This window comes from Rana temporaria, chromosome 2, assembly GCF_905171775.1.
Source record: "Rana temporaria chromosome 2, aRanTem1.1, whole genome shotgun sequence".
Classification (NCBI taxonomy): Eukaryota; Metazoa; Chordata; class Amphibia; order Anura; family Ranidae; genus Rana; species Rana temporaria.
The window spans coordinates 269,594,552-269,716,736 of record NC_053490.1 but is presented as its reverse complement, the minus strand read 5'-3'; the positions used below and the strand labels follow the sequence as shown (position 1 = coordinate 269,716,736).

General features: G+C 43.5%; 2 protein-coding genes and 1 pseudogene across 3 annotated transcripts; 2 read left to right on the top strand and 1 right to left on the bottom strand.

Moving 5' to 3' along the window:
* Window positions 1-40,288: 40,288 nt before the first annotated feature.
* Window positions 40,289-74,205, bottom strand: TUBD1 (tubulin delta 1). 2 transcript variants are annotated; one of them, XM_040336937.1, is made up of 9 exons: window positions 73,978-74,198; window positions 59,590-59,771; window positions 59,361-59,508; window positions 58,270-58,486; window positions 53,693-53,921; window positions 48,135-48,299; window positions 46,757-46,891; window positions 43,343-43,526; window positions 40,289-40,529 (listed from the first exon to the last, which is right to left on the bottom strand). In XM_040336937.1, the coding sequence occupies exons 2-9, from the start codon at window positions 59,756-59,758 to the stop codon at window positions 40,427-40,429; spliced, it is 1,350 nt and encodes a 449-aa protein (XP_040192871.1). In that variant the 5' UTR covers window positions 59,759-59,771; window positions 73,978-74,198; the 3' UTR covers window positions 40,289-40,426. The 2 variants fall into 2 exon arrangements, with proteins under 2 accessions (XP_040192871.1, XP_040192872.1); XM_040336938.1 differs by lacking the exon at window positions 40,289-40,529 and having other exon boundaries at window positions 43,444-43,526; window positions 46,735-46,891; window positions 73,978-74,205.
* Window positions 43,852-44,057, top strand: LOC120930055 (annotated as a pseudogene).
* A 363-nt stretch (window positions 74,206-74,568) lies between the features above and the next one.
* On the top strand, window positions 74,569-117,267 carry RPS6KB1 (ribosomal protein S6 kinase B1). Its single transcript, XM_040336936.1, has 15 exons — window positions 74,569-74,795; window positions 87,031-87,077; window positions 91,931-92,051; window positions 95,353-95,421; window positions 97,354-97,501; window positions 97,654-97,711; window positions 101,796-101,896; window positions 102,858-102,948; window positions 103,770-103,860; window positions 104,043-104,150; window positions 106,869-106,931; window positions 109,489-109,566; window positions 110,345-110,452; window positions 111,861-111,973; window positions 114,489-117,267. The coding sequence occupies exons 1-15, from the start codon at window positions 74,664-74,666 to the stop codon at window positions 114,724-114,726; spliced, it is 1,566 nt and encodes a 521-aa protein (XP_040192870.1). The 5' UTR covers window positions 74,569-74,663; the 3' UTR covers window positions 114,727-117,267.
* Window positions 117,268-122,185: the final 4,918 nt, after the last annotated feature.

Here is a 122,185-nt window from a genome sequence, read left to right as displayed (position 1 = left end):
AACGTGGGCGTCACACTCTTCTGGAGTCTGAACATCCTTTTCAATCCTGCTCACTGTGGCAGGCCTGCCATGTGAGCTGCGTCTGCAGTAAATCTCGCCTTCATCTGCAATAAAGAAAGAGGAATTGGATTTAGCATCTTTACCTACATTTCATATATTTTTTTTATACAACATCAAATTATGAAGAAAAAAGTTCAAAGCTCCACTGCCAGGGACAAATAGTAAACCCGACATGACGGTGACACATGAAAAACTGTTGTTGGCCTTTGTAAAAAAAATGCTGGTTACCTGACTGTTATGCCGACCCACTAAAATTCCATGATTGGATGTTTGGACTGGTAAGTGTCTTTATATTAAAAGTTAGCTGCTATAGTATTTGTAGCTGCTGACTTTTTTGAATTTTTGGGGGGAGACTGGAGTGCCTCTTTTTGCACCTTGCAAAACCTTGGGATCAGTGGACATGCTTCCTACAAGTGTGTTTTTTGTTTTTCTTTAGCCATGACAACTTCAGCTCTCTTATACGGGTTTAATTAAAGTGCTTGTAAAGGCAGAAGCAGGGCCGGCCTTAGCGTTGTGCGAGTCGTGCGCCCGCACAAGGCGCCATGAGCAACAGGGCGCCGTGCCTGTTGAGTCCTGTGGCCAGTAGCAGCCGGATTTCTCCACTCGCTATCGCTGTCACGATATGCGATGTGCTTTGAGCCAGTGGGTGCTCTGTGATTGGCAGAACAGGCCATGTGCGATGGGCGGGGCATGCCAGGAAGCAGACATGGGGGTCTGTGAATGGCCATGCTGAGCTGGTGCTGGTCATGTGTGTAGGCGGGGGCGGAGCTGCACTGTGGATTCGATGATCGTGCCTGCTTGCTCCCTGATGTGTGTCTCCTGAGGACTCATCTGCCAGGTCAGTTTACCCCCCCTCCTCTGTGTCACCCCCCCGAGGGAGTAGGTATTGGTCTGGGGAGAGGGAGGGAGCAGCCAGAAAGTCAGTGTGTAACGTGTGATGCCTCCATAGTAAAATGCTGGGCCTTTTACTATAGGGGGCTCTGGTGGACTACAAGGCCCAGCATTTTACTATAGGAGGCATTGGTGGGACTAAAATGCTGGTCATTGTAGTCCACCAGAGCCCCCTATAGTAAAATGCTGGGCCTTGTAGTCCACCAGAGCCCCCTATAGTAAAATGCTGGGCCTTGTAGTCCACCAGTGCCTCTATAGTAAAATGCACCAATTACTATAGGGGTCATTGGTGGACTACAAGGCCCAGCATTTTACTATAGGGGGCTCTGGTGGACTACAAGGCCCAGCATTTTACTATAGGAGGCATTGGTGGGACTAAAATGATGGTCATTGTAGTCCACCAGAGCCCCCTATAGTAAAATGCTGGGCCTTGTAGTCCACCAATGCCTCTATAGTAAAATGCACCAATGCTGTAGTGTCTGTGTGTATTGTGTAGTGGTCTGTGGGTAGTTTATTGTGTAGCGGTCAGTGTGTATTGTGTAGCGGTCTGTGGGTTGTTTATTGTGTAATGGTCTGTGGGTAGTTTATTGTGTAGTGGTCTGTGTGTATTGTATAGCGGTCTGTGGGTTGTTTATTGTGTAATGGTCTGTGGGTAGTTTGTGTAGCGGTCAGTGTGTGTGTATTGTGTAGCGGTCAGTGTGTGTGTATTGTGTAGCGGTCAGTGTGTGTGTATTGTGTAGCGGTCAGTGTGTGTATTGTGTAGCGGTCAGTGTGTGTATTGTGCAGCGGTCTGTGGGTAGTTTATTGTGTAGCGGTCAGTGTGTGTATTGTGTAGCGGTCAGTGTGTGTATTGTGTAGCGGTCAGTGTGTGTATTGTGTAGCGGTCAGTGTGTGTATTGTGCAGCGGTCTGTGGGTAGTTTATTGTGTAGCGATCAGTGTGTGTATTGTGTAGCGGTCAGTGTGTGTATTGTGTAGCGGTCAGTGTGTGTATTGTGTAGCGGTCAGTGTGTGTATTGTGTAGCGATCAGTGTGTGTATTGTGTAGCGGTCAGTGTGTGTATTGTGTAGCGGTCAGTGTGTGTATTGTGTAGCGGTCAGTGTGTGTATTGTGCAGTGGTCTGTGGGTAGTTTATTGTGTAGCGGTCAGTGTGTGTATTGTGTAGCGGTCAGTGTGTGTATTGTGTAGCGGTCAGTGTGTGTATTGTGCAGCGGTCTGTGGGTAGTTTATTGTGTAGCGGTCTGGGGGGGGGGGGGGCGCCACAGGATTAGCTCGCACAGGGCGCCTGAACACCTAAGGCCGGCCCTGGGCAGAAGGATTTTATCTTGCTGCATTTCTAAAAAAAACTTCTGTATGCAGCTCTCCCCCAGGCGCCTGCAGAGGTGGGGGCGCCGAAGTGGCAGAGTTATCCCCTCCCTCCTTCTCTTCTTGTTTGTGTCTGTCCAGAACTAGTGTTCTGAGCCAAGGTATATGTCCGTCCTGAACTGATGTGTCTCTCACCATCCCCTGTACTATGTCTGTAGTCTCTGACCATCTCCTTTACTATGTCTGCAGTCTCTGATCATCTCCTGTACTGTGTCTGCAGTCTCTGATCATCTCCTGTACTGTCTGTCTGCAGTCTCTGATCATCTCCTGTACTGTGTCTGCAGTCTCTGACCATCTCCTGTATTATGTCTGCAGTCTCTGACCATCTCCTGTACTATGTCTGCAGTCTCTGACCATCTCCTGTACTATGTCTGCAGTCTCTGACCATCTCCTGTACTATGTCTGCAGTCTCTGATCATCTCCTGTACTGTTTCTTCAGTCTCTGACCATCTCCTGTACTATGTCTGCAGTCTCTGACCATCTCCTGTACTATGTCTGCAGTCTCTGATCATCTCCTGTACTGTTTCTTCAGTCTCTGACCATCTTCTGTACTATGTCTGCAGTCTCTGACCATCTCCTGTATCATATCTCTAGTATGTCTGGGGCTCTTTCTAACAGACTCTCTAAAAGAAGCCCTCTCTTATGTCCATCAATGCCGCAATAGATGCCAATCATCCATTAGTACAACACATACGATGGTGCCCATCTATGCCCATCTGTGCCACCTATCAGTGCCCATCCATTTCGCCTATCAGTGCCCATCCATGCCGCCTATCAGTGCCCATCCGTGCCGCCTATCCGTGCCCATCCGTGCCGCCTATCCGTGCCGCATATTCATGCCCATCCGTGCCGCCTATCCAAGCCCATCCATGCCGCCTATCAGTGCCCATCCGTGCCGCCCATCAATGCCACATCAGTGCCACCTCATCGGTGCCCATCAGTGCCACCTTATCAGTGCCCGTCAGTGCAGTACCATCAGTGAAGGAGAAAACGTACTTATTTACAATGTTTTATAACAGAAACAAAAAAAACTTATTTTTTTCAAAATTTTCGGTAATTTTTTTTTTTTTTTGCAGAAAATAAATATCCCAGAGGTGATCAAATACCACCAAAATAAAGGTCTATTTGTGGGTACAAAATTATAAAAATTTAGTTTGGGTACAGTGTTGTATGACCGCGCAATTGTCATTTAAAGTGCAACAGCGCTGAAAGCTAAAAATTGGTCTGGGCGGGAAGGTGTATAAGTGCCCTGTATGGGAGTGGTTAAATAGCAATTTGTGGGGCCTAAAAAAATCAGTAGCACTTTCTGTTTATTATTCGTTTTTTTTTTGCTTTCAGAAAATATATGGTTTAGGGGGATCTTTTACAAGAGTAAGTAAAAATAACTCTGGGACTCCACAAGAAACCGGACCCGGGATAAGGAGAGCTTTCCAAAAAGACAATTCACCAGGAAGTATCATTGACACCATGATATATTAAAGAGGACACTTAGCAGACAGAGCATTATACACTCCCTCCCATCTCCACACACCAGAATTAGAGTCTGCGTGCATCTCAGCCGTGGCAGTTGTAATATAAATAAATGTTCTTTATTTCCTGCCATTGTAGAAGAGAAGAGTACTATGCAAAACTGTGTTGTATTTTTGATACAATGACAATAAAGTGTCACAGTAGCTATGAAAGTTGTTCTGTATACAAGCACTGCAAACTGTGTACCGTGTGACTTCTTTTTTTTTTTAACCATGCTCCTATAGGCCATGAACAATGTTGAGCACAATTTAGCCATGTGCCGCATGTCTTCTTCATCACTAGGTGTCAATCCTTCCTAAGTTCCAAAATTGGGTAGTATGGTGCAGGAGACATGTTGGCGCACTAGAGACATGTTGGCGCGCTGGAGACCCAGACCGCTGTGCTCTGTGCTCCGTATGCTGCTAGCACAGGGTATTTAAACTCTGCCTGTAGCACAATAGTACATTAAAAATATAAAAAAACGTACACAACTATTTATACTTCACAGGGTTTATCATATGCCGAAAGACTTCACACAAGGGGTAGTTTTGAATAACTTAACTGTAGTAGATGTTCTAGAGACACAGGCACGCTAATCCATGTGCTGTAGGGGATGCCCAAAATCATTCTGATGTTGGTACTTTATATTTTGAGGGTTAAATGTCATGTATTCCCTGCAACTGCCTCTAGACCAAGGGTTTCAATCTGGCGGCCCTCCAGCTGTTGTGAAACTACAAGTCCCATAAGGCATTGCAAGGCTGACAGTTACAAGCCTGACTCCCACAGGCAGAGGCATGATGGGTCCTGTAGTTTCGCAACAGCTGGAGGGCCGCCAGTTCAGAGGCATTGCTAGGGGGGTGCGGTCCGCACTGGGTGACACCCGCTAGAGGGTTTTTTTTTGTTTGTTTTTTTGCTGACATGCCCAGCCTGCCCTGTGCAATCCCAGCCTGCCCTGTGCCACCCCAGCCTGCCCTGTATCACCCAGCCTGCCCTGTACCACCCCAGCCTGCCCTGTACCACCCAAACAGCCCTATACCACCCCAGCCTGCCCTGTACCCCACCAAACAGCCCTGTACCACCACAGCCTGCCCTGTACCACACCAGCCTGCCCTGTACCACCCAGCCTGCCCTGTGCCACCACAGCCTGCCCTGTACCACCCCAGCCTGCCCTGTACCACCCCAGCCTGCCCTGTACCACCCCAAACTTTCCCATGCCACCCCAACTTGCCCTGTGCCACCCTAACTTGCCCTGTACCACCCCAATCTGCCCTATGCCACCATAACTTGCCCTATACCACCCCAACCTGCCCAATGCCACCCTAACTTGCCCTGTACCACCCCAACCTTATCCATGCCATCCCAACTTGCCCTATACCACCCCAACCTGCCCTGTACCACCCTAACTTGCCCTATACCACCCCAACCTGCCCTATGCAACCCTAACTTGCCCTATACCACCCCAAACTACCCTATATCACCCCAACATGCCCTATACCACCTTAACCTGTCCTATACCACCCCACTACACCAACCTGCCACTATACCACTCTATACTACCCTAACCTGCCACTATACTGCCCTATACTATCATTTACAGGGGCTGGTTTGGGGTGCGCCCCGTGCCCGTGCGCTGCCTGCTTGGTGCTGGGCAGCCTAGACAGAGGGGGGGGTGACACCATGTTTTACCGCACCGGGTGACACCAACCCTAGTGACGCCACTGCGCCAGTTTGAGACCCCTAACCTACACCATAAAATAGCATCATCAGGGCATTATTCCCAAAGACTCAGTCCCCAAATACTTATAAGATTATTGTTTATTGTCCGGAAATTTACCGTACACTGTACTCTTTTACCATACTTTGTGATTGGAAATGACTGTACTCACTTTTACTTTTCTGTAACTCTCAATGTGGTTGTATAAAAGAAAAAAGGTATACAAATTGATTTGTTCTAAATATAAATTACTTGATTAAAAAAAAAAAAAAAAAGACACCCACATCCTTTAGCCCTCGTTCACATCATGTGCCAAGATGGGAGTTTGTCTGCATGCGTTCTGCAAGGGCACAATGAAAACAACTGTTCTCTATGTGCCCTGTTCACAACACAACACTGGTACAGTATCATGTACAGATTTTCTCTGCGCATGAATCTGCAACGTGTATGCGGTTTTCTGCGTGGAAAATAATTAACGTGGCATCAATATTGCTGTTTGAACAGGGCAGAAGAGAAAGTGATGACACAAGGTGTGATGTATATCTGTGCAAAAAAAAAAAACGCACATAAAAACTGATGTCAACGTGCATAAAAACTCACCAAAACACGCATGAAAACTGATGTAAACTTGTGTCTCTGCAAGTAAAAGCTGTGCTTTGTTTTCAGTAAATTTGCATGCACATATGGTGTAAATAAAGCCTGTTTATGAGACCTAATAGTAGTAAAAAACAAGGTTTCAAATGGGCTTTAATACATTGCATTACCTCTATATGCAAAGAGTGCAGACGATGGCATGACATGTTCTCTGACTGGAGACTGATATGAAGTAGATAGAGGTGGAGATAAGGGACTTTCTGAGGAAAATCAGAGGAAATGATTTGAGTAATTTCCTTTGTGTGAGAAAAGGGGGAATTCCTTGTAAGTGATCTCAGAATAGATTTACAGCCCACATCAGGCTCATTTACAATCACTGGCCCTCAGTCCTCCGCCCTGTACAGCGGACTACAGTATTTACCTCATGTTAAAGGAATGGTGCTCTGGTTGTACACCATGTGGAGATTTCTAGATCAATTATTTCGATGATTCTCTGCACAACTAATCACCTGTAGTGAACTCTCAAAAACATTTTTTTTAAGATAAAACAATAGAATGTTACAGTATCCTGTAGTTGCTGCTAAGACTGATATGTTTTTTTCCCCACATCTGACAAAATAAATATACCAAAAAAAAGCAGCACAACCACAATCTTACTATGTGAATCAACTAAACCTCATGCGCATGAATATGCCATCAAAAGATACCTCAACAACATACATGTTTACATGCATATACAGTTTATACTGAATGCGTATCCACACTGGTTCTCCTAATATAAGATCATAGCTGAGCAACATCTTAAAACATTCTTATACAAGAAAAAAAAAAATCCAATATAATTTTTTGTTTTGTTTTGTTATGTGTTTGGTATATTTATACTTTTTTTTTCTTGTTTAAGAATGATTTTAGATGTAATCTGGATAATTCGATTTATATAAGATTTATAACTCTATACTGACATTTAAAGTAGAGTCTCACAGAAAAGTGGAAGCTCCGCTTATCAGCTCCCCCCCCCCCATCCGGTGCCACGTTGGGCACCTTTTAGAGGGGAGGGGGACAGGTACCTGTTTTTGACAGGTACCCATCCCGACTTCAGAGAGATCTTGCCATGGCTACAAATGGTGGCAGCAGCACCTGAGAGCCAATGGAAACATCAGCTGGAGTGCCGATATCACCTGTCCATTTTTATCCGATCCGATGGATGGATGGCGAACGTATAGCCATCTGTCTCTTTTGAGTGGATCTTGTCGGATCGGATTGGATTGGCAGGTCGGTGTCAGCGGACACATCTCCCATGCCCATAGATGCTAATGGTTGGCCCGCTCGCATCCGCCTGAAAAACGGCGGATCCAAGCGGGCCAGTCATTTTGAAATACATCAGATGTATTCGTTTTTGTATTAAGTTAAAACAAACCATCGCATTTTGGGGCTGCTAAACTAGTGATTAGAAACAAACATTTAGACTTTGTAAAATTGCATTTTCCAAAATATTGTGCAGACCATAACCTTTCCTGCATTACTAATCCCTGGTGAAGGGAGGCTCTAGGATCTCCAAGGCACCAACTTTTTCTTTTTATACCCAATATAACAAATAACACTTATCTGGTTGAAAACTCTGAGGTCCCGTACACACGACCGAGTTTCTCGGCAGAATTCAGCCAGAAACTCGATCGGAGCTGGATTCTGCCGAGAAACTCGGTCGTGTGTACACTTTTCACCGAGGAAGCCGACGAGGAACTCGTCGGGCCGAATAGAGAACATGTTCTCTATTTCCTCGTTGTTCAATGAGGAAAGTTGGCCCGCCAAGATCCTCGGCGGCTTCAACACAGAACTCGACGAGGAACTCGATGTGTTTGGCACGTCGAGTTCCTTGGACGTGTGTACGGGGCCTGACACTCTTTTTCTTGTTTCTCTGCAATGACGGAAGGGGGTCTCTTTTAATGAGTTTAATTTCAACTTCAAAGCCGGCCATGGACTGTTTGACTTTTTGGCCGGTTCAGCAGGGACCAGCCGAGACTCAAACCATGTATGGGCAGACTGATTATACCCAAGTTGATCCATCGATCGACTTGGGTACAACCAGCATGTCGGATTTTTTGGTTGCAATTAGGGCTGCATCGATACTGGTATCGGTATTAATGCTGATACCGAACATTTTCACGAGTACTCGTACTCGTAAAAATGCTCCGATACCCGAAACTGATACTTTGCAGTGCAATTTGCATCCATGCAAAAAGAATAGGTGTAAATCGCACTGCAATGAATTGCATGCGATTTAAACAGGAATGCCCTGCGATTCCTGTCCGAATTGTATGTGGTTCCCAGTGACAACGCTATGGGTATGCGGACCTCATACGCGAGAGGGTGTTAGTTTCTAGTGTAAGGCTCCAGTAAGACAAAGTGCCCAAGCAGCCCAGGAGAGGCAGTAGCACAGGCAGCGACGTGTGGGGGGATAGGGGGCAGCTCAGGCGGCACAAAGGGCAGGCAGCAGCAAGCAAAAACACTGGAGGATGGTGTAATCGGCCCCCAGATCTGGGCAAAAGAAAAGTCGGGAGTGGTGGTCCAGTCTGGAGGAGGGGGAAGGAGAGGATCTCCCACCCCTGGCAGGCCTGGAGAGGTGGTGGTGGTAGGTTGTGATGAGCACAGTGCCCGCACTGACAATGTCTGTAGATTGGCTCAAGATGGCTGCCCCTGGGCTGCTTCTCCTCTGCTCCCCCCTCTACCCAACACTGGTCCGAGGCTTGCGGTCCTTGGACCACTGAGCAGCAGCTACCACGATTGTCACCTTACAATATAAGCACCCTTCAGGGCTGGGGGGGTGATCTGGTGGAGGGGAGTGTTGTCTGCTGTACATAAAAAAATAGGGGGGAGTGAGGGGGTGGGGTTGGAAAAGGGGGGGTAACACAAGTAGATGTGGGGGTGCTGACATTGGTGAGCAGGGAAGGGGGCACATGAGTGGAATGCCATCTTCTGGGCTGCCAAATTTGAGCCCTGGTTAACTCCCTTAGGCCCCATTCACACCTAGGCGTTTTTACGCCTGAAGCGCACTGCTCACAAACGCCAGAGGGGAGAATTAACATTATTCCCTATGGTGACTGTTCACACCTGAACGCCTGAACGCCCAAACGCCTGTCGCGCGAAGCTCAAACAAGTCCCGGACCTTTTTTTGTCGCGCGAATCGAGCGACAGAGGCGTTTGAGCGTTTTTTTTTTCCCCATAGAAAGTAATGGGAAACGCGCGTATTGAGCGTATCGCGCGACAACAGGCGTTTGCTATGGGCGTTTCGTCGCTTTAATCAATAGAACTTGTCGCCCATGCAGAAGATTAAAAAAAATCTACCAACATAGCAACAAGTGATGAAAAGATGATAATTTTTCCTATTGGCTAAAATAAGAAACGCCGAAGTACAAAAACGTCGCACGACGCTGTATGCAAACGCGCAAATAAGCATGAATACGCGCGAAAAAAAACGCCCGAAAAAACGACCGAACGCCCTACGCTCAGGTGTGAATGCAGCCTAACTGTGTATTCAAGACTCAACCTCTTCTGTTACATCTCAGCTTGCTCCCTTCCCCTTGCCCTGCTCGGTGCAAGACTTTTTACACCCCACTCTGCCAGCTGTAATCCCCAGTGCCCTAATAGCCCTAATCTAGCCTGGCATGGCAGGGAATGGGGCTGATGCTGCCAGCGTGGTCATAATGTGCCATTTGTCTAGATAAAGCCATGTAGCCCACACGTATAGGTCGGATTGCCACCTCCAGGGGCTTTTTTGCTGCTGTGTTGTCCATTTAGTGACAAAGCAACTCACATGTTTAAAGTACATATCTTGCATGTCAAATCCAAATCTGCATTGTCATAGTGTTTACATGCTGCGGGACCCACTGATGGTGGAAACCACGGCCACTTGCAGTGCTCACAGAACTGGAGTACCTGTAGGAGGTTTCGTGACCACTGTAAACCAGCTTGGAGAACACACGTTGGTTTAGGGCAGAAATTATGTCAGCTTGGGGGCTGACCGCCTATACATCTCCTCCAGCCCTGTGAGCACCACAAGCAAACTTAGTTTTCCAATATCGGGGGGTCCATGGGACAGGGACACTATGACCATGCAGATTTGGATTAGACATGTGAGATGCAGTGGCGGCTGGTGCTCAAAATTTTTGGGGGAGTGCAAACAAACGAAAAAAAAAAAAACAATTGCAGCCTCACTGTGCCCATCAAACGCAGCTACTGTGCCCATCATCAATTGCAACCATTGTGCCCATCAAATGCAGCCACTGTGCCCAAACGCAGCCACTGTGCCACCATTTATTGCCACTGTGCCCATCAATTGTCACCACTGTGCCATGCCATCAAACGCAGGCACTGTGCCATCAATTGTCGCCACTGTGCCCATTGTCGCCACTGTGTCATCAATTGTCACCACTGTGCCATCAATTGTCACCACTGTGCCATGCCATCAAACGTAGCCACTGTGCCATCAATCGTCACCACTGTGCCATCAATTGTCGCCACTGTGCCCATTGTCGCCACTGTGCCATCAATTGTCGCCACTGTGCCATCAATTGTCACCACTGTGCCATCAATTGTCACCACTGTGCCATCAAACGCAGCCACTGTACCATCAATTGTCACCACTGTGCCATCAATCGTCACCACTGTGCCATCAATTGTCGCCACTGTGCCATCAATTGTCACCACTGTGCCATGCCATCAAACGCAGCCACTGTGCCATCAATCGTCACCACTGTGCCATCAATCGTCACCACTGTGCCATCAATCGTCACCACTGTGCCCAGCAATTGTCTCCACTGTGCCCAGCAATTGTCACCACTATGCCATGCCATCAAACACAGCCACTGTGCCATCAATTGTCACCACTGTGCCATGCCAAACACAGCCACTGGGCCATCAATTGTTACCACTGTGCCCATCAATTGTTACCACTGTGCCATCAATTGTTACCACTGTGCCCAGCAATTGATACCACTGTGCCCAGCAATTGTTACCACTGTGCCCATCAATTGTTACCACTGTGCCATCAATTGTTACCACTGTGCCCAGCAATTGATACCACTGTGCCCAGCAATTGATACCACTGTGCCCAGCAATTGTTACCACTGTGCCCAGCAATTGTCACCACTGTGCCCAGCAATTACCACTGTGCCCAGCAATTGTCACCACTGTGCCCAGCAATTGTCACCACTGTGCCCAGCAATTGTCACTACTGTGCCCAGCAATTGTAGCCACTGTGCCCAGTAAAATGCTGGCTGCCACTGTGACCTGTAAAATGCCCCTCCCCTGGCACTTACCTTTCTGGGGTCAGCCGTGCTTCTACCGTCCCTCGATGTCTTCTCCCGCCCTCGGTGACGCTTCAGCCGATCAGGTTACCGGCAACCAGAACCGGTGAACCTGATTGGCTGAAATGCCTGTCACTCTTATCCAAGGAACGCACCCCCCGTGCGTCCCGAGGATAAGCATCTGGAAGCCGACTACAGCCTGTTTTGAGTTCAAAACACATGCGATTCTTTGCAGTGTGATTTGAGCCCATTCTTTTTGTATGGGCTCAAATCGCACTGCTAAGGTATCGGTACTTGGTCTCAGCGTGTACTTGACCGAAGTACTCGCCAGTAAAAAACTAGTTGCAATTACTTACAATGGCTACAGTATAGCAGCTAGCAATAATCACTGTGTTCTCCTGGCAGGAACAGCTTCCGGAATTCTATTTATATGGGAATTTTCATAACTTTAGTAACCTATTGGTTTTTAAAATGGGACTAGCACGCAGAAAAAAAAAACTAACGATTATGGCCCAGATTCTGAAAGGGCTTACGACGGCGCAAAGCCATGTGCGCCGTCGTAAGTCCTAATCTGGGCCGTCGTATCTATGCGACTGATTCTTAGAATCAGTTACGCATAGATAACCATTAGATCCGACAGGCGTAAGGCTCTTATGCTGTCGGATCTTAAATGCAATTTTCTTTTTCGCCGATAGGTGTCGCCTCCGTCGTTTTCCCGATCGAGTATGCAAATTAGCAAAATACGCGAATTCCCGAACGTACGCGCGGTCGACGCAGTGAAGATATGACGTTTACGTTAGATTTGCGACGCGTAAATTTGCCCCTGGGTATATGAGGTGCAGTCAATGTTAAGTATGGCCGTCCTTCCCGCGTCTAAATGTAAAAATTTACGTCGTTTGCGTAAGTCGTCCGTGAATAGGGCTGGACGCCATTTACGTTCACGTCGAAACCAATGACGTCCTTGTGACGTCATTTAGCGCAATGCACGTCGGGAAATTTTAGGAACGGCGCATGCACAGTACGTTCGGCGCGGGAACGCGCCCAATTTAAATGATCCACGCCCCCTACCCGGATCATTTGAATTAGGCGGGCTTGCGCCAGGGAATTTACTCTACGCTGCCGCAACTTTACAGGCAAGTGCTTTGTGAATCAAGCACTTGCCCGTAAAACTTGCGGCGGCGTAACGTAAATGAGATACGTTACGCCACCGCAGAGATGTGGCGATCTACGAGAATCTGCCCCTATGTGTCCAATATTCTTATTGCTTATTCTTAGAGTCCTTGTGTGGCTGATACCTTTACTCAACAACAGTTGTTGAGGGGAGACAAAATAATTACACTAGTAACAGACCTCCCTCTAGCGGACAATCTGGAAATCTTATAGAGAAGCACGCTTGTAAAAATGTGAAATTCATATTAAACTTTACTTTAAACCTATGCTTTCCCCATGTAGAGGAAAAAAAATCATTTTAATGCCCCCCCTCTGCAGAAGTACATACAGTACTTACCTTTGCTCTGCTATTACTCCGTTCAGCCACTGGGAGTGAATACCCAATTCTGCTGGGTATGGAGGAGAACGCGAAGTATTGCCCTTTATCTAATATGACTTTAGATAAAGGGTAGAACTTTACATTCTCATCACAGTGCTTGTGATTGATGAGTCTTCATCCATGTGTAGCTCCAGCTCTTGGCGGCTGAATGAAGAAGTAAATATGTGCCGTTTAGGAGGTGGCAATATTGTAAACCTGCTGCTTTGCTATAAGGTAAATAATGCAATAATAACTCAGAATACATACTCACTGAAAATACAATATGCTTTTCTTTTAACCTCTTCCCACCAGCATGATGCACATGTGCATCAGAGTTGCAGGTAGGCCTTAAATGCAGGCAGTATGCATTTATGGGTCAGCGGACTCCACACTGCGGAGAGCATGCTTTCAGCACAGCAACCAAGCTGATGGGTGGAGCGCCCAATCATGTCACCACTGCAACAGCCAATCACAGCGGTCATATGATCGAGAACTCCTCCTCCCATCTTTCAGAACCCATTAAAGCAGTGGTCCCCAACCTTTTTGGCATCGGGGACTGGCATTGTGGATGAAAATTGTGCCAAAGCCCGAGGGGGGGGGGGGGTATGGGGTCTGGGTGACAATGCAGTTTTTCGCAGCCAATTTGTCAGGAAATGGCTGGTGTTAGCACTTTAATCATCACAACGCCATGGTTAATATGGTGTCAGGATGATTGAAGCGCATTATTTGTATTATTATATTGTAATATAAAATTAAATATGTCATATGTGGGGTGGGGGTACACATGAGATAATTATTACTCCATGAAGGCACCGCCCCTGCAACGTATAAAAGTATAAAAGGTAGAGTATGGAATGGGGCTTTGAGTGTGCCAAGATGGAGTCAAACAAAATGAATACATTTCACAAGAATTTGTTTAAAAAATATAGAAAAAGTTTAATTCACCATCCTTAGATGGAGCTGTTTAAAACAATGAATAGAACACAATTATGGAAATGTATTCATTTTGTTTGACTTCATCTTGGCACACTCAAAGCCCCATTCCTTACTCTACCTTTTATATTTTTATAAAATTAAATAGTTCAACTCACCATAATGCTGAATCTGCCATCAGATGCAGCCTGCCACGGTGCCTTTCACCAGATTGCCACATCACCTCACACCAGATGCAGATTGTCACATGCCACCAGATGCAGATTGCCACAGTCACATGCCACCAGATGCAGATTTCCACATGCCACCAGATGCAGAATGCCACCAGATGCAGATTGCCACATGCCACCAGATGCAGATTGCCACCAGATGTAGATTGCCACATGCCACCAGATGCAGATTGCCACATGCCACCAGATGCAGATTGGCACAGTCAATTGCCACATGCCACCAGATGCAGATTGCCACATGCCACCAGATGCAGATTGCCACCAGATGCAGATTGGCACAGTCAATTGCCACATGCCACCAGATGCAGATTGCCACAGTCACTTGCCACATGCCACCAGATGCAGATTGTCACATGCAGATTGCCACAGCCACATGCCCCCAGATGCAGATTGCACATGCCACAGTGGACAGTGGTGATGCGGGGCAGGCGGTCATCTCTCTGGTCACCTGCTTCACCCCCAACAGTGTAGCAGCCGGGCTGTGTGGACGAAACAGCGGTGATGCGGGCGGGAGATGATGTAATCTTTCTGCTTCACATCCATCAGTATACCGGCCAGGCTGTGTGGGTGGTACAGCAGTGATGCAGGAGGGCGGTAATGCGGGCAGGTGGTGGGAGATGATGTCATCTCTCTGCTCGCCTGCTTCACCCCCAACAGTGTAGCAGCGGGGCTGTGTGGGCGGAAGTGCAGCGATCTCTCTGCTTGCCTGCCGCCGCAGCACCTCAGAGTGCAGACTTCGCGTCCCACCTGTAAAATGGCTGCGGATCGGTAGTGGGCCGCGGCCCAGGGGTTGGAGAACCCTGCTTTAAAGAGTTGATGGGAGCCAGTGCCAAGGTGTAAAGAGGTATTAAACCCAAAAACAAAAATGTAATATATTGCAGCTTAGCAATTCTTAAACGTGGTGACTACATTGGTTTTCTTTTTGTAGGCCAGTAAGTCTGCACTTTTTACGCTTCCATCAAGCTTTCCAGCAAATAGGCAGTTAGGGGGTTGAGACAAAACATTTAACACTGACAGGGGTGTTTACAGGTGTTGCAGCACTTAATTAGTGCATCTTGACAGTTTTCTCTTATGCCCTGTACCAGTGCCGGCCCAAGACATTGTGCTGCCTGGGACCAAGAATGAAATGCTGCCCCCCCCCCCCAGAAAAAAAATCACGCCAACCAAAAGGCCCCCATATTCATTATTTTATATCATGATAACTAAAGGTGACCCGTCATGGCTCTATACATGTATAAACGAGTGTAAAGAGGACCTGTCATTGCTCTATACATGTATAGGAATATAAAGAGGACCTGTCATGGCTCTATACATGTATATAGAGGACCTGTCATTACTCTTTACATGTAAAGGAATATCAAGAGGACCTGTCATGGCTCTATAAATGTATATAGGAGTATAAAGAGTACTTGACATGGCTCTATACATGTATAAAGGAGTATAACGAGGACCTGTCATGGCTCTATACATGTATATAGAGGACCTGTGGAGACTCTTTAAATGTCAAGGAATATAAAGAGGACCTGCCATGGCTCTATAAATGTATATAGGAGTATAAAGAGGACCTGTCGTGGCTTTATACATGTATAAAGGAGTATAACAAGGGCCTGTCATGACTCTATAGATGTATAAAGAGGGCCTGTCATGGCTCTATACATGCATATAGGCGTATAAAAGGACCTGCCATGGCTCTATACATGTATCCAGGAGTATAAAGGTACCTGTGAATTGCCGGCGGCCACAATGTCTTTTGCGCGAACTAATCAATGTACGCTAATTGTGGGGGGGTTTTTTGGTACCAAAAATATGTAGAATAATACATATTGGCCTTAACTGAAGAAAATAGTTTATTTTTCAAAATTTTGGGGATATTTATTATAGCAAAAAGTTAAAAAATATATATATTTATAGCACAAAAAATAAAAAACGCAGAGGTGATCAAATATCACCAAAAGAAAGCTCTATTTGTGGGAAAAAAAGGACATCAATTTTATTTGGGTAGCGGAGCTGGCGGAACGGGCTGGCGGGCATCAGTATTCTGCCCCCCTAAAAGTGCTGCCTGGTACCCATGGTACCACCCGGTCCCATCATAGGGCCGGCTCTGCCCTGTACACACGATCGGATATCTGATGGAATCTAATCCGATGGATTTTTTCATCAGATACCCAATGAAGCTGACTTTCATCAGTCTTGCCTACACACCATCAGTCAAAAATCCGACTGTGTCCAACGCGGTGATGTAAAACACTACGACGTGCTGAGAAAAAAGAAGTCCAATGCTTCCGAGCATGCGTCGACTTGATTCTGAGCATGCATGGATTTTTCTCCGATGGAGTTCCACACAGACGATCCTATGGATCAGTTTTTTATCCATAGGAAAATTTTAAAACATGTTCATTTTTTTTCACCGATGGAAAACAAACCGATGGGGCCCACACACGATCGGTTTGTCCGATGAAAACGGTCCATTTTCATCAGACAAACCGATCGTGTGTACAGGGCTTTAATCTCTTTGCAAAGTCCCACAATACCTGCTGAGCCTGCCGGTGAAGTCCACTGATGCAGCTTCATGTGAGGCTGTGTCAACAATGCAGCATTGCTCCTGATTTCAGAGCAGAGTTGCCACTCTCATGTAGGCTGTGCCCGCTTACACAGTGGGATGAAAAAAAAATGTTGCAGGTGATTGCATAGTAAAAATGGAGACATCCTATTAGACTTCTAATGTCACTTATGGACCCCAATAAAGCTGATCAAGCACAGATTGTGCTTGATCAGCTTCTTCCCTGGCCACAGGAATGACAGTTGTGAACCCAGAATTGGCAAAATGCTTGTTGCTTATTAGTCCATTCATAGGGAAAAATCAATGAATGGATGTTCACTGATCTCCCGGCCCAGGATCACAGGAGGGTCAGAAAAGCTAAAAAAAAACAGGGTGGGGAAAGTCAAGTGGGGGGTAGGGGTGCAACAGCCGCCTGTGTCCCAAACTTGGCTTAACAGAATAAAACACAGTCTCAGCTGCTGTATGTGTTTAAAAGTAAGCGCTACCAGATGCTATTTATAAATGGTACTGGTAGACAAGTGGTTAACCAAAGTTTGGAACAAGTTACAGACACAAAACAATATGCATATTTCCAAGAAAAATCCATACATAGCCACCACTCAATATCCCTGTAGTCTATTATTCATTCAATTATTGTTACTTTTTGTGTTTTTCTGTTTCCTTGTAACATCATCCGTGATCTCCAGAGCCTCTCCTGTTCCCTCTCATTATTGTTTGGAACGAGCAGTGCATATTAGTTGTGGTCATGTGCACTGCTCTATGCACACTACAAATCCTATAGTCTTTAGTCCTAGTAGGACAAGAGGTGGGCAGGAGGGGTGGCTGCCCTGGGCACTGTGGTTTCATGTGAGATGGGGGGGATCACAAGGAGATTGGGGGAGAGGGGATTTGTTTTGTAAGAGGATGGTGGCATTGGTAACTATTGATCTAGGAGTTGAAATTTTAGGGGTAGAGGATATGTGCTAGGAGAGGGTGTATTGTTTTTTTTTGGGGGGGGGGGGCAAAGATGTGTGTTGAGAGGGGGAATTTTAGCAGGGGGCGGATTTGTACTGGGAGGAGGGGGGATTTATGCTTAGGGGTAAGCATGCAGATGAGTGCTCAGTGTTTTTGTGGGGAGAATTTTGCTAACACATAATGCTTATACATCTTGGGGGGGGGGGGGATGCAGTTTGGCATGTTCGCCCTGGGCTCTAGATGACCTTGTCTTGGCACTGGTCCTTAGTCCATCTCTGGAGTGAGCAACAGAGTGTGGCTATGTTCCTACATACAGTTGGACCAGTGGCGGCTGGAGGGTTTTTAGTTTGGGGGGATGGCACCGCCAGCACCCTGCCACCCAGGGCAGCCGACGGCGTGGCAATGACAGCACCCCTCGGTGGCCCTGTCACTTACCCGATCGTGGCTGTGATCTCCTCACCTCCTTCTCCCGGAGGTGCGGTCCAGTGGTGAGAAGAGCGGTGGCCATAGGTGCGGGCAGCGGCCCGGAGGTGCGGGGAGTGGTGGCCATAGGTGCGGGCAGGGGCCCGGAGGTGTGGGATGCGGCAGGCATAGATGCGGGGAGCAACCTGGAGGTGCGGCGAGTTGCAGCCATAGGTGCGGGGAGCAGCGGCCATAAGTGTGGGCATTGGCGGCTTTGGTGTCTGCTCCGCCTAACAGCATACTGTAGGTCCGGCCTGTGATCTCCTTCTCCCAGAGGTGCGGGGAGTGGCAGCTCCGGTATTGGGAGGAACTTTAGTGTAAAAATAGCCTAAATTAATTTGTAAAACAACAGGGTGGGATCGGCACGCAGTGCTCTGTGCCCCGAGCCCACCCTTTTTTTGAAGCCTGTTAGAGCCTCTGGCTCTAATCATGTGCTTCAAAAATACACCCCCCCCCATTGGAATCCATGCACACAGTGCCCTTATATGTAGATAGGGGGCCAGATGCATGGATAGGGGGGCGGCACCCGTGCGCCCTCTATGGATGGGCCACCACTGAGTGGGACCATGGGGAAACGATGCAGTCACCCTCTAACTGGAAGTCAAATCACAGCAGCAAAAAAAGCAATTTGGAAGCTTGGAAAAGGCTGAGAGCACATCAATAAAGCATACAATGGAGGTTATGAGGAGCAACCAGTAAGCAAGCGACATGTTGCTAGATACTGAAATTACCTCCTATGTGAGCTAGTCTGTACTAATTATTTAGATATGTGGAAGGGTTCTTATCGGAAACTACAATTAACAAGTGTATAGCAAACACATTTATCTTGCAACGATGATAATTAGCATGTAACATTTCTACAGAATTCTCTTGTTCTGAACTTCTGCAGTAAACATATTGATTTCATTAAATCACCAAAGACTATTATTACCCCTGTGCACATTGCTAGATGACGCAGCAGTAGGGTGTGTTTTATACACACTCAGTTCTTAGGAAATAAGATATGGTTAGATATTTTGGCCCCTGGCAACAGTTGATAGGAGGTAGTCATTGAAAATCCAACAGTATTTACAGCTGAACTCTAGGCACATAAAAGGACATAAATCAGCGCAGCCCTGTAATTACTAATGTATTGCAAAATGTATTTTTTAGAATCAGTGTAAGTAGGTACCTGAATTTGATCCAATCAGCCTCTTGCGGTCCCTGTGCAACAGAGCTGGATCATGAGAGAAAGTAGCACAGCAAGGAGCCAATCCAGTCATGTTTTGACAGGAAGCATTCTGAGAGGAGGAGAGAGCATTGTGACAGAGAGAGGAGCCCATTACTGTGCTGCTCCTTCTTTCACTATTCATCCAGAGGCTGGGGTGGGCCCAGGATGAACTGGGCTCAGAGGAAGTGTGTTGAATGATTCTGACCATCAGACAGAAATAGTACTGCAGTGAAATCTCTGGATTAAAAATATTGTTTGCCTTAAAAGGGGTTGTAAAGGTAAAACATTTTTCCCTAAATAGCTTCCTTTACCTTAGTGCAGTCCTCCTTCACTTACCTCATCCTTCCATTGTGCTTTTAAATGTCCTTATTTCTTCTGAGAAATCCTCACTTCCTGTTCTTCTGTCTGTAACTCACCACCGTAATGTGAGGCTTTCTCCTTGGTGTGGCGAAAGCCTCTTGAGAGGGGAGGGGGCGAGCAGGAGTGTCAGGACACTCTCTACTTTGCAGATAGAGAAAGGAGCTATGTGTTAGTGGGCATCCTGCTCACCCCCTTTAAGAGGCTTTCTCCACACCAGGGAGAAAGCCTTGCATTACTGTGTGTAGTTACAGACAGAAAAAGATTTCTCAGAAGAAATAAGGACATTTAAAACAAAATTGAAGGATGAGGTAAGTGAAGGAGGACTGCACTAAGGTAAAGGAAGCTATTTAGGGAATTTTTTTTTTACCTTTACAACCCCTTTAAGAACTGCCTTAATTCTTCATGGCATAGATTCAACAAGGTGTTGGAAACATTCCTCAGACATATTTGTCCATATGGACATGATAGCATCACGCAGTTGCTGCAGATGTGTCGGCTGCACATCCATGATGCAAATCTCCTGTTCCACGACATCCCAAAGGTGCTCTACTGGATTGAGATCTGGTGACTGTGGAGGCCATTGGAGTACAGTGACCTCATTGTCATGTTCAAGAAACCAGTGGTGAGATGATCTGAGCTTTGTGCATTATCCTGCTGGATGTAGCCATCAGTAGATGGGTACACTGTAGTCATAAAGGGATAGACATGGTCAGCAACAATAATCAGGTAGGATGTGGTGTTTAAACCAGGGCTCGACACACCCCGGGCGCCAGGTCGCAACTGTGACTAGAATTAGCGACCTGGCGCCTGAGGCGGCACAGCTGGGATATCCTGCGTCTCTGTGCGCCCCCCCTGCCGCACGATCGCGTCGGGCCGGCCAGTAATTGAGGCCGCGGCTTTGAAGCCTTCTGCAGGCCTATGCTTCCTTCTGTGATCTGGCGCCATCTTGTGGTGGCCGATGGTATGACAAGAAGAAAACCAGCAATGATAATGCTAATGGGGTGGCTGGTTTAAATAGCTTCATTATAGCCTTTTTTTTTTTTGGAATAGCTTTTATTTTAATTTTTTTAAGTAATTTTTTTAATTAAGTAATAATTTTCTAGGAAAAAAAATTACTTAGAACCCTCAAACATTATATAGTTATTTTCTAACACCCTATAGTTATTCCATATAATGGCGGGTGTTGCAATACTTTCTGTCTTACAAGCGCACTTTGTTTGGAAAAAATACACTTTTTTTATAAAAAAATAAAACAATAACTTTAGCCCAATTTTGCTTTTATATTGTGAAAGAATGTTATGCCGAGTAAATTGATACCCAACATGTTACGCTTCTAAAAATTGCGTCCGCTCGTGGAATGGCGACAAACATTTACCCTTTAAAATCTCCATAGGCGACGTTTAAAAAATTCTACAGGTTGCATGTTTTGTGTTACAGAGGAGGTCTAGGGCTAGAATTATTGCTCTCGCTCTAACGATCGTGGCGATACCTCACGTGTGGTTTGAACACCGCTTTCATATGCAGGCGCTACTCACGTATGCGGGACGGGGGACAGGACACGTTCCTAGCGCCTAACTTTATTAGCTGGCTCCTAGATTCCAAGCAAATTTGTCAAGCCCTGGTTTAAACCATGCTGAATTGGTGCTAAGGTGTGCCAAGACAATATCCCCCACACCATTACACCACCAGCTTGAACTTTTGGTACAAGGCAGGATGGAGCCAGCAGCTGAAATTGAGACTCATCAGACAAAGCAATGTTTTTCCAATCTTCTATTTTCCAATTTTGTTGAGCCTGTATGAATTGTAGCCTCAGTTTTCCTGTTCTCAGCTGACAGGCGTGGCACCCTGTGTTGTTTTCTGCTGCTGTAGCTCATCGGCTTCAAGGTTCGATGCGTTGTGCATTCAGAGATGGTATTCTGCATACCTTGGTTGTAAAGAGTGGTTATTTGAGTTACTGTTGCCTTTCTAGCATCGCCAACCAGTCTGCCCATTCTCCTCTGAAATCAACAAGACATTTCGTCTACACAACTGCTGCTCACTGGATATTTTCTCTTTTTCGGACAAATCTCTGTAAACCCTAGAAATGGTTGTGCATGAAAGACCAACCCGTCTGGCACCAACAACTATGCCATCTTCAAAGTCACTTCTTCCCCATTCTGATGCTGTTTGAACTTCAGCAAATCATCTTCACCACATCTAGATGCCTAAATGCATTGAGTTGCTGCCATGTGATTGGCTGATTAGCATTTTGTGTTACCAAGCAATTGAACAGGTGTACCTAATAAAGTGGCCAGTGAGTGCATTTGTTACCATTGTCAGCACCCCTATCAGTGGTAAATGGTTTGTATCAACCCTCTTACTTGTCCCTTTTGCTGGTCAGCTTAGTCTTCAGAGTTCAGAAAGTTGAAAAATAACCGCTTTACTTGCTGGTTCACCAGATGAAAATAAAGGAAACAACCCTAAAAAAAGAAAACTAATGCAGCCACCACATCTAAGAATTTTTAAACTGCTAAATATACAGTAAACATTTGGTGCCAGATCCACTTGGGAACTACAGCTGTAACACACTGACATGTAAGTTTGAAAATCCATGGGTGGTACAAAAACAGAACAGGTGATTCCGCAAACCTTTCTCACAGGGATGAAAAAGCTCATCTCCTACCAGAGTGCCCCATTGGTTATCCCAATCTTCCTACATATTGACAACTCTTGGGAAATCCATTCACACAACACTGTGCTCACTCTGACTCTGGTGTTAAATAAAGGCTAAAATGCATTATTGTGTTGCAAAATACTGATTACAACAAAGTTATAGGTCTACAGGGCTTTCTTTGTGTTCTATGGAATCAGGGTCGTATCACTGTTCACTTTACATTTTTTGCCAGGTCAAGGCTCCATTGATTTAGTTGATTTGAAGCAATACGTAAGGCAACAAGAGCGCCATCTTGTGTAAGTAACACAGTAAAACCAAGCTGCTATGTTGGGGACGATTTGTTCACTAAAATATATCTATCTATCACATGTACAGTGTACAACCCTTTTATTATATATATATTCATGTGACAACACTGAAGAAATAACACTTTGTTACAATGTAAAGTAGTAAGTGTACAGCTTGTATAACAGTGTAAATTTGCTGTGCCCTCAAAATAACTCAACACACAGCCATTAATGTCTAAACTGCTGGCAACAAAAGTGAGTACACCCCCAAGTGAAAATGTCCAAATTGGGGCCAATTAGCAATTTTCCTCACTGGTGTCATGTGACTCGTTAGAGTTACAGGATCTCAGGTTTGAATGGGGAGCAGGTGTGTTCAATTTGGTGTTATCGCTCTCACTCTCAAAAAAAAAAGAAAAAAAAAAAAAAAGAATTGTTGCTCTACATCAGTGGTTCTCAACTCCTGTCCTCAGGACCCACTAACAGGCCAGGTTTGCAAGATAACTGAAATACATCCCATGTGATATCATCTGCGGCTTAGTGATTGCAGTATTTTAGTCTGCATCTCCCCAAGGTAATACTTAATAAAGTAAGTAAGGTAATACTAAATAAAGTCTGGCCTGTTACTCCTGAGTACAGGAGTCGAGAACCACTGCTCTACATAAAGATGGCCTAGGCTATAAGATTGCCAAGACCCTGAAACTGAGACTGAGCTGCAGCACGATTCCAAGACCATAACAGAGGTTTAACAGGACAGGTTCCACTCAGAACAGGCGTTCGCCATGGTCGACCAAAGAAGTTGAATGCACGTGATCAGAGGTTGTCTTTGAGAAATAGACATATGAGTGCTGCCAGCATTGCTGCAGAAGTTGAAGGGGTGGGGGGTCAGCCTGTCAGTGCTCAGACCATACGCCGCACATTGCATCAAATTGGTCTGCATGGCTGTACTCCCAGAAGGAAGCTTCTTCTAAAGATGATGCACAAGAAAGCCTGCAAAACTGTTTGCTTAAGACAAGCAGACCAAGTACATGGATTACCATGAGAACCATGTCCTGTGGTCTGATGAGACCAAGATAAACTTATTTGGTTCAGATGGTGTCAAGCGTGTGTGGTGGCAACCAGGTGAGGAGTACAAAGACAAGTGTGTCTTGCCTACAGTCAAGCATGGTGGTGGGAGTGCCATGGTCTGGGGTTGCATGAGTGCTGCCAGCACTGGGGAAGCTACAGTTCATTGAGGGAACCATGAATGCCAACATGTACTGTGACATACTGAAGTAGAGCATGATCCCCTCCTTTTGGAGACTGGGCCGCAGGGCAGTATTCCAACGTGATAACAACCCCAAGCACACCTCCAAGATGACCATCGCCTTGCTAAAGAAGCTGAGGGTAAAGGTGATGGACTGGTCAAGCATGTCTCCAGACCTAAACCCTATTGAGCAGGGGTAGCCCATCCATTAAGGGCGCACACGGCACCCCCCCCTATCCATGCATCTGGCCCCTTTCAAGACACTGGCGCATGGATTCCAATGCGGGTGGGCTGTTTAGTTGAAGCACCGATTAGATACAGAGGCTCTAATAGGCTTCAATATATGGTGGGCTCGGGTCTCAGAGAGTGCGCTCTGAACCCACCTAGGTGTGTTACAACAGCGAATGAGTATTCGCTGTTGTAACACTGATCCTCCTCCCAGGCCAATCAGGAAGCAGGTTTTTACACCGGCCACCTAATTGAATGAAACGACAGTCGATCCTATTGGACGCCTAGGAGGAGGAGCTGGAAGAGGCAATGTAGAAGAGGAAACGGAGCAGATGTCCACGCTGCCTGCTATCCGCCACAAGGGGGTAAGTGCCGGACCGACCGGCAAACATTGGGGGGTGGGTGCTGCTGGGGGGATTGGAGGTTGTTTGCCCCCCCCAAAAACACCAGCCGCCACTGCTGTTGAGCATCTGTGGGGCATCCTCAAACGGAAGGTGGAGCGCAAGGTCTCTAACATCCACCAGTGTGATGTTGTGGAGGAGTGGAAGAGGACGCCAGTGGCAACCTGTGAAGCTTTGGTGAACTCCATGCCCGACAGAATGTTGGCTCAAACTTGTGTTACATACACGCAGTCACACAAAATTCCGACCATCAAGAACGCGGTGACGTACAACACTAGGACAAGCCGAGAAAAATTAAGTTCAATGCTTCCAAGCATGCATCGATTCCGAGCACGTGTGTGTTTTTTTGCGCGTTGGAATTGCATACAGACGATCGGAATTTCCGACAAGAACTTTTCCCGTCGGAAAAATTTGAGAAAAAGTCGGATGGGGCCTACACACAGTCGGAATTTCCGACCAAAAGCTCACATCGAACGTTTCTTGTCGGAAATTCCGATCATGTGTACGTAGCATAAGGCTCTATGCCGACTCCTGGGAAAAGCGGTCGCCCTATCATACAAGGAAGGAATGAGATTCTGGAGCATTCAACGTAAATTGCAATCACTGCAAGGAACTGATTTTGGAATATGTTATTTTTAGAAAATCAACAGCTGCATATTTAAACTAATGTTTTTTTACTCTGTATTGAATAGACTCTGAAACCAGAACCAATACTGTAGTTCTACTCAGGAAAAAAAAAACACACTACAACACTTTCCAGATGTGTCGGATATATTGAGGCTGTGGTTGAGAGCCACAGTAAAAGAGCACTAGAGGGCAGCTGGAAAAAGAAAACTCCAACACATCCGGAAGCGGCAGTCTAATTTCCTGACGCATTCATGGCAGCACACACTGGGTTGTGACTCCGCCCCCACAACCTGACAGGATTGGTTAGCTATAAATTTGAAGGGGAGACACCCGGCATTATTCTCTTTTTTTATCCTCACCTGACAGGACGTGGACGTACAGCTTGTCTCCTACCGCTATCGCCCCAGCAGGTTCAGCCTCTCCTGTTTGGAAGTCCCCCTTGTACAGTCTCTAATAGAGCTTTATAGGGGGAACCCCGCTCTGGTGGTCTCAGGGGTTAATCCCGGCACAGATTCCTGGCATATGTACAAGCTTTAAATAAGCTTAAAGGGTCACTAAAGGAAAACATTTTTTTAGCTGAAATGACTGTTTACAGGACATAGAGACATAATAGTTAACCGATTCCTTTTAAAAATGATTAAAAATAGATAAAAAAAACAATCATATAATGTGCCTGCAGTGTAGTTTCGTTTTTGCTGTTGTTTGCTGGTTCTCTGATGTACAGAGAGCCACTAGAGGGCAGTCAGCCAATAGAGAGCAGTGATACTTTGTCTAAAACTCCTCAGCACCAATCCAGTTTCGTTTTACACACAGCTCCTTGATTAGTGACCACCGTGAGAAATCTCCCAGTACTGTGGTTATCAGGAAACAGGCAACCAGGAAGTGTCCAGAACAGAGAGAGATTTACAGCAACATGAAAGCAAAAACGAACAATGAGGACATGAAACCAGGACTGCAGTAAGGTAAAGGAAGCTATTTAGCAAAAAAAAAAAATTCCTTTAGTGACCCTTTAAATAGGCAAGTGTGGCTCCCTCTCTGCTTCCTGGGTGTTTCTTTCCCCGTTTTTATGCTTTCAAAATTACTCTTACTGTTCCGTTTTTATTTCCCTTTTTTTTTTCAGTACTGTAAGCAGTGTTGTATGCCCTTTACTATGTCATTATTTACATTTACTGTCTTGCTCATTGTACCTTGCCTGGGTCCTTTTTCCCCTCCAGGCAGCGGGCTCTCTGAGCCATGTAGTCCTCCATAGCCCCGCCGCGTCTCCCGGGCGTACGGCGCATGCGCGCAGCATGGTGATGACGCCGGCGGTCTCCTCGCCCTCATCCAAGATGGCGCCGGGACGCGCAGGACGCTACTGCGCATGCGTCATCAGCGCCGCGACGGCGGCGCCGAATTCAAAAAGGCTCAAAATTCCTTTTCCTCCCTGAGGCTGCTGCTTTGCCCAAAACACACGGGGTTTTTTGCCCAGGTACTTATTTGCCTCTCCCCTTCTAGGCTCTCCTTTCTTTTTTTCAATATTCTTTATTTTTAACCATCTTCTGCTCCCTTCCAGCTATCCACAATCTGCTGTTTTCCTGTACTTCCATGGAGCCCACTGCCCTCGCAGACCACTACCAGCAAACAAGGTATGGAGGCCATCATGTTTAGGTAAGGAAGGAAAGAGACAAAAAAGAGAGCCGGCCGCTAAACACTGCCTTTTTGTTGCAGTCCCATCAGGCCAAGAGACGCAAGCCCACGGCGCAGGGAGAGGTCCAGGCATGCATCAAGCAGGAGGTCCCGTAAAAGTCGGTCAAGATCTTCCTCCCGCTACCATCGATCCAGGCATAGCCGATCACGCCGCAGCCGCTCCCGTCATAGCCGGTCTCATCACAGACGGTCTCCCTCATTTCACCGCCAGCATTACCATACCCGTCCTGCAGCAAACGCTTGCTGGGTGTGCGGTGCTACTGCTTTGCCAGGAAAGCTAGCATGTCGTACTTGCTTCAATGAAGCAACCAGAGAAAAGGAGACGGACGCCAGGATGGCCACAAATCTCTCTTCCCAACACCACATAGAGGAGCCTGCACTGGAACCAATCTGGACCGCAGATCCTCTGGCCTGTGATGAGCCCACCCCAGGCACTTCATCCGCCTCTGGCCCATATGCCCAGTTAACGGAGGCCTTTTCCGATCATGAAGATCGAGAGCTCGTGTCTGGTTTTGACTTTGGCCTGGTCGAACCTTTTGCCCGCTCGGTTAAGGAGACGATTGGTTGGGAAGAACCCGTGACGGAGCCACTGAAGGTTGGGAAATACTTCCCTGAGTTAAGGAGGGATCCCGAACTGTTTCCCTTCATTGAGGAATTGGAAGACCTCATTAAGGAGGAGTGGGGAAAACCGGACAAGCGGCCCGGTCTGTCAAATAAACTGGCTAAATTGTACCCTCTGAAAGATTCTAAGATCGCTCCCCTCATTAATGCTCCCGTGGTGGACTCGTCTCTTATGCGGCTCGCGAGGCACGTCACTCTGCCAATTGAGGACGCAGTCTCGTTCCGGGACGTTCTCGACCGCAAGATCGACCTGGAGTTGAAGAAGGCATACTCCACGGCAGGGGGAGCATGTAGACCAGCTATTGCCACAGCAGCGGTCGCTAAGGCCATTTCCGTATGGGCAGCCAGCGCTGAGAAGGCTTTACTAGAAGGTACTGACCGGGGGGACGTAATTTCCTCCTTGCAGGAGATCAGGCTAGCCGGTGACTTCGTGGCAGGGGCCTCGGTGGACGTCATTCGTTCTTCGGCCAGGTCCATGTTAGCCTCAGTTATGGCCCGTAGAGCCTTATGGTTGAAGCCTTGGGTCGCTGACACGGCTTCGAAATCCAACTGGTGTAAGATTCCGTATGATGGCTCAAACCTGTTTGGCACGAAATTGGATTCGGCAATCTCCAAAGTCACTGGGGGGGAAGTCCGGGCTTATTCCCTCCGACAGGAGGCCCAAGCCGCAGAAAGGTCCTGCCTTCAGGCGTAATTTACCTGAGAGGTACAGGGAAGCCAGATCCTATCGCCCCGGGAAGGAGTTCAGAAGGGATTGGAGACCTACTCGCCCTCCCTTTTCGAGGGGCCAGAAGCCCAAGGCCATTTCTGCAGGGGACCAGCAAAAGTCCTTTTGAAGTATCGCCTGCCCACCCAGCTCAGGTGGGCGCCAGGCTCAGCAGTTTCGCACAAATATGGTCGGAACACATAAAAGACCCATGGACTCTTTCTACAATAAAACATGGTCACAAATGGAAATTTATGGGGGCATTGCCTCACGCTACCTTCCAACCCACCAAAATACCGTCTTCCCTAGACAAAAGGAAACTACTCATTCAATACATCCTAGAGCTACTTCAGAAGGGAGCTATCGTGGAGGTTCCTTCGCACCAAAGGGGCAGGGGGTTTTATTCCCCTCTCTTTTTGGTGCGGAAGAAATCAGGGGATCTACGGCCCGTACTGGACCTCAAGCGGCTCAACAAAAGGATTCAAATAGAGGCTTTCAAAATGGAGAGTCTCCAATCCATCCTCCTGGCAGTGAATCTCGGGGATTGGATGCTGTCGGTAGACCTGTCAGACGCCTACCTTCATGTGCCAATTCACCCCGCATTCCAGAAGTTTCTGCGCTTCTCCATCGGCCAACATCACTTCCAGTTCCGATGTCTGCCATTCGGGATCTCTTCAGCTCCCAGGACATTCACAAAGGTCCTTCTCCCCCTCATAGCGTTTCTCAGGGAGAAGGGGTTGCGGGTACATCATTACCTGGACGATATCCTGCTCTTAGCAGCAAATCGGGAGACTCTAATCCTCCAGCGGGAGATTCTAATCTCGACCCTCCAAAAGTTTGGCTGGTTAATCAACTGGCGGAAGAGCAGCCTGCAGCCATCACAGTCTATGGTATTCCTGGGGGCAGAATTGGACACAAAGCAGAACAGAGTACAACTGCCTTTAGAGAAAGTGGAACCCTTAATACGGAGAGTCCGGATTCTATTGTCCTCCAGTCTCACGTCTTCCAGATCCTGCCTCAGTATACTGGGCTCAATGTCATCAACCATACCCATGGTACAATGGTCCCAATGGCACATGAGAACCCTGCAGAACACCTTCCTCAGACAATGGGACGGAGCCTCAATGCACCAACCCATCAGCATCCCCAGCCATGTAAGGCACTCTCTGTTGTGGTGGACTTACCCTCCCAACCTCAGGAGATTCAGGCCCATAGCTCCTCCAAAGCCGGAGATAGTGACATCAGACGCCAGCGAGAGAGGTTGGGGGGCTCATTACCTGGATCAGACAGCCCAGGGTCACTGGCACTTCCCTGCTCGAGGGACAGTCTCGAATATACTGGAGCTCCGAGCGGCATTCCAGGCCCTCTTAGCCTTTACACCTCTGCTACAAGGGAAGAGCGTCCTAATTCGGATGGACAACAGGGTGGCGGTGGCCTACATCCAGAGACAGGGCGGTACCCGGAGCCACACTCTTCTAGAGGAAGTTCGTCCCATAATGGAATGGTCCCAGGTACATCTTCTAGACCTAAAAGCAGTCTATGTTCCAGCAGCACAGAACACGCTAGCCGACTTCCTGAGCAGGGAACTGCTATCCAACAACGAGTGGTCTCTGAATCTCCGGGAGTTCTCCGTTCTGACGGAGGCATGGGGGGTTCCGGAGATAGACCTGGCAGCAACACCAGCAAATGCCAAATGCTCAAGGTTCCTTTCCAGAGTACCCTTTCCGACAGCGGAGGGGACAGATTGCCTTCTTCACCCATGGGACTTCAATCTGGGATACATCTTTCCCCCGACTCCTCTAATAGCGAGGTTTCTATCCCGACTCCGAAGGTCATCGGCCACAGTAATCACGGTAGTACCATTCTGGCCAAGGAGGCCGTAGTTTACGACGCTCCTACAGCTCAATACCCGACCCCCAATCCACCTACCAGTGACAGCGGATCTCCTACACCAAGGTCGGTTTCTCCATCCAGCCCCAGACAGGCTCCACCTGACAGCCTGGAGGTTGAGAGGGCTAGACTAAGAGAACAGGGATGTTCCCAAGCGGTTATAACAACTTTAATGCAAGCCAGGATGTCCTCCACAAACACCATTTACACCAGGGTTTGGGAAAGATTCGCCCAGTTGGCGCAACTCAAAGCTTGGAATCCCATCTCGCCCGATCCTTACCAGATCCTGGAATTCCTGCAAACGGGAATTGACAAGGGCCTAAATTCAAGCACCCTAAAGGTACAGATCTCTGCTCTGTCTGCCAAAACTGGCATCAGGTGGGCCTTGCATCCCTTGATCATCCAGTTCATAAAAGCATGCATGAAGATCAGGCCGCCCAGAAAACCATCCTTCCCGGCCTGGGATCTTTCGGTGGTCCTCGAGGCGTTTTCCAAACCACCATTCTTCCCGCTTAATTCGATCTCTCTATGGGATCTGACCTTGAAGTTATCCTTCCTCATTGCCATTACCTCGGCAAGGAGAGTTTCGGAGCTGCAAGCTCTCATGTCTAAGGAGCCATACCTGTTTTTTCAACCCGACAGGGTGATACTGAGACCTTCAGATCGTTTCCTTCCCAAAGTTACTTCGGCCTTCCACTACAGCCAGGACATCGTCTTACCATGCCTTTCGGACGACAGTGGCGAACCTCATGCCTTGGACATTAAGTCTACAATTGCCAAATATCTGTCGGCTACTACCCATCTTCGGTCAACAGACGCCCTCTTGATTATACCTCATGGGGCCAGGCGAGGCCAGGCGGCCACTTCCCGCACCATCGCCTCTTGGTTAGTCAAGGCTATTGAAAAAGCATATTCCACTCAGCAACTGGAGATCCCGGAAGGCGTCAGGGCACACTCAACCAGGGCAGTGGCAACCTCTTGGGCAGCATATTGTGGTGTTTCTTCGGAAACTATATGCAGAGCAGCAACCTGGTCTTCCAGGCATACCTTTATCTCCCACTACAGGGTGGACGCCGCTCTCTTGGCTACAGCCGAATTTGACAGATCTGTCATCAGGGCTAATTCTTCTGCTCTCTAGGGAATAAAATACTTTTGCATGGAACCCTCCCGACTGGCGAGTTATTTCCCAGTGTGTGCTGCCATGAATGCGTCAGGAAAATGGAAAATTGTATACTTACCTTTCCGTAATTTTCCTTTCCTGACGCATCTTCATGGCAGCACACAGCTGCCCACCCTACTGTTCAATGATGATATTTACGGAGAATAATGCCGGGTGTCTCCCCTTCAAATTTATAGCTAACCAATCCTGTCAGGTTGTGGGGGCGGAGTCACAACCCAGTGTGTGCTGCCATGAAGATGCGTCAGGAAAGGAAAATTACGGAAAGGTAAGTATACAATTTTCCATTTTTTGCACCTCTAATGCCGCGTACAGACGGTCGTTTTTTGTGATGAAAAAAAATTCGAACATGCTTGAATTTTTTGTGTCGTTTTTCAAAACATCGTTTTTTGTGTCAATTAAAATGATAGTGTGTGGGCAAAACGACGTTTTTAAACCCACGCATGCTCAGAAGCAAGTTATGAAGCTAGTTTCAATGGAAAAGAGTGCTGAACGTAACCTGCTCTTTGCTAGAGCATTTTGAAAAAACGATGGTGTGTAGGCAACGTCGTTTTTGAAAATGAAGTTTCAAAAACGTCGTTTTATTTCATGATTTAAAACGTCGTCTTTTTTTCATCACAAAAAACGACCGTCTGTACGCGGCATTAGAAATAAATGCATTGCCTAGAAGAAGGCAATATATGCAAATTACTATCAATGTCAATTATTATTGCAATTATCAAAGCATTTTTTGCATTGATATAGAAAAGGATAGTAGCTGTTCTAATCGCAGGAATATATGCAAGGGTGCCAAGTAATTTTTTTGTTTTATTATAATTTTTCTTTACTACAGGCTGGGAGTGATAACAGGGAAAGCATATGCTTCAGTCTTCTTTACTAATAACCCAAACTGCAAGTAGAAATCTCCTGCATACGTTATTAGTGTATTCTAGAACAGAGGATGCCAACCAGTGGTCCGTGGACAATGATGGCCCACAAGAACATTTTAGTGGCCCCCAGGGGTTCTGCCGCAAATCAACATTGTGGCAGGTGTATACCGCCCAGTGTTGTACTTATAGCACACTGACAGTCAATATTGTCAGCGCGCATTGATACCCGTTTCCTTCTCTGTAGTTGCGGTTTCTGTGAACTCAGAGTGAGGCACCGGGAGTAATGCAGAGAGAGGGAGGTGAAGAAGGAGGGGACTTCCAATGGCAGCACTGATCACAGACTGTGGGAGGGAGCACAGAGTTCAAGCACATGGCTGGATAAGGAAGTGAGATCCAATGAGGAGTCTGTGTAAGGCAGCAGTGTGATGCAGAAGCTGGGGAGGCAGAGGGTTGGAGCATTGTGTGTAAAAAGCAGCAGTGTGATCCAGGGGGAGGAGGGCAGGGAGTCAGAGCATTGTGTGTATAAGGCATATAAACTTCTTGTTAGTGGTCCGCAAGATTCAAAATTGTGAGTTTAGTGGTCCATTAGGTCAAAAAGGTTGGCGACCACTGTTCTAGACAGACAACTGTGAAAAGTAGAATACTGTACAGGTTTTATGCCTGCAGCCCCCCTTGATTTCAGTGCCTAGAGACACATACTTTCTGACTATAGTTAAACCCATGAAGGGCCACCTGCTTTTATCACTTATTGTCCATTTCTCCAGCAATTACCTAAATGCAGCATAGAATATGTAAAATCGCTTTTAAATACTTACCATCATTTTCCTTTCCTGGCCTATCTTCATGCCACCATTTTACACTGCTCCTCCTCTGACCCCATAGGATTACCCACAACTAGTCTATAACTACTTGCCGACTAGCCGCCGCAGTTACACGGCGGCAGGTCGGCTCTGCTGCGCGAGATCACGTAGTTATACGTCATCTCGCTATGCAGCCAATAGGGGCGCGTGCGCGCCGCCGGAGGCGCCGTGTCCCTGGTCCCGACGCGCGTGTCCGGCGGTCGCGATCACCGCCAGGCACCCGCGATCGCTCGTTACAGAGCGAGAACCCGGAGCTGTGTGTGTAAACACACAGCTCACGGTCCTGTCAGGGGGAGAAATGACTGTTCGTTCTTCATACAATGTATAAACAGCGATCTGTCATTTCCCCAAGTCAGTCCCACCCCCCCCTTCAGTTAGAACACACCTAGGGAACATACTTAACCCCTTCCTCGCCCCCTAGTGTTCACCCCTTCCCTGCTAGTGGCATTTTTATAGTAATCAATGCATTTTGATAGCACTGATCGCTATATGGTCCCAAAAATGTGTCAAAAGTGTCCGCCATAAGGTCGCAGTACCGATAAACATCGCTGATCGCCGCCATTACTAGTAAAAAAAAAAAAAATATTAATAAAAATGCCATAAAACTATGCCCTATTTTGTAGACGCTATAACTTTTGCGCAAACCAATCAATAAACGCTCATTGCAATTTTTTTTACGAAAAATATGTAGGATAATACGTATCGGTCTAAACCGAGGAAAAAAAATTTTTTTTTTATATATTTTTGGGGGATATTTTTTACAGCAAAAAGTAAAAAATATTCATTTTTTTTCAAAATTGTCGCTCTATTTATGTTTATAGCGCAAAAAATAAAAACCGCAGAGGTGATCAAATACCACCAAAAGAAAGCTCTATTTGTGTTAAAAAAAGGACGCCAATTTTGTTTGGGAGCCACATCGAGGGACCACGCAATTGTCAGTTAAAGCGACGCAGTGCCGAATCACAAAAAGTGGCCCGGTCATTGACCAGCAATATGGTCTGGGGCCGAAGTGGTTAAAAAGACTCCACCTGTGTTTTATGAGAATCCTAGCAATAGAAAAAGGTGAAAATGTATGTTGAAAAAAAAAAAAACACAAAAAAAAGGTATAGGGCTCATCCACTATAGTCAAAAACAGACGGGAGCAAAAGCTGAATTAAGGCGTGAAGAAAAAAAAAAAGAGAAAAAAAATTACATTTCAAAATAAATTCTTCAAAAAGGAACAGCCGGGTGAGACTATATTAATTAAATATCCGGATTTAAAATCTCATTGAAAAATTACAAAGATTACCACCATCTTCACCACAAACAGATAAAAAGTTAGACACTAGTCTAAAATAGGACACAGGTGGACACCACAACAGCCATACACATCCAATATCCCTCCTGCTGGGTATTCTTCCTATTATTATCTCCGATTAAATAATTGATACAGATGGAACCTGTAACGGGAGGGCCCGTGGAACCCAGAAGCTCTTGAAAAAGTATGAGATACCCTTGTTTCAGCTTCCCCGGACCCTCTTATGTCTAAAATCATCCTATGTCCACTGGGGGCATAGGATGACTGAGAAATTATATCTTGGACTACCTGAGATGGGAAAGTAATGATTATTCACAATATCTGCCAGGATATATGCCATATTAGAATAGTGACTCATTCTAGTGTGGCTGCTCTGCATCTAATTGTGGCTTGTGCCAATTGACCCTGTAATTGTGTGAAGGTGTATTTATGATAATGTGTATTGTAAGTTATCAGACAGCCAGTCTGAGAAACGTAAAGGTCATGTGTACGAGTCATCAGCTGTAGTTAATTAGCTCACGTAAATTAGGTCAGGTCTCGGAGTCATTTTGTCTGCTAAGAGATGTATTGAGAATGACGTGTATTGGGGGCTCGTTAGGTAACCATTGTGTGATGTTGTGTGGTGGATCCCGGTCATTGTTCAGTATTCTCAAGTGTATAAAAAAAGGACCGTTTCCTTCCAATAAAGTAATTCCTGCTTGAACCTCAAACAGAGCTGTTTCTCGTGAGGAGCCCTTCCTCATTCAAAATTAGCGCGGTAGCGTCACTGAGCGCGCGTCCCAGGTTGACATTTTCATCCCCATTGAAAACGTCAACCTATGACGAAACGCGTCAGGAGGGCTCCTCGTTGCCGGCCGGCACCAATTTTAAATGCTTTTATGATTCTGCTTAATTGGGCAGCTGTTTTTTTCCTGTGGAGGATTGATTCCCCTGGCAGCTGGTTCTTTCCCGTTGAGGACTGGATCTGGATTCCCCTGGACCCGGTGCTATCACTGTGCAGTTAAATCTGCTTAAAGCTATTCCCTCTTATCGATCTGGTAAGAGGCCGTCTATGTGGTGGCGGTTTCACTGATGATTTTTTCCTGCACTGCGGTGTTGTCAGTTTCCAGCTGAATATCATTTATCGCTACATTTATTGCTTCATTATCACTGGGACATTTTTTTTAGGACTGTTTCACTCTGATCAATTTGTCTCTAATCTTAAAATTATGCTTGAAGGAACTGTGCCCATAAGGAATAGTACATATTGCCATATTTCTTAAACCTCGTACACACAATCAGATTTCCATCAGACCAATCCGTGGAATTTTGTGCGAAGGGCGTTGGCCGTGAACTTGTTCTGCATACAGACGCCAGAACTTTTTCAGCCAACATACACAAAACGATGTGTTTTTTATACTCTTTAGCGCCGCCCTTTGGGTAACTTCTGCTGATGTTGTCTAATGGTTAGCATTGGATCGGAACATGCCTGTTTGTACTTTGGATTTTAGTCCGACGAACTTGTGTACACACGATCGGATAATCTGATGGCACACATTTGTTGTCGAAAAATTTGAGAGCATACTATCCCACATTTGTTGACGGAAATTCCGACAACTATTGTCCGATGGAGTGTACAAAAACCCTGCCATCACACAATTGTCCGAAAATCCGATCGTGTATATGAGCCTTTACACTGGTAATTTGCCACAAGGAGTTCAATTAAGGGTATTGTCATAAATAACCCCTTTAAAGGGGAGTATAAGATTAATTAGGCATAGCCTATGAGGTACGCACTGAGGGTTGCATTTTCTTGGTTATCACTTTACATGCTTTAGTGTTTCTCTCAAGAAAAGTTTGGTGTAGTGTGGGTAGAGTTCAACTAGTATGCCTGGAATAAACACATCTTGGGTACACATTGGGCAGACAATAAATTAGTTATAAAGTTGGGTCACCTGCTTCAAGAAGATTAAAATTACTGGACAATGCCATAATACAAGCATGAAGTCTGCCTCTAGCTTATTGTACCTCAGAGACACCAATAGGATGAACAAAGGTCATCCCATCCTTCCAGAGAGATACTGTATTAGGCATAAGGTCAAGATTTAATAGATAATGGTGTTGTATTGTATGTACAGTACTTAGAAAATGTATTCATACCCCTTAAAATGTTTCATTTTGTCAAAATTTTAACTGTATTTCATTGGGATTTTATGTGATAGGCCAACACACAGTGGCACATAATTGTAAAGTAGAAAGAAAATGATAAATGGTTTTAATTTTTTTTTTACAAATAAATGTCTGAAAAGTATGATGTGCATTTATATTTAGCCCCTCTTACGCTGATACCCCTAACTAAAATCGAATGGGACCAATTGCCTTCAGAAGTCACCTAAATATTAAATAGAGTCCACCTGTGTGTAATTTAATCTTGCTATAAATACAACTGTTCTGTGAAGCCCTCAGAGAGGTTTGTTTGAGAACAAAACAGCATTATGAAGGCCAAGAAACACATCAGACAGGTCAGGGATAAAGTTGTGGAGACGTTCAAGGCAGGGTTAGGTTATAAAAAAAAAATTACAAGCTTTGAACATCTCACAGAACACTGTTCAATCAATCATCCGAAAATAGAGTATGGCACAGCTGAAAACCTACCAAAACCTGGCCGTCCACCTAAACTGACAGGCCTAACAAGGAGGAGAGCATTAATCAGAGATGCAGTCAAGAGGCCCAATGGTAATTCTGGAGGAGCTGCAGAGATCCACAGCTCAGGTGGGAGAATCTGTCCACATGACAACAATTAGTTGTGCACTCCATAAATCTGGCCTTTATGGAAGTGGGACAAGAAGAAAGCCATTGTTGGAAAAAAAAGCCATAAGAAGCCCTGTTGGCAGTTTGCAAGAAGCCTTGTGGGGGACACGGCAAACATGTGGAAGAAGATCGTCTGGTCAGATGAGATCAAAATGTAACTTTTTGGCCTAAAAGCAAAACGCTATGTGTGGAGGAAAACAAACACTGCACATCACCCTGAATGCACCATCCCCACAGTGAAACATGGTGGTGGCAGAATCATGCTGTGTGCATGTTTTTCTTCAGCAGGGACAGGAAAGCTGGTCAGAGTTAATAGGAAGATGGATGGAGACAAATACAGGGCAATCTTAGACAAAAATCTGTTAGGCCTCGTACACACGGGCAAAAAACTTGTCAGGAAAAAAAAAAAGTTTTTCCGGACGAGATTCTTGGCAAGAATCTCTTTCCGCCCGAGTGTACACACAGACTTTTCAAAAGAACCGCGGTTCTCTTGAAAGGCAAGAACGCGGCGACGTCATCGCGTACGACGAGCATGCGCTTGTCACATTCTATGCCGTCGCCGCCATCTTGCTTTACCCTACCTATCCCGTGGAAGCTACCGCGCATGCGTCAAAAGTAATTTCGAGCATGCGTGGGTTTCCACGGCGACAGGCAAGTATACACACACTCAGGTTTCTCGCCGGGAAACCAGCCGACAAGAATCTCGACAAAATAGAGATTTCAATTCATTAGAAAATACAAAACTGCCACCTCCTCCGGGTATTTGCAGTGCAGAAATGTTAAACTTTTGCCTGATATACGTTCATATGAAAGCAGCATTAAACCCAAAACCTTTGGAACTGCTGCAGCCATCTTGGAAATGCCCAGACATTCCAGGCTTCCAGATTTGCTGCCGGTGCCCCATTATGGGGGCTTTATTAGCATGTCTACTGGAGTTCCCTGGCTCTCAGCTACATTGGAGATGGTGCTGCTGCACATTGGATTAGAGTGTAATTAGAAGATATGTTTATATAGGCTTTGAACTTTGAGGCCTGTTTATGGCCCCTGGGTGGATAGTTTATATATTGTTTTTTTTTTCTATTGCAGGTTGTTGGAGGTGGTCTTAGGGAAGCACAGCAATGTCTTTCAATAGAATCTACTGGGCCTCTTCCTCTCTCTTCATGCCTACCTATACTGGAGGATATTGGCTTTTTCCACTGAACATCCAGTATACAGTTGTGCTCATAAGTTTATATACCCTGGCAGAATTTATGATTTCTTGGTCATTTTTCATGAATGAAGTCCATGCAAGCGAAACAGGCCATTATAAGGCTTCAAAAACAAACAAAAAAAAACCCATCAGAGAAATAGCAGAAACATTAGAAGTGGCCAAATCAAAAGATTGGTACAGTCCGAGGAAGGAAGGAAAGAAGAACACACTGGCGAGCTCAGCAAAATAAAAAAGGCCTGGACGCCCACGGAAGACAACAGTGGTCGATGATCGCATGATCCTCTCTATGGTAAAGAAAAACCCATTCATGACATCCAGACAAGTAAAAAGGACACTCTCCAAGAGGTGGACGTATCATTGTCAAAGTTTACAATCAAAAGAAGACTTATGCCCTGTACACACGACCGGTTTTCCCTTCGGAATAAACTCTGACGTTTTTTCTGACCGAATTCCGCTCAAGCTGTCTTGCATACACGCAGTCGCACACAATTCCAACCGTCAAGGACGTGGTGACGTACAACACTACGACGAGCTGAGAAAAATTAAGTTCAATGCTTCCAAGCATGCGTCGACTTGATTCCATCGGAATTGCATCCAGACGAATGGAAATTCCGATCGAAATTTTTTTCATCTAAAAAATTGAGAACATGTTCTCTATCTAATTCCGTCGGAATTTCCAACTGCAAAAGTCCGATGGAGCATACACACGGACGGAATATCTGATGAAAAGCTTCCGTCTGAATTTCCGCTCGTGTATACAAGGCATCACAAGAGCAAATACAGAGGGTTCACCACAAGGTGCAAACCATTCATAAACCTGAAGAAAAAACAAAGCCAGACTAGTTCTGAAAACGCATTCTTTGGATGGACAAAACTAGGATTAATCTGTACCAAAATGACATAAAAAAAAAAAAAAGAAGATGGTTTCATTTTAAAATGTTATTCTGGAGGCATACAGATCCAAAAAGTATGAAAATTGTGCCGTTGTCCAAATATATATATGGACCTAACAGTATACCGACAGCTGCTGAAGAAACAATGTCTGCCAAAAACAATCAGTAATTTTAAATTATGATGTATTGTCATGTATTAAATTTGTTGGAATAATTGTATAGTTAACACATTTTTTGATATGTTATAGAACAAAAGGGACATTTTTATATGTGAATAATAAAAAAAGAAATTGTGTTTTACGTAAAATGCTGTGCCTTTAAAGAACAATGAAAATAAAATGGGATTTTTTTGTTTGTCAAAAATGTAATCCTCAGGTGTGGTGGCTGCATCAGCTTTTTCATTGGTTGTCCCCCCTCTGTTTTCACCTGATGATCTGGCCAGTAAACTCCTCCTGTGTTATTGAGATGCAACACTGGAGGAATGAGCAGAGGCGTTTCATCAGACAGCATTCTGGGGGAGGGGGGCGATAAATGTATTTGGCTTTAATTTATTGGTTCTAAATCGGCAAATTCGAGGTCACACTTCATAAGCAGTTACAGCAAACTGCTTTTGGGATAAAAGTTTTTGTATGAATAAATAATATCTGAACGTTTTAATCACTTCTGCCAGTGTTGAGTGGTTTGTCTCATCTATGTAAAATGTATTCTGTTGGGGAGTTTTTGCTGTGAAAAACAGACTTGCTGGCTGGATCACCAGATGAAAACAGAAGAAAGAATAAAAAAGGAAATGACTACAGACATCACATCTACAAATTGGTAAGCTGCATCATAATAAACTATTGCTTTTTGGTATAATACCGCTTTAGGTACTTGGGGGGGAGAAAAATCGGAGGACCTCTCCCTAATACTTTATGGAAAATATATTTGGGGGGAAGAGAAGAGACCTTAACTTAGATATGCCATGTTCACCAGGGAAAAAAAACAAAGGGGTGTCACCCTAGCCAAATATGAATTACACTACAAAGTGACCTGTCTTACCATCAATTGGACTTGTTTGCAATATGCAACCTCAAACCTTGGGTCCTAATAGAAAAGAGAGAGCAATTTGGTTTCAGTAACCTTAGTGGAAAATATTAATTAAAATGTGCAAAAAAAAAAAAAAAAAGTAAAAGTCAACAATGAAAGTTAAAAAAATATATATATATTTTTAAACAATAAATAAGATATTTACATGTTCAAATATTTTGTGAAATGTGGCAAGAGATAGTTTTGGAATTTAGCAGGTTTTCTTTTAGAATACATTTTCATAAACAACATTTATAAATTAGAATAGCTGGAAATAACTTGTTCAAGCGTTGTAAAACACTGCAGGAAATCTTCTTCATCAATGCCATATTTTGTGTATTGATGAACATATGCTCTGTAAGTAAAAAAAAAAAAAAAAAAAAAAAAAAAAAGTTTTAAAAACATTTACCACAAATGGCTGTGTGATGCTGCTGAAAAAACAAATAAATAATTAAATAAATAAATAAATGTACTGCATATGCAATGCACTTCCCACCCAGGCTAGATCTGTAAAGCATTACAATTCTGCTATGACCTAGTCATCTGGCAATAACATTGTAAATACCAAGTACAGTGCCTTATTTTGCCATCATTGTCTTTCAAAGGTGTAATTTCTATGCAATTTACTAACATTCAAACATTCACTGCAGGTGGGTGGAGAGGGGGGGGGAATAGTAATAAACCAAATTACCCATAATAGCGTGTCAAATCCCACATCCTTTTAGAAATATTAGTATCAAATTTTAAATAATGAAATACAGCTCTTATGCACAGCAAAGAAAAGTGGTAATCCACTCTGGGGGGGATATGGGGCAACCGATCCTCTTTAATTTGTATTTCAAAAGGACTCCATGCTCCATCTATATTGTTGTGCAAGGTAGCTCACTACATTTGCGATCCAGAAGCGATTCAGTTCGCATGCGCCGCGCTTTATAAGTTTTTCATTCATTCATTCATTCATTTGTATTTTTGTGTTCTTATGTTGAGAGGCACGCTCTCACTCGATTGGACAACTATCTTGTAGGCTGGTAAGGAGATATCTCAGATTCATGGAGGAAGAATGGCTGGGGATAAAACAGACCCAACAATAGTTGTCATTACCTCATTCAACAGATGGGCCAGAATTGTAGTCAAGATTTTAAATATCTGAATTAATAAGGAAGATGGGTCAAAAAGAATCACAAAATATGAGGATTTTGTTAAAGATGGGGGTAAACAACCCCCCCCCCCCCTGAAAAGCATAGGTGTATAAAAAAAAAAAGTTGGAAAATCATTAACTTCTTACATTGAGTGAACCATTCAATAGGGAAACCATCTACAGTGCCTTGAACAGGTCAGGGATACATTTGTGAAGTTTAAAGCAGGGCTAGGTTCTATTAAAATATCCCAAGCTTTCAACGTCTCACAGAGCACTGTTCAATCCATCATCTGAAAATGGAAAGAGTATGGCACAACTGCAAACCTACCAAGACATGGCAAACCGAGAGGCCAGGCAAGGAGAGCATGAATCACAGAGGCAGCCAAGAAGCCCATGGTAACTCTGGAGGAGCTGCAAAGATCCACAGCTCAGGTGGGAGAATCTGTCCAGAGGACAACCATTAGTCGTGCAATCCACAAATCTGGCCTTTATCGAAGAGGGGCAAGAAGAAAGCCATTGTTGGGAATAAAAAAGCCATAAGAAGCCCTGTTGGCAGTTTGCGAGAAGCTATGTGGGGAACATGGCAAACATGTGGAAGAAGGTCCTCTGGTCAGATGAAACCAAAATTGAACTTTTTGGCCTAAGCGCAAAATGTTATGTGTGGCGGAAAACTAACATTGCACATCACCCTGAACACACCATCCTAATGGTGAAACATGGTGGTGGCAGCATCATGTTGTGGGGATTCTTTTCTTCAGCAGGGAAGCTGATCAGAGTTGATGGGAGGATGGATGGAGCCAAATACAGGGCAATCTTAGAAGAAAACCCGTTAGAGTTTGCTAAAGACTTGAGACTGGGGTGGAGGTTCACCTTCCAGCAGGACAACGATCCTAAACAAACAGCCAGAGCCTCAATGGAATGGTTTAGATCAAAGCATATTCATGCGTTAGAGTGACCCAGTCAAAGTCCAGACCTAAATCCAATTGAGAATCTGTGGCAAGAATTGAAAATTGCTGTTCAGACGCTCTCCAGCAAATCTGACAGAACTTGAGCTATTTTGCAAAGAAGAATGGGCAAAAATGTCACCATCTAGATGTGCAAAGCTGGTAGAGACATCCCCAAAGACTTGCAGCTGTAATTGCAGAAAAAAGGCGGTTCTACAAAGTATTGACTCAGGGGGGCTGAATACAAATGCACGTCACACTTTTCACATATTTATTTGTAAAAAAACAAACAAACAAAAAAAAAACATTTATCATTTTACTCCCGCTTCACAATTATGTGCCACTTTGTGTTGGTCTATAACATAAAATCCCCAAAAAAACACATTTACGTTTTTGGTTGCAACATGACAAAAATGTGGAAAATGTTAAGGGGTATGAATACTTTTTCAAGGCACTGTAATTCCTGTGTTTTATCACTGCGTCTCAAATACTTACCATGGAGAGCAAAAGATGGAAAGTCGCACTCTAAAGAAACAGCCCAAGTAAAAAAACAGGACACACCACTGATTTGTTTCACCCTGCCTCCAGTGCTTCATCATAGGGGCACCTGTATATAGAACCAGCACCGGCTCACTCAAAATCAGCGCCTGCATCCAATGTGAGTAACCAGAGCATTACGGGATGACTGCTTGGAATGGCACCTGAAGCTTGTATGGTTCTTGGTGAAATACCTACTAGTTTTAGGTATATACAGACTGGGTATTGTACAGTTAGATTTTCCCTTTTTACTATTTTTTTTTTTTTTGCTTTAGAAAGTAAAGTTGCCTAGGTGTTCCACAACCAAACCCAGGTAACTGCTTAAAGGTTATCATTCCGATATGCAAAAAATTGTGTCCCCCTCATAGAACAAATATGAATTTGACATCCATGAAAAATTCCTTAAAATCCAGCAACCAATGATACCATGTTCTCAACCCCCAACTACCAACTAGAATACTGCTCTTCTACCCAATTAAAATATACCCTTCCAGGATTCCGGTTACAACGCCGCACCCAAAAGAGCAAATAAAGTAAAGAAATGCTTACTTTGATGCAAACATATTCCAGGCCTTTTCTACAATAGTATCCAAAGGCTTTAGCAGGCACTGACTATTGCTCACTAGAGTAGCTGACTTCTCATATTTGTTGAAAGCTCTTGGCGATTTCCAAATTGTGAATGCATCGGCTGGTGATAACCAGGACGTATACAATGCTGAATCTTGAAAGCCATCTGCAATCAAAAAAAAAAAAAACACAGCAAAGAATTAAAATACTATTAAAAACATCTCTGTTCATCGCACCGCTAGTCTGGAGTGTATTGTACATTGTATTTAGGTCTAGCGAATAGATGCATTTTATTTTCAGCATGCAAGTATTTTTTTTATTTTGGACCATCAGTCTCCCGCAAACGCTTTCTCCAACAAATGGTTCTCCATGTGCCCTGTTCACACCACACAGTGCAGATTTTTTTCTGCGCAGGAATTTGCAACGTGTATGCAGTTTTCTGCACCGGAAAAAAAAAAAAACTGACATGACATCAACATTGATGTGAATAGAGGACTATACTTTCAGGGATCATTTCTGCAGGATTCAAAGGGAGAAATGGGCTCCAAACTCACCTTCCATGATGATGAATTTTAGGGTTCTTGTCTCGTTAGGACTCCTGCTGGCAGTGCTGCTCTGTGCAGGTGCTGCCACCATTTGATGACTTGGTCATCTTTCTAGGTGGGAAGATGGCAGGCGGGAGCTCATTCAGAAAGAAAAAAAAAAAAAAACATTGATGTGAATAGGTCACATAACTGACAAGCATGAAAACTGATGTCCACGTGCATGAAAACCGAGGTAAACGGATGTCTCTGCAAGTGAAATCTTTGCAATTTTCCCATCAGTTTTCATGCACGTATGTTGCGAACAGGCCCTTCGAGCACAGTGGTGATAATGATGCACTTATGGAGTGGAATAATAATTGAAGGCATGGTGAAGACTGTACTTTTGTGGGCACAAGATCACTTTGTGGACTCACCACATATATTCAAGGCCTCATTCACACCATGGTGCATACACATCAGTTTTTCTGCATGCGTTCTACAAGGGTACCAAAAAAAAAAAAAAAACACAACTGTTATCTATGTGCCCTTTTCACATGGTAACATGCAGGAATCTGCAAAGTGTATGCAGTTTTCTGCACATGGAGGTAAAAATATAAAATAAAAACACACGGATGACAATGGTGTGAATAGAGCACATAACTGATGTGTCTTCAAGTGAAATCTGCATGGTTTTACCTTCAGTTCCCATCAGTTTTCATGCATGTATGGTGTGAACGAGTCCGTAAAGGACATGGGCATTTTGATATTTGCAATATTTTTTTATATCATTTTGTGTTTTTGGAGATGTAATATATGCCAACATATGTGTTTTTTCTACAGGAGTTATGTGTTTCTTTATTATACCAAGTAGAGAGTGCTTAAATTTTTTTTATACATTTCCTCAGTAAATTGGCTCTGTTTATGGTCAGTTTAAAGCCCTACAGGACTATTTTGACTGTATTTATGACCTTGTTGCTGCTAAAATCAATACCCTGACATCTTAAATTATCTTTCAGGTGAACATTTAAGAAGCAAAATTAAACTTTTTTTTTAATAAGTTTATTTTTAGAAATTTATGAAATGCACAACAGAAAAATCTAAAATAAAAATCAATATTTGGTGCGACTACCCTTTGGCTTCAAACTAGCATTGATTCTTACACTTGTACAAAGTCAGGGATTTTGTAGGATTAGAGTCAGATGTAAGAATGACCAATAATACCAAGCAGGTGCCAATAATTCTTAATTTCATTGACACACAGTCATTAACTGAAACAGATGTGTAGGAGACTTAAAGGGGTTGTAAAGGCTCGTGTTTTTTCACCTTAATGCATTAAGCTAAAAAAAAAAAAAACTGGCAATCACCAGCCCCTGCAGCCCCCCAATTTACTTACCTGAGCCCCTTCATCTCCTTGGTGCGTCCCCTCTGTCCTTCTCTCCACGGAGTCCCGGTGTCCTGCCAAGAATTGTCCCCCGGCGGATTTTGCCAACTCTGTCCTGCGCAGGCGCAGCGAACCTTCTGCTCTGTCCTGCGCAGGCGCAGCGGTCCTCCGAAAATTGCCGAAGCTCAACACAGCTGTCAATCGCCTGTACATGACGCATGTGCAATGAGCACAATATTGTGCCACACGCTGACACAGGCTTATGATGCTCGCTCCACTCTGCAAGGGGAGTGTATATTACAATTATTGTAAGGGGCGGATGCCACAAACTCCCCCATCAACAGTGCAAGACTTGCCCTTCTTTTCATACACCCGCCCCCAATTGCAGATAATATAATAGTAAAACACACGCCACGCCCCCCCCGTGGCGTGTGTATTACTATTATATCGTCTGCAAGGGGGGCGGGTGTATGAAAAGAAGGGAGAGTTTTGCACTGTTGATGGGGGAGTTTGTGGCATCCGCCCCTTACACAATATAATTGTAATACACCCGCTCCCCTTGCAGAGTGGAGCGAGCATCGGGTGCGTGCGGCAATGATCGTCACTATGCCCTGTTCATTGCGCAGGCGCAGTCTACAGTTCATGCACAGCTCTTCATGTTCGGTAATTTTCGGAGCTAGAACGCTGCGCCTGCACAGTCCAGGGTGGGCATTATCCGCCAGGGGGACACATCTCGGCAGAACACCGGCTTTGATTAGATAGATTGATAGCAGCGCAGCCATTGGCTCCCGCTGCTGTCAATCAAATCCAATGACGTGGGTGTTGGGGGGCGGGGCCGAGTCATACATTCGACGTCTATGGACACCGAATGAATGACTCGGAAGCGCACCCGCAAGGTAACCCCCTCTGGAGTGCGCTTCTCTCAGGTTATCTAATGCGGGGAGGAGCCACCAAGGAACCCCAGAAGAGGATGTTTGGGTCCACTCTGTGCAAAATGAGCTGCGCAGTGGAGAGAAGTATATGTTATGTTATTTTTTTTTAAACAAAGCTTTAGTATCACTTTAAAACTGTGTGAGGAATAGAGTTGGGCCGAATACCCCCAGGTTTTATTCGCACCTGAACTCCGAACCCCAATGAAGTCTATGGGACCCGAACTTGAAAAATCAAAAGCTTACAGTATCTCACAAAAGTGGGTACCCCTCACGTTTTTGTAAATATTTGATATCTTTTCATGCGACAACACTGAAGAAATTACACTTTGCTACAAAGTAGTGATTGTATAGCTTGTATAACAGTGTAAATGTGCTGTCCCCTCAAAATAACTCACACAGTCAATGTTTAAACTGCTGGTAAGTGAAAATGTCCAAATTGGCCCAAATTGTCAATATTTTGAGTGGCCACCATTATTTTCCAGCACTAAAGAAAAGTGGTTATTTTAACGCATACACACAGAATACTGCATTACACACCAATTTACTGAATGCTGCTCACCAGGAGATGCAGACTCAATATCCTTCCCCCGAAATATAGCAAGGTTAGCCAATGATTTATTAAACTGCATACAGGTTTTCAAGGAAATCTTCTCTGTTTTTGGGTGTGATGGTGGCTGGATTTGCCAGTTTATACCTTTAGGAAGAAGAAGAAAAAAAAATATATATATATATATATTTAGATATACACAGTATATTTACATAATCCAAGGGTTACTTTCACTCAGCAGATCCAAAAACATTGCTATTTGATGTTACATGCAAATCTCAACTTCTCTTGTAAAAAGCTGGAGCTTGGCTTCATCTTTTGAACCTTTCTATTAGCCAGTATTTCCCACCGTATTAAAGGATCGATAGCGAAGGAGAGAGACAGAGACAGAGACAGAGAGAGAGAGAGCGCGCGCGAGAGAGAGCGAGAGACACACAGAGCGAGAGAGAGAGAGAGAGAGAGAGAGAGAGACACAGAGCGAGAGAGAGAGAGACACAGAGAGAGAGAGAGAGAGAGAGAGAGAGAGAGACACAGAGCGAGAGAGAGAGCGAGAGCGAGAGAGACAGAGAGAGACAGAGAGACAGAGCGAGAGAGAGACAGAGCGAGAGAGATTTGTGTACAATTGCCTAGCTTATTGACTCTGCCGATTGTTTTGATATGTGGTTTTCATAGAAGGTAACTTATGATTTTATATTTTTTGGTCATATCATATATCCTTTTTGGACTTACCTATTTTTGTGACAGGTTCACTTTAGACAAAACACAAAACTAGGAAATAATTATATTACAGTAAAAAAGAATGCAGTATAATTAAAAATGTAACAAGCTGTTTATAGCAACCAATTTGGTGTATATGTATTCCCAACAGGTACTTGGTAATCGCTTTCCTTCAGTTTTCACAAGACTCCAAATTTTAAATGTTTAATAAATTAAATTAATATATTTTTATAGAGGAACATAAAAATAGTTAATCATAGGAATGTTAAAGGCAAAATGATCTCCCATTTATGAAATATCTGAATATTTTTTTTCCATTGGGCAGAACTTAGAGCTACAGAATTCAGGATGACCCCAAACGAAAGAATATTTGAAAAGTGCCAAGTGCATGTCTGGTTCAAGAGACAAATACTGAGAGAGGTCTGTTCAAGTATGGGAGTCACTGGCCTCCAGTTTGGTGGAGTTCAGACTGTGGGTGCTGTAACCACACTATATGCCAGTAAAGATGCTTCTTTAGTGTGCGAGGGGAAGGAGAAGTTTTTCCAATGACCTGGCCAAAGTCACCAGAGGAACATCCAAGACAAATAAACCCATGCAACTTACAAGAACAGTTATTTTCAAGCTGCACAGTTATTTACATTTATTTTGGGCTGTACTATATGACTATTCGCACCTTCTTCCATTTTTGCATTAGCAATGAGCATTTGTCTCAAATGCTTGATGAGTCCATGCCAAGTAAATGTGCTGTATGCCAGGGAGTGTTCAGACATCTGAGGAATGTTACGCAGACCTAGCATCTTAAATTCAGGGTGTGGAACCAAGCACTCCATTAATTCCCCTGGGAATAGAAGGAAAAAAAGTGTATAAAACAAACCTGAATTAAAATGCGATTTTATGTTTATATAGTATGACATTTTCATTTATAAAAAAAAAAAAAAATGCAGTGGTGTACCGTTTGTTCCAGTCTATTAAACTTCATCAACCTCTCAAGTCACTTATGGATAGCATTTAGCAGGTCAGGAATTCTCTGAGACCGCAGTTGTACAGCTGTCAAGTGTCTACTGTTCAGACATCTTAACATGGGGGGAGTGCATGCTGACTAGGCATGGCAAGAGTGTTCTACGGCCACTATGAATGGAAGGCTATATTTAAAATCATTCCTTCAAACTGAAAATTTTCTTAGACAATCTATAGTCTGTGCAACTGTCACCATCTGTTAAGGACTTCGCCATAAGCTAATAATATTAAATAAATTCAAAAGTTATATAAAGCATCCTTGTGAAAACTGACCTTCCAACTGCCTTTGCTGCCCCAGCCCTGAAAAATTGTCCTCCTCAAAGTCCACAGATAAATTGACACTTCTGGTACTGTCAATCTTCAGGGTGCCACACAGTTGCACTGGTTCCTCCAGTTGACTTCTATGTCATTACAGGAGACCAGCAGGCAAAAGTAGAGGTCTCAGTATCCCTGCAGACTTCGGGGGACAATTTCACGTGACCATAGGTGCATTCAGCAGCATAGGCACAGTACAGGATAGTATGTACACTGTTCCTTTACAGCTATGCCTTCACTGAGAACATTTTGTATAGTGACAGGGTCACTTTAAAATGATTCATGGATACTGACCACTCCTTTTGAAAATGTCCCTGGCTGTCCAAACTAGCCTGCTTGATTCAATAGTTTGAATCACTTTTCTGATCTATGTACTTGCAGTGGGTTAGTACCTCAAAAAAATAAAAAATAATAACGACATTGAGACTAAAGGTTTAGCATAACTGTTAGGTTAGGCAGCTAGTATCTTCAGGTAATTACATTTTCACCTTCATATATTTTACATTGGCAAGTTTTCCTTTTAGTGTGGGCCCACACTGGCACTTTTAACCAGTCCTGGGCGTAGTTCAGCACCTTGGGCCATTTGTGTGCTGCGAACCGTGCCTGGGACCACTTGGAACAGGTGGTCCCGAGCATGGTTCACTTGTGGTCTGGTATGATTTGCTGCAGTCAGAGTGCAAACCATGTCACAACACAGTTCTCTCCATAAAAAACCTGTGCAGTAAAACAGGGATCGCTGGTTAGCAGGGGAGTGTGCCCAAGAACACTTTCTTAAAAACTAGTGCAAGTGCAAACCAGCGGGAGAATCTAACTCCGGCATGGTTTATTTAAAGCAGCCTGAGTGAGAGTACACCCCAAGATAGCGTTACCCATTTTTTTGCAGTTATAGATCAGTCCAGTTTAGATGTAAATACAGTGGGCATAGAAAAGTATCACCCCCCCTTTAAAATAATCACATTTTGTTGCTTTGCAGCCTGAAATGAAGACAAACTCTGTTTTTGTTTTATCCAGCTGTATTTACCATTGCAACCTCTATCCTTCACTTGGATGTTTTAAACACCAACATGCCAGAGGAAAAAATAAAAAATCACAATCACCGAGTTGGGAAAAGGATCATTCCCCTTATGTTAGTATTTTGTTTAACCACCTTCAGCCTTTAGTCTGTTGGGATAGGTCTCTACTAACTTTGCACATGTAGGACTTTGCAATATTTGGCCATTCTTCTTTGCAGAATTGCTCAAGTTCCATTAAATTTGAAGGTGACCGTTTTTGGACTGCAGTCTTCAAGGTCATTTCACAGATTTTCAATGGGATTTTTTCAGAAGAAAAACAAAAACAAAAAGACCGATGCCAAGCATTTGCCCGAGTACTTGTACTCGGGCAAATGCTCCCGATGCTTCACCGGATACTTGTACTGTCGGCGGTGATCAGTGCGTGGGGAAGTTACAAGCACTGGTTTTAAAGCAGCTGAAAGCCGCCGTGTATGCCGCCGTGTATCCTGTGTATGCCCCAGTGTTTCTCTCCCCTTCCGTGCTCCTCCTCCACCCCCTGGAAATGTCAGGATGGAGAGCGGGGTAGGAGCCGGTAAATCCGGCTCCTTACTGCTCCGAATGGACAGAGTCAGTGATCACTGACTCTGTCCATTCACATAACTGAAACATTGTAACCTGTGTTTACAAATGTTTCAGTTTATGAATGAAGAGAAGACGCTGTCTTCACTCCATTCATTTTCAGCGCAGCTGATGCTGCTGAGAAAGGGACAGGGGAACATGTGTCCCCAGTCCCTTTCTCAAAGGGAAGATGTCAGAGGTCTGTTAAGACCCCTGATATCTCACCAAAGCCCTCCCAACAGGGCTGAAAAAATAAATAAATAAATAAATAAATAAATAAATAAATAAATAATAAAAAAAATGATTGTAGAAAATAAAAACATTAAAGGGGTCACTAAAGGAAACATTTGTTTTTGCTGAAATGACTGTTTACAGGGTATAGAGACATAATAGCTAACTGATTCCTTTTAAAAATAGATACAAAACAATCATATAATGTACCTACAGTTTAGTTTAGGCTGTTGTTTCCTGGTTCTCTGATGTACAGAGCCAGAGAGCCAATAGAGGGCAGTGAAGGTTTTGCAAAACGAAACTGGATTGGTGCTGAGGGGTTATAGACACATAGTAATCACACAGTGAGAAATCTCCCAGTACTGTGGTGATCAGGAAACAGACAACCAGGAAGTGTCCAGAACAGAGAGGAATTACAGCAACATCAAAGCAAAAACGAACAATGAGGACATGAAACCAGGACTGCAGTAAGGTAAAGGAAGCTATTTAGCTAAAAAAATATGTTTTCCTTTAGTGACCCTTTAAAAAAACAAACAAAAACACACACTGACACGTTCCACTCCCCCCCCCCCCTTAAAAAAAAGAAAGCATTATAAATAAAAATAAATAAATAAATAATAATGTAAAAAATTAAAAACAAATTGTTAAAGATAAAAAAAAAAAAAATACATACTGACACATGTGCCGCTGTCACATGAGATTAAGAAAAAGTATCGGTATTCGGTATCGGCGAGTACTTGAAAAAAAAGTATCGGTACTTGTACTCGGTCTTAAAAAAGTGGTATCGGGACAACCCTACTCTTTCAATCTCCAAAATGCTTTTTTCTGCACCCAGGAACTTCAGATTTTTTCTGAGTGGCTTCCCAGCTTTAAGAGGTGTTCACATTGCATTGTGGGATGTGATGGAGGAGTGCTTATGTGAATCCAAGTTTTACCTTGAAAAAGACTACTTGGAATTCCCCAAAAAGTTCAGAAGGGGCACTTTGAAGATTGTAACTTTGTTGTATGGGTACATTCATGATGAAGCTTGCTTTCAACATAGGACATATCTCTTTGAAGCATACATCTTAATGTGTGCCTAAAAAAAATCCCTTTGTAACCATATAAGGACTGCCTCCTGCACATTTACGTTGACAGAATGGCACAGGCACGTACCTGTACGTTGCCTTTAAGAGCCCAGCTATGGGGCGCACGCGACCCGGTCTGAAGCTCCGTGACCGCTCCCACGGAACCCGATGTCCACCGGTGTCCCGCGATCAGTCACAGGAACTGAACGGGGAGAGATGTGTAAACACACCTTCCCCGTTCTTCACTGTGGCAGTGACACTGATCGTCTGTTCCCTGATATAGGGAATGATGATCAGTGACATCATGCCTACGGTCACACCCCCCTACAGTAAGAATCACTCCCTTAGGGCACACATAACCCCTTCACTGGCATTGTCATTTTCACAGTAATTGGTGCATTTTTATAGCACTTTTCACTGTGAAAATGACAATGGCCCAAAAAATTTGTCCTCCATAATGTCACAGTCACGAGAAAAGAAAAAAAAAAAAAAGCCGATCGCCGCCATTAGTAGTAAAAAAATTAATAAATAATAAAAATGCCAAAAACTATCCCCGCTATAAATTTTGCGCAAACCAAATCGATAAACGCTTATTGCGATTTTTTTACCAAAAATAGGTAGAATAATACGTATCGGCCTAAACTGAGGAAAATAAATATTTTTTTTTATATATTTTTTGGGGGATATTTATTATAGCAAAAAGTAAAAAATATTGAATTTTTTTTCAAAATTGGCGCTCTATTTTTGTTTATAGCGCAAAAAATGAAAACCGCAGAGGTGATCAAATACCACCAAAAGAAAAAACTCTATTTGTGGGAAAAAAAGGATGCCAATTATGTTTGGGAGCCACGTCGCACGACCGCGCAATTGTCAGTTAAAGCGACTTAGTCCCGAATCGCAAAAAGGGGCAAGGTCCTTAACCTGCATAATGGTCCGGGTCTTAAGTGGTTAATTTCCTGAAATATTTTCAGTCAGAGCTTTACATATATATGTATATACACACACACACACACACACACACACACTAAGCCTCATGCCGCGTACACACGACCGTTTTTCGGGATGTGAAAAATTTCATTTTTAATGGTCTAGAAAAAATGACGTTTTTTTCAACCTGATCGTTAAACTGGCCTTGCCTACACAGGATCGTAAAAAAAAATGCTCTAGCAAAGCGCGGTGACGTACAACATGTACAACGGCACTATAAAGGGGAAGTTCCATTCGGATGACGCCACCCTTGGGGCTGCTTTTGCTAATTTCGTGTTAGTAAAAGACGATTCGCGCTTTTCAGTCTGTTACAGCGTGATGAATGTGCTTACTCCATTACAAACGCTACTTTTACCAGAACGAGCGCTCCCGTCTCATAACTTGCTTCTGAGCATGCGTGTTTTTTTCACGTCGTTAAAGCCCACACACACGACCATTTTTTACGACGTTAAAAACGACGTGAAAAATCAGAGAATGTTCTAAATTTTTAATGGACATTTTTTACATTGTGAAAAATGCTCTGGATCCCACACACGATCTTTTTTTTTGTTTTTTTTTGTCATTAAAAACAACTCAATTTTTTACAACCCGAAAAACGTGTGAATGCGGCATCAGACTCAGACTAGAACATAGATGTTTCAGGTTGAAATTCCAGACCAGGCTACTGTACATATAAACCACATAGTTTTATTTATAAATGTACCAACATCTGGGCAACACACCCTGAACTAGGATTGGGTTTTTTTAACTCCTAATTTCCTGCGATACTGTCATGTTACTACACAGTAAACTCATTTAGTCTGTAGATAAATAAGATATCAAGATAAATTGGTACTGTAATCTGAATCCAGAACTTGTACATACTTACTTATTGTTGGTTATACATGATTATCTGCATTTGTTTAAGATACATACATCAAAGCACTAAACCACCAAAGGATTGTAAGAACACAGCTAATGACATTCAATAAAACAGATGGAAAGCAACTTATATCATTACATACCAAGATGATTCTTGCTGTAATATGAACTCTCTGATGTATATGCAGGCTGAAACACACTGCCAAGTTGGTGTGCAATTACTTTATTAACATCCTTAAAGGTGATGTGTTTAATATTCATCAGCTGGGAGCAGATTTTGTGAACAACGTCATTTTCATGAACTAGCAGAGCATCAGAGTTCTGATAAAGGTGTGAAAGGGTCAAGATGGAGTTGTAATTTTGAACAATCACCTAAAAAAAAAAAAAGTATAAAATATCAATATTTTCAACAAGTGTAAACTAGAAAAATGTACCATAAAAATAAATAAACGTAGAAACAGAACAAAAGTAGCATAATGTATGTTCGCAAATATGAAAGGCTTTAGCTGGTTTAATTCCTCCTACAAAAAGGACTATAAAAAACGAAAAAAATTATACATACACACACACACACACACACACACACACACACACATATATATATATAAAAAAAAAAAAAAAAAAAAAAAAAAATCGATATCTTTTAAGATGTACAGTGCCTTGCAAAAGTATTCACCCCCTCCGCATTTTTCGTGTTTTGTTGCCTCACAACCTGCAATTAACATGGATTGTTTGAGGATTTGCATCATTTAATTTACAGAACATGCCCACTAATTTGATTTTTTTTTTTTTATTGCAAAGTAAACAATAGGACAAAATAACTGAAAAAGACAATCTGCATAACTATTCACCCCCTAAAGTCAATACTTTGCAGAGACACCTTTTGCGGCTATCACAGCTCCAAGTCGCTTCGGATAAGTCTCTATGAGCTTGCCACATCTTACCACTGGGATTTTGCCCATTTCTCCTTGCAAAACTGCTCCAGCTCTTTTAAGTTGGTCGGTTTCTGCTTGTGAACAGCAATCTAAGTCTGACCACAGAGTTTCTATTGGATTGAGTTCTGGGCTTTGACTAGGCCATTCCAACACGTTTACATGTTTCCCCTTAAACCACTTAAAGTGGAGGTTCACCCGAAAAAGTTAATTTTTAACATTAGATTGATGCTCATTTTGTAAAGGGGAATCGGGTGTTTTTTTTTAAAATCGAAGCAGTACTAAGGCTTCATTTCCACTGGCGTTTTTACAGCCACTTTTCTGAGCGTTTTTTACAGCTTAAAAACGCCTGTCCATGTTATTCTATGGCATCATGCCCACATAGACGTTTTTGAGCTGCAAATGGCATAGGCGTTTTTGAGCTGTAAAAAAAAACGCAGGACCAGGGCGTTCTGAAGCTCCAGAGTAGAGCTGTAAAAACGCCAGACGTTAAAAAACGCTCAAAAACGCGACCGCGGCATTTTTAAAGCTGCAGCTCACAAAAAAAAAAATTTTTTTTTTTTTTTTACAAAATAAACATGGACAGGCGTTTTTAATCTGTAAAAAAGCCTAACAACAGTGGCTGTAAAAACGCCAGTGGAAATGAAGCCTTACCGTTTTAGAGAGCGGTCTTCTCCGCCGCTTCCGGGTATGGGCTGCGGGACTGGGCGTTCCTATTTGATTGACAGGCTTCCGACGGTCGCATACATCGCGTCACGATTTTCCGAAAGTAGCCGAACGTCGGTGCGCAGGCGCCGTATAGAGCCGCACCGACGTTCGGCTTTTTTCGGCTCATCGTGACGCGATGTATGCGACCGTCGGAAGCCTGTCAATCAAAATAGGAACGCCCAGTCCCGAAGACCATACTCGGAAGCGGCGGAGAAGATCTATCTCTAAAACGGTAAGTACAGCTTCGATTTTAAAAAAAACACCCGATTCTGCTTCACAAAATGAGCATCAATCTAATGTTAAAAAAAAAAAAATTTGGGTGAACTCCCGCTTTAAGTGTTGCTTTAGCAGTGTGTTTGGGGTCATTGTCCTGCTGGAAGGTGAACCTCTTTCTTAGCCTCAAATCACACACAGAGTGGTACAGGTTTTGCTCAAGAATATCCCTGTATTTAGCACCATCCATCTTTCCCTCAACTCTGACCAGTTTCCCAGTCCCGACTGCTGAAAAACATCCCCACAGCATGATGCTGCCACCACCGTGGGGATGGTGTTTTTTGGGTGATGTGATGTGTTGAGTTTGCGCCAAACATGGTGTTTTCTTTGACGGACAAAGTTTTTTCTCATGAGACCAGAGCGCCTTCCTCCATACATTTTGGGAGTCTATCACATTCAGCAAAAAACAAAAAATGGCAACATTTTGAGTTTACGAAAAGGAAAGTAATGGCTTTCTTTTGGCCACTCTGCCATAAAGCCCAACTCAAAGACCGATGGGCCGTACACACGGTCGGTTTGGACCGATGAAACTGAACTTCGGTCCATTCTCATCGGTTTTGTACGCAGCCTTAGGGTTTACTTACTCTTTAAGGACCATGCCTATTTCTGACATTTGTTGTTTACAAGTTAAAAAAACCTTTTTGGGAAAAAAAAAAAAAAAAAAAATCACTAAAAAACTAAAAACAGGAAAGTTAGCCCAATTTTTTGTATAATGTGAAAGATGATGCTACTCCGAGGCTTTAATTTTTTTTTTTAACAGTTATCTGTTTAGAGTTACAGAGAAGGTCATTTGCTAGAATTATTGCTCTCGCTCCGACGATCGCGGTGATACCTCACGTGTGATTTGAACACAGTTTCCATTTGCAGGCATGAATTACTTATGCGTTTTCTTTGGTGCGCGAGCACGCGGGTCGTTGTAAAAATCTTTTTTTTCCTGTTATTTATTTTTTGATTTTTACACCGTCCCTTTAAAAAAAAAAAAAAAAAAAAGTACTCTTTATGGAGGGATCTGGGGTCCAAGACCGCAGATACCTCCTTTGCACTTAAAATTATTCAAAACGCCAAAGTATGCGTTTTTGAATTCTAGGGATTTTTTTAAATCAGCGCCGTTGGCAGCAGAGTAAACCGGAAGGGACGTTGCTTCTGGATCACTACATCGGAGACCCGATCGAAGCAGATTACGCATCGGTTGTTATCACCAGAAAATTGACCGCCAGTAGTTCTCCTGAGGTTACCAGTGGGTTTTTTCTTGTATCCGGAACAACTCCTTTCGCAGTTGTGGCTGCAGTCTTTCTTGGCCCACCAAACCTTGGTTCGGCATCAAGAGATCCCCGAATTTTACACTTCTTAAAAAGTGATTGAACGGTAATTACTGGCACATTTAAAGCTTTGGATATCATATCCTTTTCCATCTTAATAAAGTTCCATTACCTTGCTACAGTTCTTTTCTGCTCTCCATGGCTCAGTATCTAGCCTGCTCAATGCATCCACGTGAGAGCGAACAAACTCATTGACAATTTATACACAGCATTAACTGCAATTTAAAAAAGCCACAAAATGTGGGAAATGAACCTTTAAAAAGGTTAGTTTTTTTTATCTTAATGGATTAAGATGGAAAAAAAAAAACTTCTGTGTGTAGCAGCCCCCCTAATACTTACCTGAGCCCCATCTTGATCCAGCGATGTGCACTCGGCATGCCAAGACTTTCCCTCCTGATTGACTTTGACAGCAGTGGGAGCCAATGGCACCACTGCGGTGTGTGAGTCAGTTAGCCAATGAGGAGAGAGAGAGAGAGGGGGTGGGGCCAAACCACGGCTCTGTGTCTGAATGGACACACAGAGCTGCGGCTCTTGTGCCCCCATAGCAAGATGCTTGCTGTGGGGGCACTCGATAGGAGGGAGGGGCCAGGGGCGCCAAGAAGAGGAGGATCTGGGCTGCTCTGTGCAAAACCAACTGCAAAGAGCAGGCAAGTACGATTTTTTTTTATAAAAAAACAAACCCAAAGAGACTTTAGTATCACTTTAATTGCTGTGTCACCTTGTGTGTCTGTACCAAGGCCAAACATTCCACGGTATGGAAACTTTTTATCAGGGCCATTTGGGCGATTTCTGTTGTCAATATGATTTAAAAAAAGGAGCCAAACATCATGTTATAATAAACATGCGATAATAAATGGCTTTGTATGATCACTAACCTTAAAGCAAAAACCAAACCAAAAATGGAACTTCCGCTTTAAGTGGGAGTCCAGCTCCCACTTCCTCCTGTGGCACCACGGCGCCGGAGGGAAGTTCACCTCTTCCCCCTCCCTCTCGGCAATCATCTGGGACACGCCACAGGTCCTAGATAACTGCCCAGCCAGTCACAGCACACAGCCACAGTCGGACGCCCACAATGACAATGCCAGCACCCGAACGGGGCTTCGTACGGCCGCATCGCTGGAACCCGGGACAGGTGAGTGTCCGATTTTATCAAAGTTAGCAGCTGCTCTTTTTGTAGCTGCTTACTTTTATATGGGTAGAACTGCGCTTTAAATAATATATTTTTTTAGCATGATCAGTCATATTTTCAATATTTCACGATTTGTGCCAGGGTATGCAAACTTTTGAGTACAACTGTATATTCCACCTAATTGTTTATATACAGCTTCATCTGAAAAAAATAATAAAAAATAAAAAAACCCACACAAAGAATATAAAATAAATTGGTGAAAAAAATAAAACAAATAAGTCCTCCAAATGTCCACTACAATTGAATCGATTTGTCATCCAATGCAAGCACTACTGTACTTTATGACTGAATATACCTACCTCTCCGGTACCATAAGGCCAAATAACTTCATTGAGTAGAAGTGAATTAGGGTAGATATCCCGTAAACATTTTGTGATGAACGTTCCCATGCCTGACCCAGTACCACCAGCCATACTCATTATGTTGAAGAAGCCACCCAATCGATCACATTTTTCCACTTGCTTTCTAACCAAGTCCATAACAATATCTTGATATTTAGGGCCATGTACACAGTAGCTACAAAAACAATGGAAAAAAACAAAACACACAAACTGTAAGCTGTATAAAAAGAAAAGAAAAGCAAAGCATAAAACAGTTGCTAAAACATTTACTGTTCTAAATATATTTTGTTATGGTGACTATTTATACACAATTGTATAGAATTTATAACGGGAACAACATATTCTTTATGAAATATTGAGTAATATGTACAAAAGGAAAAAGGAGACAAAGAAATTTGACAAAAGAGAAAGATAATCAAATATAAATAATCCAATCCCAAAAAAGAAGCAGCGCCTTGAGGCTCTATTCACACTAATCCGTTTGATGCATTTTGCAGAAATGCAGGGAATTTTTTTTAACACATCACATCAATGCATTTTTGTGCCTCTGCATTTTTGGAAAGGGTCGGAGACTTATTTCCCCCTGCAAAATGCAGCGTTTTGCATGTAATAGACTTCAATGGACCCACATCCAAAACGCAAGTACCGCGGGAAGCACGCTGACAGCTGATGACTCATCGGTTGTTAAGGACATGGCATCCGGTTTCCTGGCTCCCTTCTTAGCAACCATCTATAAATCAGTGTAAAAAAAAAAAAAAAAAAAAAAAAAAAAAAAAGCCGTAAAACCCAAATCGATGCAAAAAAAGAAAAAAATATTCGCTGTAAAAAAACGTGTCCAAGAACGCGGCATGCACCACTAAAAGCACTGCAGAAACGCTGAAAAAAGCAACATGCATAGATGTGAATCGAGCATTAGGGCTTATGTTGGCTGGTATTCTTGTCAAATGCTTCAATATTTTTGGTTAAATAAGATGACTGGAATTCAGCTTAATTTATAGTGGTCATGTACAGTATGAATGGGAAAAGAAATTACATGAAATTCACCATACCCGTGAGCCCAGTTATTCCCAGATCCTTGTTTCTGGGAAAACTGTGATTTGTCATCATATGCCCATTTACCAGACCGGGCTGCCAACGCTAAAGTCTGAGTAATGACTTTGGGCTCCATGTCAAGAAGCACTGCTCGACTTACAAGTTCTGCAACACAAATCAAATTGGAGGTGTAGTAAAAGCAAGAACTTTAATAGCAATTAAAAATCCATAAAATGGAAAACGTACCTCCAGATTCAGTTTCTTCAAAGAATCTATCCTTTGAAACTGTCTGGTAATAGTCATTTTCTTTCTTGGAGCACAGTCCATTGCTACAGAAATCATTGCAGATGACGTCAAACAATTCATAACCAATTTGGTTTCCACACTGGCCTAATTGCAATGTAATAAATGCCATATCTTTCACTTATCTGCAGCAGGAAAGTAAAACAAAAACATGAAATGAAAAACAGTTAGTACATCACATCTTTTTCTATAAATATACATGCAGACATATTTTAAAATAATAGTTCTGAACCCCAAACAGATATTAAAGCGGATGTGCCATGGGAACAAAATATTAAAAGCCAGCAGCTACAAATACTGCAGCTGCTGACTTTTAATATTAGGACACTTACCTGTCCTGGAGTCCAGCGCCGATCGCAGCAGAGCACGAGCGATCGCTCGTCACTCTGCTGCTCCCCCCGCCATCCACGCTGAGGGAACCAGGAAGTGAAGCGCTGCGGCTTCACTGCCCGGTTCCCTACGGCGCATGCGCGAGTCGCGCTGCGCCCGCCGATTGGCTCACACGCTGTGTGCTGGGAGCCGAGTGTTCCCAGCACACAACGGGCGACAGACGGGATGTGACGGAATGCCCGTCTTTCGCCCGTAGCGTGTGGCCGGAAGTGGGTGCAAATACCTGTCTTTAGACAGGTGTCTGCACCCCCCTCCCCCCTGAAAGGTGTCAAATGTGACACCGGAGGGGGGGAGGGTTCCGATCAGCGGGACTCCACTTTAGGGTGGAGGACCGCTTTAAGAATTGCCACTTCATACACTTGTGAATTCCTTTCAAAATAATTCAAATGCTTTTTTTTTTTTTTTTACACATTCCCTTCATCCTTGTTTGCATACTGTATTAGTATCACTCGGTTCACTATCCAGCTATAGCAGCTTTTCACAGTCTCATAGGAATTTATTTACTAAATCTAGAGAATGCAAACAATCTGTCTCACTTCTATGTAGAAACCAACAAGCTTCTAACCCCAGCTTGTTCAATTTAAAGGGGTTGTAAAGGTTGTTTTTTTATTTTCTAAATAGGTTCCTTTAAGCTAGTGCATTGTTGGTTCACTTACCTTTTCCTTCAATTTCCCTTCTAAATGTTTTTTTCCCCTTTGTCTGAATTTCTCACTTCCTGTTCCTCCTCAGTAAGCTTGCCCCCATCATCTGAGCCGTTCTGGCTGGAGGTTAGTCAGTGTGCTCGTCCCCTCCCTTGGGACTACGTCCCTGTGGGGGATTCTTCTGTAATGTGGTAAGATTAGTGCTGGTTCGCGCCCCAATATCCTCAGTGCAAATACTCATCGACAATATGTAACAATGCATACACAAATTTGACTTAAACTTTGTGCAAACTATGAATAAAGTGCTAATGTATCAAATAGTGCAAATCAAACAATCGTGCAAAAATAGTGCTTATATAATAATCCATAGAAATCCCCCCCCCCCCCAAAAAAAAAACACTTGAAAATATAAGCAATATGAAGACAAAGAAAAATTGTTTCAAAAAATTATTTAAAACTTGTGGGTCCAAACTCCTCTGTATCAAAGTTCCCAAGTGCTTCGCCAATGTGTGAATTCTTCACCACTCTCACCAATATGGACTCACTAGATGAATATGCTGGTAAGATTATAAACCAGTAAACAAGCCACAATCTCTCCCAGCGATCACCGACTGCAACTCGCTCTCCTCACAGGTTTTTGGTCAGGCTCCAATTTTAAAGATCACAGCATTCAATGTGGAAAACAAAAGAGAAGAAGGCTCCCATAGCGTAAGACTGTATCACAGGTTTTATTTAACCACTTCCAGCCCAAGGACGTCATATGACATCCTTGACTTTCAGGGGGACATCTGAATGATTTTCTGCTGGCGATTCTGTGCACCATAAGCAGGGCTGTGGAGTCGGAGTCGGGGGAGATTTTGGGTACCTGGAGTCGGAGTCGGCAAACAATGCACCGACTCCTACTAGATTTAGATTGGAATAAAAAAATAAAAAAAAGCAAGTTTAAATGTCCCAATTCAAAAAAAGTTATAATTAATGACTTCTCTACTGTAAGAATAAAGACCAATGCATGCAGTGCCTCACGTAACCGCAAAACGAACACGTTAAGTGACCGTGAAGAAGCATGCTTTTCATGTGCTTCACTATATGGCACGCAACGCACAATTAGGAGCTGCAATACTTATACTTTCCATAGTGTTTTGTTCTGCTTTTACAGGGAACGCAACGTCCATGTGTAACCTAGCCTCTCACTGATAAGGGATTAAATAAATATGTTTTTTGCAGGACTAGAGAGTGAGACACTTGTATAAGTGAAGGGAATGGAGGGCCAATAGTTCAAGACTGAAGCTGTAAACCATTGGAAAAACTGCTGTCATTTAGCTAAGGCTATAAAAACTTGTAAACTCCGATTGTTAGCTTAAACTTTAAACATGACTATGGGATTCTCCTAGGAAAATCATGTTTTAGAATAAATGCCCCTTCCTGGATCCTCCCACTGCCCTATCTTCAGCAGCAGATAAGCACACAAAGGAGAAAGCAGCAGCCCAACTACCTCTCTAAGATTATTTTCAGCCCTAAAAATAATAAAGTCTGACTTAAGAGCCTCTATGAAAGAGGATCTGGCAGAGGCAATTCTCTTCCTTAGAACTCTACATTGAATTGATTTGCATTTGCTAAGCCTATAACTACATCTCAAGATTAATATAAACCATTTCTAGGTTTTACAGATTTTGTTTTTGGTTCATTATTGATAAGCTTTGTTTTTGTTCTAAAACAACCAAATAATGTGGTTTGTATTTTTGAACTGGTAAAGATCCTGTGCCTGATGTTTATGCCTGCTGCTACTATCCAGCCACTTGATTGATTAATATTTTTTTTTTTATAAAACTTTGTTTTCATTGTGTTTGTCTTTTGCTTAAACTGTGCAATACAGTAGACTGTTGGCTTCCCAGCCAGTAGTCCTGTGGTAGGTTGCGTTTCTTTCCCTCAAGGAATGTATAAAATACATTTGCATATTAATACAGAGGAGTCGGAGTCGGAAGTACATAAAACTCAGGAGTCGGAGTCGGAACATTTATCTACCGACTCCACAGCCCTGACCATAAGAATGATCATAGCGGCAGTTCCGCTGCTTGATCGTTCTTATATAATTACCCCGGTGCCCGGTAGCTCACGCTCAGAAGCAAACACACAAGTAAGTCCCGCCCACCTATGTAAACACCTCTCAAACCACACATGAGGTATCACTGCATGCGTTAGAGCACAAGCAACAATTATAGAACTAGACCTCCTCTGTAACGCTAAACTGGAAACCTGTAAAAAAAAAAAAAAATTCAAGCGTTGCCTATGGAGATTTTTAAGTACCGAAGTTTGGCGCCATTCCATGAGTGTATGTACATTTTATAACATGACATGTTGGGTATCCATTTACTCGGCGTAACATCATCTTTCACATTATACAACAAAATTGGGCTAACTTTACTGTTTTGTAATTTAATGATTTGATTTCCCCCCAAAAAAAGGTGTTTGAAAAATGATTGCGCAAATACCGTGCGAGATAACCGTTATTCCCTATGGTGTCTGCTAAAAAAACATAATGTTTGGGGGTTCTGAGTAATTTTCTAGCAATAAAATTATGATTTTTACATGTAGGAGGAGTGCCAGAACAGGCCCAGTATGGAAGTGGTTAAAGGAGTTGTAAATCTATGCATTAAAGGTAAAAAATGATGCTGCCGCCCCCCCCCCCCCCCGTTTTACTTACTGACCCCTCGAAAGTCCCGCGCTCCTCTTCGCCGCTGATTGGCTAGAGCGGATGGATTGAGAGCAGCGCAGCCATTGGCTGGTGCTGCTGTCAATCACATCCAGTGACGCGGCGTGCCGAGGGGCGGGGCCGAGTGATAAAATGCCGCTTGCTGTATCATGGGAGCGCGCCCGCAAGGACTCATCACCATGCGAGCTCTCTCGCATGAATGTGGTGAGTTCTTGCGGGTAGGACCAGAGAGAGCCACTGAGGGACCCCAGAAGACGTGGATCGGGGCCACTCTGTGCAAAACTAACTGCATAGTGGAGGTAAGTATGACATGTTTGTTATTTTAAAGAACATTCCCCCCCCCCCCTTTATTAACCCTTTAAAAATAAATGTATTCCACTCACATGTAATACCCTGCACAAGGGGGGAAAAAAAAACATGCTCAGCTTTACTGGCCATTCACCTCCAGACAAACCATAGACCTCATGTGTGAACCAGCATACACAATGTCATCAGTGACCTCGTCCCACCCCATGTACGTTTCGTTGTGGGTCTTCAAGGAGCAGCTTGTTCAAATGAAAAGACTCCCGCCTTCTGTCCTGATATGCAGCACCATCCGCCCCTGCCCGCTGAGAAGATAAAATCGAGGGCAAGGAGAAAACCCAGGTTAATTAGTGGCATGGCCTCAGTCCGGACAGGACTGTCACTCTGTCCAGGTTTGTACAGAGGTCTGGCATTTTGTGAACCCTGCACTAGACCATATTTTGTGCCTCAAATGGCTGTGTGCATAAGTTGCGTTAAGACCCCTTTCACACTGGAGGCGTTTTTCAGGCACTTTAGCGTTAAAAAATAGCGCCTGTAAAAAGTCTCAACTGCAATCCCAGTGTGAAAGCCAGAGTGCTTTCACACTGGGGCACTGCGCTGGCAGGGCATAGAAAAAAAAAGTCCTGCTAGCAGCTTCTTTGCAGTGTTTTAGGAACTGTGGGCAGGGGGCTAATCGGAATCTGGAAGCCCCCTTTAAGAAGGAGGCCCGCAGATCCCACCCCATGTCAATGAGTATCGGGTACCTATTCAGCAAAAAAGTGTCACAAGGTAATAAAAAAACAGACTGTTTTTGACAATGGCGAGGGCCTGGAAAAAACCTACTGTTTCATTCCCAGAGGTTAAGAATACCCTGACGACTCTTATGATCCATGAAAAGATGGCTAGCGTCCTTCATGACTCTCATGCTAAATTTCTTAAGGTATGGGCCCCGTGGTGGTCCTATACACTCCCTAGTTTGCACCCGTCTAGTCTGGGGCTCTAAATTTAATTTGTCCTTACTTCCAGCCTGAGGGTTCTTTCTTTCCCTTTCTTTGTTTCTGAGCTTTTGCTCGCTGTTCTGCTCTATTCTTCCCCTCTTTCTCCCTTTGTTGTGTATGTTTTTTTTATTCTTTTTTTTTTTATCCCCCGTTTTGCGGATAACTCCGCCCCTCCCCCTTTTACCTGCCTTGGCCCCTGGGTCTGCCCCCCGGCCCCGGCTGGGGAGACGGTGGTATATTATAATTAGTTACTTTAATAGTATATATTCTATTATGTGCTTTTATGTATACTTATGTTTTATGTCCATATCCCCTGCGTGGGAACTTGTCTGTTTTTCCTCTTTTTTTATATATTTTAATAAAAAAAAAATTGTACAGACTGTTTTTGGCAATTCTTTTATTAAAAAAGCTGAGTTAGACTTACTGGTAACTCCTTTTCTGAGAGTCTTCCAGGACAGACCATGAGACCTAGGGCTCCTCCTACCAGGACAAAAAACACGTTACCCCCACCAGATAAAAGGGCGGTCCTCCAGGCCCCATGTCAGTCTTCTCGAGAACCATAGGACTTCCCTGAAAAACATATGCATAATACACATAATTTTCATACAAAACCGGGTGGGAATCCGGGTGTCCTGGAAGACTCTCAGAAAAGGAGTTACCGGTAATGCCCCGTACACACCATCACTTTATGTGATGAAAAAAAATTACGTTTTTAAAAACGTCACTTTAATTGACCGTGTGTGGGGGAAAACGTTGTTTTATGTCTTCTAAAAAACGACCAAAAAAAATTAAAGCATGCTTCAATTTTATGTGTCGTTTTTCAAAACGTCAACTTTTACTTCACAGAAATTGACCGTGTGTAGCAAAAAACGTCGTTTAAAACAACGTTTTTTCACCCGCGCATGCCCAAAAGCTACTTATGAAGCGAGCTTCAATGGAAAAACGTGGTGAACGTAACCTCGCTTTGCTAAAACATTGTGAGAAAAACGATGGTGTGTAGGCAACTTCGTCTTTGAAAATTGAAGTTTCAAAAACGTCATTTTTTACTTCACAGAAAATGTCGTTTTTTTTCCATTCACATAAAGTGATGGTGTGTACGGGGCATAAGTCTAACTCAGCTTTTCTCCCAAGCGTCTTCCAGGACAGCCCATGAGACGATGAGCCAGAACTTACCAGTCTAGAGTGGGACAACTGCCTGAAGGACCTTTCGACCAAACGCCTGTTCTTGAGCAGATAGCAGATCCAGGCGATGATGTTTAATGAAGGTCGAATAACTGGACCATGTGGCAGCCTTGCAAATTTTTTCCGGTGAGGCACCAGCCTTCTCAGCCCAAGACGCAGACAAAGCTCTTGTTAAATGCGCAGTGACAAAAGGTGTAGGAACTTCTCTAATTTTGTAAGCTTCCGAGATGGCTTGCTTTATCCATCTAGCCAATGTAGCTGTAGATGCACTCTTACCCTTGTGCGTACCTAAAAAAAGGACAAATAAAGCGTCTGTTTTCCTAAAGGTCTTTGTGACCTCCAGATAAACGAGAAGGATTCTTCTCACATCTAAAAGACTAAACTTTCTTTCTTTCTTGATCGCCCTGTGGCGAACTACAAAAGGATGGCAGTACAATGTCCTGCGATCTGTGGAATGTACTGGCCACCTTAGGCAAAAAACCTGGATCCGTTTTTAAAACAACTCGATCCTCAAAAATCGTGAGGAACGGCTCCCTCACTGATAAGGCCTGTAACTCGCTTACTCTACGAGCTGAGGTAATTGCTACCAAAAAAATGTTTTTTAAAGTAAGTAATTTAATATAAATATCCTCTAGCGGCTCAAAAGGAAACTCTACCAGAGTTTGAAGTACCAGGTCCCAAGTTGGACAACTTCTCACCACTACTGGCCTGGCCCTAGAACTGGATTTGAAGAATCTAGCTACCGTGGGATTTTCCAAAAGAGAAAAGAGGAAAAACACAGATAGCTGCCGCCCGTACCTTCAAAGTACTAACTGAAAGACCCCTGTCGACACCCTCTTGAAAAAATTCCAAAATAGAAGGAACATCATGCGTTGATCTTTGGTTTTCAGACAACCATGAGTTAAACTTTTTCCAAACTTTCGAATATATGGCTCTAGAGACTGGTTTTCTGCAATTCACCAGAGTCTTGATTACTTTGTCAGAAAACCCCTGAGCCCTCAGTATCTTTTCTTCAGATACCAAGCCGTCAAGTTTAAGGAAACCGCCTGTGGGTGTGCGACTGGACCCTGCGATAGCAAGTCCTTTCTCTTCTGAAGCCTCATTGGAGGCTCCGAGACTAGAGTCTGTAGCAGGGTAAACCATGGCCTCTTGGGCCAAAAAGGGGCAATCGGAAGGTCTGTTTCTTCTAGGAGAAACTTCCGGAGCACTTCCGGAATAAGTCTGATCGGTGGGAAGGCGTAGCAAAGGTCGAATGGCCACGGATTCACCAGCGATTGATCTGCTGGGTTCAGAGAAAAGAACTCCTCTGTCTTGCAGTTGTCCCGATTTGCGAACAGATCTGCTTCGGGACAACCCCATTTGTCGGTGATTTTCGCAAATACCTCTGATCCACCTTGTGGCGGCTGAGATAGTCTGCCAGACAGTTTTGCGTCCCCTTCAGGTGCAATGCTGTAATTGAGGCTAGATTCTCTTCTGCCCATGACAAAATTTCCTGGGCAATCGATTGAAGAATCCGACTCCTCGTGCCTCCCTGTTTGTTGAGGTACGCAACTGTCGCAATGTTGTCGGATAGGATCTGGAGATTGTGACCCCTGATTTCGGACTGAAAACCCTGCAGGGCTCTCTGGACCGCTAGAAGCTCTCTCTGGTTCGATTAAGCTTTTGCTTCCCTCAAGGACCATTTTCCCTGTGCGACTTTTTTGCTGAGGTGGGCTCCCCATCCCCAGGAACTTGCATCTGTCGTGATCCTCTTGGATACAGGAGTGGACCATGGCAGGCCTCTTGTTAGGTGAAGATTTGTCCTCCACCACCACAAGCTTCTTTTCACCTTGGTAGGTGACAAAACATTTGACTCCAGAGACCTCGCGTCTCCATCCCAGTTTTTCAGAAGAAACATCTGCAATGGTCTTTGATGGAATCTTGCCCATGGTACTGCAGGGAAACATGAGGTCATCAGACCCACTGCCCTTTAAACCTCCCTCAGCGAGACCGACTGATTGGTCTGCAAGGCTGAAACCGCTTGCACCATTTTTGAGACCTTCTCCTCTGGGAGAAAAACTTTTTGGTCTACCGAGCAAAAGTCGTAGCCCAGATACTTTACCTTCTGGGCCGGATTTAGGGAAGACTTCTCGCTTTATCAACCAGCCTAGGGATTGAAGGAAGTCCTGCACAGTCTGGAGATCTGTTAGAAGTCTTTGGTAATAAAGATAAGTAAGGTTCCCTTATTGACAGGGCATGTAATTCGCTAATCCTGAGCGCTGAGGTTATGGCGACCAGAAATAAAGCCTTCAAAGCAACATCTCTGAGAGATGCATCCTTTAAGGGCTCAAAGGGCTTTCCAGCCAAAGACTTTAACACCACTGAGAGATCCCATTTCGGGAATCCCTTAACCTGGGACGGCCTAGCCATCGAGAGGGCTCTGAAAAACCTAGTTACCAAAGGTTCTGAGGCTACGGACCTCTCTAGGAAGACTGCCAAGGCAGATACTTGCACTTTTAAAGTGCTGACCACCAAGCCCCTATCTGCTCCTTCCTGCAAAAACTCCAAAATGGCTTCAAGGTCGTTGGGGTCCAGGGCTGATGAGTTACACCAGGTCATATACACCCTCCAGACCTTTGCGTAAATGGCTCTTGTTACTTTCTTCCTGCTGTTTAACAGGGTAGACACTAAACGGTCCGAAAAAACTTTTTCTTTTAAGAGCCGCCTTTCAGATACCAGGCTGCAAGGGAGAGACTGGACACATCCGGATGAAACACCGGGCCCTGCCTCAGAAGGTCTAATCCGGGAGGTAGATGCCAACATGGTCTGGCAGCCATACCTAGGACCGTCGAGAACTACGCTCTCTTGGGCCAGTATGGAGTGATCAGAATGACCGGAACCCTTTCCCTCTGAATCTTCCTCAGAACTAGGGGAATCAACTGGAACGGGGGAACGCGAAGCACAGACAAAATCTCCAGGGATGCGCCAGAGCATCTTTTCCTAGGGACCCGTCCAGTGTGTTTAGGGAAAAGAATAGAGGCACCTGGGAGTTCTCTCCCGAGGCAAACAGGTCCACCTCTGGTAGCCCCCACCTGTTGGAGATTTCTAGAAAAACCTCTGGGTTCAGAGACCATTCCGACTCCCGTACTTGGTGTCTGCTCAGGAAATCTGCCACCCCGTTCAGGGATCCCTTCAGATGTAACGCTGAAAAGGGATCGCAAGTTCTTTTCTGCCCAAAGCAAGATACTCGCGGCAAGAATCTGCAGAGGTCTGCTTCTTGTGCCCCCTTGCCTGTTTAGGTATGCTACAGCCGTAGCATTGTCCGTCAACACCTGAACGTGATGGTTTAGAAGATCCGGAGCAAACTTCCTTAGAGCTAAAAGCTATCGCCTTTAACTCTCTCCAGTTTGAGGACTGTTCTGACTCCTCCTTTATCCAGAACCCCTGGATGAAGTCCCTTTCCAAGTGGGCTCCCCATCCCCACGCACTGGCGTCTGTAGTCAGTCTTTTCCCCACTGGAAAAGACCATTCCAGACCTTTAGAAAGAACCTGCTGGTCTTTCCACCAATAGAGGGATCTTTTTACCTGCGACGGGATCTTTACGTGAGTGTCCAGGGAGCCGAGACTGTGATCCCATGACCTCAGGAGAAAGGTTTAAAGGCACCTGAAATGTAGTCTCGCCCACTGAATAGCCGGCATGGTCGAAGTCAAAACTCCCAATGCCGACATCACTTGCCTTATAGTTATAGGCTGGTTGTACTGGGGCCACAACACGGCCTCCTGGACCCTAAACTTTTTCTCCTGGGGAAGAAAAATTCTTTGGTTTAGCGAATCCACCTGGTAACCCAAGAAACAAATCTCCTGAGCAGGCAGTAGGGACGACTTCTGAAGATTCAGAATCCAGCCCAGTGACTCCAGGTGGACTTGCGCTCTGGACAGGTCCTCCAACAACCTTTCCTTCAAAGGGGCAAAGAACAAAAGGTTGTCTAGGTAGGGTATGACCGCCACCCCCTGTAGACAAAGCGGGGCTAAGGCTTCCGCCATAACCTTGGTGAAAATTCGAGGTGAGGATGACAGCCCGAATGGTAGGGCCCTGTATTGGAGGTGATGAACCACACCTCCCGTCTTTGTTGCCAGTCTGAGGTACCTCTGGGACTGCGGGATGTGTAGGTAAGCATCCCTTAAATCTATTGACGCCATATAACAGCCTGGCGTCAATAGATTCCGGACTGAAAAAATAGAATCCATCTTGAACTTCCTGTACTTGACGGATTTGTTCAATGGTTTTAGATTTAGGATCATTCTGAACTTTCCGGCAGGTTTCTTTACCAGAAAGACGTGAGAATAGAATCCCAGCCCTTGTTCCGCTGGGGATACCTGCACCACCACTCCCTGTTGCATCAGCTCTCTTAAAGAGGACTTCATGGCCAGGGATTTTTCTGGATCCTTTGGGGTATTTGTTACTAAAAACCTCTCTGGTGGGGTCTCCGAGAATTCTATGTCGTAACCCTGGGCCAGGGTGCTCAGGATACAACGGCTGGAAGTTACCTCTGACCACCGCGAAAGAAAACTCTGTAACCTTCCGCCGACCCGTACGGGTGAGTCATTGGGATTTTTCGGTTTGCGCAGGAGGATTGAAAAGGATAGGGGGCCGTTTCTTCCTCTTAAAGTAGAGTTCCATCCATAAATATAACATTACATCAATAGTTTTAAAAAAATGTCATTAGTCCTTTACGAATTTTTTTTTTTAGATGCCTTCAAAGTGTTGTTGCTAGGCAGAATAGTTAATCTTCCCACTTCCTGCACCTAGGTGCTTAATGCTTACTAACCTACACCGCACAGACTCCTGGGAATGTAGTGGGTGTAACTTTCCAGGAGTCTGTGCACTCCCCAGTCTCAAAGAATCATGTGACTTGGACAGCACAGGTGCTGAAACCTGATCTGACACTGCTTGTGCAGCACTGAGCATGTGCGAGATTTGCAAGGCTGAAATCCAGGAAGTCATACAGTCTGGCTTCATGATGCACACACTTAAGATGGCCCCAGTCAATTTCTATTGTATAAAGTGTCTAAATGCTATAACAACCTAACAAAACAGACCTTAGTTTACAGACATATTTACTAGAATACATTAAGCTTGTGTATTACAGGGGTATTTATATTTAAAAAGTGAAATTGTGGCCGGAACTCCGCTTTAACTGGAAAGTATTTCTTCCTATCCGCAGTCCTGTCTAGGATACTATCCAGTTAAGGCCCAAAAAGGAGGTCTCCCGAGAAAGGAATCCCACAAAGTTTGTTCTTTGACGATGCATCACCAGGCCAGGTCTTTCTTTCCTAGTGCACCTAGTTATGGGGCCGTGCACAGGAAAGACTTTAGATTTCTTTTTGTGCAAACCTTTGTACATAAGGTCATGTTTAGATAATTGTACCTCCTCCTCTTTCATTTCAAGAGTTGTATAGATAGCCTTTAACAAGTTATCCACGTCTTCCAAAGACAACTTAAACCTTGAGCCCCTAGAGGATTCTCTATCCTTGGGCCCTGTATCTGACCCCGATTCTTCTGGAGAAGAACGGGTAGATCTAGCTTTGGCTCTCCACACTCTGTTGCAGAGTGCTACCAACTGAAGCCTTTCTATTTGAAGACGGACCCTCTGTGGGAGCCTGAAATCTATCATTTAGACTTTTGAAAGAGCTAAAAGTAGATTTAAGCTCATCACTAACTGAAGTCAGTATTTTCTGACATGAGGCTACCGGGTCATCTTTTACTAGGCCTGAAATACAGGAGCTCAGTTTACTTCCGCAAACCGCACATTTCTTTTTTGGTGGCTGCGCTTGGGCTTTGTCCTGATTCTTGGCCTGCAAGAGAACAAATGGCCCTGTAAATTTTTTGCAACATACCCTCCATTACTCCCCGTGCAGGAGAAAAAGAAAATGTGCCCCCTTCACCTAGTCCTTACTAGTTACAAGGGGAAAGACACTCACAGGCTGTGCAAGAAAGTACATACACTTCAGGCTTACCTGTGAGGAGCTGGCGTTAGGGCTTGATTCCGCTGCCTGTGCAGGTATCTCAAAGGAGTCCATCCTGCCCCTGTAGTGGTACGCAGCCTTTGCTGGGTTTCACTTTTCAAACCACCAGCCTCCCAGCGTCCCTGTTCGCGCCGTTCTGAGACCTGAACTAGCGTCTCTGGCGCCCGTCGATGACGTCACACACCCCGGAAGTGACCCCTCCGGGAAATTCCTGTGAGCCAGCTTGAAACGCAAGTTCCGTGCGGCTTCCTCCTTCCCCTGCATGCTCCAGCCTGGCTGTTTGACAGGGAAAAAACCGACACCGCCGCTGCTTATGCAGGAAACCATGCGGTTTTGCAGGAGGGAGCTCCAACGACATCGCAGTGCTGACATTCCCCATGTACTGAGAAGCAGGGACAGCAGCCACAAACCAACTCCCCCGGTGGATGTGCTGCTCTGGGACCTAAGGAAAGAGGGAGCCATGCTCATGAGACCTAGGGTAACCAGTAACATGGTTACCCCCCCCCCCCCATCTGGAGGAAACACTAATACTGACATGGGGCCTGGAGGACCGCCCTTTTATCTGGTGGGGGTAACGTGTTTCCTGTGCTGGTAGGAGGAGCCCTAGGTCTCTTGGGCTGTCCTGGAAGACGCTTGGGAGAAAAATACATAAAAATCGTGTCCCACAATGTAAATACACAGTCAGTCAATCATGCCACCTGCTGGACCAAAAAAAAAACCACAGACACTCCCACTGTCGGTGAAGGCTTTTAATTAAAGATTTGTCAAAAACTGTGTGTTTGTTTTTATTACATTGTGACGCTTTTTTGGTGAGTGAGTAGGGGTATGATGTACCCGTTACCACAGACATATAGCAGAATACATTCTGGCATAAATTTATGAAGAAATTTGATTTTATTGGATTTCTTTTAAAACAGAAAGTAGAAAACATTTTTTTAAAAATCTTGGCTTATATCGCAAGAAATAAAAAAAACAGCGGTGAATAAATGCCACCAAAAGAAAGCTCTATATGTGAACAAAATGATAAAAATGGCACTTGGGTACAGTGTAGCATGACTGAGTGATTGTCATTCAGCCCATGTTCACACTTGTGCGAACACAGACATCGCATGCGATTCACACCCACACTGTGGTGCAAATCGCACGCGATGTCTGTGCAATGCTCTCACTGGATTTACAAGGACTCTTTTCCCTGTACTAGAATCGTTTTGCATGGGTAATGACGAAGCGCTGATATTTGCGCGAAACGCGTCTACCTCTTTCCCCTGCTCCATCTGTCAACCACTTGTCATATGAAGCTTTAATAAAGGGATTTTTGGAAGTGCAGCCGTGGGGAAATATGTCTTTACATTACACAGCATGCGAGCTGGGCTAGCACCTGACTAGTGTGTGTGGGGATTAACCAGAGACTCACTAACCTGGAGCAGCTTTTCTTGTTTCATGACGGATCGCATGGGTGTTCTCACCAATGCGATCAGATTCCGGCGCGACACCCGCAGAGGGTAGTGAGAACTGCCTGCAGGAGAGATGAGATGCGATGCGGGAACCTGTTCCTGCTTCACATATATGTGAACCCATGGAAAGCTGAAAATTGGTCTGGGAAGGAAGGGGGTAAAAGTGCCTGGTAATGAGGTGGTTAAGGTTTGTGTGTGTCACAGGACATTGTCCACTGGTCTATCAAGTAGGGTGATGCTTACATCTTTTGTAATATTATTACCCATCGTGACTAATGATTGCACCCTCATCCAAAAGCACCAAACTTTAGGGCAGGTCCAGCAAACATGCTGGAATGTACCTATCCGACCACAACCCCTGAAACAGGAGGCTGAGGAGCCTGGATACATTTTTCAGAGAACCAAATACCACTTTATATCCAGCTTCAATCATAGCAACAATTAAAATGCCTTAATTGATTGGCATGCTCCATTTATGCCAGTCCTCTGCCTCAGGGGTCATGCCCAGATCCTTCCGTCACTTCTTGTTTTGACTGCAAGGCGGGAAGTGAAGGGAAATCTCCTCCATGGGACACAAATAGCAGGAGTTCTAACCCTCCATTACAACATAAAATACAAAGTTCTGTCTTTAGTTCTACTTAATACAAAAGCCTTCCTTGTTTCCTCACCAGTGCCCCCAGATGAATAAACCAGTCATGTCCGACCCTCCAATAATGCGACCCCTTGGTGAATTCCTCAGCTGATGTGTATTCTTCTCTTCCCCTAGCCTTTCATAAGGTAACAACACCTTGTTGCTTCCTGCTTCGGAGAACAGACGTTTAAACGGCCCGCCCCCAACACTCAGCACTAGGGGGCAGCCTTGTCTCCGTGTATGTCTCCATTTCCAGGGGCCATTTTGGTGGCGCCAACCCAGCCCTAAATGATAAAATAAAGTATTTTCTACTTTCTATAGAAATTATAGTCCTGGCTAATTGAAATGTAACGCTAAAAGCAACAGGAGAAACTGCTCTGTATTCACCCATTCCGCCGTACCGTTTTATTTCTACAATTTGGGTAAATGCGGACTCGCTAGATGCCACCTCGTGCTCACGAGGTGTTCCAGCTGTGGAATTTGTCACACGGCGTCGCTCTTCTTGCAGGAAAAGCTAGTAACGTTAGCGCCGAAGTCAAGGCAAAGGCCGAAAACCGCGCATGCGCTTCATCTGCCTCCCTAACCCTCTATCGTGGCCTTGACTGATCCGTGCGCGCGCATCCCGTGAAGGGAGCGCGTACGCAGAGGACCTGGGAAGTAGCGACGTGCGGAGGCGCCGCCGCGTTACAACGTCCGGTGATGGCGGCCCGTGTGTAGGACTCCATGAGGCGGGGAAACGGAGCACCGTATCGCGGTGGGGGGAAACCGAGAACGTCCGAGGCCATGGCGGGCGTGTTTGATATAGACCTGGACCAGCCAGAGGACGTCATTTCGGATGACGAGTTGGAGGACGGGGTGAGTAGAGGCCTGTAGAAAGGGGAACAGGCCTTGAGCCAGGAGGGGGAGGGGAGCACTGAGCCGGGTACCTGCATATTGTCTTCGTGTGATTTGCTTTGAGGCACGGGGCCGTAATGAGTTCCGTCCCTTCTGTATAAGTTACACAAGTTTATCACTTAGGATGGAAGTACTTTGTAGGGCTGTGTGCGGGTCTGCGGCAGGATGTGGGAGGTCACCATACACGCTACAATCTGACCATGCAATCTTTCTACAGTTAATGTTATACCAAATATATTAGGGTCTAACCAATCAAGCTGGATCCAGGCAGGCAAGCTCTTGCACTACATCGGTTTTGGTCAGATTGTAATGTGTGTTGTGAGCATTTACACTGCAACACTGTGTGGGAAACGTGCATCTTCGATGTTTTGTTGAATAGTGCCCCCCCCCCCCCCATTGCCTCCGATGGGTCTGCGCATGCACCGTACGGAACATCACTCCAGCTGATATGTTGATCCGCTGGCAAGACCTGAACATAGCGTATGCACCGATAGTCTGTGGCATTATCCGATACTATTCAAACAGCGGATGGAGAACGCAATTGTCAGATTATACCCTCGGGGCGCGTTTTGTGTGTGTTGCAGGGCGGCTTCAGTGTATTGAACGGCGAGTTTTGTGTGTTACAATACGGCTTCAGACGCAGGTAAAACCCACCGTTCAATTATACTCTTTGTTTGACACTTTAAAAAATAAAAATTTGATCACTTTTATTCCTATTACAATGAATGTAAACATCCCTTGTAATGGGAATATAGCATGACAGGTCCTCTTTACAGTGAGATGTGGGGTTAATAAGACCCCACATCTCACCTCTAGGCTGGGTAGCCTGAAATATAAAATAAAAAACCATCTCGGCTTCCCAGCCGAGGCGACAACGGTTTCTGAATGCAGAGGCCAGGCGTGACGTCATAACATCGCGCCCGACCGCCGAACGATTGTAGAGACTCCGGTGACCATGTAATCCGCTGGAAATCTCAATAGTCAACATCTGGGGCCGGCAGATCCATTCTCCGACTCACTGATCGTAGCGGTGAGTCGGTAGAAGCACCGGACGATGGCGGGATGTCCACTTTCGCCTACCGTAAGAACGATCAAGCGGTGGAACAGCCACTATGATCTTTCTTATGGTGTAGAGAATCGCCGGCTCTAAAAGCTGAGATCTGAATGATGCCCGTAGCTGCAGGCATCATTTAGATATCCCAGCTCAAAGTCCAGGATGTCATATGGCGGGCGGGAAGTCGTTAATGGGATAAAAAACTGTCCTTGTTTACATCTGCCAGTGTCGGAAGTGACGTCATGATGTCGCTTCCGGCCTCCCAGGGTGATGGCCAGCTCTATGGTAATCTGGCGCCGAATCTGTTATCTAGGGGCCCCAAACGCACAGGAGAGGAGGGGACGTGTCCCCCCCCCCCCCCCCCCGCTGCCTGTAAAACCGATCCAGCAGCTGAAAAGCCACTAGAATGGCTTTTACATTATAGGGAATCGCCGGCTGAAAACATAGAAGCTGCAGGCATCATTCAGATATCACCACTTTAATCCAAGGATCTCATATGATGTCCTACAGGCAGGAAGTGGTTAAAGAGGAAGTAAACCCTAAAGCATTTATTAAAAACAAACCCCTGCAAGAGGCATAATGAGCTTGTATGCATAGTATACTAGCTCATTGTGAATTACTTACCTGAGATCGAAGCGACTCTCGTTCCTCGCTGCCGCCATTGATATCCAAGTTACTTCCGGGTATTGCGGCTTCGGCACTGTGATTGGCTGGAGCCCCGGTGATGTCACTCCCGCGCATGCGCAGGAGCCGTCAGTGATGGCACGATCGCCCTCACTAACGGCACGCTCAGTGCGCCTGCGCCCTTGTCATCGGCGCAGTCTTTTCTGCAAATATCTCCTAAACCGTGTAGGTTTAGGAGATATTTGTATATTTGTTGCACCTACAGGTAAGCCTTAATCTAGGCTTACCTGTAGGTTAAAGTGGTCTGTAAGGGTTTACAACCACTTTAAATCCTTCTATCCTTTAGACCCCTTTAACACTGAGGAGTTTTTCAGGTGGTATAGCGCTGCTATACCACCTGAAAAACTCCTGCCCAGAAACCTCAATGTGAAAGCCGGAGGGAGAGAAAAAAATCTCCTGTCAGCAGCATCTTTGGAGCAGTGAGAGGAGTGGTATGTATACCGCTCCTTCCCATTTAAAAGAATGGGAAACCGCGGCAATACTGCCCGCAATGCGCCTCTGCAGAGGTGCATTGCGTGCGGTATTAACCCTTTATCGGCCGCTAGCGGGGGTTAATACCGAACCGCTAGCGGCCGAATCCTGCGGCAAATTTGACGGTATAGCGCCGCTATTTTTAGCGGGCGCTATACCGCCACTGCAGCTCCCGCCCCAGTGTGAAAGGGGCCTTAGGCTCAGTTCACACTGCTGCAACTTGGGATCCGACTTATAATACCCCAAGTTGCATGACATGTAAAACTCCACGTTAGTCAATGAAAGCTGTCTTAGCAATACTCAATGGCACTAATATAATGAACGTTATTTTATATAGCGCCTTTTAGAAGTGGCTTCTCAAAGAGATGCACAAGGAAGTCGCTCCAACTTTAAAAAAATGTAGGGGGTGGTTCGTACGCTCGTGTCTCCAATTCTTGACCTGGGCTACATGCTCGGATAAGGGTCTGGTATGGATCTTGGGGGAAACCCCATGCAGTTTTTTTTTTTTTTTCATTATAGTAAGGGGTTCCCCTTCAAGATCCTCAGAGCACAAGTCTGATCTTCATGATCCGACTTGGCTGTGTACTTTTATTAAATCAAGGGGCTCTCATAAGTAACCATTGCCTCTACTCAAAATCAAAGAAGCGCTGCTAAAAACTAGCACGACTAAATGCCCATTAACGCCAATGCAAAAAGTTACTAAAAGCACCTTTTTACAGCCTTTTCTTTGCTGTTTCTAGTGGCTTTGCAGCCAATTTTTTTTCTAACGCCCTGTGTGTATGAGGACTAAAGCTGAATTTTTTAGGTAGGACAATTTTTACATAGTTACATTCCTCCACTGGTCCAAGTTGGGGTAATGTATGTGGGCCATACCTGTGGTATCCCTGTGAAAACTGGAAATCACAGTAGTAGACTTCACTACTCCAGTAATTTCTATGCCCTGTGCTGAGTGACTGCCCTGCTGCATTTTGAACACAGGAAGACGCTTGCTCAGCATGGGTTTCATTTAGAGAACATTTAGCATTTTCTTTTCTAACAGTTTGATTGAAAATATTTCAAACCGAGTACAAAAAAATACAAACGTGGGGCACTAATGTCATTCATTCACTCATTCCACTTTGAATTAATTGAGAAAATGGCAAAGTGTTTTCTGAATGGCGCCCATTCCAAGCAAGTGACCTTCTGTATTCAAAAGGCAGCAGGACAGCCACTCTGCAACGGACCTGGAAGCTTCTGGATATCACTGTGGTACCCACTGCTTCCCACATGTTCAGCACATAAGTTGGATCAATGTAAAAACTGTCATGCCCAAACTTCAGATTTAGCTGGAAAACAAAGGGTCAATAGTGCAGCTCTTGTTGTGTTCATTTCATGTTGACAGTTCAGAAAAAAGCTTATATGTATAGATTTCTCTTGTTCAGCTTGTGAGCTGAACAAAAGATATCACAGGTTTCTCCATCCATGCGAACAGTGCAGATATGGCTATTGTTTTGTTGGCCTGCCAGCTGATTGGATGCAAGTGCTGTCCAGCCAGAAATTTTCCAACAGAATGCTTTGAGTCGATATTCACATCTATGCAGTTAAAGCTTTGATGCCGTTTTCAGGAGTGTTTTGCATTTTTAAACCTGCATTTTTGCATGCGGTTTTAATGCATTTGTTTTTGTTTATTTCTCTTCAACCACTTGCCCACTGCCGAAACTGTAAATGTATGTTATTACAGATAAAGTATAACTAAAGGCAAGACTTTTTTTTTTTTGAGAGTGCAAAGGGATTAGAACACCTGTCGGTGTTTATTTGTCTATGAACCTGTTAAGGAAACTCGTCCTCTCCATTTGTCCTGTTTACCATTATCATTGAAAGTAAATCCACAAATTTTGGGGTGTCCCAATAAGTTATAAAGGGAAATCTCCCAGTGGGCACACTAGTTCTGGTGACCTGGTGGTCTTCAAAGAATTCCCTGAAGTTGCAGGGATTTCCTCTAACTTTCTGTTTGGCGATAGGACAGGAAGTGAAGGGAAACCTCCGCAATGGGACACAGGTGGTGAAAAAATATCTGATGGCTTATAACCATTCTTAACTTGGTCCAATTGTTTTTTTTTTTTTTTTTTTAAAGTGGAACTTCTGTCATTTTTCAACTTTCCATCTATTAAATCTTCTGACCTTGTTGCTTTAACTTTGGATAGTATTTTTTTTTTCTGTCAGTAAATACCCTATACAGCAGTGGTCTCAAACTGGTGGCCCTCCAGCTGTTGCAAAACTACAAGTCCCATGAGGCATTGCAAGGCTGACTGGTACAAGCATGAATCCCACACGCATGATGGGACTTGTAGTTTTGCAACAGCTGTAGAGCCACCAGTTTGAGAACCGTTATACGGCCTACTTCCTGTTTCTTGTCTGGAAAAATGCCTAGGCGTTTGACATACACAGCTCTCTTTCTCTCGTGAGAGTTTACCAGAAAGGGAGGGGGGATGAGTCATAAGAGGGCCAATCAGAGCTTCAGAGCTGAAGGTGTGCCTTTGTGTGTAACTGTTTATATCCAGGAAGTGAACAGACAGCAGCTTCAGCTGCCCACAGTTAAAATGGATGCAGCCAGACTCAGTGGAGGGAGATTTCTGCAGCATATTTTGCAAGAACAGAATCGCAGTATATATAAAATATGCAAAGTGGCTGGAGGGAAGCTTCTGAATGGCAAAGATATTTGTATTACAAATTATGTGAGCAGACTGCAGTTCCTCTGCTAGATGCCATAACCCTGGTAACATTTTTTATTTTTTTTTCCCCTAATGCGGTCGGCTTTTTGATGAGTGATCCCAGTGACGGATTCACAACGAGATAATTTATAAGCGGCTGGGGAAAAAAAACGTGTGACATAATTTTAACGATCGTCGTTTTATTTTCTAGTGTCTCTGCAAAAAAAAAAAAAATATATATATATAATGGTTTTGAGGGTCAAGTAATTGTCTAGCAAAAAAAGACCAATTTTAACTTTGTAAGCAACAAATGTCAGAAAAAGCCCCGGTCAGCAAGTGGTTAAACACACTGCGTATAGCTGGTTGCTAAGGAGCGGGCCATACATTTTTCCATAGTGTTCTTAACAACCGATGAGTTGTCAGCGGGACAGCCGAAGGTTCCCCGCTGACGGTGAATGTAAAAAAAAATTGAATTGCCAGCAAAAAAAAAAAAAAATGGCGTGCCCCACCCCCCAAATCTATGCTGGGCCCTTTGGGTCTAGTATGGATTTCCAACCCAATTTTTTTTTTTAAATGGCCTGTGATACCCCCCCAAAATCCATAACGGACCCTTATCCAAGCATACAGCCTGGCAGCCCCCCCACCCCAAAGAACCTTGTCCCCTATTTGATGCAGACAGGGGGCTTATCAGAATCTGGAAGCCCCTTTTAACCACTACAGACCCGCGCTATAGCCGAATGACGGCTTCAGCGCGGATCTGAATATCCAACAGGCCGTCAATTGACGGCCGCCCCTTTGGGCGTTCCCCGCGCACGCTCCAGAGCGCGCTGCGGGGAAAGTCTGTGTTGGCCGTGTCACTTGGACACAGCCAATCACAGATCGCCGCGAACGGCCAATCAGAGTGGCTGTTTGCGATGCGATCTGTGCGGCCAATGAGAGATGATCTCATATGTAAACATATGAGATCATTTCTCATTGCCGGCTCACACAGAGACAGCGGTGCTGTCTCTGGAGAGGAGACCGATCTGTGTCCCTTGTACATAGGGACATAGATCGGTCACCCCCCCTCCCCCACAGTTAGAACACTAAGCAGTATACACATTTAACCCCTTCCTCACCCCCTAGTGTTAACCCCTTCCCTGCCAGTCACATTTATACAGTAATTAGTGCATATTTATAGCACTGATCGCAGTATAAATGTGAATGGCGCCAAAAATGTTTCAAAAGTGTCCGATGTGTCCGCCATAACGTCGCAGTCGCAATAAAAATCGCAGATCGACCGCCATTTCTAGTAAAAAAATAAAATAAAAAAATAATAATTCTGTCCCCTATATTGTAGGCGCTATAACTTTTGCGCAAACCAGTCGCTTATTGCGATTTTTTTTTTTTTTTTTACCAAAAATATGTAGAAGAATACGTATCGCCCTAAACTGAGAAAAAAAATGTGTTTTTTTTTTAAAAACTGGGATATTTATTATAGCAACAAGTAAAAAATATTGTATTTTTTTTCAAAATTGTCGCTTTTTTGTTTATAGCGCAAAAAATAAAAACGGCGATCAAATACCACCAAAAGAAAGCTCTATTTGTGGGGAAAAAAGGACGCCAATTTTGTTTGGGAGCCATGTCGCACGACAGCGCAATTGTCAGTTAAAGCGACGCAGTGCCGGAAGCTGAAATTTCACCTGGGCAGGAGGGGGGTATATGTGCCCGGTAAGCAAGTGGTTAACAAGACCCCACCCCCCTTATAAGAATGAGTATGGGGCACATTGTACCCCCTACTCATTCACGAAAAAGGGTCAAAGAAATGCATAGTTTATTTTTTATTATTAAAGGAATTGTCAATGTCCCCCCGATATATAGATCGTCAATAACGCCACCTGCCAGACCCCCAAAAAAAAAGCTCAGACTGCCTGCTACTCTATCTGACTATTATTAAATAGGCAATGGGCGGGGCCACCTGGAAATGTCACTTGGTGGCACCGCCCCCCATGTGACAGTGGCCCAGCATGCATCAGTAATGATGTCAAGTGGTTAATCAGTATGAGCCCATTCACACCTCATTGAGTGCTGTGCTGCCATAATGGGTGTTAGTGCATTGCACCAGGGCACACAATAATGCACTACTTTAAATTGTCTTCTTTAATACAAGATAAAGCAGGTTGACATGCTTACGATAGTGTGCCGAGATGGACCAGTACGAGTGGGCCTTGATTGTAATTTAGGTAAACCTAAGTTTCACTTAGTCCCCCCCCCCACACCCCCACAAAAGCCTTTGGGTCCTGTCAGTGCTGATCAAGTCCACCCAATGAAGCTTTCTGTAATGATGTGACAACAATGCTAGGCTGCTCCTGAATTCAAAGCAGTGTTGCCTACCTCATGTAGGCAACACTGCTTGCACTGCAGTGGGGTAAGAAGATGTTGCAGGAAGCATGGCCATTAGCTGGTAATGGTGAAGAAAAAGAAATCTTGTACCAAACAGTAATTTATAAACTAAAACCTAGTGTATCTAGCTGCTCCCCCAAACAATGAATAAACGCTGTGCGATTGATGAGTGGTAGGGAGCGCTGGAGTGATAAAAGTAAACGTTATTTAAAGACATCAATGTAGTGATCTAATTTCTCCAATAAATGTAGTGATCATGTATAGTATGATGACCATAAATTACGTTGTTCCGCAGCAACTCACACCAGGTTCTCCAGAGAACGCAAAATTTAATTAACTTCCAATAACATCCCATGTCCACAGACGATACAAGAATCCAACAGAGTATAATTCAGAATCCCATCTTTTCCTAGACCTGTGCTATATTCATCATAGAGTGACAAGACAAGACTCCTTGAATGCCAGCTTGAGTGCTTCAAATATTGGACTCACACTGGAAGGGGGGGGGGGGTCAACCAAATGTTCCCATTGAATGAACATCCCACAAATCTAATTAACATCAATAAACACTTCCTTATGTAAGGAAGTACCAGGCCACACACCTAGGTCGCCTTATATAAGATTAACACATCAAAGAATCTTCAGCTGTCCCTTTGATCTGTGTTTGACCACTAACCCTTTTGGTCAGCAAACACCTTTTCATGTGTAACCTTGAATGCCTGTATGTAAACCATGCTATATATATATATATATATATAATTAGGGGTGCAACGGATCGTCATTGATCCGAACCGAAAAAGATTGATCCGAACCGCACACACGTGATCCGAGGATTGTTTTCTAAAAAAAATAATAATAATAATTTGCGCATGTTCAGTCCACACACAGCGTGGTCATGGCGAACGGAGGAGCTTGAATGCCCCGCGTCATTTAAATCCCCTGTATGGGAGCATTTTGGCTTCCCTGTCAAATATAATGATGAAGGAAAGAGGTTAGTGGATAAAACCGTGACGGTGTGTAGGCACTGTGGCACAAGAATGCCATATGACAGTGGGAACACATGAAGTATTGTCACTAGGGGTGCAACTGATCCGTACGGATCAGCACCTTCGGGTCGGGACACACAGCGATCCATGGGCCTCCCGGTCCATAGGAAAGGCCGCGGCTTCGGCCTAGCTATCGAAGCGGGGGCCATCAAGGTCCACCCGGCGCGGGGGATGCAGGCTGCTCCTCGGAAGTTTGTGGGCACTTGAGCTCAATATGTCATTGACTCCTAACAGCCCAGCGATGAGCTCCATGCTGCACCTTGAGGAATGCACACGGGGAGCCGCTGCCGCCGCCGCACCGGGCGTCCTGCTGCTTGCCAGAGAAGAGAGAGGAGGCGATCGGGGGGATCTGTATGGACTGAGCACGTAGGGGGGATTTTCACTAGACACTCAGCCCGCCGATCAATGACACTAAAGGGATCTGATGATTGGGATAATTCAGGTCACAGTAGGGAACTGGTGACACCACTTTCGTACATGGGGCTGCGACTTCCACTTGGCTGCACATATAAGTATTGCGAGATGCAGTTATTTCAACACAAAACCGAGCTTATACGCTTAAATACAGTATTTGTAAATCTGACGGACTGTTTAAATGTGAAAATCAGAGGTGTTCTGTCACATTAGCAATAAACAGTCAGTCGGATTTCCAAACACTGTATTTAAGCATATAAGCTCCGTTTTGTGTTGAGAAGAACTGTGAAATCTAAAACTCTGGTGGGTGTAACAAGATTTGTCTTTTTTTTTTTTTTTTTTTGCTGATCCGAGGATCGATCCGATCCGTGAGTTTTTTGATCCGTTGCACCCCTAATATATATATATATATATATATATATATATATATATATATATATATATATATATATATATATATATATATATATATCATAAAATTTTAAATACCTACACATCTATATTAATATTACAACAATCAATAATGGAACAAAGTGATGTGCAAATTGAACTGCATAAAACACCTCATACCAGACCATGCTATGAGGCATGAACTAGACAAGGGGTCTCCAAACTTTTCAAACAAAGGATTGGGGCCAGCAAGGAAAGAAAATGTCACAGGCCCGGCATCAGTGAGAACAAATATGGCCTCAGGGTTGGTGGTCAATAGGAAGAGGAGTATTCCCCCCTATTCGTTGGAGGAATAGTATCCCATCATTGGTATCGGTGGATAATATAGTGCCCCATTGTTGGTGTCAATGGGAGGAATTGTGCCCCAAGGGCCGGATAAAGGCTAGCAAAGGGCCACATCTGGCCCTCGGGCCGCAGTTTGGAGACCCCTGAACTAGACCATTAGGACATAAAGTGCATCAATACGAAACAGTTATTGGTAAATATAAAGTGAACCAGTGATGAAGTCCATGACATATTTATAATAAATCTTGAGAAGAAATTACTTCACCGTATGCTTAAAACGCACCCTTGAATATGAATACTGCTCACCAAATAGATATAACCTCTTTGTTTAAAAAGATGGTCCAATGCGCTGTGGGGAATTCCTGATAGATAACCCTGAGTTAATGGATATGTCCTCCTAGGCTGCATCCTCCTCTCCTCCAAGATATCTTATAAGGAAAACAAAAGGGATCTTGGCTCAGGGTTTGACAAATTTGCTTGGAATCTAGGGGCCAGCTAAAAAAGTTAGGAGCCAGAAAACGCGCCCTGTCCCGACGAGCTCACACGCAGAAGCGAACACATACGTGAGTAGCGCCCGCATATGTAAACGGTATTCAAACCACACGTGCGGTATCGCCGCGATCATTAGAGCGAGAGCAATAATTCTAGCTCTAGACCTCCTCTGTAACTCAAAACATGCAACCTGTAGAATTTTTTTAAACGTCGCCTATGGAGATTTTTAAGGGTAAAGGTTTGTCGGCATTCCACGAGCGGACGCAATTTTTGAAGCGTGACATGTTGGGTATCAATTTACTCGCCGTAACATTATCTTTCACAATATAAAAAAAAATTGGGGTAACTTTACTGTTGTATTTTTTTAATTTAAAAAAGTGTGTTTTTTCCCCCCAAAAAGTGCGCTTTTAAGACCGCTGCGCAAATACAGAGTGACAAAGTATTGCAACGATCGCCATTTTATTCTCTAGGGTGTTAGAATAAAAAATATATATAATGTTTGGGGGTTCTAATAAGAGGGAAGGAGATGGCAGTGAAAAATTACACATTAGAACTGGTTTTACTTGTAATGCCAACGGCCACCACCAGATGGCGCCAGGTCACAGAAGGAAGCTTGGGACTTAACAAGGCCGCAAAGCCGGGGCCTCAATTACCGGCCGTCGCGGGATCCTGTGCCTCCGTGCGCCCCCACCTCCCCTGCGATCGCCGCGACGGCTGGTAATTGAGGCCGAGGCTTTGCGGCCTCAATTACCGGCGGGCCCCAGGTCACAATTTCTTGTCGCAATTGCGACCTGGCGCCTGGATTTTGTCGAGCCCTGTCCTAAAGGCTGTTTGTTTTACATTAATTCTTTAAATTCTGTTTCCAAAAAGTTTTATTACATAAGCTGATATAGCTTGTCTGGTACCATGGCACCCTGATGTTTAAATACTGCAGCCTAGCGATCCTTTGGAAAGTAGAAGTCCTTTGCCAGTGCCAGTTTGCATAAACTGCCTGGGTGCTGGCCTGCAGACATCTTCATTGGCCAACACGAAATGCGATCTGTGCCAGAATGTAAACTTGGCTGCACTTGCGCATGTCAGTGTACTCTCTAAAGAAGTCTGCCAGCAGGTAGGTTTATTTTATTGCAGAAGAGGCTTTGCATGTAATTTCTGCAATAAAGAGCCTGCCTTCTTGCAGTCTTTAAAATTGAGACGTTCGTTCCAGTATAAGAGTGAGTGAGTGAATAATGCCAACTAAATCGCCTCAAGGAGCTTGTTCCATCCGTTGTCTTCCTTATCCTTCAGAAGAGGTGGGTTTTAAAGCGGTAGTTCACCCTCCTTTCCATCATTAGACCATTAAATTCGGCATCGTAGCGCGAGCTACGGTATGCCGGTCTTAAATTTTTAATCCCCGTACTCACTGTGGTATCGTTGATTGAAGAATCCGACTCCCGCGGGGAATGGGCGTGCCTATGGAGAGGGAGGATGATTGACGGCCGGCTCTGGCACGTCACGCTCCCCGAAGACAGCCGGAGTAGGTCTCGGCTATTCACGACGCCTGCGCACAGGCTATGCGCAGGCGCCGTGAATAGCCAAGCCTATTTCGGCTATTTCCGGAGAAGCGTGACGTGCCAGGGCCGGCCGTCAATCACCTTCTCTCACCATAGGAACGCCCATTCCCCGGATTCTTCAATCATCGATAGCACGGTGAGTACGGGGATAAAAAATGTAAGACCGGCATACCGTAGCTCGCGCTACGATGCCGAATTTAATGGTCTAATAAAAAAAAAAAAAATTTTTTAACAGGGTGAACCCCCGCTTTAAGTTTTTTTCCTGAAGGCCCGATGGTTTTCTTCCATGCGTATGTAAGTTGGTAGAGCGTTCCATAGCTGTGGTCCTTGGACTGCAAATCTTCGTTCTGCCTTTTGATTTGTAGTGGGACTTGGGGATGTAGAGGAGGTTTTGGTTAGATGATCGGAGAGTGCGATGGGGGGTGTAGTGTTTTATTTTCTCGCATAAATATTGAGGAGCCTTTCCTTGTGTGCATTTGTGAGTGAGGCAGAGGGTCTTGAATGTGACCCTATCCTTTACTGTTAAAGGCCAGCACTGTACTTTCCAGATGGCCTTTTAATTACAATGTTCTATTTGAGGTTTGGAAAAAATTGACGCCATTAAGCACCATTTTTATATTAGTATTTTACTATAAATTTTGTAATTTTATTGTTTGTCTTTTTTTCTTTTCTCTTCAGGGAATTATAAGTGAATTTATGGACCATGGAAACATATCATTTGAACTGTAAGTTTTCATTTATAATTGCTTTAAAACAGAATGTTTGCAGAGCCTGTCTGCCTGTTAATGAAGTTGTGGATAGTTTGCCCTGTTATTACTGATCTTGTGTATATGATAATTACTACTACTACTGATTAAAGCTCACTCCAGGCAGGTAAAAATTATTTAAAAATGTCTCTTACTCCCCTACTTTTCCAAAGCGGTCTCCAAGATGGCTCCGCCCGCTGCAGGAAACACTTTAAAAAGCCCGCCCCTCCCTCCCCATCCTCCATTATTGTTTCTGACCCCATTGCTGTGTTTATTTATTTTTTTCCCAAGTGGGTGATTGTGATTACTTGCTCTCTTTCTCTTTTCTCCTGGGATACCTGCGAGTATGCCTTGAGGTTTTCTGGTTTCCTGAGAAAGTTATTTCCCCTTTGAAAGTAATTTTTTTTTTTTTTACCTTGACCTCGCTTCTCCAGGAGAGGATGGATCAACCCTCAGAAGCTCCTCTTGGGTCCCTTTTCAGTGTTCCTGAGGAGCGTCTGCCCAGATCCAGCTATCCGAAAGTGAGCTACTCCACAGAGCATTTTGTGGTGTTCCCACACCACTCTGGTATCGGCAACTCCTGCCCACCTGGGTCTTTTACCCGGGATGGGTGGAGCATCCGCTGGGTAGTCCCATTTACTGCCTGCATTAATGAGGCTTCCCATCTGGGTCCTCTTCTGTCTTTCCAGGGAGAGAATGGTCCATATGCTTCTCTCCCCAGGACACCTCCAAAATGACAGTTGGGACGTCACGTCTGGTGTCCGTTGAAGGCCTAGAAAGGTGAACCAAGTTGGCGAAGGCCATGTTTGCATTCTAGGCATTTGAGAATATTGTGTTTGCAGAGCCTGTCTCGTATTAAAGTTGTGGATATTTTGCCCTGTCATTACTTATCTTGTGTAAGGGTGGCAAAATTGATCGATGCATGCGACCGGGAGAATCGATTACTGGGGTGATTCCCGCAGCTGCAGGCATCATCCCGGTACCGTTTTTAGAGTGGGAGCGGTCGGCTTTCCAGTGTTAACAACCGATGCGGCTAAAAGCCACCGCTTCCGCCGCTCTGACTGGGCCTCCAGTCCCGCCGGGAGACCCGATCCGCGAGCTGCTACTTCCAGCGGCTAGAGACAGACTGGAACGAAACGTCGGTCGGCTTCGTTCCAGTCTGTATGTAAACACGGAAGCGACGTCACAACGTAACTTCCGCTTTACTCGGGTGCCAATGGCGCCAGTTTAAAAAAAAAAATGACTATTCAGATTCGCGAGCTGAATACTTTGAAGTGCAAAGGAGGGATTTGAGGTCTTTTAGACCCCCGATCCCTCCATAAAGAGTACCTGTTGCCACCTATTACTGTCACAAGGGATGTTTACATTCCTTGTGACAGCAATAAAAGTGATCAAACATTTTTTTTTTTAAGCGCCCCTGTCCCCGGGAGCTCGCACAGCAAAGAAAACACATACGCGCCCGCATATGTAAACGGTGTTTAAATCACACGTGAGGTATCGCCGCGATTGTCAGAGCGAGAGAAATCATTTTGGCACTAGACCTCCTCTGTGACTCTAACCTCGTAACCGTTATTTTTTTATTTATTTTTTAAAGCGTCGCCTATGGAGATTTTTATGTACTGTAGTTTGCGCAGAAAGACACTCGTCTGTCCCACAATCCAGCAACGTGGCCACCCGAACCCTCCATTCTCTCCCCCGCCTGTCCACGGCACTGGCAATACTACTGTAGGCATCCGGCTGTGACAGCTTGCGGCTTCACAGCCGGGTGCGCATGTCTGCCCTGTCCTGTATAGCCTGGCAATCTTCTGGGACCTGTGATGTGTCCCAGAAGATCGCAGGGAGGACGGGACGTCAGGCGGCCCAACCGGAAGTGGGAGCTCGTCGGTAATCGTGATGCATCGCGGAATCAAACCGCTTACCAAATCGTAATCGAATCGTGAGACCAGTGAAGATGCGCACCCCTAATCTTGTGTGTATCATAATTTAATTACTACTAGAGGTGCACCGAAATGGAAATTTCAGAACCGAACCGAAACGAAACCGAAATAAAAAAAGTCAGACCGAAACCGAAAATGACCCATACCAAAAATGACAGTATATATTTTAAATAAAATGGTGGTGCGGGTACAGCGTGGCTCTATCTGGTGGTGCGGGTACAGTGTGGCTCTATCTGGTGGTGCTGGGGCTATTAGTTCCCCCAGCACAGTCCTCTTTCTATTTCCATGTCTCCTGTAGTACTGTACATGATTTTTTCTGAGTTTTCTCTTTTTCCCCCCGGCCTAGCTTTCTTCTCTCCTGTCCTGTGCTGCAGACATGCCGACATGAGAAAGGGGGAGGAACAGTGGCGTCACTAGGGTTGGTGTCACCTGGTGCGGTAAAACATGGTGTCACCCCCCCCCCCCCTGAAATTCTGATTAATTTGATTTTGAAACTGACCTGCTGTCACGGTGTGCTGCTTGCTGGACGGGATCTTATGGCCGCAGGCAAGATGCTGTGACCTGCCGACAACAAGTCGTGTTGCTACAAGGCCCTGTAGTTGGCAAGCAGAAAACAGTAGCTGAAAAGGAGAAGCACTCCGCAGGGGGGGGGGGGGGGACATGATGTAATTGGTTGCTAGCATGCTGGCAGTCCTAGCAACCAATGACAGCTCTCAGCAGAGATGTGTCCCATCAAATGCCGCCACTTTGCCCATCAAATGCCGCCACTTGTGCCCCATCAAATGCCGCCACTTGTGCCCCATCAAATGCCGCCACTTGTGCCCCATCAAATGCAGCCACTTGTGCCCCATCAAATGCAGCCACTGTGCCTTTAAAATGCAGCCACATGTGCCCCATCAAATGCAGCCACTTGTGCCCCATCAAATGCAGCCACTGTGCCTGTAAAATGTAGCCACATGTGCCCCATCAAATGTAGCCACTTGTGCCCCATCAAATGCAGCCACTGTGCCTGTAAAATGCCGCCACATGTGCCCCATCAAATGCAGCCACTGTGCCCGTCAAATGCCGCCACATGTGCCCCATCAAATGCAGCCACCTGAGCCCGTCAAATGCCACCACTTGTGCCCATCAAATGCAGCCACCTGTGCCCTCATCAAATGCAGCCACTGTGGCCATCATAAGCAGCCACTTGTGCCCCATCAAATGCAGCCACTGTGCCCCCCACCCCCCTTATCAGACCAGCTCAGGGCACCGGACACAAGCACTCCTTATCACACCAGCTCTGGGCGTCTCGCCTGTGTGACTGACACCCCCCCCCCCCCCATAGGGCTCCGGAGGAAACCTCATCGCAAGCAGACCTCGCTGCCCGCACTAGCTCTGGGCCGGGGCGAGTACACATTACAGGCAGCTGGAGGGAAGGAACACTCCCGGGCGGAGAAACTTTTAGGTTTAGCAGAGCAGAGGGGAGGACCCGGAAGAAACAGAGCCAGGCGCAGCTGCGGTGCACGTCTGTGTGTGAGAGCCGCGCTGGAGTGAGAAGGAGCAGGGGAGACTGTGAGGGGCGCGTCGGGACAATACACGACGTCACCCAGCGGGATGACCCCGCCCCTTTTTCGGCACCATTATCGGCAAGATTTTTGGCATAGTGGGGAAAACACCATTTTCGGCCGATATGTTTCGGCGGCCGAAATTTCGGTGCATCCCTAATTACTACTACTACTGATTAAAGCCCAATGCCAGGCAGGTAAAAGAATTAAAAATGTCTCTTACCACCACCCACCCCCTCTAAAGACAAAAAGTCCAGTGCTCGTTTGTGTAGGAGATGGGATAACACAAATGAATGCTTACTTTAATCCAAGGTCCCTTGATCTTTGTGCTGATTCTGGTTGGGATGGCCAGCCCACAAAGCCAGTTTACTTGTTAATCCCTCAACGTTCTTGATCATGTTAAGGGCCAGTGGCAATGTTGTCAGCGCAAATGTCAGCCTGGGAGGGAAGAGGAACAAAATGGGAAGGGACTATTGGATTATACCGCTGCCTACTGGAGAATTTTGATGCTAGAAATGAAACAGTGACCAGCCTGGTATTGGCCACTTTCAGTTTGCCACGGTTTGCAGCTAGTTTAACAAGAGGGTTGATGTCCTGTCTACTGAAAACCTTTTAACTGTCTTTACTAGCCATTTTTTTTTTTTTAATGCAGGATTTATATAGTGTCAACAGTTTGCACAGCACTTTACCAAAATTAAGGGAGACTTTACAGTTCAGTTACAATACAATTCAAGGACAGAGGGTTATAGCTCCTACAGTCAAAAATCCTATTTTACACGTGTTCTAGTCCTTTAATTGTTAATGTTTGAATATTTCATAAACCGTTTCTAAGCATGCCAGGTCAGATCGGTTTATATCCATGCATTCTAAAGCCTCATACATACGATCCAACTTTATGGCCATAATTGTCTGGACATGTTGTGTCGAATAATCCAACCGTGTGTATGCTCCATAAGACAATTGTTGGCTGAATTAAAGACAACAAAAGTTGGTTGTTCATGCTCACTAACTGTTGGGCAATAAATCTGTTATGTCGGTTTATCCGATCATGTGTACGCAAGTTGGTCCAACTAAAATCCGATGTACAAACACACATGCTCAGAGCCAATGTTAAATAGCAGAAGTTGCCAAAAGGGTGGCGGTAAAGAGCTGCAAAACCATGTGGTTTGGTGAATGTTGGCTGAAAATGTTCTGCCGTGTGTATGCAGAATAAGTTCACGGGCAACGCCCTTCGGACCAAACTCCACTAAAAAGTTGGTTGGGAGTTCGATCATGTGTACGAGGCTTAAGACTTTTAAATACTTTAATTTGTTGCATGGAAATAAATACTACTTTTTACCTTATTTAGTGATATGGAAAATTGTGAGAAGTTTGAGATCTCAGAAACCAGTGTGAATAGAGGGCCAGAAAAGATCAGACCAGAATGTTTTGAGCTACTCAGAGTGCTTGGCAAGGGTGGCTATGGCAAGGTAAGTGAAAGAACAAATAACTACATTTAATTATTCCAGTTTATTTCTTTGGTACAGGTTTAAAGTGACTACACATACGGGCAACAGCCTCTGAGAGCATGTTGCTTTTGGGGAGTCACAAGCTGATCATCAGTGATCTAGTAGTAATAAAGCTTGCTGCTCCATCCTGCCTTCCACACATACCTATTGGGCTATCACATGCACAGTTCACCGACCAATAGGCATGTGCAAGAGGTAGGAAGAAGCAAGCAACCTTTCACATTACCAAAATACAGGTTAATTGTGCGCACTATTATTCCATTTAATTTTTTTAGAGGTTGCATTGAGTAATTGTATATGAAATCCTGTATATTGTGAGAGGCTGCAAAAAAACTCCTTTACCCAAAATTGTCCATGGAGAACACTTTAACCACTTCCAGATCACCCGCTGCACATATACTGCGTCAGGGTGGCCCTGCTGCGCAAACTGGCGTACCTGTACCTCGGTCTGTGCATACAATACAGCAGGAGGTCGCCACCCACAATCGCGGCAAAGCAGAACAGAGATCTGCCTATGTAAACAAGGCGGATACCCGTTCAGAGAGAGAGATCAGCTGATGCTTGTGATCAGAAACGGTGCTCTCTCTACTCCCAGTCAGTCCGTCCCCCTGACAATTAGAAAGCACCTCCCTAGCGCACACTTAACCCTTTGATCAACCCTAGTGTTAACCCCTTCCCTGCCAGTTCTATTTATACAGTGATCAGTGCATTTTTATAGCACTGATCACCAAAAAGTCACTTGGGGTTGGATTTGTCTGCCACAATGTCAATCTCGCTAAAAATCGCTTAACCTGCCATTACTAGTAAAAACGATAAAAAAATTAATTTAAGTCCGTAAATTTTTTCCCCTACTTTGTAGACGCTATTGCGCAAGCCAATCAATATACGCTTATTGCAGATTTTCTTTATTGTTTTAAATATGTAGCAGAATACATATTGCTATATTTTTAATAAAAATGTAGAAATTTAAAGCGGTATGAAGTCCAAACATTTGTATATATTGCAGCCTACCAATCGGATGTGGTGGCTGCATTTGATTTATTTTTTAGTCCCCCCCCCCCCCCCCCTCTGTTTTCACCTAGTGATCTGACCAGTAACACACCTCCTGTATTAGAGTGCCCCCACTTTGGATGAAGGAGCAACAGATGCCTTTTAGACAGAAGCATTGTCGGTGTAGGGAAAAAGGGGGTGTTTGGAAGTACTAGCAGATTTAAATACCTTTTTAATTGAATCTGAACTCCATCTCACACTTTATAAGCAGTTACAATAAACAATATTTTTTCCTTTCTGTGATGAAGGTTTTACATAAAAGCTGACCATTGTAAGCAACCCTGTCAGTAGTAAATGGTTTGTCTCCATTCTGTGACTGCTACATCTGTAGGACAGCTTGTTCTGTTTTAAAAACAGATTTGTTGTCAGAATCACCAGATAACAATAGCCTAAGATGTGCAGAAATCACATCTAAGAATTGGTAAGCTGCTTTGTTTGCTTTTGGGTTTAATACTTCTTTAAATGTGTCTAAGGACTTTTTTTGTCTGTAATTCCTCTTTAACTACTTCAATACCAGGCACCTTCCTGCCCAAGCTTTCAGCACTGTCCCAATGTGAATGACAATTGCGTGGTCATGCTACATTGTACCTAAACATTTTGTTCCCACAAATAGAGCTTTCTTTTGGTGGTATTTGATCACCTCTGTGATTTATTTTTTATTTTTTGTGCAACAAATAGAAAAAGACCGAAAATTTTGAAAAAAAACTTTTTTTCTTTCTTTTTGTTCATTGTTTTTTTTTTTTTTTTTTGCAAATAAGTACTTTTTCTTCAATGACGGGCACTGATATGGCTGCACTCATGGGCACTAAGGCGGCATCGATGGGCACTAATGGCAGGCATCACTGTTTTTTATATTGACCATACCACCGATCGCCGTGATGCGCGCCCCCCCACCGGGCACGCGGCGGCTGTTATCCTGTTGGACCTCTAGTCAAGATGACTTCCCAGCCTTCAATCTGCTATTGACCGGTCGGGAAATGGTTAAAGTGGTTGTAAACCTCGAACACAAATGTCATTGTATAATTAAATAGATATTACCTATACTAAGCATTCTGAGCTTAGTCTGGTATCTTGAAGCAACCCCCTTCTCCAGAAATTCTCCCTGCTCTTCAGCTGTTATATTAACCCCTTCCTACCAGCTTTCTCCTGATTAGCACCAGTACAGCCGTTTGTCTTAGGCCTCATTCACACTTGGCGGACTCCGTCGCTACGGAGTCCGCCTGCTCCTGTCTGCTCAGCGGGAGATCAGTCCGCAGATCTCCGCTGAGCCGACGGATGACAAGCTCCTCTCTGCTCACTGAGCGGGAAGGGGCTTGTCGGGCACCGCTGTGTCCTATGGAGCGATCTGATGAAAACAGACAGCATGTCCATTTTCATCAGATCTTACCCGATCTGCATGGACGGATGGGGACGTGGCCCCCATACGTCTATTTTTAGCGGGACGGATCGGGTTGGATGTCAGCAGACATGTCTCCGCTGACATCCGACGCTCCATAGCGATGCATGGATCGGTCGTTCAGGTCCGTGACAGACGGACCCGAACGGCCCTAAGTGTGAATGAGGCCTTAGTGGTCAGAGTATTGTATGACTCTTATCCATTTGCCGCAACCCTCACTGTTGTCATTGGCAGAGCTGACTTGGTCACATGCCCACAAACACACAGATGGCGGGTAGCTGTGCATGTTCTTGAGCTAAGGAGGCAAGCGGGGTGTGTATTACTGGGGGACTGTGTGACATCACGTCTCCGCCTACTATTCTCCGTCCTAAGCCACACCCTCAGACCAGCAGTTTTAGGAGAGCTGATAAAAGCTAAGGGAGCCTTTTTCTGAGGTACAGTCACAGCTGAATGTTTACATTAAAATGCATTGATTTGTGCTGGTTTATTACATTTGCATTTACAACCACTTTAAAAAAATATAAATAAGTAAACAAATAGCAGAACACATTCTCACCATGTGAGGGTGTCTATGCATTCCTGTACCTACAGGTACCGTGTCTTCTGACTGTGAAAATAACCTCATGCGTTTTTAAAATGTGCATGTTCAGCTGATACGTTGCCTCACTAAAGGAGTTGACCTGTTTTTTTTTTTTTGTTGTTTTTTTACACATAACGCAAAGTTAGATACTGCATAATTTTGTGAGTTGAACTTTATATCTGTGTGATATAACTTGTCTTCTGTTAACATTTTCAAATGTCGTCTTTTATGTGTAGGTTTTTCAAGTAAGAAAAGTAGCTGGAGCTCACACTGGAAATATATTTGCCATGAAAGTTCTGAAAAAGGTAAAACTTTGGTTTACTACAGTTTTTGCTATACAAAGTTTACATAGTATTGGGTACCATTAAATGTCCATTTTTAATATGGGTTGAACTTTGTCCTGATAATACACTTAGAAAATATTTGTGAAAGTTCTCCATAGAAAAGTGTGTTTATTCTTCACATGTAGCACCCCTCCTTTTGGGGAAATACAAAATGACCCCCTGCCATCTGGGTGGCAGGTGACGATGTACAGAATATCGGCACCTAATATCGGTCTGAAAGGCGGCTGAAAAAACAATATCGTCCACTCCCCCCAGTTTAAAACCTCTTTAAATAATTGTTTAGGCCTGCATGGCCTTTCTAACACACTTTTTTTTTTTTTTTTTTTATCAAAATTTGCTTGGCTTCCACAGCATGCATGCTCTATGTAGTTGCAGCCTCCTGTTGTAATGAGTATGTTGTTTTGCCTTAAACTGCAGACAGGTTGGTGGGGGAATACCTCAGGCTATCTGTCATGTTGCATGAGCAAGCCAGAGGCCAGAATGCATCCTTATCTTCATCGTGTGTCTCAGCCAGTGCTTGGAATGGGAGTGGTGGCAGATCCCATGCACAGCACGCAGGCAGGCGCTGATGGAGTTACAAAGTCCTTATTTACTGTTGGCAAGGCAGCTGATAACTTTGTTTACAAAGTCACTGCCAATGTTGACTATTGACCAGCATATGCACCTCTCTTCTGCTAACAGATTGGCTCACGTTCACAGGTTTTTGACCTATTGGATTACTAAACTATTAGATTTCTAATTGTGTTTCATGATTTCTTTTACAATGGCCCTCATCTGCTTAAAGTGTTTGTTAATCTAAAAAAACGGATCCTGTCTTTTTAAAGCATGTTATACAGCACAGTGCTTGTGCTGTATCATTTAGCCCCCTGTATCACCTGTAATAACTGGCTGATCCTGCCTGGTTCTTATCTCCCCCCTGTAAGTTGACCACGATATATCAGGGCTGCTGAGCCCTGACACTGTGGTCAGCTTACGTGCCTCCATCAGACGCAGGTCTCCTGTCTTTCCTTTTGGACCTCTCTCCCCCTCCCTCCCTGACTGCTCCTGTGACGGTGCCCGCCCCGCAACTCCTGCTGATCTCATATCTGTTAAAATCTTGCACAATCCTCCTTGTTTCCGAATGACAAGAGCTCCTGTCTGTGTTTGGTGTGTGTGTGTGTGTGTGTGTGTATAATATATATTTCTCTCTCCTTTACTGTATTTCAGAGCAGTTCCACTTGACCGGCCGACTATCTCTCCTTCTCATGTCCCAGCTGACATCAGTGGGGGAATTTATAAAAAAAAAAGACAGGGGGATATGTAAAGTTGGCAAAGTGGGTTAACAACCACTTATTGACCGCCACACGACTATATACGTCGGCACTTTTAAGAGGGATATCACGGTAAAGGCGGCAGCTGCTGCCATAACCGAGGTATCCATCTCTTCAGGCGGCGGTTCTGTTAACGATAATGGTGGTCTCTACGGTGGATTCGCCGCAAGATCACCGTTATAGGCGGCGGAAGAGGGGGCTCCCGCCGCTTACCGGAGCTGTCGGTATCAGTGGAGGAGATCGGGTCCTGTCACGCCAGTGGTAGGGATACGAGTGAGGGCAAGATGGCCCCCACCCGTCTCCATAGCAGGGCAGAAGCGACGTCAAAACATCACTTCCGCCCATAGCTCTTAAAGGGCCATTTATTTATTTTTTTATTGCATTTTGGTCTAAATATGAGATCTGGGGTCTTTGACCTAATGGCCGGGTCGCCAAGTGTTCTTTAAATTAAAGCTGAAGAATTCAAAACGGTGAAAATTGGATAGAGAAAATGTAGGATACAAGATAAAGCCCATTTACGATAATTTAGGTATCCCAGTATATACAGAGGTTTGGATTGATTGTTTGTTATGTTTTTCTCCAGGCTATGATTGTAAGAAATGCAAAAGACACGGCACACACAAAAGCTGAGCGGAATATCTTAGAAGAAGTAAAGCATCCTTTCATTGTGGATTTGATCTATGCCTTTCAAACTGGTGGAAAACTCTACCTCATTCTGGAGTATCTTAGTGGTCAGTTCTCCGATTAGTCCAGATCATAGATTACTGTATATATTCTTTTGTATTTACATTGCCAGTGTGTTCCATTGTTTACCCCCTCTTTCCCCACAATAGTTCACACTTTTTATGCTGAATATTATAATAAATTACTGTGTTGAACTCAGGTGGGGAGCTCTTCATGCAGCTGGAAAGAGAAGGGATATTTATGGAAGATACCGCTTGGTGAGTAAAAGTACAATGAATTGTAAAAAAAAAAAAAAAAAAACTTTGACTTTTTAAGTTTCTAAAATGCATACCAGAGAATTGGGTTAAGAGTCAAGTACATGTATAAGGATTGAAAGTACTGAAAAGTGTGAAACCGTGAAAGAGTTGGGTTGCAGGTTACTAACAAAACCACATTCTGACCTTATCGCTCTGTTCACACTAGTGTGGTTTCAAATGTGACTTGAGTTGACTACAGAATCCCATAACATTGGATATTGCATTGTTTTCAGTGGTGCCTGTTTACATTGATGCAACTTGGCACGGAGCGATTTTGTAAAAGGTTCTTTTAATACATTGGTGTGATTCGTCACAATTTTGGCCCCATAGAATAGGCAAACCAATTCAAAGTAGCATCCCGGTTGTACTACATAGTCGTACTGAATGTTGGATCAAAATCGGATCGCAGCAGCGTGAACCTAGCCTTATAGTTATTTTTTTTCAAAGTTTTGAATTTTTGGGGGGTGTGTTTTTTTTTTTTAAAACTAACCGTGTATGGGCCAGCTCTACTCTGAACCTGTTTGGAAATGCTTTTTGTCATGGCACACCTTTATCGTAAGAGAAATCTAAAAACTGTATGTAGCTGTTTTTTTTGGGGGGGGGGGGGGGGTATACTTTGGATGGGAACCCATAGCAGACATTGGGCTTTTTTCAAATCTGACTGAAAAAGTCGAAAAACGCTTTAGGTTAAAATAACATATTGGGGGACCTAGACAAACGTGAATAAAAATACCCATGATTTCTCAAAACATGCTGAAAATACCTGGTCTGTTAATGTTTTGCATCCTTGGTTTCAATGGGCTGCCATTTTAAATAATGGTGTGTGTGTGTGTGTGTATATACGCATTGTGTGAAAATGTTATATATATATATATATATATATATATATATATATATATATATATATATATATATATTTTCACACACTGCGTATATTTTCAGACACTGTATTGCGACTATGAAGTCCTTCAGTTTATAGTCCATATAAAAAGATTATAGCAATTTGATTGTGTACCTATAAAAATGTCCATCCACAAGGGGATTAGAAGCAAAATCCATCAGGAGCTACAGAGTGTAAAAGAGAACAGAGGCGCCTCTAAGTTTAGCAATATGTTGCACCTTCATTAAATGTAAGCATATTGCTACACTTAGAGGCGCCTCTCTTCTCTTTTATACCCTGTTGGGACATGACGCTACTTTTTTATCAAGACATCGTTTGTATCTCAAGTCAAAATGTATTTCAAAAATGTGCTTGTCTTGCAAAATGCTCTCAAACCAAGGTTTTAACGTGTGTGTGTGTGTGTGTGTGTGTGTGTGTGTGTGTGTGTGTGTGTGTGTGTGTGTGTGTGTGTATGTGTATATATATATATTTTTTTTTTCTAATCGCATTAATGTCATAGTTAACTCACGATTAATCGCGCGATTAAGGAGGTTCACCCTTTTAAACATTTTTTTTTTTTTTTTTTTTTTTTTTTTTTTTTATAATAAATTGTGTTTTTTTTTTTTTTACATTTTGATCACTTTTATTGCTGTCACAAGGAATGTAAACATCCCTGGTGACAGGTACTCTTTATGGAGGGATCGGGATCTAAAAGACCTCCGAGCCCTCCTTTGCACTTCAAAGTATTCAGATAGCCGAAAACGGCGATTCTGAATACTGTGTACTTTTTTAAATCCGGCGCCATTGGCAGCCGAGAAACCCGGAAGTGACGTCATGACGCCGCTTCCGTGGTTTCAATGCGGAGACTGAATCAAAGCCGTTTACGGCTTAGTGTCAGTCTCCGCCTGAACACAGAACGCGGCGGATGGAGGATCGGGTCTCCCGGTGGGACGGGAGGCCCGGTCAGAGCGGCGAAAGGCGGCGGGAGGGGGGGGATGTCCCCTCCCGCTCCTTCAGCATTACAACCGAGCGGCTTTTAGCCGCATCGGTTGTTATGTTTGGATAGCCGATCGCCCGCTCTAAACAACAGTACCGGGATGATGCCTGCGGCTGCAGGCATCATCCCGGTATAACCCCCGAACGTTAATCGCGCGATAAAAAAATTGACGACGTTAACATGGGTTTGTGTTAACGCCGTTAACGCGTTTAACTGACAGCACTAATATATATATATATATTATATACACACACACACACACACACACACACACGTATTGGCGTATAACACTCACTTTTCCCCCATTTAATATAAGGAGAAAATTGTGTGTGTGCGTGTTACACGCTGATATAAGAGGGGAAGGAGACAACAAGCGGTACCGAAATAGACGGAGCCAGATCTCCTGTGTGCTTGGCGACATGCCCAGTCCCGCCCCTTGCACGGCTCCTAGTGTTGATGTCCCAGCATTGAGCCCTTTATGTTCATCATAGGAGCTGAGCCAAGGGGCAGGACTGGGCGTGACTGCGAGCCGAGTACACAGGAGATCTGGCTCTGTATGTTATGGCAATGATGGGTAAGGCTGTAGCTGGGCACTGATCAGGCTGCAATGACGGGAACTAGAGGTAGACCGATATGGGTTTTCTCTGGCCGATGCCGATATTTAGAAATTGGGTATATTATGCTGATTTTTGTGGCCGATATTTTAGGCCGTTTAAAAAAAAAAGAAAACTCGCCCCGTCCACTCCTTCCTGCTTACTCCTGTCACTCTATCACACACTTGATGTCCTCAGTACAGATGGCACTGGTTTGTAACTAACAAATGGCACTGGCAGGTTTCACACTAAGATGAGTGTAACTGTGTGAAACTAAGAGGAGAGAGAGGAGCTGTCGGCTCGATGTCGGGGGGTGGGCGGGACCCAGCAGCTAAATTACACCAGCCAATGATTGGGCTGCTTTAGAAAGGAGGCGGGGCAACATACACGTAATGGCCCGCCCAGATACCATCCCATTGGCTGGTGTAATATAGCTGCTGTGTCCCGCCCAGCCCCTGACATTGAGCTGACGGCTCCTCTCTCTCTCGGCGGTCAGTGTAAAATATCGGCCTAATTTTGATGATCGGCCGATTTATCAAACATGGCCAAATATCGGCAGGCAGATATATATCGGTCTACCTATAATGGCCACTGATCAGGCTGCATTGATGGGCACTGACCCTTATTTTGCTTCAAAATATTTTATTCAAAACCTAAAGGGGAGGTTCACCCAAAAGTGAACCTCCGCTTTTCGGAACCCTCCCCCCTCCGGTGTCACATTCAGGGCTGTGGAGTCGGTAGATAAATGTTCCGACTCCTCAGTTTTATGTACTTCCGACTCCAACTCTCCGACTCCTCTGTATTAATATGCGAATGTATTTTATACATTTCTTGAGGGAAAGAAACGCAACCTACCACAGGACTACTGGCTGGGAAGCCAACAGTCTACTGTATTGCACAGTTTAAGCAAAAGACAAACACAATGAAAACAAAGTTTTTTTTTTTTTTAAGTGGCTGGATAGTAGCAGCAGGCATAAACATCAGGAACAGGATCTTTACCAGTTCAAAAATACAAACCACATTATTTGGTTGTTTTAGAACAAAAACAAAGCTGATCTACAATGAACCAAAAACAAAATCTGTAAAACCTAGAAATGGTTTATATTAATCTTGAAATGTAGTTCTAGGCTTAGCAAATGCAAATCAATTCAATGTAGAGTTCTAAGGAAGAGAATTGCCTCTGCCAGATCCTCTTTCATAGAGGCTCTAAAGTCAGACTTTATTATTTTTAGGGCTGAAAATAATCTTTCGACACTGACTTGGGTGGGTGGCATTGCAGTAAACTTGCTTTTTTTTATTTTTTATTCCAATCTAAATTTAGTAGGAGTCGGTGCATTGTTTGCCGACTCCGACTCCAGGTACCCAAAATTTACTCCGACTCCACAGTCCTGGTCACATTTGACACCTTTCAGGGGGGAGGATGATGCAGCTGCTGTATTTTTAGCTGCTGGGTTTTTAAAAAATAAAAATTCAGGTGAACCCCCCTTTAAGGTTTTTTCATGAAACTTCCCTCTTGTTCAATTTTTACACAACTTGTCTTTCTGAATTAATGTTTCTTATTTATTTTCATTGCAGCTTTTACTTGGCTGAGATCTCGATGGCTTTGGGACATTTGCATCAAAAAGGAATAATATATCGTGATCTGAAACCGGAGAACATCATGCTAAATCATCAAGGTTTGCTTATACAACAATAAAATTACAGCTTTTGGATTTTTCTTATTAAATTGTAACCAAATGCAGACTTCTGTTTACACCCTCTCCTTTTGTCCTGTTTATCGTCAAAAATGAAAATAAAATAAAATTCCAAATTTTGGGCTGACATCAGAACTATAATAGAGGGGAACTTCTAATGGGGACATTAGTTATGCTGACCCTGTTGAAACGCCAGAATTCCCTCACTTTGTAAGGATTTTCCCTGACTATTTGTTTTAATGCTGGTACAGGAAGTGCAGGGAAGTCTCCCCAATGGGACACACATTGCAAAAAAAAGTGTTGTAATCCTCCCTTAGGCCCCTTTCACACTATTGCACTAAAAATAGCGCCTGCAAACCGACCCTAAACAGCGCCTGCTGTTTCTCCAGTGTAACAGTCCTGCTAGCAGCATTTTTGGAGCGGTGAGAGGAGCAATGTTTTTACCGCTCCTTCCCATTGGGAAACCGCCAGCAATGGGCCTCTGCAGAGTGGTATCGAGTGATTTGGTGCGAGGATAAATTAACATTTAGGGGTTGTGCTGAAAGTGGTTTGCATGTGGATCCATCCCCCCTCTCAATTATTACTCTGCTATATCGCAATCAAGCTTTATGCACACCCCGATGCGTGTGTTTACGTTTGAGGGGGGGGGGGGTGCGGGTGCTTGGGTGTAACTTTGTTTTGCAATTTAAAAATATATATTTTTACTGTGGGTTTTTTTTTTTTTTTTTCAGTTTCCACAATAGAAAACAATGACAATGGGGTTTGAATAAAACAAGTATGAAAAAACTATTCAACAGCATTAATAAATGTCTGGTGAAAGTGTTTTTTATACTTTGGGAATTTTTTTATGATTTTAATAGTATTACTAAAAAAAAGCAGTTACTTTCTGTGTTCTGTCCTTGGGCTATCTGTAGTTTCTTAAACTTTTTTTTTTTTTTTGTAGGGCATGTGAAATTGACAGACTTTGGCCTTTGTAAGGAATCCATTCACGATGGCACAGTCACTCATACGTTTTGTGGGACAATAGAGTACATGTGAGTCAAGGTTTTAGCTTTGAGTTTAACATTGCTGCATTTTTTATTTCAGATGTTTAAACTTGCATATAAATCATCTACAACAGTAAGTGATTAAAAAGGAAATCTCTTAAAGTACTCCAATTTTTTTTAGTGTTCTTTTCCCTAGGGGACAAAATATGTATGTAGTAATTTGTCCCATCACCCTACGTGCTTTGTAAGGTTGGGTACCAGAGGTTCTTGCCAGTTGGGACATAGCGATATATGCCTGACCAAGGTTTAGTACTTTTAACACGTAAAAAAAGAAATACCTTTTTGGAATTGCATATGCTTTTTAAGTGCATTGTTGCAACATTGGATACTTCTGGGAGCCAGATTAAATACTTTTTGGTTTAGGCTCCTTTCTTACCAGTGGACCAATCGGGTCCGCCTGTCCGTTTTTTCAGGTGGACCTGGTCGGACCACCCATTGTTCTCTATGGGGTGGCAGATGTCAGTGGACATGTGTCCACTATCGCCCGCCAGCATCCAATCCCCTAAAAATAGACGGGGATCCATTCCCAATCCATCCGGCGGATTGGATGACAATTAGATGGAAACGGATAGGCAGTCCTTTTCCATACGAGTCCCATATAAACAGCAGGCTGAGTCTGTGCCTGCATAGCGGACACTGACCTGTCATCAGCCTGCTCAGTGGAGAGATCCCCCCCCCCCCACTGATTTTATGATTTATACATTTTTTCTAGCTGAATTCAATTGGGCTCTTGTGTGAAAACAATTCTATATAAATTCCACACTGTTTGCAATCTTTGAGTTTGTTTTTCTACTCCTTTTTGTTTTTAGGGCTCCTGAAATTTTAATGAGAAGTGGTCATAATCGTGCAGTTGATTGGTGGAGTTTGGGAGCCTTGATGTATGACATGCTAACTGGAGCAGTAGGTTTCTTTTCTTAACGGATTTCTGTGCTTTTTACCACATTATTCTAGTTTAAAATTTGAATAGTTTCAAATAAAACATTTTCATTATCTAATTTTACAAAAACAAATTGCTCAGTAAAGTTTTTTTAGTTTTATTTATTTTTTTCTTCGTAATCCAATGCCTCCTTTTCTTTTCGCAGCCACCTTTTACTGGTGAAAACAGAAAAAAGACAATTGACAAAATCCTGAAGTGTAAACTAAACTTACCCCCCTACCTCACACAAGAAGCCAGGGATTTACTTAAAAAGGTATGTAGCCAAAGGTGTTAAACTTATTCGCTCCTTCCCTTCTCAGTATAAGCAGGCTCGGCAAATCTGTGTAGCTACTGTAGAACCTTAACCTTTCCTCACTAATGATATAAATTGTAAACCTGGTAACTATACTAGATTATACACAAGATTCTGAAGCTCTGTTCTACCCCCTCCTGGTCATTCCTCTTTCCATATCAAAATGTGTCCAGCCCACCTTCCCTGTTTTTCTACTTTACTTTTTTGATTTCTTTCTTTTTCCTCTTATTTCTGTGACCGTAAAGAATGTGGAACTACTGCTCCATCCCATAGTTGCACATGTAGATAATCACTACAAAGATACAGTTGTGCTGAAAAGTTTGCATTGCCCTGGAGAATTGGTAATATAGTATGTACCATTTGTAAAGAAAACATGAGTGAGCGGGCAAACCACATTTTCTTTTTATTATGGGATTCATATTCAACTGTAGGTCATAACAGATGGCACAATCCTAAAACAAAATGTGGCAACAAGTAATGAAATGTTCAAAAGTCTCCTCCATTCCCTAAGATCTTAATATTGTGTATTGCCCCTTTTAAAATCATTGACAGCGTGCAGTCTTTTGTAATGGTTGTCTGAGGCCCCACATTCTTGCAGTTTGTATAGCTCCTCATTCTTCTTGGCAAAATGCCACAAAATCTTTGGTCATCTTGCATGAACCACACACTTAATATCTCCCCAAAGTGGCTCGATGGTATTGAGGTTAGGCGACTGTGATGACCAGAACTTTGACCTTTTTCTGTTGTAACCACTGGAGGGTCAATTTTGGCCTTGTGCTTGTGGGTCACTGTCTTGCAGGAAAGTCAGTGTCCCATGCGCAGCTTTCCTGAAGAAGAATGCAAATATCTACCAGTATTTACGATAACATGCTGCATTCATCTTGCCATCAATTTTCACAAGATTCCGTTTGTGCCTTTAAAGGCCCCCCCCCCCCCCCCCCCCAAAAAAAAATCACCATGCTTCAGTGGGGATGGTATTCTTGTCGCTATAGGCTTTGTTGACCCCTCTCCACACATGGCGCTTATGATTGTGACCATAAAGCTCTATTTTGCTCTTGTCACTTATTTAGTGTAACAGTAAAGGTGTTGTCGGGCATATTGTAACTTTTTGTGGCATTGGTGCAGTAAAGGCTTATTTCTGGCAACTCGACCATGCAGCTAAATTTTGTTGAAGCTTTGTCATATTGTGCTTTTTGAAACACATCTTTTTTTCAGAGCAGCTTGTATTTCTCCCGAGGTTACAAGTGGGTTTTTCTCTGTATCCTGAGTAGTTCTCGCAGTTGTGGCTGCAATCTTTTTTTTTGATCTACCTGACCTTTGCTTGGTATCAAGAGATTTCCAAATTTCCATTTCTTAAAAAGTAATTGAACAGTAGTGACTGGCATAATTAACGCTTTGGATACTTTTTCATCTTTATAAAGTTTCTTTACCTTGTTACACAGGTGTTTTGACAGTTTTTCTGCTCCCCGGAGCTCAGTATCTAGCCTGCTCAGTGCATCAACATGAGCGCTAACAAACTCACTGACTACACACAGACACTAATTGCAATTTAAAAAGCCACAGATGTGGGAAATGAATATTGCCATTTTAATTTGTGTGTGTCTGTACCAATGCCAAACATTCCAGGGTATGTAAATCTTTAATCGGGACCATTTGGGTGATTTTTCAAACTACAATGTGATAAATGGCTTCATATGATCACTAAAATGTAACTAAAGGCAAGACTTTTTTTCAAGTTTTGGATAGAGTGGAAATTGATTTAGAACACCTGTCAGTTTTGATGGCTGTCTGTGCCCCTGTTGGGGATATCCATCCTCTCTATTTGTCCTGTTTACGATTAGCTTTGAAAGTGACACAAAAAATTCCCTAATTTTGGGTTGTCCCCAGAAATGTAATGGAGGGTAAATCTTCGAATGGAGACACCAGTTCTGGAGGCCTGGGGGTCCCCACAGAATTTACTTGCAGGGATTTCCACTAATTTTCTGTTTTAGCAATGGGACAGAAAGTGAAGGGAAATCTCTCCAATGGGGCACAGATGGCAAAAAATAAACCAACAGGGGTTATTATAACCCTCTCTTACCCTATTCAAAATGAAAAAAATATAAAAAGGTTTGGCTATAGTTCTACTTTAAGATTAAGCTTGATGAGTCATTTCTTTAATATCAAGTCCATGATTTCTGCCAGGGTATGCAAACTTTTGAGCACAATTGTACAGCAGTTAAGCACTAATACAACAGTCACCGCAGCCAAATATCCTACACGACAAAAACTCTTAGGGGAGTTGAGCGGAGATGACCATAAAAGCAAACCTTTTGCGTGGGAAAGTAAAAAGTACAAAAAGTTGATCTTTCTTTCTATTCTGTTGATAAGTTTGTTTGCAATTGTGAACAATTCTATATGTTCAAGCAGAGCAACGGTGTCACAAGATGTAAGTGTTTAATGCCAAATCAATAATAATGTATTGAATGGGAAAAGTTATGTAGCTATTCAGTTGGTCTACAGACTTATTCACTAAGACGATGTTGGAGCAGTCAGCCTTTTTCTAATTTGGGGGTGAGTTTTGATTACTATAAAATACAGAACTCTTCTTCCCATTATTACTTTTGATTTAAGTCCATTTAAACTAGTAATTGATAAATCTGTGTGACATGGATGTGTGGATTTTTATTCTTTCCTTAGCTGCTAAAAAGAAACGCTGCCTCACGTCTTGGAGCAGGAGCTGCAGATTCTGGGGATGTACAGGTATGTTTAACACTATCCCTTACATTTAGAAACTTAAGTGTAACTGTTGTCCAACTCTATACATAGGTGGACCAGGTTTACCACTGGGATTTATTTTAATTAGACCACCAATCTTAAAGCGGAGTTCCAACCACAATTAGCATTTTTTAAATGTATGTCCTTTCATCATGCGTTTTTAATATAAATCCGGTCACTTACTATTTTACAATCCGCCGCCGATCCGCATAGATATTCAAAAAAGATAGTTTATAAAACTATGTCCACACCGTTGTCATTTTACTTGTGGGCATTGTGAAGCCTACAAGCACTTCCTGGAAGTCTTGGATGGGGAGTGATAATTGGACAGCGCACTGCATCCTGGGAAATGATGACACACATTTCCCAGGAGCATTAGAGGGAGATGTCAGAATCCTAGGTGCTTCAAAGGCAGATTTCGTGGGCATTTCCAGATGAGTAAAAAAAAAAATTTTTTTTTATTTTTTTAGGTCTAATGAGCACAATAATGAAGACTTTTTTTGGGATGGAAACTCCACTTTAAAATTATCTGTTATTTGCTTAAAGCTGTAGTAAACCCAAAAATGTATTGTATTGCAGCTTCACAATCATCACATGGTGGTTGCTGCATTTGTTTTATTTTTTTAGGCTTTATGCCCTCTGATTTGTATCTGTTGATTTGGCTGGTAACACACCACCTGTACTAGAATGCCCTCTCTGTGGAAGAATGAGCACGGGGCACCTTTGGACAGCAGTATTGTGAGTCTGGGGGGGAGGGGACTATTGTACTAGCAGATTTAACAAATTGAAGGCAAACTCCACCTAACACTTTATAAGCAGCTTACAGCAAACAGCTTTTCTTTCTTTTGGGATAAAGGATTTACATAATCAGAAGCTGATCATTGTAAGCACCCCTGTTCGTGTTAAATGATTTGTCCCAACTTTTTAACTGATACATTTGGAGGAGAGCTTGTTCTTTTTAAAAACATGCTTACTGGCCAAATCGCCAGATGAAAATAGAAGAAAGAATGTAGCCACCACATCTAAGAATAGGTAAGCTGCAACATAATGTTTGCTTTTGGTTAGTGGCCACCCTACAAGTCTTTCTATCTGGTAGCAGTTTGCTAAGCCCTTAAGGAGGAATTAAAGTCTTCCTCTTTAATTGTACCTACAGATAAGCCTAGAATAAGGCTTACCGGTAGGTACTGTAAATATCACCCAAACTTGCACCGTTTAGAAGATATTTACTATATACGCTGCTGCCAGGTACACAGAGAACTGGTAAGGAGCCTTGGCCTCTTTCAAAATGGCCAGACCTCCTGTCACAAAACTGTTCAATCTTGCTTTTCAGTTGCTGGGTTTAACGGGGCGAAAAGCAGGTCCTATAAGTTAGGGTAATTTCTGACTATCATTCCCACCTTATGCAAAGCAGAAAAAACTACCTCTCGTAGAAACTTCCATAGCATCTGGAAGGCGCTATGTGTATTGTGTCCCTTGCAACCTGTCATTTTATAGCCAAAAGTGAAGATTTTAACGTAAAAACAAACAAACACAATTGCTTTAGAGGAGAGCTGGTTAAAAAGATTTTCCATTTTATGAAAGCTTGCCTGTACATATCATATCCAGAGTACATGTACTATGGTTCCCAGAAATCTTTTGCTGTCTGCAATATGAGCAACAAATGACCATTGACATCAGCATTTAGGGATTACTAGGACCTGGTATGGCTTTAAAGCGGGGGTTCACCCTAAAATACAAGTTTCTACCATGCCATTCAGCATACTAGCGTGAGCTACAGTATGCCTTTATTTATTTTTTTGCGCCATACTCGGTTTAATCGTTTAGTTTAGTTTCAGACTCCCCGCAAGGAGTAGGCGTTCCTATGAAGAGGGGAACATGATTGACGGCCAGCTATGGCGCGTCACGCTTCCCGAAAATAGCCGGAGTAGGACTCGGCTCTTCACGGCGCTATACGGCGCCTGCGCACAGACTCCTGCGCAGGCGCCGTGAAGAGCCAAGTCCTATTTCGGCTATTTTTTGGGAAGCGTGACGCGCCATAGCCGGCCGTCAATCATGTTCCCCTCTTCATAGGAATGCCTACTCCCTGCTGGGAGTCTGAAACCTAACTAACGCATTAAACTGTGAGTACAGCTAAAAAAAATAAAAATAAAGGCATACTGTAGCTCACGCTAGTATGCTGGATGGCATGGTAGAGAATTTTTTTTTTTTTTTTTTTAAAGGGTGAACCCCCGCTTTAACTTTGTTATATAGCTGATGTACATACACAAAACGGCTGTGCCAGTTTAGGAAATCCCAGATTAAAACAAGTTCTCTGAGATTGTGGCACTAATGTGGGGAGGAGTAGAATGCTGTGAGTTCTGATTGGTATTCACTAAATGTGGGTAATTATTGCATAAATTCTAGGCTGCAAATTATGGCATATGTGAATGTTAAAATGTGTAACGGCTATTGTTTATTAATATGCAAGAAATATGTAGTATAAAATATATGAATATTTAGGCTATGCTATACACGGTGTTCATTTCTGCCATGTGTTTTTCAGGCTCACCCATTTTTTAGGCACATCAGCTGGGATGATCTTTTGGCCCGTAAAGTGGAGCCTCCATTTAAACCGCTTTTGGTGTGTATGAATATTTTTATAGTCTTACAAAAAGTAGTTAATCCTGTCAGGTTTCTATCTATCAATATAAAACATAAATTGTTGGTCTTTTTTTTTTGTTTTGTTTATAGCACAAATATAAACAAAATGAATATGGGTGATCAAATGGCATCAAAAGAAAGCATTTCATTTTTGTGCGGGGAAACGCCATACACTTTGGGTACAGCGGCGCACGCCCGCACAGTTGTAAGTTAAAGTAACGCAGTGCCGTATCGCAAAAAATTGCATAGTCATGGGGGGGGTTAGGGGTAAATCTTCTGGAGGTCAAGTCGTTAAAGGTGTCAGAAATTCAGAGCTGCCTGTGCTCTCTGTTACCCCCAGAGAGCACTAGTATTGTTTAGCTTAAGAAACTGGGTAGGTCCAACGCCACTTATTTCATAAAAATGCTGTGTATTGTCAGCCCACGATATGAAAAACGAAGTGCATTTCTGGATGTTTGGTAGTTATTTGTCCTTGCAGGGTATTTAAAAGGGAAAAGATACTAGGTAAACCTGCACCTCCCTGCAGGCAGAAGTGCATAATTGGGTATATTTACATGATACTGCACAGGAGAGCCGCCCTGTAGCAGTAAATCTGCTATAGGGCGGACGAGAAGTGGTTTAAAGACCAAAAGAGTAAGAGAATAATTGCCACTTTTAGCTTTAGAAAGGTGGTCACGTGGACAGAGGTAAATATTGTGTGGCGCATTTTTAAGCTTTGTCTTTCATATTAACAAATTATTTAATTTGTTTTTCCAAAGCAATCTGAAGAAGATGTAAGCCAGTTTGATTCAAAGTTTACACGTCAGACTCCTGTAGACAGTCCAGATGATGCCACTCTCAGTGAAAGTGCCAATCAAGTATTTGTGGTAAGACAACAGGTTTAAAGTCTGCTTGTTTAAATCTAAAGTGGCATCTAGACTTGTATTTTAGATGTTTGTGTTGTAATCACCAATGCGTTACTAGGCAAAAAGCATTTAGATGTGTTGGTAAACAAATGAAGGCTGTCTTACTTGCCAAAGACATATTGCTTGAGTTCTTTAGACAAAACGGTTTTGTGATATGTGCCCTGAGGTGACAGTTGGCTTTTAATGATGTATATTCTAAGCTTGGATAGCTGCTGTGTAGTGTGAAAATCTATTCAATTCATGCCGGGGAGTACAGCTAATGCTGTACTTGTATAATGATGAGATCCTGTTGTGTACCCCTTTCCCCTCTCCTTGGCCATTCACAGAACACCTTGTATTCAGTTCATAGAATACAAGGGGAGATCCTGTCTTTTTTTTTTCTATTCTTCTCACCCCATTTAATTGTCCATGCACGAAACTTCCTTGTATACTCTGGACAATAATACAAGGCTTTCTGTGAATGGACAAGGGAAGAGGAAAGGGTGGGTAAACGACAGGATTGTTTCTCTCCTACCTGCAGTGCTGGAAGTACAACACTAGTACCGCTTGCTGGTATGAAGAAACTGATTTTATTCTAAGCAGCAGTCCAGACGAGATATGCATCACTACAGGTAACTGTTGTACACAGCACATTTTTTTTTAACTCTGGTGGTACTTTTGGGCCTTCTTTGTTTACTAGATGTTGATTAGAAAAGTCTGTTGCTCTATTTTAAAATGACATTTTATCAGGTTTGCTTAAAGTAGAAGTTCAGCCTAAAACTAAAATCTCTAAATCTACTCTCAGCCACAATCTAAAACTAACCTATCTAGCTCTGTAAAGCAAATCTTGCTATACATACCTATTCTGAAGCCGGTCCCACGCTGAGCTGTCAGCGATGGCTTCTCTGTGTAGGTGGGTGCAGAAAAGGCAGCCGCCAGTGCATATAGTAACTAATGGGTGACAACACTTCCCAGACATTTCTCAGCTGTTTCCCTGCAGAGCTTCCGCTGCTGTAGACTGGAGCGGCTTCAGAAAAGTATAGCGATTTTTGCTTTGCAGGGCATGATGGCTTAGTCTTGGATTGTAACTGCAAGTAGATTGATATTTTAGTTTGACGAACTTCCACTTTAATGTTCTCTTTCTCAATAAAATAAATAAATAAATTGCCTCCCCTCTTCAGCAGCAGTGTGGACCGGTTTCTCTGTTGCCTAACCCTCCTCTGGGCCAGACAACGTTCCATCCAGATGAATAGGAGGGCTACAATGACACTTCCATTAATCTCGATAGAACGTGTGGCTGTATTTTTTGTTTAGCGATGGCTTAACCATATTTGCATTATAATATTGAGTGCTGCTGTAATATTTAAACCATTTGGTTGCTCTTCTCAAGGGTTTTACATATGTGGCTCCTTCTGTGCTGGAAAGTGTGAAAGAGAAGTTTTCATTTGAACCAAAAATTCGGTCTCCTCGTAGATTTATTGGAAGTCCTCGAACACCTGTCAGGTAATACTACAAACTTGCTGAAATTTTCTTTTGTGGTTATCTTTATTTGTAAGTAAGATTTAAATGTTCATATGCAAGAAATCTCTTCACTTAGTAGATTGTTTTTGGCATTTCTCATACATGCAGTGTATGTCATACAGTGCCTTGAAAAAGTATTCATGGCATGTCACCCAAAAGCTTTTTCCAGTGAATTGAAAGGTTTAGACAAGGATGCCAGCTTGTTGGGCCGGTGAGGTGCTCAGGAGAGCCCCTCTGTTTAGACAACCAGGTCATTGGAGGAGCGAAAGTTGCCAATCATCAACCTGGAGCTTTGGGCCATTTGCCTGACTCTCCTACACTGGTCTGTCTGCATGCCTTTTAGAGTCTCCCTGTCAAAGAGCAGTCAAACAATGAAATGGCAGTGGCATACATCAACCATTAAGAAGGGGGTGGGGGAAGAAGCCACACTTCTCAGGAAGAATCGGACCAGTTGTTGTGATTTCTTTTGGGAGCTTCATGTTCCAGCCCACTCCACTATGCAAATTTCCTCGGTGGAAATTTTCTCAGCCAGCATCAGCTGAATGGAGCAACATAGGGACCCTTCAACCGGAAATGTTTGCAGAGATTTTTCTGCAGTGAGGGACACTGGATGTGGATCTCTTGGCATCCATACGAGCTGGATGGGAATTCTCTGGCACTTGTGGTGGTTGCCCTTGTGACATCAGTTTTCCCTGATCTATGCCTTCTGTCCATTGCAGCTTCCTCTTTGTCTGTTTTGCAGATAAAGACAGGGAGCATTTCATGGATGCACTTCCGAGAATGTGGTATTGCAGACATCACCGGTCTCTGGTAGATGGGCCGTGGGCTCTTCCAGATTGGCAAGATTTGCTGTTGCATAGTACAATCTCCCACCCTGCTTTACCGACTCTGACATTGGCATGGCTGTTGAAACCCAAGTTCTGGGGGATAGGGGCATTTTTGATTCCTACCTACAGGAATTTGAAACATCCTAAATAGAAAGCTTATTTCACCAGGTTTGATTCTCATAAACTTCATACCTCAAGTATGTTGTGGGGCTGCTTCCTGATTTTCTTTTGTGTTTAGTAAGTTTTATCAAGTAGATGTTCATGCTTTTCCAGACGCCAGTTTTGTAGGCTGCTTTGTAGTTGGATTTCCCCTATTCTGTTTTGGTTATTCGGCATGTTGGCCTTGTTGCAATGTGTTGCCCACCCCTCATGTTCAGTGCTTTGGGACATACTAAGTAGTCATGAATATGAAGTACCCCATATCCCAATTTAAGATATTAGGTTGGTTGTTTTTTATCCTGTAAAATCTTTGTGTCCCCCAATCTCACCAGTCTGTGGTTTAGGTCCTGACTTCTATCCCTTGTCTACGCTTGTGGGGGCACTTCCTTTGCACCTTACCCAATAATTCTGATTTCATGAGTTTAAATCCTGGGTTCTCTGGCAGACTCTGGAATCGCACCCTTTGTAGATGGTTGTGCTCTAGCTGAGTTCAGGGTTTTCCCTGGCAAGTCTCGATTTAGTGAGGTTAGTTGTCTAGCCAGACGATCTATATAGACATGACGTACTGGTCCCTAGGGGGTCAGGGGTGTAATGGCTTAGAGCCTTCCTTTTTAGTCCGACTGATCTTCCTCATCAGGACTTGTTTTTTCCTCAGTTCTTTCTTTGGACCTGTTCCTGATGGAGTTTGATCTCATCGGTTTGAGGATGTTTTCCGTACAAAGAAATTTGTCCTGTGTTCCATCTATTTTTGGTAGGTTCTTGCTTTGTGATCGGATGGATGCTTCCTTGGAACCTTTTCTGCCTTGGTCTTGAGCATTAGGTTGATTATTTGTGCCCTCGTTTCCCTCATGTTGGCAAGTTTGCTTGGCAAGCATGGGGTTCGGTCTCATCTGGTGTCCAATTTGGGTGTTTGTCCTTCTGTCTGCTTTTGGGCTGCTGCCCACCCCTCAGTTTAATTGCACAGAACAGTCTCCTTCCTCCTTCTGGAATCCCATCAGAGCGGACTGCTCCTCAGAGTGCCCCCTCAGCAAGCTTTCTGCTGAGGGGGCACCCATGCAAATCCTATCTGAAACCAGGCTATGTATTCATTGACATACATACAGACCGTAAACCCTACCCCCTCACTCCTTGTAGAAGATTGACCGCAGCAGCCAAGGTCTCTCACTTCTCTGAGGCTCCTTTGAATACAGGAAGTGAAATAAGCTGCAGCTGGGAATAGCGCTGGATCAATAGAGGACTTTGGTAAGTGTTTAGGGGCAGGGGCAGCTAGGACAGGTAGGGAGGCATTTTTTACCCTAATGCAGAAAATACATCTTGATAAAAAACAGAGTTTAGAAACCCTTTAAGAGCTCACTTGGTTTATGGCAGAACCAACAGGCATTTTTCTCTATGTACATGTAAAAGACAAAAGAGAGAAATGTACATGTAATGCTGAATTTTATTTTTTCACACATACGCTTTAAGCATGTTATTTGAATGTAAATAAGCTATTTTTTTTTTTCTTCTTCAAGCCCTGTGAAGTTCTGTCCTGGTGAATTCTGGGCAAGAGGAACAGCTGCTGGATCAACCAACACACAACCATCAGCTGATTTCCGAATGGAAACAAGTGGCGTTGAACAAATGGATGTGACTGTAAGCGGAGAGGCTTCTGCCCCACTACCAATAAGACAATCCAATGCTGCACCATACAAAAAACAAGCTTATCCCTTGATCCCTAAGCGACCAGAACATCTACGTATGAATCTATGACGGTGAATTTTTTCCTGATGCATTCAGACTAATACTGGTGATGATCCCAAGGAATTTTAAAATCTAGCTTACAAACAAGCAAGTGCATAGATTTTGGCTTCAAATCCCCAAAAGCGGGACATACATTTGTGGTCTCTGTTACTGCATAAAGCAGACTGGACAAACTGATGAACAAACATACATTTAAAAAAATACAACTAATATATAAATATATATATACACAAATATATATATATATCTATCAATCAGTGGTGCATAAAAAAAAAAGCAGATTGAGACTGCATTCTAGACATGGAGCAAATGTATTAATAAGTTCCCAGCAAATTCTTTCAATGTCACAGAAGGAACATAAACCATATTGTGTTCATGGATTTAATTTTATTTCAGAAGTTTACATTTTTCTAAATCACCATAAAACAGTGGTTGGAGTATAAGAAGTCAATCTTCAGAGACAAGTACTGGGTTAAAAAAAAAAAAAAAATTGTGAAAATCAAAGATACCAAATTGTCTTAATAGGTTTGATTGTGCAAGGTGGTTAAAAGTGTAATAGGATTTTTTTGATCCAGAAAACAGTTGACAAGTATCAGTGACTAACTACTTGTGTGTTAGTTTTTTTTTTTACCCAAAAACCCAAACGGCAGTCTTCCATTATGTTATGGGGACAGTAATGCAATATATGTCTCCTTCATCAGTGTGGTTGATTTGCATTCTTGAAAACATAATGTGCTCTTTTGCTGTTCATCATGCCAGCAAAAATAAGATGAGTTTTGAAGGCCGGCAATGTATTTAAAGTGAATGCAAGGCACAAATGTACCTTGACACTTGAGTGTTACAATCATGTCATGTATTTCATAGTCATTCTCTTCTTGTTTATTGCTCCCACAGTCTTTGGTCTGGCAGTCCTTCCTGTTAGAAAGTCAAATGCTGGGACTTAAAGATTGTAAAAGTATTAAATGGCCTTTCTACTCATGTCTTCCATGTTGAGGGAATAATGTCCCTGGACCTAGGGAATGTTATCACACTGCTGGTCTTGTTTTTGATCCTGTATGAATGGCTTATAGGTACAAAGAAAGAAATAAAGGTAACTTTACCTTAACTGCCTTAACAAAGCAATTTCATAAAACATCACAAAGAGTATTAACAGTGATCATTTTATCATGGTGTACATTTTAAAAATTGTCCTATTGACATGTCAACTGTCTGTGTAACATTGACATATAGAATGAATTGTATATGGCGTTTTTAGACTGGAATATGGTAGCATTGGTCAAGGCAGCATTATATTGTTTTTATAAAATTGATTTCAATCCACATATGAGCTGTAGGAAACAAGCCATAGAAATGTTTATACAATATCACTAACCAAATTTAAGATAAACCTTGGTCCCGCAGAATAAACTCTCTGTATGGTGAACTTACACAGGTCCCCCTCCTTGACCGCCCCTTCCGGGGGGATATACCGTACCCCTGGCATGGATATACCATGCCCTGGTATATCCATGGCTTAGAAATCCTCTCAGCTGAATGTCCAAAATTTCCCTAGTCAGGGATGTTTTGAACCATTCAAATTGGTCAGCGCTGTCACATGGGTGGCGCTGACAAATTAACAGTCTCATAGCCGGTCCTGTCAGCTATGAAGATGCCGCGTGGATGCATAGTATTTCTAAGCCCTGGCGCGGATATACCGGGGCTTAGAACCGGATATTTCGATGGTCCAGGCCAGTGTGTGTGGGGGGGACCCAGTGTACTTTCACTGTACAGATTTTTCTGTAAAGGTGAACTTACACTTTAATTAACCTAAAGTAGCCCGAGTATCTATTGTAGATTGGGGCATACAGGTTGAGGTTCCCTTTTTAACCTGAACATTCTGTGGCTGTCAAAATGTGAATATTGAGGTATATAGTTGAGCTTTAGTCAATGGCACCTATTACACTCAAGTGGGTGTTAGCGTCTGGACTAAAACTTCTAATCTACAGCAATGATCAAGCACTGATGGATTAATTTGCATTTGCTTCGGCTCTCATAGGCCCTTTCTGCAGAGGGAGGGAGGGAACATAATGGGATGATGTAAATTTGGCTTTTCTCAGTATAGATAACTTAATCCTATGTAATTAAGGTATCTTTTTTTCCCCCCACAGTATGAGAATAAATATCAGTATGAGCCTGATCATTCAGTCTTCCGGTGTTTGATATGAAGCTGCTTTTCATTAGCCATGCTTTTTTTTTTTTTTTTTTTCTTCTCTCCTTTTTAATTTTGATTATTTGCGTAGGAAACGGCACAATACTTAATCATCTTTGGCTCTCTTGAAGATTACAAGAAATACCATACAACCATTATCTTAGTTCGAAGGTTGTAAAGGGGAGATTTTTTTCCAGAGGTTTTTATTTTTAACAGAAAGCTACATAAAATTTGATACGGAGTCCCATAATTGTTTTACTATGCATTATTTTAATAAATTGTATTTTTTTTATAATGTCCTAGGACTTCTCATCCAGTAACTGTTTTTTATCTATTTTCCATAATAAATGAACTGAATGCCATGGAAGATGGGTGGTTGAATACCTGTTTTCTTATTTTTGGCAACTCTACAGATTATAAATTTTATAGTAAGTGATATATATTTATACACAATTGTGAGAACTTTGTCAAAAATTACAGAATTTTTTTCGTGTGACTTTCTTCTTAATATATCTACAGCCAAAAACGCCTTACTTTCTGGATAGAGTAGTAAGGGGTTAAAAGCCATTCTGTGTCTTTGCCATTGGGGGTGATTTTTCACTTCCTGTTCAGACATGGAAGGAAATTGGAAATCTCTAAACTGAGGGAAAATACTTTGTTGGTGCCATAAATATTTCCGTTGGAATACTTCCCTTCTATTCCTTTTTCCTGTTACTTAAGCTGGCCATACATTATACAATTTTCTTCTATAGAAATCTAAGCACTTGCAATTTGTGTGCCATAAGGCAAGCCCTTGTACTACACAGTTAAAGGTATATCTAAAGAATAAGAAAATTGTATGGTGTATGGCCAGCTTTAATTTTAGATTTTTCCTCGCTTTTAGTTCTGGTAAAAAAACGTCACTAGGACAAATGTAGTGAATTTGTCTAGCAGGGCCACAAATAATAGTCTGAAAGAGTTTGTAACCCTTCACCACTCTGTCTAAAGGGCAAAAAAAAAAGTTTAACCTGTACAACGGGCAAAATGGTTTTCAAAGTTGTATGGTCCACATTTTAGACTATGCTTCATATTGCATCAATATTTAGGATGAAACATGGTTGCATTCCCCAACCCTCAATCTGCCCCCCCCCCCCCCCCCCACTTACCTGAATCACAGCATGTTTCTTATGTCATACATTTTCAGTAGTTTGAAATTTGTGCACAGAGCTGTCATTCCAGGCTGGGATTGTTTGTTTGCATTGAATTAATACTTGTCTCATCTGCTACCATGGCAGGGGCTGTGTAGAGCGTGGCAAACCACCCTTCTTCTCTAGTCCAGCTTCCTCCAGCTCCATGATGCCTCCATTACAGGTCTGAGGCTGGGGGGAGAAATTGAAGGAGAGTGTGCATTTCACATATGACATACTTGATACTGGTGCTGTGTAGATGCATATTCATCATGAGATTAATGTTGCTGCATTTACTAGTTGATTTGGAAAAGGTAAACCAAGGTATTAAAGTTTAGCCAGTGCTACAGTAGTCACTTTTTTTTTTTAACCTGTAAAAATCGCCCCCTTCCAATGAAAAATTTGATCGAAATGGGAAACTTCAGGTTTTAATTGTTGCTTTATTTTGTGTATTCCCCCCCCCACACAGCTGCTTTTCACCTTTTTTTCTCATTGCTGATTTTAATTTTATTTTTTATTTGCATCCACCTCTGTGCCCCACACTCTTCCCAGATATTAATACTTCACACGGATGACTAATTTGAGTGAAGGTTCTCAATTCCTTTAGATGCACGAAGGCTGCTTTACTAAAGGCCCATACACACAATCTGACTTTTTGACAACAACGGTCCAACGAACAATCCGACTGTCTGTATGCTCCATCAGACAATTGTTTTTGTTTTTTCAACGGATAAATGTTTGCTGCGAATGCTTTCAAACTTTCAGACATCAAATGTCCGATGGAGGATCATTTGATTGTATGTACACAAGTCCATCAGACTAAAATCCAACATTCAAATGAGCGTGCTCGGAACTAAAGCTAAACATCAGACAACAATAGCAGAAGTTGCCCAAAGGGTGGTGATAAAGAGCTGAAAAAAAACCACGTGGTTTGGTTAATGTTGGCTGAAAAAGTTCTGCCATGTGTATACATACCAAGTTCATGGCCAACGCCCCTTTTGGACAAAAATCCATGGAAAATTCAGATGGAAGTATGAGCCTTAACTTTCACACATGCACTGGGAAAATGTTGTCCAGAGCTCATTGTTAAAGGCCTCTTGCACACTGCTGCTAATATACTGAATGTTTTCTTTTATTATCACTCATCTAAATGCAGCCCATTTATTTTTTTCAATGTGTCTGTACACACAAGTGCATAAATGTGCTGCATATTGATGATTAAAAAAAAAAAAAAAACACACACACAAAGCCGCTGACCGGTAACTCAGATTTCTGCTTTATGTGCACAAATTGTTAATTTAAAGGAGAAAAGCAGAAAAAAGTAAAGCTGCGCTGTGACATGAATCAGCATAAGTCTCAAAGTATGCTTATAAGTGATGCACACAAAACACCAATATAATGAATAAATATTGTGAAAAAATTATGTGCAAAAGTTCATGAGAAGGATGTATCAGAAAAGTTCAAAATAAGTGACAGAACGTTCTCCGAATGGGTGATTATAGATGTCCAGATGATATTGTGAATCTGTATAGCAGATGACAGAATCCTCCACCACTTATAATCTAACTGCTTACCAGAGCAAGAAGTTAGTCAGGCATATAAACATAAGAGCCATTTATGGGATCCAGGAAATCCTGTCAGTCTCTCTCCAGTCTCACCAATCCTTTACATCAGACCCAACTCTCTCCATAAGTACGACCCAGAGGAGAAAAACACTAATATAGCGTAATACCGTTGGGAATGGTTTTATTAAAAAAAGTAGTGCACTTACATGTATGCAGTTAAAAAATGCGTGTATCGATAATAGCCGGCCGGCTCTACTGTCCGCTCGTCCTTCCGGGTAGACAGCGTGGTACGAATCGTGGTGACGTCAGCACGTCGCTCCTCCCTACGCCGTTTCGTCACAATAATGACTTCTTCCAGGGGCACAAGCGGCGTGCTGACTCACCACTCTTTATAGCAATACATAACATCCGGGACCGCCCAGCTCTGAGCCTTGGAGATCGCGGACATTAACCACCATCTTTAAATTGGGATCCCTGCCAGTATGACACTGTAGGTAATAATACCAAGAAAAAAAACGGGTAAAACACATAACATTATTAAAAATAAAAATATTAAGCAGCGTGTTGATTCGCCACACTTATCATAATGTACACCAACAGGAGTCACCCGTTCTTAGACCATAAGGTCACAGACTTCCACCGCAGTATCTAGATATGACATCACTATCAGTAAAAGTCCGTGGGTGATGGCTATCATTAATGGATAATAAATTAAATCAATTAAATGTTATGATATTAATGGACATTAGATAATCCATATAGCTAGAAAAGGCAAAGTGTCAGAAAGCAGCCTGCAAAAGGAAAGCAGACTGCTTCACATAAATCTGCATCCTTGATGATCGCAGACATCCGCCTTCAAAAAGTAAATAAAAATAAAATTAAAAAAATTACCCAACTGTATTATAACTGTAGGTAATATAGAACATCTTAAAAAGGAAAAAATAGAGATAAAAGGCGCATATCAATAGTGGATGTCAGGTAACTCACACATAGAGCAATCGAACATCCAAAAAATTGATTGCAAGATATATAAAAATATATAAAAATCACCCCACATAAATATACAGCCTGAAAGGGCTTGCTCGCCTTAAAAAAATTCTATAAACCGGATAACTCCGTGTTCATAGGAAGTTAGATATATGTTACAAAAATTGGTAACCACTTGAAATTAGATCTAGCTTTTGTTGACACAGGAGGGTGCTAGAAAAGCTGCCCTCTTGTGGCCACAACAAAAAAGCCAAATGGATGTAATTTAAACATCCATTAGGGGGAAGGCAGATATTTTTATTATTTTAAAAGGATTTTAGGGTCTCAGTCTGTTAGACTAAGAGGGGGAATAGTAATAGTCACTGGTTTGTGTTCAAACTTTGTTCACTTGGAAAAAAAATTTTTTTGTTTTTTTTAAATTTTTTTAAAAAACAGTACCCAAATGAAAAATCATTAAGGGCCCAGATGTACCAAGGCTCAGAGTTGGTTTACAAACAATGATTATAGAAACACAAATACTACCCATTATCTATGAATGCATTTACGTCTGTATCTATATTCAATCCGTAAGGACTATATGTACGGATTCGATAAATCCAGGCCATTTCCATCCTGGATAGCTCTCTAACCAATGAGCTTCCTCTCCAGTGAGGATCAAACTTGTCTATCCCAATAAAAAGGGTCCCCTCTGGGTTACATTCATGATATTGCTCATAGTGGCTGGACACTGAATGCTGCGAGAATCCTGATCTAATATTGGTGATATGCTCACCTAATCTAACATTCATTGGTCTTTTGGTCCTGCCAATATACTGTAACCCACATGGGCATTCTAAGAGATAAACCACACCAGTTGTGTTGCACGTAATAAATGGCTCAATTTTGTGTTCTTTCAATGTACTTGTTGAAGTGAAACATAGGGTCTTTTTTGTTTTAATCCTATTCAGTTTACACACTGTACAATTCCTACATTGGTGGTATCCCTTAATATCCCGCTGGAAGAAAGACACTTTTTTGGTAGGAGGGTCTACCACATTGGGGGCAACCTTGTCCCGTAGTGAGGGTACACCTCTGAAGATTACCTGAGGATTAGCTGGTAAAAATGTATTAATAATCCTGTCATTAGATAATATGTGCCAATGTTTTTTAATCATTCTTTTTATGGCATAATGCTGGCTAGAATAAGTGGTGATAAATGGCACAACAGGTCTATCCTTAATTTGTTTGGCGCCAGGGGCCAGTAAGGTATTCCTATCAATGACAGCCACCTCATTAAAGGTGTTTTCCAGCAATTCAGGATCATAACCCTTCTCTAAAAGTCTGACTTTAAGTATACCAGCCTGAGTTTCATAGTCTTTCAAGGTAGAACAGTTCCTCCTCATCCTCACAAACTGACTTTTTGGAACAGAATTCAACCAATTATCATGGTGACAGCTTCCCTTAGGAATAAATGAATTCATGTCTGTTTTTTTGAAAAACGTCTTGGTCTGATAAAGATCATTATTCTTCGTGATTGTAAGATCAACAAAGTCAATAGAGTTCTGACTAGCCTCAAAAGACAG

What these genes read in the sequence shown, in the direction of transcription:
- TUBD1 (XM_040336937.1), bottom strand. Translation starts at nt 59,758, where the DNA reads ATGGCATTTATTACATTGCAATTAGGCCAGTGTGGAAACCAAATTGGT. An exon ending in TTACAGCAAGAATCATCTTG is followed by an intron (nt 48,300 to 53,692) that starts GTATGTAATGAT and finishes TTCTATTCCCAG; the next exon opens with GGGAATTAATGGAGTGCTTG. An exon ending in TGGAATATGTTTGCATCAAA is followed by an intron (nt 40,530 to 43,342) that starts GTAAGCATTTCT and finishes TTTTACTTACAG; the next exon opens with AGCATATGTTCATCAATACA.
- RPS6KB1 (XM_040336936.1), top strand. Translation starts at nt 74,664, where the DNA reads ATGAGGCGGGGAAACGGAGCACCGTATCGCGGTGGGGGGAAACCGAGA. An exon ending in CATTCTGGAGTATCTTAGTG is followed by an intron (nt 97,502 to 97,653) that starts GTCAGTTCTCCG and finishes TGTTGAACTCAG; the next exon opens with GTGGGGAGCTCTTCATGCAG. An exon ending in ATGACATGCTAACTGGAGCA is followed by an intron (nt 103,861 to 104,042) that starts GTAGGTTTCTTT and finishes TTCTTTTCGCAG; the next exon opens with CCACCTTTTACTGGTGAAAA.